The sequence below is a fragment of the Moschus berezovskii genome, chromosome 4 (assembly GCF_049115385.1).
Source record: "Moschus berezovskii isolate FMDL1 chromosome 4, NW_MosBer_1.0, whole genome shotgun sequence".
Classification (NCBI taxonomy): domain Eukaryota; kingdom Metazoa; phylum Chordata; class Mammalia; order Artiodactyla; family Moschidae; genus Moschus; species Moschus berezovskii.
In genome coordinates, this window is record NC_142463.1 from 24,919,472 (window position 1) to 25,063,650 (window position 144,179).

Genomic DNA, 144,179 nt, shown 5'->3' on the forward strand with positions numbered 1-144,179 from the left:
GCTCTTTGCGACCCCATGAACCTCAGCACGCCAGGCCTCCCTGTCCCTCATCAACTCCCGGAGTCCACCTAAACTCATGTCCATTGAGTTGGTGATGCCATCCAACCATCTCATCCTCTGTCGTCCCCTTCTCCTCCTGCCCTCAATCTTTCCCAGCATCAGGGTCTTTTCAAATGAGTCAGCTCTTCGCATCAGGTGGCCACATTATAAATTCAGAGGAGATCTCAAAAGGGGTCTAACTAGAATGAGCTGACTGCCAATATCCCCTTCCTGTTTTCCTTTTCAACCTTTGTACCTATATGAAATACTCTCCAATCTCCAGAACAAACCCCATCATTCTTTAAGCCTACCTTCAGTTCCAGCTTCTCTCATGAAGCCTCCCCCCATCACTCCAGATAACATCCCCACCATGGACTGCCCTTCAGTATTTCATTTTGATACTATTTTGTTTACATTCTTCCTTATACTGTTAGGATTTATGCATAAAATGAAGCTCCTTTCTCAGCCAGACTGTAAGCTCCTTGATGTATATTGTGACTTGTATTTCTTTTTATTCTCTATGCTAAGAATTTAGCACTGAACTTCACCCACAGGACCAAGTAAATATTTATCTGCAGCAGAAATTTTTCATTAGAATTGGAACAGACCATTCAGCCTTTCTTAGTTATTATTGTCTTTTTATTCTCTAATTATTTTGAGAGACTTTGAATTGTATTTTCTTCAACAAAATTGCCTTATCTTGTAGCTAGGTACTAATTCATACAGTTTTTCCGTATTCTCCATGTTAATAATAATAACTACCGTTTAGAGTGTTGCCTCCTGTATCTACTTAATCCTGTAAACAAACTTTAATGGAAGTATTATTTTACCCATTTTTACAGATGAGGATGTTAAAGTTTAAGAAGCCTGGCATATCATTTCCTTCTGAGAAGGTTTTTGTGCATGTGTGTGTGCTCAGTCACTCAGCTGAGTCTGACTCTTTGCGACACCATGGACTGCAGCCTGCCAGGCTGCTCTCTCCATGGTATTTTCCAGGCAAGAATATGGAAGTGGGTTGCCATTTCCTACTCCAAGGATCTTCCCGACCAAGGGGTCAAACCGATGCCTCCAGTGTCAGCAGGCAGATTCTCTACCACTGAGCCACCTGGGAAGCATCAAGAAGATGTTCAGCGACCCCTAATGAATCAAAAGTAATAGAGTGTGGGATAGTATTTGAGGTGTTGAGTGCAACTATTGATCTTCACTCATTCCCTATGACTGGAGTGCCGCCTGGAGCCAAGCTCTGTACTGTAAGGGGCTGAGAACAAAGAAGCTGATTCAGTGTTTGCTGAGCAGATACTCTATGTAAGGGGTTTTGCCAATTTTGGAAGAGGAAGTTGGGGACAGGGCTGGGAACGCAATTGTGCCTGCTTAGATTTTGTGCTTTGTAGCTTTAATTCTTTATTTGTCTCTCACTCCAAATTTACAGCCTGGTCATAATGAAGGATTAAATGAGATACATTTTGTGGGCATGCCTAGTTAGAAGCACATTACAAAAAAACCTTTTGGACATTTTTAGTTGAGAAAAAGGCAAATGTGCCTTCCGTCGTCCCTTTCCTTTCTCTTGTGGTCTGTGCCCGTCTTCCTCATTCATTCCGTGTGCGTATACTATGTATATTTTTCTGTGATTGTGGAGGGGAGTTCTTACTTCATTAGATGAGGAAAACACCTTCCGAGAATTCTTAGCTATAAAAATTATCACTACTGTGATGTTGAATGAGATTGTGTATATCAAGTGCCTAGTACAGTGTCTGGTATATGGTTCAGTTCAGTTCAGTCGCTCAGTCGTGTCCGACTCTCCGCGACCCCATGAATCACAGCACGCCAGGCCTCCCTGTCCATCACCAACTCCCGGAGTTCACTCAAACTCATGTCCACAGAGTCGGTGATGCCATCCAGCCATCTCATTCTCTGTCGTCCCCGTCTCCTCCTGCCCCCAACCTTTCCCAGCATCAGAGTCTTTTCCAGTGAGTCAATGGTAGACTCCTAGTAAATCAGCAGTGTTTATTCACACTTTTTAAGTCCTACTCTTTCTTTCTTTCTTCTTCTCTTCCCTCCCCTTTACTCCCTTTTACCTTCATCTTTCCCTCTTCCTTCTATTTCTTCTCTCCCTCCTTCTTCTCCAAATTACCTACCTTGTCTTTTACAGTACACCTATTTTTTAATTTGTAGTTACAGAATTATAAATGAGTCCAGAGTTTTAGAAGGCCCTACACTGAATTATTTTAAATATTGTATTAATCTAGTTAAACACTATATCCTTTGGTGAATATTTATATCTATACTAGGGTTTTTTTTTTCTTTTTTTCTTTTTAGTACAGCTCATCTGAACTGAAATGAAAAAGCTTCAAATCTCTTAATACAGGGGTCTTCAGAAATCTCTGTGTGTTTGCACATTGGCCCTTCTGAGTTCTCTTAAGTGATAATGAAGCATGTATCAGTGAAAAGTCCAATCAGGGACACCCCTAAATTAGATGTCTTGGATAAATGTGTATTTACCATTTTTTAGAATTTTGTAAGTAAGGCGATTTTCTTGTTTTTTTAAATTTTCTTTCCCAGAAAGACACCCTGGTTATTTGAGTGTGGTCAGAGGCACATTTGAAAAATCATGCATTGTTTCTGGAAAGAAGCCTCTGCTTTCAGCTGCTATTCTAGCATAGGCTTCTGAGTATGGTAAGAAAGCAGGGAGATCAAGTGTGTTTCTACCCTTAAGTTAGTTTCCCTGCCTAGGTGAACTCTTGGCCATTTAAGTGGACTAGACATCCATTTGTCATATTTCTCAAGGTAATGGCAACCCACTCCAGTGTTCTTGCCTGGAGAGTCCCAGGGACGGGGGAGCCTGGTGGGCTTCCATCTACGGGGTCACACAGAGTCGGACACGACTGAAGTGACTTAGCAGCAGCAGCAGCAGCATTCTTACAGCTATTTCCCACAATCCATAGTAGATAAAACTACTTAGGAAAGAGAAAGGCATCACACAGTCAGGTCATATATTAATATCTCTAGTAGAACATCAACAGCGAGTTCCTGATCATACTGATAGACTCTGTGTCATTCTGGCAAGTTCTTCTTTCCTCCGTGGTATGTTTGCATTTTCTTATAAAATTTGACTTATTGTTTCTACAAGAAAAAAAAAACTAGACAAAACCAACACCATAATTTATCAAAGGAAAATTAGGCTTTAAATTTTATCAAAAGCTCTTAAATATAGTATGCCATTGTCTGGGCATACTGATTGTATTTTCCCTAAAAGAAGAAATGCCAGGAGCTCAGGTTTATTTTTCAAAGGAAGAGAGAGAGGATAAAAAGAAATTGAACCACAGGAAAATGTCAGGTCATAGTCACTGATGACGCTATTTAAATGATGTGCCATAATCATATTAGACCAAAGCACAAGGAATTCGTGAATTCTGCATGACAGTGAAGAAGGACTGGCAATTATCTGTGTGTGTGTGTGTGTGTGTGTGTGTGTGTCTGTGTGTGGATATGTGTCTGTTCACTCTACCTTTCCACCCCATTTTGCTAATTCAATTGAGGGGCAAGAAGAGGTAATCCAGACACCCGGAACAGGAGGAAGAGGTCTGCAGCTGTGCTCGGATGGACTGGTGTGAAGAGAGAGGCTCAGTCTGACTGGAGTTGTGTGCTATTGCACGTGAATGCTCTGGAACTGCTCTAATCGACTGAAAATGAGCCGGCTACGGTCATATGGAACAGGTCTGTTTAGCCATATCGCTGGGTAGCATGGCAGATGGTAGACCGTCAATGGGTGGTATTGATTGGCTGGATTTGCCTTAGGGTAACAAGACTATGGGTCCTTAAAAACCCGCTTCATCTTATTTTCCTTTGTGCAGCTACATACAGTTGTGGTTTTCTCTTCTCACTCCCCCAGCCCCCAATATCTCTCCTTTTTTCCCTTTCCAAATCAAAAGCCTTCCTTGGTAATCAAAATAGAGAGGTTACCTTGAGATAAACACTCTTTAAATTATCACCAAGGCAAGAAAACTCAAGAATATTTTATTTACTAGGCTGATTACATTTTAATGTTTGAAGAAAGTGACATTTTTAAATTAGTGTTTAAGGCATATGGTGAGTGTACAAATTAGCTTATTTCATACAACCAGAATTTGATGAGAGCAACTCCTCCTTCTCACTCCCCAGTTAAAAATTGTCATTTGAAACTTAATATATGCGAAGAGGTTAAATGGTATTAAGGGATGCAGACTTGACTTAAAGATGAAAACGACAGTCACTGTTGTATGTGGCTAAATGTTATCTGGCTGCGCTGGAAAAATACTAGTGTTGACATCCGTGTTTGCAAGAGGATGAGGAAGTTTCAGGGCTTTAATTTTGTCCAGCCAAGAAAACAAAATCCCAGGTATCTGTGTGTGTTGGTTTCTCTTTTAGATGAGGGAACATAGAATAGTGCTTGCTTGCTCTGTGAGTAATAAAATCCTCCTTAAAAACAGGCCATATAATGATATAAGTGATGAGATTTATTTTTGTCAGGTGGTTCTTTATCCTTTTAACATCATCCCTCCATCACTTGGGGCTTTCAACTTGAGACATCCTATTTATTCCTGTCAGGGTAGCAGATTAATTGGGATAGAATTGTACAAAGGAGATGCCAAGTTTAACTATACAGACAAAATAGTACACAACAGAATTGTTCCATTTCAAGGTGGATCCTAGGGAAAAGGAACAGCACTGGGGAGATATAGGTGATGAGTTTGCTCTTGTGGTTGTTAATAACTATTTGTATAATTGTGTTCTAAAAAGAGATGCTGAAGGCTTAGTTTTTTGTTTGTTTGTTTCCAGTATCTTTTAAGCTTGTGGTTATTTCCTATCATAAAAGATCATAGCAAATATTACTCTGAAAAAAGTTAACACCCTTAAACTCTTGCCTCCATCTTGTATGTGCTTCGCTCATATGCACACTTTCAAGTTGGGTTTTATCATGTGTCAATATTTCTTTTCGTTTTGCTACAAGAAAATATCTCCATGAAGATTTTGGTTTTCCCCCTTGTTCTGCGTTGATTGGATTTTCCTTTTTCATCCTTTGCTGAAAGAAACAAAGCTTGTTTGTGTTTCATTCTTCACATTCTTATTAGAATGGGTGGTGGTGTTTTGTTTCCTCACTATTAAGTCAGGAGAGGGAATTTTATTTGTTTATTTTGACAAGACACAGAGAGAGATACAAGACAGATGCCTGTTAGGATGCTGGCGTTTCTCATGTTACATCCTACACCAAAAGCTATTCCAAGGGAAAAAAAAAACCAATCTTTTAAGATGGTTCATTTGAATCTGTGCACTCTACCCACCTGGTGGTTATACAGTGAACTGTTACTTTAAAGAGTAGTTTAAACACCAGCCATGTTTGGGGCAGGCTGCTCTTGCAAAGAGAGCAGTACATATAACAGGAGTCTACTGTGTGTGAGATAAGGGGAAAATTCAGCTCACTGACTAGAGGTTTTAATGTGCGAACTCTAGGGAAATAATATATTGACTGTTCTGTGGCACGCAAGAAAATTGAAGAACCCTTTGCAGACGGAGTGCTTTGCAAAGGATTCTATCTGTTTCTCTTAAAACAAAATCTGTGGCAAGATGTTTGAAATCAGCAGGACGCTTAATGCTGCTTTGTTAAATAATGAGGTAATATTTTGTCACTTTTTTCTGGGCAGCATCTGTTTTTTTCCCCCCTCTTCATTTTTTCCTGTGTGTTTATGAGGATTCCTTTCTTTCTTTCTTTCTTCTTTTTCTTTTTTCCTTCTCACTGAAGTCAAGGAAATACAATTCACGCTTCCATTTCTGTTCCTTCCTTTCAGTGCTTTTGGAGAATTTGGTTGTCTTCTTTTATTTGCAGTTTCAGCCGGCTGCTGTTTCCTAGCCCATTGTGCCACGTAAGGCTTCTCCACTGCGCGGAGTAGGTAGTTATTAACGCTGAATTGGCTTCTGGTACAGTCCATCTGGACTCTGTATGGGAAAGCTGTCTGCCGGCGACTGATGCTGAGATATCTGCAACCTTTGGGATGTGAGCATGGTGGCGAGGGGCTGACTGATAGGAGATTACTTCTTTTAAGGGAAATTGTTATTAATGAGTCAAGAAACTGCTCATTTATGGTAAGAAGGATACAGCGGCGCTGGCAGCCCCACCGCTCTAGGATATCATTTTTAGGTTGCCTTTGCTGCTGGAGTGAGACAAGTTTCTTCCCGTGGTGGTGGTGGCTTGTGGTGGAAAAAAAAAAAAAATCATGCATGACTGGGAGACTCGCCTGCCTGATTCTTGCGATAATATATTGAGAATCTGTTGCTTTACAAATGTCACACCACTGATGTAGCGGTCAGCCCCTCACTCTGAAAGATGAATGGTACTATTGGAAATGCAATAATAAGGTTGACTTTTCCCAACAATAGGATTCTGCCTTTGTCTTTAGAGAAAAGGCCTCTGAGGACATTTGTGCATTTGTTTGAGGATTCTGTTGAAAGACTTCAGAGTGGAGGTTTTTGGAGAAGTGATCGATGTACAAAGTGCATGGATTTTTTAGCCTAGCAAAACCAGCTAATGATTTATATTGTAATATACAGTTACTATTTTGGAAAAGTGGCCAGACTATCTTCTGATACACCTAATGTTAATTTATAGCTCACTAAGCGTGCTGATATTAGTATGGATGGGAGAAAAGGATTTTAAGAAATTCTGGCTTTTATAAGCTCCAAAGAAATATACAGTAAATATTTCGTTCCCAGTGAGCTGTTTTTATTTGTGTGTTTGTCAGCTTTGTGTTCATGTTTACTTTTCACAGTATCTTGATATTGGTGAAATTGCACTCAGAATTTCTATTTTTGATTTGGGGCACCTGTACCTGCTCTGGGTACATATACTGAACTCTTTAGAGTGCATAACCTGTGCATTTATCCTTCGTACACAGTTCAAAGGATACTGTAGTACTATTGTGACTCGTAGGACTCTTTATACATTTGTTCAAGAAATTATTTTAAAAGTTTATGTAATTCAGTATTGTTCCACTTGATAGGATTATGGTTTTAACATTTCTGCTTTTCTGTTTCATGTACTTTCATTTCTAATAGCTGAATTTATTTATATTCAAGTGTAATTGTTCATATTGTATATATAGCAGATATTGTTTTATGGTGTATCTGTATAACATGTGTGTGTATATCTATATATTTGTGTATTTGTATCTGTGTGTTCGTGAAATAGTAGCTTGGAGAGAATAGTTTTAATTTTTAATATAAAGGTTATTTTCTTTGATAATAATTTTTCACAGACGCATTTTTCTTGGACTTTAAAGCCCAGAGTGTAGCATGATTTTCAGCCTGGCCTGTATTTCCACATGGCCCTATCCCATCCCGCTGTCAACTACAGCCAAAGATTAAAAATTGTGTTAAACTATGTCTTGAGTAATATTTGTTACTTCTGTGTATTTATTGAGGAACAAATTGACTAAATTATGAATTAAATAAATAGTGATAAAACAGCCTTTGGGGTAAAAGTAAAACATAAACTCCTCGGATAAGCCACTTTAAAACCCAAAGTAGAACAACAACAACAAAAAAAAATTATACTACTGAAGGCTTGGTAGCACAGAGGTTATGAAATGTATAAAATAGGTAGACAAACTGTGTACATCACCACACACTATTTTAAGAGACCAAAATAAAAAGACATCCTTGGAAGGAGAGAAGCAAAATCATGTGTTCAGTTAAGATGAGCACTCTGCGCTGGTTATGAAATGAGGCTGTTGTCAAAACTGTATTTTACCTTTCTGTGAAGCAGTAGAGAAAGCAAAAAGAGAATGTGTTTCAGTGGATTTTTAAAAATTCAGATCATGCCCCCATCCAAGTTGAGGAATAAATTCATTTAAATAAATCATTCATCATTCTCTGTTTTGAAAAACTCAGGCAGAAGGCAGAAAGGTAGAGGGTGGCAGCTGACCCCCTTCTCTCCCAGCTTTTTTTTTTTTTTTTCTGTTTATGAGGGAATAGTTTTCTGAAGCAAACTTGTATGAACCTAGTTCACAGGGCAAGCCCAATCTCAAAATGTCTTTTAAGACGCTGACCATGTTAGCTGCAGAAGAAGCATTACTAACTAAAAATCAGCAATATTGGGAAATAATATAGTTAAAACGTAGATATATTTGCACATTAAAGTGCTTTTGTTGTATCTTTAAGCCCAGGGGCAGATCATTAAATATGCATTTCGCTAGAAAGCAACTGTCGAAAAAGATAAGGTGGTTGAAAACACTCTGTGAGGGAAAAGCCCTCCTCTGAAGGGTGGGGTGGTACAGCCCTCAGGACAAGGGCAAGGGAGAACACTCCCACTGTTAAGGTTTGCAAGCCGCCCGTGACCTGCAGTTGTTACAGTACTTTTGAACTGGGAGGAGGGAAAAGGTAAAAATACAAGTATGGCTGTTGTTGCTTCAGCCTGGCCTTAATTACCAGACACAAGAAGCAGTTCAGAAATCTGGTCTCTGTTGTTGTAGAGGTCACCAAATCATTAACATCGTCAATCTGGCAGTAGCTAATTTAAATAGCACCTGATGTTGCAACGCCTCCCTTCGTTTCCCCAGCCAATCAGATCCTGGCTTCGGCTGACAGATGGTCCCATAAATGGATGTAAAAAGGGGAAGCTTCGAGCCAATTTCAGCAAGGCTCTGTTCAGTTGTTCTTATCTACATCCTAGAATCGGGGGTTTCAGCTCACTGCTCCTTTTCTTTTTTTTTTTTCTCTCCCCCCACTCCCCCCATCAGATAATTGATTTACTTTACAATCATCCACGCTGTTTGTGGATCTTTAAAAATATATAACAATAGTAGTCATTTAAAAATATATTCTGAAACCTTTGCAAATTTTAAGAGAAGAGTCGAAGCTCTGCGAGACCCAATATTTGCCAATAAGAATGGTTATGGTAGGTATGACTAGATTTATAATCTGTTGTTTGTGTTGCTGGAGGGAAGAAAAGCATCTCCACTTGACCAGTCTTATGCTTGCACAAGAGTTTAGTTCTCTGCTACTGTTTGGTTCCTACATTTACTATCTCTTTTGTGTAGAGAGTGCGGGTAGGTCCTTTTATTGAGAAGCAGTGGGGAAATAGATTGTCATTTTTAACAGGTTATTATCAGTTTTCCCTTCAACATAAAGGTGGGGGTGGAGAAGGGGAGTGGGCTGAAATAATTGCTGGTTTGCTGAAAGAGGTTATATTATATGAGACAATAATGGCAAAAGAAGGATTTTCTTTTTTTAAGAGAGAGGGAGGTTTGTCTATGTGCCTGGGTTTTGTGGGGCTGGAGGTGGGTGCAGCCGGCTTAGGAATCTCTCCATTTCTGAGCTGGAAATGTAAACCTTGCGAGGCAGCTCCTGAATCCTGAACATTGAGATGGGCAGTTGTGTTTCGGGGGACTGCGCAGTCAAAACGGCAAAGAGAGTGATTTATTTGGGCTTCAGTAAATGCTGCATCTTGTATTTCAAAGAGTTTCCTGTCATGACCTCATAAAAAAGAGGAGGCGGCTTGTATGTGTAGCGGTGCCTGGCGTGTTGAGTTGTTGCTTCCTTCTCTGGGCAGCAGCTCTGTTAGAAGGAATGTCAGCTTTTACATAACGTTCCTTTCTGCTTTTGACACACTGTGTGAGGGTCCATCTTCTTCTGATCACAGATGGAGTGGAATGGCTTGAAGATGGTAAGTGAAAAGAGGAAGGCAGCTTGGAGATTCCAGCCGTGTGTGTGTCTGTATGTGTGTGCATAAGGATGGTGGACTGTGCATTGTAAATCACTGTGCAGATCGTTTGTGTATGTGTGTGTTTGTTAGTATTTCTCTTTTCTGAAAACCAGAATCCATCTCCAAGTGTGATGGCACTGCATGCACCCAAGGCACACACACTGTCTCCTCCATCGAACTCACATTTTAGTCAAGGAAGGTTGGTGTCTTTTTTGACAATCACAGTGTCACCATCGCTGTTGGCTGGCGTGTCCACTGCCTCTGTGAGCTTTCAATGGAATTGCACGACTGTTAAAGTTAAAGGCACATTTCTTTTTCCGTCTCCTGCTCGGAGTGATGGGGAAGGCTGGGAATGAGGGGTGGAGGAGATGAGGTTCAGTACCAGCAGATGCAATTGTGGAACAGGACTTTTGGATGTGGAAGGGGAAGTGGAAAACCTTTCTGCCAAAGTAGTAGATCTATTTTTAGTATCATCTTTTTCTGAAAAAAAAAAAAGCAGGGAAACTCCTTGAGTCCCGCTCCTGTCGCCTGATGTTGACCCTGAAGATATGGCACAAAATGGCATGATCCGATGCCACGGGTGCCCACTTTGACTTTGAATTTCACTAGCAATAGCTTTCACAGGATTTCAAAGCTGGTATGGGGGAAGGCTGTAAATTCATATCAATCTCACTTATTTTTTGCTAGAAAAGCCTGGGGAGGACTTTTCGCTCTGCATAGATGTTATAACAAAGCTGTGGTCTTTTTCCCATTCTTAGCGGATTGCCTTTGTCTGGCTGCTTGTTTTGATGGGTGTAAAACAAATAAGATTAGACCGAGCAGCCCAACTGAAAGCGATAGCTGGGAGGAAAACCCAATGAAAGGTTGCCGGGGAAACGAACAGAGGAAAAGCCGAGTAGGGAGCAGGTGGCTATCATGAGAACACACTGCAAACAGTGTAAAAAAAAGCGGGGTGGGGGGGGTGACAGGACCTCGATTATCTTTGCTGTTCTTTGTGGCCGGCCCAACTTTAATTATTCTTTGTAAATAGGTGTTAATTACATTTCTAACTCTGGTTTACAGTGATTTTTAGAAATCTATTTTTAAGCATCTGTTCTGTCTCCCCTGGCTTTTTTTTTTTTTTTCGGTTTAAAGAGAGAGAGAAGGAGAGGGGGAAGGGAGGGTAGGGAATCTTGCTTTTTTTTTTCCTCTCTGCCTCTCTGTCTTTCCCCCTTTTCCCTGCTGTGAAATTGTACGTGCGAAAAATCGCAAGGAATCCTGTGAGGCCATTTGAAAAAAATGTAAATTATATTGAATGAAGTTGACGGAAGCATAATAGTGAACTCCCACAGCTGATACGTTCTGCAAATGATTTCTTCAAAATTTCCAGCAAAATATCCATAGGAGAAATATAGGTAGAGTAGATTTACCCTAAGCAATGATTTTATGCTAGGTGATATCGTTTTTACTAAATCAGATATTGATACTACAGTTCCAGGGAGTTCATTGTATCTCTCATTTTATATCCCAAGTAGAAATTACTTTTTAAAATAATACATGAAAAGCTATATTCTAGTCTATTACTACACCTTCATCTCTATGCCTCCAGCCGCAGGATCCATCAGGCTGCACCCTTGCAACTACTGCCTTCCATTTGGCATTTGGTCCTAGTCCTGGTCTTGGCATAAACCGAGTGAAAAGCTGATTTTTTTCCAGCGTCTCTGAATGTCTGGGACCCATGCGTACACTGGGTGATAGGCATCTCTCGCTTTTTCTCTCTCAAAGTGTGCTTTACTAGTGGTCTCTTTCTCATGATGGTGGGTACCAAAAGGACTGAAAGATATATTACTTAGGTTAATAGACGGTATCATAAAAACAACTGAAAGTATGATCTATTATGGTTTCTTCCAGAGAGATAAATTAGGTACATGATGATTTTAAGCCCAAGAACGCCCAAGAACGAGAGATTAAAAGGCACTGAAATGTGTTAAAAGGTTGAGAAATATAACTGGCTGTATTGAAAGTACTCTTAATTTTACTCTCTCCAATGCAAATCTCCGCACCACCACCCTCCACCCCGATTCTTTCGTCCTTGAAGATGCTTATGTTTTATCTTCTTATTGGGGGATTTTTAAAATTTGTTTTGACTGTTGAGGTAATAACAAATAAACTTACATTTTTTTGTCATACACTTAAACCTTTCTGTCATATCATGAATGTGTAACCATATGTCGCTATTAAAAATAGAATAGTTTTCTGATTATCTCGAATGTATTTTTTCTGAGAATTATTTTTTGGTATGGTTTAGTTAGGGGGAAAATAATTTCTGTAGGAAATGTCACCTTGGCTTGGGTTGTAAAAAAGACACGTGGTTCTACTGCTGACCTTCTTCGCTTCTTTGTCTTAAAAATATTAATACATACTACCTGCATGTGGAGGTGTGTCTTTATGGAAACACAAGGCTGAGTGTGCATTTATTAAGAAATGAAAATCTGATTGGGAATATTTCTGCAAAAAACACCTGACTACATCACAGTTTTAGTAATCAGAATGTTCATGTATCTTATTGTAAAATAATGCTTAAATAATTTAATATTTAAATTTTTGAATGTAGGTGGATAAACAGCTGAAAAATCTCTTTGAAAATCATTGATTTATAGGACAGTGTTAATATCTCATTAAAAAACTAGCAAGCAACTTAACCATTCATTTGTGATCTCAGTTCCATTCATTCCTAACTGCCATTCTTTCAAGTCATCCTCCTGACCAGATATAGATGAGTTTGCTTCTGTTTGATAGTTTTCCAAAGCCTTAAAACTTCTTTATCTTCCTGTAGCTTTTCCTTGGTCCTTTGAATAGTCAAGGATTTTATTATCATAGGAAGACCATATTGTTGTGAAGTAATAACAATAGAATATTTTTTAAAGAAAGAGAAAGAAAATGGGCTACACAGCTTAGTATTAAAACTCCGTCTTGAAAGAGAGTTTGAGGCATGTGAGACTTCAAATATTTTAAACTTAGCATTTCTATTGGGGATAATCTGTTTAAATTTTTAAATCTGGAAATCACTGCATGAATAGTGCTCTGTGTGTGTGTGTTTAATACCTCTAAAAGAATTTATAAGTGAATCAAGGTGTTTTACTCAAGTAAGGGTTACCATGAACAATAAAAGGGTTTCTTCAGGGCAGGTCTTTCTCCTTGGTTTGATTTCTTCCCTTTGCTCTTATTTCCTTATTGTGGGTGGGTTCTCTTCCTATATGTAGACCAAAAACTATTCCTTCCATGAGGAGATATGTTGATATGCTGCTCCAGTTAGCTCTTGGTATCTTACTGCCTTATTTTAATTAAGAAAAAGCTGAAACAAATTATCAGTGTGTACTGCGAGTAAGAAATGGCGGTCTTGATAGAGGTCACTGTACATAGACAGAAGTACTTTGGCCTTGACAAATTTCTTCATCAGTTTCAATGATCTGTGGCCACTAGGCACTTAATTTATATGCCTGGACACTTAATATGTACATTTGTTGGCGAGGTGGCCAACGGATTCTAGACACGTGAGTGTGCGCTGGCAAATGCTGCAATGCAGTATTTTTTCCCAATGTCATTGGGAATTTTGGGGGATTGAAGAGACATAAACAGTCCCAAGCTTTTATCTTACTGTTTTCCAGTCGATGGCCCATATTGTACAGAATCGGCCAATTCCCCTTTTGAAAGTGAAGTCAACATTTTATTGCCCACTATCCATCTCCCATCCATTTGATAGATTGTGTGTGAGCAAGAGGGATTGTGTGTGTGTGTGTCAATGTAAGCATTTGTGTTTCTGGAATCCTGCACCTGTCTTAGGCTTTCCTTATTTGGTATTACCAAATGTGTATACATACTTGCAAATATATGTGCATCTAAAAATGGAAAGAAAACCAAACTGGGCCGTCTTCCTATAAGAAGTAGCTTCTCTTCCTCACAAACTCCAAGAGTTCTCTTATTAGAAAAATACAAAAATTCATTGAAAAGGCATATCTAAACCCCCCAGACCACTCGTAACCAAACACCTTTCTTTAGTTGTGATTTGAAAAACCATATATGTGCAGATTCATAACAATATTTGTGCACTAGATGCTGCCCTTTCAATCAAGCATTTGGGTTCAAGTTAAAATATATGTGTATATGAAAGGAGAATTGTGTTTTCTTTGGGAGCATTTGCACCTAATCTTTAACCATTGGTGAAAACAAGGAGGAGGTAGGGTGGCTTCTCATGCTCCATTTTGTGAAGTGTGTGTGTGTGTTTTAGGAACTTCCTTATATTTTTTAAATCTCAGTGTATTTTAGGGGTAGAGGGCTTTTATATGTGAGCAGTTTTCTAAGGGTAAAAGGAAAGGTGATCTGTGGGTGGCTGGGAGTCATCACAAGCAGTAATTGTCATAAATTAGCCTTCTAGAGGTGGAAGGATAAACTAAAGCTGGAGGACAGGAGTAGAGAGGGGTACCAACATGGATCTGAACCTGGCCGACATAAGAGATAATGAGTGATAAATCTGAAGTGGTGCAGTGCGGGATGCCCGACAATTTCTCAGAACCTTGACTTTGCAGGTTCATTACTTCTTTGCTTGCTTGTTCACACCTTTAATTATATCCAGTTTGGGATGCTAGCTGGGGGCACCGAAGATGAGCCATTTTGTTTGTTGTTTACTTCATTAAGCATTCAGGCAGTGTGCTCACAATAGCTTTGGAGCATCAGCGATAGGAATCAAGCACTTTGGAAATGGAATTGTTACCAAAGAACAAAAAATGAGAAAGCAATCAGTCAGCTAGCTTGCTTTAGATGTTTACATCCACTCTGCCTAATGGTAATATTTATGCTGTTCCTTGTACATTCATTAAGAAATCACTTATGCAGTGTCAGTGCTCTGAATAGGCGATGGCTGTCTCTCTCTCCCTCTCTGTCCCCTCCCCATCTCTCTATCTCTGTCTCTCCCCTTGCCCTCTCCCTGCTCCTGAGATTTTTACCTTTTGATGGATCATTTTAGCACTGGTCATTTTTGCCTTGGGGAAGAGCATTATTCAGATCTTCATTGTATCAAACACCAGAAATATTTTCCCCTCTAATATGGATCCCCTCCCCGCCCCCTGCCCCGCAAGGATCAAGAAAGATTGAATGCTGAAAAAATAATTCTTAAATAAATTTTAGTTGAAAAAGCAGTGAAAATGCTGAAGAAATAGGGTCAGAGTAATTGTTGTAGTGCATTTTTGTCTTTTGTTGTTTTAGAAGAGCCTTATTTTTAACCACAAAAGTAAAATGCAAAGCTAACAGATTTGATTTTTTTTAATGGACAAAAATTACAAGTCATAGGTCTCTCCTAAAAATAACTTTCTCTGGACTCTAGATTTGAAAGTTACTTTTTTAAAATTGAATTTCATTTCTTAATTACTCATTTTAAAGCTAAAAAATATAGTAATTCATGAGGATTTTTTTTCTGTAAGAGGTTTAGTTCCTTTTTTAAGATATGAGGAAGCAGAGGAACGATTCCAATCAAAATGGTGAATTTTAAAAAACACACCACAGCGTGGAGGTTGCTTCTGTTTTGCACTTGTGGCTTTGAATCCACTCCTGCTCATTCCGAGTTAGTTGCCTTCTATTGTCTGCTCTCTGGGAACAACTCGCCCTTGATGTTATTTTGCCAACTGTATTCATAGTCGAGGCTGGCTGCCATTTGTTGTTGGATGAAGAAATACTTGTTGAAGACTTACTATGTGCATTTTTTTTGAAATGTGAAACTGAAAGTCACCATTTCTTCTGACACTGATCAAAATATATTTTAGAGACTGAATCTCTGTGACTTCGGGATAAAAGGGAGTGAGGGATTTTAAGGTTGGATGTCATTCAATGAGGTTTATGTCAAATTTTGGGAAAAGATCTGCTGAAACATTCAAGTACATAAATGTTTTTCCTTTTGTATTTTAAGAGTCTGTGTATGACTCTGGAAGATAAAAATAAAAACTCTTCTGTACATTTTTGTCTATAAGCTTCCATGTATCCAGATGTTCACTCTCAGGAAAAGGTAAAGTTTAGACAACTGGACGGAATTTGTCTATCTGCTATAACTTGACTAGATAACCTATTAATTTTGCAAAAATAAGAAGGCCTTGCTTCTGACATGGATGACTCTCTGAGTACGTTTTCTCGTGTTACTCTCCAGGGACAATTTGAGAAGATGGTGACCTCCTTGGCATCAATCAGTCAGTCAGTTCAGTCGCTCAGTCGTGTCCAACTCTTTGTGACCCCATGAATCACAGCACGCCAGGCCTCCCTGTCCATCACCAACTCCCGGAGTTCACTCAAACTCATGTCCATCAAGTCGGTGATGCCACCCAGCCATCTCATTCTCTGTCATCCCCTTCTCCTCCCGCCCCTAATCCTTCCCAGCATCAGAGTCTTTTCCAGTGAGTCAACTCGTTGCATGAGATGGCCAAAGTATTGGAGTTTCAGATGTCACCCCTGTGCAAACTTGACGTTTGCTAGTAGAGAGTTACTTTGTCATGTACACCTAGATATTATGTGCAGTGTGTGTATGTGTGTGTGTGTGTGTGTGTGTGTGTGTGGTAGGGATAAACAGCCATGACCCTCAGTGTGTCCTGGGAAGTATCAGTAATGGCTTCTCAAGTAGCCTGTGTTTTCCTCAGCTGCCAGTCTAAACCCTTTAGAGTTTTGCTTTCTAATTTGTACATGAAAAATAACAGGCTGAGTTGAAATTTTTTTCTAGTGCCCCCTTTGAAGATACAGCAGTAGTAAATACAGCTTTAATGATAAACTTTAGCTCTAAGTGCTATTTAAAAGTCTGTAGTGGAAAGCCTGAGAACTTGCAATCTTTACTAATGAAACTTTCATTAGGAAAGGACTCACTTAAAATGGAGTAAATGACTAAGTCCCTGTAATTTGTGATTTTGACCAGATTTGACTCACCATTTCTTATGTTACTTTTTGTAAAACAGCCAGCCACACGTCTAAAATTCTGGATATTGTACATGTCTTCAATATTAATTATCCCTGTTAATGAACTGGGTACAGACAGTACAATTCCCATAAGTCCAGATTCTTACTGTAACACTAAAACAAAAGTGATATTTATAAATAATATTGGGAAAGTTGTCCTCACAGTAACTGTTCCCTAAAGAAAGCTTTACATAAACGTGCATTTATTATTCACGATATTAAAAGGGAATCCTTAGCTTTTACTTTTTAATTTGGGCTAAAATATGTAAATTGGTTTTATTTTGGAGTTGCTCTGTTTTAGGTGGCTTTGGGGGAGGATAACTTTCTAGTTTGATTATATTTTAATCGTCTCTGTGGTAGAAAAGGTTCCAGGCCTGAAATCAACCTGGTTATTGCAAATAGAAACCAGAGGGCCAGTGTGCTGATGATGCTACAAACTTATTACATCAACTTGGGCAAATGTAGGAAAATTAGATTTGTTTCTAACTAGATACCACTCTTCCCATGTCTTTGTTAGCAGGGCCAGCTCAGATGCCATGGAACCATGAGTCTGCCTCAGACTCGGAGGACCTTCATAGGGCGCCTGTACTGGCAAGCCTCTGCAAAGAGTGCTCTATCTTAGGAAACCAGGATGTGCAAAGAACTTCAGAGTCAGGTGGACTTGGTTAGAATCCCGGCTTCTCCAATTAGTAATAGGGTGATCTTGGATGAGATACCTAAGCTTTCTGAGCCTCAGTTTCCTCATTTTCAAGATGGGAATGATAATGGCTAACTCAACGGAGGTTCAATGAGGATCAGATGAGAAAGTATTAGAAGGCACTAGTCATACACAGGATTCAAAGATGCGTAGAGGACATTTACTCCCTTTCAGTCTGTAGTCATATCCATGCCAGATGTCCTGGAAAGGAGTAACGTTGCATGCTATGCTCACAGTCTCCTTCCTCTCCCTGGAACTTATGAGGATGGGGGTTTTGTTTGACACACATTGGTCTTTAAACATAGACAGGCCCTCAGTTCTTCCCTGGAGTTGTGTGGCTTTATTAAGTTTTCTGTATTGTCCTAGGCTTTTGCCTAGGTATGTCCATGATCACCTTTGGAATTAGAATTAACTTGGGATTTAGTCATTAGTAAAAAGGTGAATATAAAATTAATTTTAGTTGAAGCAGTTTTTTTCCATTTCATGAAAGAGTGTGTTTAGGAACTTCAGAATTCAACCATAAAGAAAATAAAAGGAAGTTGATGGTTGGATGGCATCACCGACTCGATGGACATGAGTTTGGGTGGACTCCGGAAGTTGGTGATGGACAGGGAGGTCTGGCATGCTGCGGTTCATGGGGTCGCAAAGAGTCAGACATGACTGAGCGACTGAACTGAACTGAAGGTTAACTGATATGGTCTCGTCTTTGTTGTCTATAATAGATAGATAGAGTGAGTTATTTGACTTTGGCCCAGAAACCGACTTAATTTGGACCTATTTTTTCCCTTCATCACATCAGCTTTTCTTCCCTCTATCTCTCTTGTTTCCCCAACAAACTCAGTTTTGAAGTTCTGTTTCTCAGAGAGTTGAGAAGAGGTTGAGGCAGAAAGCAGTTTAATGAGATTTTTCTAACTTGCCATCAGTTTTTCTCCTGCTTGGTGAGGCAGGATGATGGATGGCTTTGGCAGTGTAAACAGCTCTAGAAGTGATCAGATTGACTGAGAGGTGGGAGTGGAATGCTGGCCCTCAATTAATAGCCTCCCATTTCCAGTCCATTCTAAGGGAGATCGATCCTGGGTGTTCATTGGAGGGACTGATGCTGAAGCTGAAACTGCAATACTTTGGCCACCTCATGCGACGAGTTGACTCACTGGAAAGACTCTGATGCTGGGAAAGGTTGGGGGCGGGAGGAGAAAGGGACAACCGAGAATGAGATGGCTGGATGGCATCGCCGACTCTGTGGACATGAGTTTAAGTGAACTCCGGGAGTTGGTGATGGACAGGGAGGCCTGGCGTGCTGTGATTCATGTGGTCGCGGAGAGTCGGACATGACTGAGCAACTGAACTGAACTGACTGATTTGAAGGAAGAAAAGAGAAAAGGGGAAAATCACCCCAAAGGTCTTGATATAGGTGTTGATCACACACATGTGGGAATGGGTAGTGGGTGTCAGGACTGGTGTTAGGCCAAGCCTAATTTTATACCTTTTCCCAAGGCTCTGAAGCAGGAAATAAATAGGCATATAAAATAAATTCACAAATTGTTTTAAATTGGGACCTGTTGCTGTCACCAGTGAGGGTGAAGAAATAACACATGTAGTCCTTCAGGGGATTCAATAATTAAACTGGAAACATAACTTTAGAATACTGTTTTAATATCATGGATTTTGAATTCCACTCTATATAATCATAGCAAGGATGTGAAGGGAGTAATTTTCTTTCCTTCAATTTAACACTTAAAACTAGGGGAAGGGATTATAAATTGATCTGATCCCCCAAGTACCATTTTGCAGGCCCTATGTTTTTATGAAAAAGATCCTTTACTGTGAAATAGACTACTGAACTTTTCTCTTTCCACATGTATACTATCTCAAGACTTCAACAAGTTTCATAGAGGATTTTGTAAGCAGCCTTATATGTGGTAAGCAAACTGTCTGGAAGAATTTGGTCAATTTTTAGATTGTGTTTATATGGTATAAATATATCAGTGAAAGAAAGGGGCTTAAATTTGAAGAAGGTAGACTAGAAGACATTTCTGCATATTTTGTCCTAGAAAAATCTCATACCTGGTAATCAAAGACCAAAACAAGATGTTTAGGTAAAGGATTTGATCAGGTGAGTGAACAGGGGAGGGACAGGGGGTATTCTCAGGATCTCCTTGCCAGATAAGTGTTTGCATTATTTTTAAATGACACATATTTAAGCCTGTATATGTTTGCATTATTTAAAAATGACACATATTTAAGCCTATACTTGAACCTCAATTCCTTCTCGCTTTATACCTCTGGCTTAAGGTTATCTGCAAGAAGGAAAATAAAAGACTTCTAGCTTAGAAGAGCTTTAGTAAGAACTCTTGAACAGGTGACCTTTGGAGACATGGGCTTGTATTTGATATAATCTTAACAGTACTGTTCCTGAACTATCAGTTGTTCAGGAATAGAGGAGGAAATTTACATTTCTAGAACTTCAGCTGTTCCCAGTCCAGTTCTGCTGTCATGGGTCTGTGACCATGGAGATCATTTCTCATATTCACTTAACATTGTACGATAATTTTAACCCTGTGTTGGCAGTTCAATCTCTTTAATGTAATTAAAGAAGGGACTGTTGGCCCCTTTTTATAGAAAAATAAAGCTCAATTGCCTGCCTTAGGTTATGTGTTTAGCAACATTAGAAGTCCTAGATCCAAAGTGTTTGAGAATACATCCAACTTGGCTTCTCGGGAAGCGAGGGGGAACAATTCCTTTTCCAGATCAAGTTATTCAATGTGGAATCAGCAAACACAATTGTGTGTCTATTGCATATAAACTACACTGTCAGTGCCTCCTGGGATGTCACAGTATTTAAAACATACTCTAATTCAGTAGATAAGGATTATGACAGAATGTGAAAATTGTCTCAGCAGAGGAGGTACAACGTACAGAAGAGGGAGACATTCACTGTTGCAGGAAGGAGACACGGCTTCATGGAGGAAATGCCATTTGAGTGGGGTCAGGAAAGATGGATAGACAGAAAAATTAGGAGAAAGGGGAATTACAGATGGAGGAAATAGTATAAGTCAAAACACGGAGGTGGGAACTTGCTTATGGAATAAATAGTTTGGCATGAGTGCAGCATTTATTGTTGTTCAGTTGCTAAGTCGTGTCTGATTCTTTACAACCCCATGAACTGCAGCACACCAGGCTCCTCTGTCCTCCGCTATCTCCCGGAGTTTGCTCAAATTCATGTCCATCAAGTCAGTGATGCTATCTCTCTCATCCTCTGCCATCCCCTTCTCCTTTTGCCTTCAATCTTTTTCAGCATTTGAGTCTTTCCCAATGAATCAGCTCTTCTCATCAGGTGGCCAAAGTATTGAAGCTTCAGCTGCAGCAACAGTCCTTCCAATGAATATTCAGGGTTGATCTCCTTTAGGATTGACTGGTTTGATCTCCTTGCAGTCCAAGGGACTCTCAAGAATCTTCTCCAACACCACAGTTCAAAAGCATCAGTTCTTCAGCATTCGGCCTTCTTTATGGTCCAGCTCTCACATCTGTACACGACTACTAGAAAAAAACCATAGCTTTGACTATACAGACCTTTGTCGGCAAAGTGATGTCTCTGCTTTAATACGCTGTCTAGGTTTGTCACAGCTTTCCTTCCAAGGAGCAAGCGTCTTTTAATTTCATGGCTGCAGTCACCGTCTGCAGTGATTTTGGAGCCCAAGGAAAAAAAGTCTGTCACTGAGTGCAGCATAGGATGTGTGAAGATAAAGCCAGAGAGGCGGATAAAAGCTATGGTTTAAGGTGCTTCGGGTGTTCTGTCTTGGTTTTGGCTTTATTTGAATCAGTAGCTAAGGAATGTCCTGATGGTTTTGCAGGGGGTCAAGACCCATCTTTATTGAGTCATGATTTCTCAGAAGTTGAAGTCATCAGGAAGATGCTTCTAAATTAAATATTGGTTGTTGAGAGGGTGTCAACATTAAAGCACTCTTCTGGTTATGGTGTGATGTTATAATGCTGCTGCTCATTGGTGGAGTCATACTGAGGATTGCTTTTAGGGTTACAATGGCAAAGAGCAGTAGAAGGAAAAGTACTGACTTGATAGCAGATCACAGAGAAATGTGCCATTAGAGGAGTTCACTGCATCCTCTCACCTACAGGTCCCGGTGCTCATTCTGTGGGATGGGTGGCCAGAGAGGACGGTGGTAGTTTGGGAATAAGATAATTTCCTCCGGAATAGAAAAGTACCCACTTCAGACTTTTAAGTGCATGTACTGAGACATGCTTGTCTCCTCTGGTAGTCTGGAAGCCATAGCGGGCGGAGGTCATGTCAGACGGTCTCTTATTTCAATGTTGGGTACATGGTAGGCACAATAAATGTTTATGAAATTGCGTTATCATAATCTTTTTAAACAGCTTGATTTACAAAGTTAGAAAACTTGTGAATCTTGGGTCTGTCCTCAGTTTGTGGGTCTGTTTAGTCCAAGTCACCTAACCTTTCTGAGTTTCAGTTTTTCAATTTGTAAAATAGAATTTACTACAACTTCATAGCTTGATGGGAAGTTCAGGTAAACTATATCCTTAATATGCTTGAACAGACAAGATAACAATATTAGTTAAATTACTAAGTTCTAGTTTGCCTAAAGTTGTTTTACTGAGTCTTGACCAGAATTTTAAAAAATTAAAATAGTAAATGAAATAGAAAATTTCAGTTGCTGGTACTTAGTAGGGGTATCATTTTGTGAAACTTTTGTTTTAGTTACTGATGTTCTGAGTTGCAATATGAAGTTGCTGTGTTCAGTATATTTCTTCCTTGTTTTTAATTTATTAGATCATGGTTAGTAAAGTTTGAAAAATACTGTTCTAGATGATAATGAGCTCTGAATTATCCAAAGGGAAAAAAACTAGACAACTTTTTCCAGGGGTGTGCAATGCAAGTTCTCTAGTATCTTCCAAATTATTAAAGAAAGGACAACTTCTGATTATTTTAGATTTAATGTGGAACATTATATCCTAAATCTTTGAAAATTAATGTCTGCCCAATATATGTTGGTGCTCTCTATTAATTACAATATTTGTTAACTAGCAAATCTCATTCCTTGGTTGAGCTCTTTTAGCTGAACCTGCAAAGTAATAATAATAATGAAAATAGTAAGTAGTGGAGGTGAGCTAGAAGTAGGACTAGAAATAATGAAATTAGCTTTCACTACTTGAGCTCTTACTATGACTCAGGCACTGCGTCTTACAGACAGCATCTCTTTTAATCCTTAAACCAGTCTTAAATGGTAAATATTAATTTTCCTGTTTTATGGATGAGCTGAGATTTTGGAAGATAAAGTTGTATAGTCAATAATTGTTTGGGCAAGGATTTGTTTTGAACCCAGGTCTGTCAATTTTGTCTATTTCCAGAGCAAAATTTTAAATAACTATCCAGTTTCATGAAGTTGTAGTAAGATGCCTACTATGTGTTAGCACAGTACTCCTCTACAAAGATAGGTGGGTCAATTGGTCTTTACCCTTGAGTGCTTACTACATGTCCTTGAGATTTTTCTGTGCATGAAAGTAAGTAAAATGTGATTTAATCATAAGAGGACAGACGTAAAGACTCTCATACTAAATATTTTATTTTTGGAAGTATTGAATAAAGTGCCTAGCACATAGTTGTTGTTTGCTATTGTTGTTCAGTTGCCAAGTCATCTCCAAGTCTTTTGTGACCCCATGGATTGTAGCCCCCCAGGCTCCTTGGTCCATGGGATTTCCCAGGCAAGAATACTGGGGTGGGTTGCCATTTCCTTCTCCAGGGGATCTTCTCGACCCAGGGATCGAACTCTTGTGTCCTGCATTGGCAGGTGAATTCTTTTACCACTGAGCCACCAGGGAAGTCCCTGGCACATAGTAGGTATTCAATAAAGATGTACTAAACTGAATTGAAATTGGATTAATTCTTACCTGGTGACTGGGGAGAGAATGGGACAGTATTGGAGAAACTTTGTTCTAAAGAGTGTCTTTCCATACAGTGTGGCAGATGTATCTGTCCTAAAGCCACTGGAACTCCTGGAATGGCAGCATGGAAAAGCCCACCAAAGTTCAAGAATTCAAATTATAAACTTCAAGTTTCCTTCAGGCAGAGAGAACCTTTCCCATTTTAGAATGAAACAAAAATCTGACAGAGACATTTGGAGAATGATAAATGGAGAGTGGGGTTCCTTAGAATTAAAAATAGCATTAATTATTATTGTTGCTATTTTTACTGTACCACTTACTAACCTTATAACCTCAAGCAGTCACATTACATCTCTGAACCTCAGTTTCCAAATTTGTAAAATATTTATCCCTCTGAGCGTTGTGAGGATTAAATAGGTCCACTTGATAAATATTTACTAAGCACTTAGTGGTCTCTGAGAATTTATTATAATAAAGAAAACATAGCCCTCTTCCCTCAAAGAACTGAGTGTTTGGTGAAAGTGCTGTGAGAATGGGGTTCAGATTCCTACCACATGAACAGGACACCACTGAAAGAATGCAACACCCTGCAGTCTGCTTTGGGGCATGCCTGTTATGGTCATGCATTCCTCATTTGCATCATTAGAAGTTCAGGTTTATTGAGGGTGCTATGATAGTTGAAGAATTGATGCTTTTGAACTGTAGTGCTGGAAAAGACTCTTGAGTCCCTTGGACTGCAAGGAGATCCAACCAGTCCATCCTAAAGGAAATCAGTCCTGAATATTCATTGGAAGGACTGATGTTGAAGCTTAAACTCCAATATTTTGGCCACCTGATGCAAGGAGTTGACTCATTTGAAAAGACCCTGATGCTGGGAAAGATTGAAGGCGGGAGGAGAAGGGGACGACAGAGGATGAGATGGTTGGATGGCATTACCAACTCAATGGGCATGAGTTTGAGTGAACTCCAGGAGTTGGTGATGGACAGGGAGACCTGGCGTGCTGCAGTCCATGGGGTCACAAAAAATAGGACATGACTGAGCAACTGAACTGATGACAGTCATCTTCTTATCCCCTCCTCCCCTTGGGACCTAGCCATGCCCACTGGTACAATATTACCTGACGTAGTTGTCACTCAGTGAATCCAGCCTAATTCAGCAAATATTTATCAAGTTGTTTGGGTACTGTACTGGGGAAGAGAGGGTAACATTTGCTGAACAGAGTTGAGTTTAAAACAACTTTGGAGCACAAAGGGGGAACATTATCATGAGGCTATGATAAACTACAGTAGTGCTAAAAGTTCCTGTGATCTATTCATGAAGAAAATAAGGTCCCAAAGAAAATTTGGCAGCAAGTCTAAATAAATAATGTATTCTTTCTCTTTCTTGGTGCTGTTTTGTTCGTATTTCATGGGGAACCACTGTATTGCTACAGGCACAGAAGTTGAGATGTGATCAGAGATGGCTGCCAAATAGATTTGTGGCTCAGGACCAAAACCCACCACCTTCACCAGGCCCAGGAGATCCTCCATGGCCTGGCCTTGCCCACCTTTCCAGAGTCAAGTCCTGCACCTCTCTGCCTTCCACTCATTCTACACTGTGGAACTGCACTGTGCTGTGCTGTCCTTGTGCCAAAACAGATCCCTGGGTCTCAAACATCCTCTGCTTTTCTTCGCCTGACTTCCTGAGACAAATCAGAGGTGATTTCTCACTCAGGAAAGATTGTCTGTGTAATGCTGGGTTAGAGCCTCCTCTGTGAGCACTGCCGGCATCCATCCATCATTGATCTTTCACATGGCATAATCAGTTGCTGATTTGTCCATTTCACCACCACCTCAACGCTTAAGACTGGGTTTATCTCTGTATCTGGCTCAGTAGGTGCTCATTAATTAATTGTTAATTGAATGATGTAGTTGGATGTCTGTTAGATAGTCCATAAACAGGTTCTTACCTGCTGGCCTATTAAACTCTTAGCCTATGAGAGACATGTTGACCCCAAAGCCCCATAATCGCTAAGACTGATTTTGACATTCCTGTTGCTCACCAACCACAGTTCTATAACTTTAAGTTGAAGATCTTGAGTATGTCTGTTTACATGAAACTTCTCCTGATCGCCATGACTCATCTATGATTCCTCAGTAATTCTTCTTTCTTCTAGACTCCTTATGTCACTTGCTCTTTGTACCACACAGTTAACAATGATGTATCACAGAAACAGTGGCCCTTTGTAGTGTATGTGTCAGACTTTGCAAAAAGAACTTTGCTTATCTCATTAAACCTCACAACAACTTTAGGAAGCAGGTATTTTTATTCCCGTTTTGAAGAAAGAGCACCAAATAGCTTATATAACTCACATAAGGTCACATGAGTAGGAAATGTCACATTTGGAATTCCAAGCCTAGTCTGATTCCAAAGCCCATGTTCTGTCTCCCATTATCTGTTACTCACCTCTTAAAAGGTGGGGATTAATAAGAGGCATTTAGCCTAGTGGTTATTAATAGGGATTTTCAATCAAGATTGTCAGGGTTCAAATCCTGGCTTTACCAACTGTGACCTTGGGCAAATCACTTAGCCTCCCTATGCCTGTTTCTTCATCTTTAAACTTGGGCTCTTGTGAGGATTTGATGGACCAATACATATTAAGGACTAAAAACAGTGTTTGGCACATAAAGTGCTAATGACCATCATCATTATTATCATACAATATTAATTTGTGTCCCATTCTTCAAATATTTGTTTAGTGCCTGCTCTACGCCCGACACTGTTCTCGGTGCTGGAGATGCAGTCATAACTAAGACAAGCCCCTTGCCTCATGGAGCTTTCACTTTAGAGAGAGCAGACAGACAGCAGAGTAAATAAATAAGTGGATATCAGTATGTAATATATACTGTGATAGCTTAGTCCACATAATGGAATGTTATTTTAAAAATACAGACAATGGAAAGTGGCACTAATGAGTACATGTCTGTGGACATGCCGGGAGGCCCCCACAGTTCAGCCAACGTCTTGTTTCTACTTGATGAGATAGAACAGTCCGTGTCCTACTCTGAAAGGCTGGGCTTTATACGTCCAGCTGCTGACTTCTGGGTGACAGACTTGCCTTACCTGCACTTAGTGTGGGGTGGTTATCCCTGGAAAAGTAACCCGATGATTAGGTGGAGGTATCTGGGCCTCAGTAAAGCCCCACATAGAGAACTCATAAGGAGGCCTGAGGTCTCTGCTCATAAGTTGTCTGTGAGGCAGAGGCTCTACTCTGTTTCCCTACAGTTGAGGCTGTGAAATGGAGTAAACATCCTGAGAAGGTCAGAAGGAAGTTTTGGCCAATCATTCAGCTAAGGACAAGGTCAGTTGGAATGTTTTGTCAAGTAATTTCATAAGATCTCCTGGTAACTCTTTGCAGAAGCCTGGACCTAAAAAGTGCAGGAGTCACTGACTCTATCTAAGGATTCTTTATGTTCGTAAGAATATTCTAGTGGTTAAGAGCAAAGGTTTAGGCACTTCCCTAGTAGTCCAGTGGTTAAGACTCTATGCTTTTACTGCAGGGGACATGGGTTCAATCCCTAGTCAGGGAACTAGTCATGAGGCATGGCCCAAAAACAAAGCAAACAAACATACAAAAAAAGATCATGAGCTTTGGAGTCAGAGAAACTGAGAGCTTTTTCTTTCCCTTCTTACCTGTAGCAGAGTCCAATAAGGTCACTAACTTGTCTGAGCCTCAGTTTGTCTATAAAATGGGGCTAATAATACTTACTTTAGTGGCTTGTTCAGAGGATTAATTGTCAGCATATGTAAACAGGCTGGTTCAGGTTCTACTACTAGCTATGTAGTAGAATTATTTTTTAAAGTTCAGTCCCCTCAGGGTGTGCATTTTCTATATCGATCATTTATTGCAAGGCTCACAGGAAGAGATTTAGACTAAAATATGTGAGCAACTTCTCATTGTATAGCCTTCAAAAAGGAGAGTGGATAACCTCAAAACTGAGGATATCATCTCAGAAAGGACTGTGGATGCCAGAGGAAAATAAGATTTGATTTGCTCCAGATCTTTATAGTAGAGACTGGAACAGCCAGTCTTCCATCGCAAAGTTGTGTGGGCTCCATCCTCCTGGAGTCACAGGCCCTTAGAGGCCTGAGGCTCTGTGAAGAAAGGTACTTGGTAAAAGGGCTTTGGAATCTGAAATCCTGAGTTCAGTTCTAGTTTTAAGTTTGAGTACTTATCAATGTGTGTTTTCATAGGTCAAAAGGCCCCTATAGTAACTGGAATTGTAAATAAATCTACTTGATACTTCAATATGAGCAACTGAAGAATATTGGTTCTATAATATAGATAATATAGATAGAAACCTCTGTATATTTTTATTTGCTCTCTGTTGTATATACTATTCCTAAAATTAGACTAGAAATCTTAAGATTAAAAAGGAGAGAGAGAAAACTTATCCCAAAGCTCCATTGCTTTCATTAACAATGTGTAGAGTTAAAATTACTTAAAACCAGCTCTCCATTAGACTCTTTTAACAGTAGAAAAATACTTATCCAAGCATTTGACAGCACACCTTTTGTGCAGAGCACTGGATGAAACCCTAAATATTTTCTTCCTCTTGTGGTTAATAGCATGTTAGTATTGTGATTCTCAGAGACTTTATTTGACCCCCTCAGCTATTAGTTCATGTTTGTTTTGATCTTAATGCCTGCACTCATCTAAAGTGAAGAGTGAAGAAATGGCTTAAGAAAAGGATTTAAAAATTCAGAACCACATTTTCCTCTTTCTCACACACTGCAGAGTCTGGTGGGTCAGGAAAAAGGAAGTCTCTTCAGGATGTCCTCATGCTCTCTCCCTCTGAACTCTCCTGACACCCCGCCCTTGCCTCTGCTTACGGACTTATTCAGTGGGCTTTAGCTGATTTCTTTCTGGGTACTGCATGCAGGGAGCAGGAAGTCAACCAAAATTCAGGCCCTGCTCTCAGGAAGCTCCCAGTCTGTGGCAAGACGGGCAAGTAGACTGACTGAACGCAGGATGGTAAGTGCTAAAACAGGAGAGAGAGGAAGTCCCCAAGATTGTGGGGGTCAGGGAGACTGGCCTCAGCCAAGGTTCGCAAAAGGTCAGGGTTATTTGGATCGTGATGGAGAGCATTTTAGTGAGGGGATAGGGAGCACACCTTCAAAGACATGGAGGAGACGGAACGTGAAAGGAGCATACCGCAGGAAGCATTTCAGACTATGGCACTTCCCTTATCACATTTTGGAACTTTGTTTACAGATCTATCTGCTAATCCCTCGAGACCTGAATTCCTAGAGGGCAGGTATCAAATGCCTTGGAACTCAATTATCTAAAAATAATAAAACATTTAATCTTTGCCACATCCCTGTTCAGTTCAGTTGCTCAGTCATGTCCAACTCTTTGTGACTCCATGGACTGCAGCACACCAGGCTTCCCTGTCCATCACCAACTCCCGGAACTTACTCAAACTCATGTCCGTCGAGTCGGTGATGCCATCCAACCATCTCATCCTCTGTCGTCCGCTTTTCCTCCTGCCTTCAATCTTTCCCACCATCAGGGTCTTTTCCAGTGAGTCAGTTCTTCATGTCAGGTGGCCAAAGTATTGGAGTTTCAGCTTCAGATCAGTCCTTCCAATGAATATTCAGGACTGATTTCCTTTAGGATGAACTGGTTGGGTTTCCTTGCAGTCCAAGAGACTCTCTGGAGTCCTCTCCAACACCACAGTTCAAAACCATCAGTTCTTCAGTGCTCAGCTTTCTTTGTAGTCCAACTCTCTCAACCCTGTGAACCTTACCAATACTGAGAAAACTGAGACATAGAACTGATAAGTTATATGGCCAAGGTCACACAGCACAACAAAGATTTTAATCTAGACATTCAGGATCTGGTGCCTGTGTTCTTAAACATTATGCTATACAATAGATATTTGATAAGTGTTTGAAGTGGTTTGAATTGGATGGATGTAGAAGTAATTACATAATAATGTATTATCTTATTTGTTTGGAAAAAATGGCCAGCATGCAAGACTCTGATATTAACAGCCAAATATTAAGAAGTCCCCTTGGTTTTGGCTATGGATTATGTGACATGTAGAAAATCTTACAGGTGGAAATGGTCTCTGGGCTCTTAATCTTCAGACTTCAGCCAGATTCAAACGCAAAGTGAAAATGAAATATGAGTTTAGGCCTGAAACAGAGGAAATCAGAGGTCAAAGGAATCTGCTAGTGAAAAGACAGAGGCTATAAAGATGGCCTTATCCAGAAAATGGAAGACCCCTGGCCTTAAAATACAGTCTTTTGAAACAGTTTTAAAGAAGTTGAGGGAAACAATAAAGGTAAGTACGTGTAGCTTTAAAGGATCAAAGTGCTCCTATTTTAAAATTGATTTTGAGGAGGAGAAAGAGAGAGAGGAGAGAGGTTTATGATAAGAGCTGAATGGTGGGAAGCAGAGCAAGGAAAACAGATTTCACTTAGAGCGCAGATAGCCATCCTTTCACTCATGTATTCTACTAATAAAACGTGGAGCCGGTCCCTGGGATTACAGATGAATCAAACACAGTCCCTGTGCTCAAGGAGTTCACAGTCCAGTGATAGAGGGAGACAGAAAGATGGAGAGTCCCGAAGCAACATGGTCAATGTCTGTGTTGGAAATGTGTACCAGGGATAGCGGAAGGGACTGCGCTGGGTGGGGAGGGAGGGTACATTAGGCCTGTTGATGAGAGAAGAGGGCCTTCTGGGCCAACAGGAATGCTTTACAGAGCATGGCATGGGAGAGAACACAGTGTGCTCTGCTTTGTTACTGCTGGTCACAGAACAGAGCTGCCCAGAGTGTGCTTTCCAAGGACTTATGGAGGTTGTGGTGGGTAAAGGAGGAAGACGGGAGTCAGATCCCAGCTCTGCACCTTATGAGCAGGGACTAGTCGCTCCGCCCTTCGTTTTCTCCTTAACTCTCAGTTTATTCACCTGGAAACTGCAGTAGGTGGGAGGAGGGAGGATAGACCCCAGCTATCTCTGAGGATCTTCAGGAAGATTAAATGGGTTGTTGAATGTGCTTATAAACTTTCCTGCATCTAGCATGTGACTTAATGAATTCTTCCCAGAATTTGTAAGGGTTCGTCTCGTTTCTGCAGGGAAATAGCACTTGCCATGCAATCCTGGGTGTTCATTGGAAGGACTGATGCTAAAGCTAAAACTGCAATACTTTGGACTCACTGGAAAAGACTCTGATGATGGGAAAGGTTAGGGGTGGGAGGAGAAGGGGATGACAGAGAATGAGATGGCTGGATGGCATCACCGACTCTATGGACATGAGTTTGAGTGTACTCCGGGAGTTGGTGATGGACAGGGAGACCTGGCATGCTGTGATTCATGGGGTCGCAGAGAGTCGGACACGACTGAGCGACTGAACTGAACTGAACTGAACTGATGTAATCTCTGCTCTTGCCAACACACCTTTCCCGTAGTAGCCTGGAAAATCCCTGAAGTGCATTTGGTCCATGTCTCTGCCCTTTGGGATCCACAGGAAGCAGGAGCCATCCAAGTGGTGGGTGGACCAAGAATACACCCTGCTCTTAAACCCTGAGCAGGTCCATGTGGAAAGCCAGGAGTGCCCTCCACTTGCAGTATACAGAGAACGCTGTGGTGATTTACTGAAATTTCCCATGAAAACAAGAGGGTTTTCGTTTTGAGAAATCTGAAGCCCTAATGACTTTGCTTATTGCATTTGAAGTATCTGACTTTAACCCGTTCACAGTAGAGCGTTTTTTTAAAAGGGCTAAGTATACCTGAAATTGTGTTTGTAAGTGATTAAAATGGTGCTTTCATTATTCAGTTTTTAAAGTTCACTTAATCTCTCCCCCTTTGCTCTATATTTTCCTGACTGGCATTATTGTGAGAACTTATTAGTTAATGCTTGTGAAGCATTTTGAAGATAGAAATAACTATTGATATAGCTGATGAGTAGTAACGTTTTAAAGTGTTCTTTTCTATTTCAGAAATTAAATTCCAAGGACAAATCTTTCCAGCTCTCAACTTTGCCACCTGCAACACATTTTAATGGGCACATATTTTCAGTTTGTTATGTTTTAGACAACAGGAATGAACATATACTAAGTGATTACTGTGTGCCAAGCTCTGAGCCAAATGCCTTAAATTTGTTATTTTTTCAATCTTCACAGTAACCCTGCAAGGCAGACAGAAAATTGTTCACATTTTTCAGATGAGTAAATTTAAATTACACCTCAGAGAGTCATAAGTAGCTAAGCCAAGGTCAAGACTGGAGTTCATTTTCAAACCCAGATCAGATCAAATCTAAACTTCATGTTCTTTCCATTACACCATGTAGAATTTTGAATTAAGATCTTTCCAGTAATATCAATTTATTTGGCAGTATTTACTGACTAATAGCAGATATATAGCCTAGAATTGTTTTAATCAGATTAGATTATTGACTTTCCCTGAGACTACTGGATTGCCTTTTATGCTGATAGGAATTCTTTGCCCAGACTTGGAGGTTTAGAAAAGGGCACAGAATTTGGTTTCAGACTTGAGTTCAGATTGTGTTCTGGCTGAGTGACAGCAGGCACTGGCTGAAGCCTCATTTCTCCACCGTATGTCAGGTGGCTTCACTTCAAGCCACAGGCCTCATCTGTAAGTGATAGGAGTGACAATTACCTACTTTGCAAAGTTGTGGGAAAATTAAGTGAAGTAATATATGTGGAGATACGTATCACCATTTTTTGTGTGCTGTTGGGAGTATTGGAAAGACTTCATGGTAGCTGCTTGCATAGACATCTTCCTGTGTAAACCAAAGTACTTTTTAATCATCCTTATCACAGGATCTCCTTTGAGATTGAGTCTTTGCCACATTCCAGGCAGGGACTGCATTAGGCACTTGGTATGTGCTTCTCCATTACCACATTTATGACATTATATAGTAATTACTTATTTACTTATTTATTTACTTCCTTGGAGGGAGGAACCTCTTTTATTTTGTTCGTATCCCTGGCATTTAACAAAATGGCTTCTGGCTCATCGAAGGAACTCATTAATGTTAAGGAAGTTAGCTTGGCTTTTTGTTCCTTTATACTGATTTTTTTTCTTTTAAAAGCTAACTTCAGTTGTGGGAAGGGGCTATTCAAATGAACTGCTATATTATCATTATTAAATTGTGACTTATAACTTACTTTAAAATATGCTTGTAACTAAGGAAGTTCAGGCCTCCCTGGTGGCTCAAACAAGAAAGGAATCAGTTTGCAATGCAGGGAACCTGGGTGCAATTCCTGGGTCAGGAAGATCACCTGGAAAAGGGAATTGCAACCCACTCTAGTATTCTTGCTAGGGAAATCCCAAGGACAGAGGAGCCAGGCAGGTTGTGGGCCATGGGATCACAAAGAGTCAGACACAATTGAGCGACTAACATACACTATAACTTGCTTTAAAATATGCCTGTAACCAAAGAAGTTTAGGTTGCACTGATTTGGCAACAGCTGATTCTGAATATTTGATAGTCTTTCACTCTTTTAAAAGGTAAATTTCTGGGATGAAAAGAATATGTCAAGAGTCAAAAGACCTTGCAAACAAATTTATTTTGTGATTTCAGAGGAAATTGGTTACCCTACTCAAAGAAGTAAACTCTTCAATAACCTTAGTGTATTGTAATTTGGATGTGTCATATCCAAATTATTCTTAGGGATGTATTAAATTAGCCCCTAAAGGACCTTACCTGAGAATTATTTATTACACACTTTGAATTTTAAAAAGATGCACATATATATGCATATTTAATAATTTTGGAACTTTATCATATATTTTTAAAAGGCTGATTATTTCTCAATTTTTAAAATACCAGTTTGACTCTTGCCCAGTTGGTATGAATTAGATTTAAAAGGCATGTTTTGATAAAGACAAAAGATTGTGAAGACAGAAATAGTAACATATTTATCCTCTGTTCTAATCCAAAATTCTCACTGTTATGAAGCAAATCATAATGCATATAGTAGGAGAGTTTGAAAAATAGCACAATGAAATTGAGATGAAGGAAAATGAAGAGAATTTTAAAAATAAGATAAACTCATGGGTAAGGTTTGTACTTAAGAAAAATTAGCTGCAATGAGGTCCTATGCTTTTTCTTTACACAGAAAGGGCTACAGATCTGGCACTCATTTTCCCAGCAGTATTACAAAGAGGGAACCCAGTGAATTACAGGATGTAGCATCCATAAAATAAAAGTAAACCCATCACACAGATAATAGAGGATATTAGTTGTTCATTGTCATAATACTGTATTTGCCCCAAAGCAGATAGAAGTATTCTGATATTTGGTATTAGTGATTTTGTTTTTTTTTTTTTTTTTGCCTCTCCACTTTGCCTCTTGTTCATGAGATTTTTATAAATATGTATTAGAAGGATCTCCGTAAGCAGGAAAGAGAGAGCAAGAAGCTTAAAAAGCATAGCGTGGAATGCTGCTTGACAGTGTCATACATTCACAAGATGTCCTTGAAGATGGAGCACAGAACAGAGATCAGGGAAATTTTGGCAGCTGCAGTTGGGAAAATAAATGGCTGTTGTATGATTGGGCAGATCCTGAAAGCAGGCTCCTGCTCAAACCATGTAATTAAGAAAAGTGGGAGCTTTTGTCCAAGTGCAGAATGTTCATAATATCAGAGTTTGTCAGCAGGAGCTTTTAGAACGGATCAGTACTTTTCACTCCCTGATCCAAGAAACGGTTTTCTTGTAAATCATCCACTTTCCTAGCTGTCCTCGTGAAGGTTGCCACCAGGCGATAAGGCAGACTTCAGAGTGTAACCTTGCTAATGCGCAGTGATTTAGGTGAAGGGGAGACCAAATCAGAGACTGTCTCAAGAAATGCGATTTTTATTCATTTGGGCTCCTATGTAGAAACAAGCAGAGTGTGGCCAAGGAGAAATTCTGCAGGACGGCTCTGGGAAGGAGATGGCATCCTTGTTAATACTGGGTCTGAACTGGGTTGAAGTATTTGATGCTTCTTTTCAAAATATAACTTTCTTTCAGATTATAAAGGTGCTATTGTAAAACAAACAAAAAACTTGAAGAATAGAAATGGTGACAAATATAACAATCACCTATAATCCTACTATTTATTATTAGCATTTTCATTTTTCCCTCCTACTCTGTGCATGTTTATGTGATTGACATAATCCATTTTTAATTCTACCTTTTCTCTACCTTGATTACAAACATTTTCTCATGTTATAAGAATGCATTATAAACATAATTTTAACATTTGTAGAATACTGTTTCACAAAATTATACGATAACTTAGTCACCCCCTGTGTTGGGCCCTCAGGTGATTTCTATTTTTTCACTCTTCTAGGTACACTGTTCTTAATATACCTTACTGTGCATACTTTTGGTTTACAGAATTTTGGATTCTCTTCTGAGCTTCAGAATGGATCAACAGGTCTAAGAATGTGAACATAGGTTCAGAAAGGTTGTGCCAATTTATATTTCCACCTATAATGATAAGAGAAACTATTTCACAGCACTTTAAAGCAACACTTGCAAACCTTGAATTTCTGTGTACATTCTCAGTAAGCATTTTGTCCAGAGATAATTCAGATCCACACTTCTCCCTGCCCAGGTCTGCGTTATCACCAACCATGGTTTGCTACAGCCTAAGTTTACTTGCTCCCCCTTGCTTTCCCAGAGGGTGTCCCTTTTTTCTAATGTTTCTTTCTTATACAAAAACAAACAAAAAAACCTGAAAGGAAGTCAGTGAAAAAGGAAATTAAAAACAAAATTTCAAGCGTGATAAAGGAATTTTTAAAACTACCATATCAGATTGATCTTATCTTTTCACTGATAAACAGATAGATGTATCAGTGAGGCTGTGTGCCTTGTCCATGGGTCTAATTTATATATTGGTCACTTACATTACATGCACTGAGGTGCTGAGAACCGGTTTGTTTCTCTCAGTGTCTTTGGCTTCGTAATGTCCGCAGATAATCACTCTCCTTTGAATTGGAAGAGCCGTTGGCATTATACAATTCCTCTCAACAAAGCAAACGTTGCTCTGTGCAGATTTTTCTAGATACTAATTCCCTCCACTTCCCTCTGCTCTCTTCCTCACCTCTACCCCAACTGTGTTAAGAAAACAAGTATCTGTTTTCAAAATAAAAAGTATTTTTATGTGGATTTCTGAAAAATTTAATCTGAGTGTGCACAGAACAAATTCAGAGAAGTGATCCTATGCTTTAGGTCATGATATAGATACCAAATAGCCCATGACTTTTTACAGCTGAATCTTGGTGAGTTTGCTCACATTCTGAGCCACTAGCCAGGCTTTTTATAAATACACAGTATTTAATATGTTTACATAAATTGTGCCACTGGCTATTCTTTATGCATTTAATCAGAAATCTGACTTAGTCTGTGGACAGTTTTACAAGTGACTCATTAGTGTTCTTTGTATGGAAGACGAAGATAACATAGATACCATCACAACTGGCTCCCATCCAACAGGAATACGTAGCTGATTATTAGGCATTTTGGTTATTTTGTCTACATTAAATATTCAGAGTTTGAGGTCTTAGGGAGTAGAATGGGAAGGAAAGTGTTTTTCAATTGATTATTTTATTAAAGGTGATATTTTTTCAGGAAGCCTGAGAGCTTGCCCATGAAATTATATTTATATTAATATGAAGACATTTCTTTTTCAAATATGTCTTTAACAAAGAGAGCTTATTGAAAGTTTGGGACTGTATTTATTTACAGGCCATTTTGGAAAAGAAGACTGAATGGATGGTGGGGTGGGTGCGGTTTGAAGGTTTCCTTGTCTTTACAGTGAGCTAGATGATTAAGCCATCCCTCTGCTCTGGAGAGTTTTCTGTAAAAGTCTGTTAAAACCAAGAACTCAGGGGTTTTAGCAGCACTGCCCCAGGATGGGCACACTAGGAGATCATTTTAGGCCAAACTGAAGCCCTAAAGGGACACTGTAAGATATTAAGGAGGCCAGTATTTATTTAGGAGGAGAAATGTATGTGATGTGTCTGGGGAAGAAGATTAAAAACTCAGATTTCTGTGAATTTGAGAATAATGCCTAAGAGAAATTAAATTTTGATTATGCTTTTCATTTAAATGCTGGCCCTGCTATTTTAAGTATTAATGCCTCTTATCTCTCCAGTGGCTGCTGATTTAAAAAAAAAAACAAAAAAAAAACCCCACTGCCACCACTGAGAATACTTTTGGCATGCCCTGTGCTCATCTCCAGTGACAAATATGCTGTTTCAGAGGGGTAATGCCTCAAGCTTACCTCGTTGTTCCAAAGTCGTTTGTTTAGGATGTAAGCATTCAGACCAGAAACAGGATTGTCAGTTCAATATCAGAGTGGCATCTGACTTGTCTGTGTATAATTTCATTTACGTGCTTTTGGTGACGGGGTTGGGGTGGGAGCCATCAGAGACAGTCTGGAGAGAATTGCTTAAAAGAAAGTGGTGTATACCATTGATTTTAATTGTTTGTCTCCCTTCCTTTCTCAGAACAAGGATCAAATTATTTTTGTTTCCCCAATTCCTCCAACGGTGCCTTAGTCTCTAAAGTATTCAATAAACTTGTCTTGAATTGAATACACTTGTTTTAAAGATATGCTGAGAATTTATTACCACATAACTTCCTAGAGTAAATAGGTCTTTCAGGTTATTTGTGCATCTGCCCAAAGGTATTATTAAACTGTCAGCATGTTTTCCCCAGTTGGAATTAAATTTTTTTTCTAGAGTTTTCTAGTTACCTTCTAGCAGAATCTACAAAAACTTGGTACAAATGGTTTGGGGGGACATTCGGGCAGTCTTCAGCCAGATTCTCCTGTCTAGCGGTCTCTGTGAGTCATCACCTATAATTTGTGAGTCATTACCTTGGCGGTGGGGATATAGTCCTAAGTTCCCTTTTCCTAGAGTGATCAGATCATAGATCTCAGCCCCTCCTCTTGGGCCCCACTAATAACTTATGGCTCCTTCCCAGTTGAATCATAACCAGGAAAGCATTGCATTTAGAAAAAACTTAATCTGAAGGGACCTGAGCAAATTAAAACCTCTTGAAAAGGAGGAGAGAGTATAGAGTTTATGAACTGATGGGCAAAACTTTAAAGAAATATGAAATTGGGGAGGGGGGGTGTTGTAAGGACATTTTTAGAATCTTTCAAGGAGCAAGAAGCGAAGTGAAGAATTATTCCTAAAAATAATATGTCTTCAGGAACACAGAGCCTGCTGTGTAATTTTCTAACTTTGGGGATTTGTTTTTCAGGCTTTTGAAAAGGGGGTGAGAGGCAGAAGTCTGGGCTGCTCCACCAGAGTCTCACATACTGCATGTCAGAATTTTATAAGGGTTAAGTGGGAAATGCCTACAAAGAGAATTAGGACTTTTATTTTTATTCTCATGAATAATTTAAATCTATTTCTTTAGTGGCTTGATTCAGTGACTGCCCTTGGTAAACATTATTCTTCATGCTCTTGGGAGTACTTGTTCTATTACATAAGGGTTAGCTTTTATACATAAATTTTCAAAAGTCCTTCCAACACGGTAAAAGAAAACACCTTTAAACACTCATTAAAATATTTAATAAAATACATATGTGTATCTCAGATGTACACACCTGAAGCATGTTTGCAATCAGCACAGTCCTTTAGTATCTTTCTAGTTTCCAGGAATGCCGACATTTTGAGGGCACTGAAAGTAGAAGGGAGAGTATTTGAAAAAGAAACATATACCTGTGACCTTCTTAGGTTCTTTTCTCTTGATCCTTTTGCCTGCTTTTGGAGTATCAAGGCCACCCCTCCCCTAGAAAATAGAAGTTGAGGATAGCTGTGTGTGGCGTGATGGAGTTACAAGGGCCCTGCACTGAGCTCTCGGATGATATATGTCAGCAGTGAGTTCTACAGGCGCAGGTTCCTGTAATATAAAGTTGTAGTCTTTTATTTTGCTTCATGACGTAAATACTGACGGTGTAAACTAGGTTAAGATACATAGATGCAAGACCGTACAGTTTATTGTCAGACTGCCACTTCTATGGAAAATACTGGAGCAAAACTATGACATGGCGTGGCTGACAGAACTGGTGAGGGGGCTATGGTGGGACCCCTGATTTGCCTCTCTGGGACCTGAAATAGTGATGTCCTCAGTTATAAGGCAAGAGACCAGCCCTATAATTCTAACCTGACTTCCCCATCCCTGAACTTGAGTACAGGAAAGCCTTGTGAAGAGTGGGGGATAGAGGGAGCTGCAAGGGATTCATGAGCTGATGGAAGAAACATTAAAGGAAGCTTTAAGTCCTTTTTAGGATTTCAGAATGGCTCTTGCTTAATACACTTAAAGGACTTTCTGGCCATAGGACATGCTTATTCTCTCCTCTGACATGTGGATCCTTTGGCAATAAATATTTGTTTGAATGAATGAATGAATTCTGAGGGCAAGAAATTACAAGAAAAGAGTGATTTGGGAAAGAAGGGAAGTTTCTGCCCTTTGATTATATTGCTACTTTTATAGTCGATTGGGAGATTTCAGTCTGAGACCAAGGATTGATTTTAGTGTACCCAAAGTGTTATGTGCACATATATATATATATTTCTGAGGAGAAAGGGCAAAGGTATTCAGCAGGTTCTCTACAGGGTCCATGTCACCCAAAGCTTTAGCAGTCCTGCTTGAATGAATGCCTCTTAAAATCTGCATTTAAAATAATATCTAAATGTTTGTCTGGCATATGATAGGAACTCAATAAGTGTTCTGTCTTGCTATACAGAAGATGGAGATGACACTACTAAAATTATTGGCTTATACTTCACAGGGTTGTTAGAAGGATTTAGCAAACTATCGGACTTGCAAGGACTTTCATTCATTCAGTCGTTCTTAATGCAGAACCTACGCATTCTCAGGCCCTGTTCTATGTGCAGGAGGTACTATTATAAATAAAACAGATGTGGTCTCTCTACTGTGGAGCTCGGAGTTTAGGTTGCCATTCTTTGTGAACTCCAAAGTACTCTACTCAGAAAAGTAAGAAAATAGACATATCACCACACCTATATTCAGGCACATTTCTGTGATATAACCATCTTCACACTCCCCCCAAAGATAAAGTAGAAGTAAGCTCTCATCCAAATGGCCATGTCTGCATTGTCACAAGAATACGCAATGAGATATATGCCTGGACTTAAGTGCCACTTCTGCCTCTAATTAGCACTGTGACCTTGTGCAAGTCACTTCCATTTTCTCGTCCTCAGATTCCTTGTTGAGATTACAGGGTTGGGCTCAGTGGCCCTGATGTTCTCTCTGACATCATGCTTCCACACTGTGAGCTCAGTGACAGCCAGTTCCCAGTCTTGTGAATCCCCTGGACCTTGCACTGTGCCTGGCACTCCAGAGCTCTATCCCCATTCATCTAACATTTCCAGATCTAGCTATCATGGAAATAAACCCTTTTTTAATGACTCTAACCTGGCCCGTCCAGGAAGCAGCATAACATATACTTTAGGTGAACAATAACAAAGGATGTTATTGAATGGTTACTTAGGACAGTTGGGAAGGACCCTGGATTGTGGCAACAGAGATGCCACAAAGGGCTGAGAGGGTTGGCTTTTTTTTTTTTTTTCTTTCAGTATCATCCTGAGAAAGAAAAGAAGCCTGGCGCAACCTCTGCTTCTTCTCCCTCCTGCCTCAGCAGAGATAAACGACCCTGCAGCTGCATGACTGAGGCCTTCCCTCTTGCTTTTGTTGTATATTTTGCAGGGGGGAAAAAAAAGAGGGTGGGAGGGGTGAAGGTTAATGCGTTGAGTGTGAGTAATTAGTCATTCAAACCATCGACATTGACAGTGACAGGATTTGAGTGCCTGCGTTATTGTGCACTGCTTTAATAGTTTATCCCTGAAATTTTCTGCCTGTATAATGTTTCTTAAAATACATCATGGGAACATAAAAGATTTAATGCAGTGCTTTGTGTAACCATTAGAGTTTGAAGTCAACTGAACCTCCTCAAGGCTCTCTTCTGGATGCTGACTGTAATTCTATTCTTAATTGCCATTCAGAAGAGAGAAGGAAGGCAAGTCAGGGGTTTGGAACCTGGTCAGCTATACATTTGGCTGTGAGACCCACACAGAATCCTTCATTAAAGTACATATGCACACTTAAGTAACTGATATATTTACTTGGTAAAAATTGTGCTGTTAGAATATCAAAGGTGTTACCCTGGGGAAGCAAGCGTTCTGATTTCGCCAAGCCAGCTTCTGAATTTATTGGAGGATAGCTTCCCACGAACACACATGTTTACCTCTGGTCTTTTTCCCAAGTTGAGATTGCAGGTGTCCTCTCTGTAAGGTCTAGCATGTGACCTTAAAATGCCGTAGTTTCATACTCCATATATTTACATCCTGGCAGCTTCTCTTATTTTCCAAGTAACGCTCTTGGTTCTCTTGTGTGTCAGATTTCAGTCTGACATTTTACATTTCTGATTCTTTTTTTAAGCCTGTCTTGCATCCTGAGATGCGTCATTAAGACCAGCAAGGGGTCTTATTACACAATGTATATTAACACATTTGCAAATGTTTCTCAGCTTTAAAACTGTACGCTTTTATTGAGAAAACTCTGTGTGTGTGCATATGTATATTTTCCTCAGTTCCTTCTGAGCCTACAAAAGGATAACTGTAGTGTGTGTGCAGAGTAGAGAGAGCTCCATCTCCACGAGACAGGAATGACTTGACCTGATTTAAAGGTTTGTTCGATGAAAGGAGCTCAGTACTGAACATTGTATTTCATGGTTCCTTTTCAGAGGTTTGGACCCCAGTTAGGGTAGGATTTTCTGATGCACAGATGGAGCTCAGCTCCAGGAGTCAACATAAATTAGGAAATCCACACAGGATGTAAGGAGATCCAGAAGTCTTATTGAGGAACTGAAATTTCTTTGCTGCAGACTTGATACTTCCTAGGCCTTTCTGGGGGAGAAGGCAATGGCAAGCCACTCCAGTACTCTTGCCTGGAAAATCCCATGGACAGAGGAGCCTGGTGGGCTATAGTCCATGGGGTCGCTACTAGTTGGACACGACTGAGCGACTTCACTTTCACTTTTACGTATTGGAGAAGGAAATGGCAACCCACTCCAGTGTTCTTGCCTGGAGAATCCCAGGGATGGGAAGGCCTGGTGGGCTGCCGTCTATGGGGTCGCACGGAGTCGGACACGACTGAAATGCCTTAGCAGCAGCAGCAGGCCTTTCTGGGGCAGGGAGACCTGTGAAATATTCACAGGGACAAGTACTGGCTTTCACCACATGTGTCTGTGAGTCGAGCATCCAGTGAATTAAAAATGAGCACAGCTGTCAGGTGACCTTTTATAGTCTTGGTCCCACAGAATCTCAGCATTCTTAGGTATGACTTTCATTTGTCCTGCTCCATCACCAATACTCTAAATGCTGCCTCACTGCAGGATATTTCTCAGGTGTTTGTGTGGGAGCCGTGAGAAGGGGAACCTAAGAAAATGGTGCAGGGAAGGCATTGGTGTAGGTTGTGGGACTGATTTTTTGCCACTAAATCAAAATGTAGCTGTTGGGCAACTCTGTGGTTCTGCCGGCCGAGCCCCCTGAACTGGATGAATTCTGTTTTTCAAGTTCCTTATTGAGTTGGTGGTGTTCCTTAGGTTTGTTGCCTGGACACCTGACTCAGTGAAGCAGTGAGACAACACAGCAAAGGGAGGCACTGCACAGACCCAGGAGGCCGATGGCTTGGCAGACCAGAAACCTACCCCTCAGCCAGGAGTTGTGATGATGTTCTAAAACATCATCTCCATTAGGATGATCCTTCCCCTGGGCACAACGCCCTGATTCTTTCCTGGACCTTTGCCTCAAGGGCAGAGCATCTGCATAGGATTTACTGGGTGCATTTTTTTTTTTTTAAATCAGTGCTGAGGAGAGCTTGATTTAAGATTCCTCTACAGAGCCCTTCACTTTCTCCTTGCTCTCTGGACCAGCCTAATGCAATCCCACAGTTGTCCTGAAAGTTCTGATGTGATAAGTGAAGTCACTTAGTTACCTACGTGATGGCAAAGAATCTTAGACGCTTCCCACCTTCCTCCATTTGCCTTGTTTCCCTGATTCCTCTTGAGACTTCTTTTCTTTCTTTTGGTTTCAGTTCCCAATCAGAAGGAGAAGCAATTAGAGCAAAGCTCATCCATGTAGGGTATAATGAGGAGTTATAGTTACAATGCTTCTAGCCACTTTATGTTCTAGGCATCTTACATATATAAATAACCCTGCACAGTGGTGTTATTCTGGTTTATAAAGAGAAAACAGGCCCAAGAGCCCAACTGCCTGAGATCACAGAGCTAATAAGTAGTAGAACTAGAGTTTTAAGTCAGCTAAAACTCTAAAACTTTTTCCCTTTTTACTATACCACTATGTTTCAGATGAGCAAATAAGCAAAAAGCAAAACAAAAACAGCAACAAAAAAAAAAACAGCCTCTGAACATTGATGAGGATGAGCAGCAACTAGAACTTTCATATTCTGCTAGTGGGAGAGTCAGTTGGTACATCTATTTAGAAAAACTATAGACAGTACCTACTAAAGCAGAAATACCCCTGAACCCCAAGATAGACTCCAAAGAATATTCCCAACAGAAATGTGTATGTACACCATAGGATGTGTATGTAATGCTCATAGCAGCATTATCTATAATAGTTTAAAAAAAAATCTAGAAATAACCCAGTGTTCTTCAAAGTAAAAGAGACATATAAAATATAATATTTTACTACAATGCAATTTTCTCCAGTAGTGAAGAAGAACAGCCTACCTCTACATTTCAAGACATGAAAGACATTCAGGTATAATGTGCAAAAAGACATAAAAGAGTACATTCTGTGTGATTCCATGTATATAAAATTCAAAAAAAGAAAAGTCTGTGTATTAGAAATCAGAGTAGTGCTTACCTTGGTGGGTGGTACGAATGATGAGGATGGGGACCCAAGAATGTCTTCTGGAATGCTGGTCATTTTCTGTATCATGATCTGAAAGGTGGTTACTTGAGTGTGAGTTGTGTTCATTTTGTAAACATTCCTTGAGACTTGTACGCTTTACCACATGTATATTATATAAACAGGCTTATCTCCCCAAATTACTCACAGCAGCCAAATAATATAATAATAATAATAATGGAAGCTACTAGTAATCAGATATCCACTAAGCTTGGTTTTCCTTGTCTGTAAAACACAGAGGATGTTAGAATATGCCTCACTCCTTTCTTGTGGGGAGTCAGTGAGAGAAGCCACATCAGGTGACTTGCGGGAGCCACCAGGGAAGCCCAAGAATACTGGGATGGGTAGCCTATCCCTTCTCCAGGGCATCTTCCCAACCCAGGAATCAAACCAGGGTCTCCTGCATTGCAGGTGGATTCCTTACCAGCTGAGCTACCAGGTGAAGCCCTAGAATGACTTTAATGGATTTCAATGATTGTGGTTATGTTCCCACCACTATTCAGGCGCTTTACATATATTCTGTCACCAGATCCTTCTTAACACCTTGCAAGGCAGGCAGCATTGTTCTTCTCCTCTTTCAAATGAGGAACACTAAGGTTCTCAGAGTTCAAGTCCCTTACCCAAAGTTGCACAACTAGGGAATGACAGAGCATGATCCCATTTCCAAGGAGCTGATGTTCAATTTCACAGAAGATGGAAATAACGCCATAAAGAATGAGTCAGGGGTGGAGCGCAGATAGAATGGAGAAGTGGGACTGATGGACTGCATGTGGGGCCAGGAAAACTGGGCACAGGCCTAGACTCTGCCCCACTTCCCTGTGATGGCAAAGAAATCTATGGATGTCTCTGGAATTCATCTCCAGCAGGAGAGTTTTGAACTGAATCGTATTGCCTGAAGTGCCTCCTTTCTGGCTCTGCAGTTTTCTGATTCTCAGTGCTTGTCACACCATACAAGGCATCTTCACGAACCAGCTCCATGAGCTTAAACCCACTTTTCATGTAAAACCTAATTCTAACAACATCTTGGGGCTTTCCCCGAGTACCCCTATCCTTTAAGCAGGTTTGATTGCTCCTGCATTACATGGCCACTGTCCTGTTGCAGCCCTTTGCCTTCTATGTCCTTCCTCTGTGGACTGCAAGCTCCTTGTGGATGGAGACTGAGGCTTGTCTCTTTATTCCCATGCGTGCTGCCTCAAACAGTTAACACATTCGTGGAAATACTTCTCTAATTAACTATTTAAATACAGAGAAGTCTTGTTTGAGGAATGTGTGAGAGGACCATCTGGGACTGTACTAGACTTGAAGTAGAGACCTAGAGAGAACTTTCCTTCATATTTTCAATTTTATTTGAGGTCCAGGAGAAGCAGTAACAGAGTAGCTGGGGAGAAACATCATTAGATAACTTTGTAGCTCCCCAGCGTGCTTTTATGAAATCTAAAGTTTGATCATTATTAAGCATCAGTGAAAATCTCAACCCTTCCCATATGGAACAGCCCCACTTAATTTAATGTCATTTTACTTTATGAGATAGTTAATAAACAGGTACTGTATTTGATCTTGTGAGCATAGCCCTCTATGTTTAGCTTTTTCAGCTTTAATGGAACTATAATTTTAATCATGATTATTACTTTACATTTTAATTATAATTTGGTGTGGCTTAAGTATACATTTCTGAGAGTGATTGTGTAATGAAAACAGGAATTAGCTTTTCATTAACAAAATAATGGGAGAGTTCCCACTGCATTCTAGTCTGTGTTCTAAATCTATGGGCTGGCCTAAAAATAGCAAGGGGAGTTTAACATTTTGGTTAAAAACATGTTTCTAAACTGGCTGTGTTCACAACCTCATCTCTTTTGCTCCATCCTACTTTATCTTGTTCCCTTTCTTTACAAAAAATCAAATCAAATCTTGAAAGAGACTTTGTGTCTTTGAGATATCAAAAGGCTTAATATTTTTATTTTTATTTAGATAATTAGCACCATGGAGCCTCAGGTGTCAAATGGCCCGACATCCAATACAAGCAATGGACCCTCCAGCAACAATAGAAACTGTCCTTCTCCCATGCAGACAGGGGCAGCCACAGATGACAGCAAAACCAACCTCATAGTCAACTATTTACCCCAGAATATGACCCAGGAGGAATTCAGGAGTCTCTTTGGGAGCATTGGTGAAATAGAATCCTGCAAACTCGTGAGAGACAAAATTACAGGTACGCTCTTCTTCAATATTCTAGGCTTGGGATTCACAGCTGCCTTGTTCCATTAGATATGCAGATCTTGGCAGGAGTGCGTATGTGTGGTGGAGTCTTTGAGTGTCTGCAGCTTGTGTCCTGCATTCAAGGATAGCATGGGTACAGTCATAAATGCATATGTGTGTGACTACTACATGAAACCGCATTGCAGATTGGTAGGACCAGGAAGCAGATAAAGATTTTGGAGCTTCCTCAGCTTTACTTTATGTGAAATAATCCTTTGATTGTATCCTCTTTTATTCTTAATCAGCCACCCCTACACTTTGTTCTTTAGTTCTCAGTTCTGCCCTCTGCCCCCAACCCCCGTACTCGTTTTTGTCTATTTATTCCTTTCCTCTCAAGCATTTGGTTTGTGTGTGTCCAGTGTTCTTCCATGTGTCTGAGACAGTGTTTTAGGGGGGGCTGTTGTCGTCACACCTGCCCGTTGTCCCCGGGCGTAATAGGCCTTAAGGAGAGCAGATTATTCTGGAATAAATCTACTCTGTCATGGGAGGGAGATGCTACATGAAGGAACTTCATTTTACTTGTTTGTTGTGAAGATACTCTTTGAGAATTCAGAGACTTTTTACTGGAAAGTAAAACAATACCCTACCCTTCAATACTTGAAAGCTTTAGGTTGTGATTTTTTTCTAATTGACAGTCATTCATTGAGGACCTAGTGTCTGCCAGATACTGATGCTATAATCCTTTGGGGCTAGGGCTGGGGGTCGTTTCCCTGTAGACTTTCTGGAAGTGAGAATGTTTTCTTAGAAAAATATTGGACTACATCGTGATGGCAGTGAAGCTGCTATGCTTTGATGCTCCCCTCCTAAAATCATTCACACTCGGCTTTGAGTATTCATCATTTTTGAATGTTGACTTTTATTTCCTTCTCTCTGGATAGTTTAACTGAAAAGCAGCTGACCTACATAGGAAAAAGGAAACTTTAAAATACAGAAAGACATTATCTTGATTTTTAAACCAGAGAATGCAGTGTATTTGTGTGCATGTAGCTATATTCTCCAATTCTTCTGATTCACTTGTCAGTTTGTCCCCTATATGTATTATCTTGCAAAATCATAAAACTCAAATAATCGTCAACATAGAAAAATCACATAACTCACCAAACATAAAAGGAAGATAAGTTTCCTTTTCTGTCAAGTTGGAAAATACTTATCTCAAAGGACTTTTTGTGAGGATTAAATGGGAGACTGGATATATACTGCCTAGCACAATGCCTCTTGCATAGTAGTCTTTCAGTAATGGGGGAGGGTATTATTATTATAAGTACAGTTAGTGTGTTTCAAGAAGAGTGACTAGAACAGAGAAATTTTATCAGGGTCTCCAAATAGGGCCATGGCTTTGGTGTTCTTTTCCCAGAGCCCTGGATCATCCATCCTTTGACAGAACTGCCTATGCTGTCAGAAAGCCAATGTTTAGATTCCTGAATAATCTTTATATAATTAGGATGATAATTCAAACCAAATTAAAACCAGTTAACCATATGATTCTTCCTCCTACTCCTGTATGGAAAATGTATTTTTGGTATAGCCTTACCTTCTAAATAGGGACTCTGCCAGCTATCTTAGTGAATATTATTAAGCACCTTTTCAAAAGAGTTCCTTTAGAAGTGTAGTGAGATTTTTCAGAAGTACTGATTCATGGTGTTGTTCTTTGTTTTCTAAAGACACATGTTTAAACAAGCAGATTCCTTTACTGAAAGAATGCTAATTTGGTAGTTCACTGAGTGGATTTGAATAGGAGTGACAGCTTCGAAGACAGCCTTTAATTTGGTATACAAAACCAAAATTGTCAACTTTGGTTTGTTTAGCACCCTCTCCAGCACAAGCAGAGACATACAGTAGCATCTGAGCTTAAAGAAGAAGCTTATGGGTTGAAGGCAGAAATACAATTCAGGCATAAATTTATAATTATGCATTTTTTTAATTCAGGGGGAAAAAGAATTTTATTTCCTGAGAACTTACGGGAATGAGGCAGGGAAATATAGAGAGACCAGAGATATTTGCCCTCATTTGGTAGCAGTGTTTAATAAAAGTAGAACTTGTGGTTGTAAAGAGTGCTTATTAAATTCTTCATTTACACTACCTAATTAATTCTAGCATTTTAAATTAACAGTGAAACTGGTCCCTGCTGTACCATTCCATAGATGTAGCATATTTCCTCCATCCACCCGTTGTTCAGGTTTAATTGGCTACGCTAAAAGTCAGAGAAGGAGAGAGAGATAGACTGTGGGGAGGTGGGGAAGGAGTGGGGATCTCTCTAATGGAAGACCCTCTGAGGCCTGCATTTGGGGTTAAGTGATAACACAGGCTGGGAGGCTGGGGTTTCACACCTGCCAAGTTAAAAGGCTGCTGCTGGTGGTTCAGAAGTCAGGGTACATGACATCATAGGTATTTTTGTTGCCCTGATTTTTAACATCCCAGTCCCCCCTTTTCCTCCAACACCTCCTACAGATCTCAATGCATCTCGATCCTGTGAAGTTTACAGGGAGTTCTAAATACCCAGTGGGAGGATTAGGGGGTGGGAAGTGGCAAAAAGATAAGAATTCAAGATTAAGATTTTCCAGCCTAACCACTCCCTAAGAGAATGTAATCGATCTCCTTAGAAGGTTCTGGCTTCTGAAAGTGCAGGAGGGTGGGGAGGGAGGGAGGGAAGAAGGGAAAGAGAAACTGCTAATGGTGTTGCCAGTAGGCTGGCTTCGCTCCTTGCTGTGGGTTGTCAATGAATTCTCCATTTGAAATTGGGCATGGACTTTAGTGTCATGCGGCCGAGAACATACTTGTTATTATTTATCAAGTACTTACTCTAGGCCAGGTACTTACTGGACACTGAACATACCTTATTTTATTTAACATTGAGAACGGCCTCCATTTCCTTAGATGAAGACACAGAAGCTTAGTGGGGTTAAGTAACTTACGGAAGCAGCACCGTTTATTAGCAGGTGGAGCTGGGATTCACCCCCGTTTTCAAAAGCATGATCTTACCTGGAAGCATGTGAGGACGCCCCTGCCTGTGTTGCCTAAAGATATCTGCTAAGCCTCCCCCATAACCCAGTGAAACATCGCGTTCCTCTGAGCAGCAGTTGCTCCACTCTGCAAAGTCTACCTAATGCACCATGTCTTAAAACAAGACCCCTGTGTATAACCAGAGGCAAAGATAACAATATTTATCATCCTCTGGGGATATAACTCAGCCTTCAGTGGAGAGTCAAATTTACTGAAAATGCCAGGTTTAAGATTCCCTTACAGTGCTTTTGGACATCTCTGTTACTTATCTTCTCAGAGATATTAGATTTTCTTTTTTCCAATTGGAAAAGGACACTTATCAGGATAATCTAGGTACCAGGGAGAGAAAATGTGTGTTGCCAGTTGCTTTTGTGTGCATCTGTGAAGACAAGGAGGCTCTGGAAGCTATGTTCTTTATTCTTCTCCATCCACCTGCACCTCTGCTCCTGGAGAGAAAGGAAGATGGCATGTGTCCTGCAAGGATTCGTGCCACCGAGGAACTCAGGCAAAGAACACCAAACCCCTGGTAGAAATTCTGTTATTCCCATGGACTGCGGATAATTGAATTAAGTTCTTTTTGTTGTTGTTGCCTTTTTGTTTTTCAGGCTTTGAGATTGCATTTCTGAATCCAGGTTCCTAGATGATCAGTATTTTAGGGGAAGGAACATATGGCTGAACCAGGATAGTTAGGTGGCTCATGGTATGTCTTAAAGCCAGCACAGCTGGAATGCTAAATTGCATCTTTATAATTGTCTCTCTTGTTATCACCCCTCTACAAAAAGAACAGAGAAAGGAGGGGGGAAAGTAACAAAGAAAATTCCCCAGAAATAAATCAGTGTACAACAGCAAGAAGTTTTGATCTGCCTACCTAGACTGTGTGATTATTTGCATCATGGTGATAAAAAAAGAGTTATATTTTTACTTGATACCACTCTTCATGTGCCCATGCAGTGTGGTTTTTAAGAGTAGTTTTCTATCCATTTCAGGCAAACGAGAACTCTGAAGTGGAGGTTTTGAGGATGGGGTGGTCCAAAATGAACATTATCCATTATAAAACTGAATATATGGAGTGACCAGTATATGAAATAGATTATATGGACTGTGGGTGGTTGAGAAAAGGTGAAGTCTCCATTAGCCAGAGCTATTGAGGTGGCATTTGAAGGATGGGGTTAGGATTTAGGTAGACAGAAGAAAAGCAGAAGGAATGGAGCAAACATTCCAGTCTAAGAACAAAAGTTTTTTTTTTTTATTCTTCTGTGCTTTGGACAAAGGAAGTAAAGCCAGGTCATGTCTCTCAGAAGCAGTCCTCTCATATTGAAGCCGCGCTGCCAAGTGAAGTTAAGCATATGAAAACATTAAGTCAGGGACTTCCCTCACAGTCCAGTGGTTAAGATTCAGAGCTTCCAATGCAAAGGGTGTCGATTCAATTCCTGACCAGGAAACTAAGATCCCACATGCTGTGCACTGGAGCCAAAACACAGAACGTTATCAGTTAGAGTTGCACCTGATGGACAAAAACAAATTTTCCTAAACCCCACCTCTAATCCGTCTTTTCATTCTTCCTTTATAATACATGACTTTGGCTTAATTAATATTATCATTTAGTGGAAAGAGCAGAATAAGGCAAAAAAGATGCTTTACTACTAGCGTCATCAGGGTGAATTCTTTGCCACAGCCTTTGTGTGTAGAATCACAGCGCTAATTAAAGGAACCCACTCTGTTGATTCAGTGGCATTGGGTAACTTCTGTTCTTTCCTGGATTTGTGAAAGTGCTAATAATTCCCTTTCAGGAGGTAGGATTGGACTACAGCAGTGGGGGGTGGGGGGTTAGGGGTTGGGGGGAAGCTGTGTCTGTTAGAGCATCAAGGCCGAGAGGTATTACATAGGATACAGTCTCTTGGGTTCAAGAGGGAGACGCGAGTGAGGGTTGTGGATTATCTTATGTTACCTCATACTGGACTAATAGGGACACTATGGGAATTTAATTGTTTTGCTTTTAGGATAACATTATAAACAATAAAAAGGCTCTGAAAAAAAAATCCTAAAGTACAAAAATGCTTTTGAATTTACTCCTGAAATGTCAATTCAGCCCTGGGGTAAGTTTATTGGTGTAATTTCTGACAGCATCCAGCAAAGACAAATAAAAATAATAGCAGCTTTTGTATGTTTTGGTGTGCCTTCCGTGTATTCTGGACACTGCATTACAAGCTTTAAATATAGTTGCTCATTTAAATAGTAAATTGGGACTTCTTGGAGATTCATAATCATAGCCAGTGTTTACTGAGTGCTTACTATGTGCTGATCATTGGGCTGAGATCAATAAATGAAGTTTCATGTAATCCCCAAGACAGTCATTTTACAGTCCAAGAAACTTGGACTCAGGAGCAATTGAGTCATTTACCCAAGGTGACTTAGCTTCCAAGTAGCAGAGCTGGGACTTGAACTCTTGGCTCTCTGACTAATTGTGAGTTGTCCCATTATAGTTTATCTCTGGCAGTTTCCCTAAAAATACTAAACTGACATCTCCCCCTTACAAACCAATGCAACTTATATTACCTAGGGAATGAAAACTTTTAGTACAGGGAAAACATAATTAGAGTTCAAAATCTTTTGTCTTGGAAAATAGCATGGTATGCATTAAAAAAAAAAATACCCATGACCAGTAAGGTCACTGCTTACCTGAACAAGAAAGAATAGACTTCGAGTGGTTCTTACCTTCAAATTCTCTCTTCACAAGATACTCCTCGCTGTGTTCTCCTTTTCTTTATCTTCCAAGCACTGTGTTGAAATGGATGCTGCCTTAAGTTTAAGCATACTTAAAACCCAGCCTCAATTATGCAGATCCAGGAAAATCCCAAGATATTGATTAGCTAAATGAACTTTTCTACATGCACATCAGAGGGATATGCGTTAGCAATGGGAAGGGTAGAGGAAATAGTAGCATTTATCAGCATATTTTACTGCTGATTTTGCAAATGTACTTGATACAGTGCAATGTGCCTCCTGAATTCAGAGGAAAATCAGGCAGATTTGCATCTATTATTTTATTTATCACCTCCCTGCAGTCATTTTATACACAGTCCACAAAGAAGAGTAAAAGAAATTTGAGCTGTTGACTCGGGGAGAGGATTGATTATTGTTGGGGGTTGAACGGAAAATTTTTAGTTAAGGAGAAGATTTGACAGTCTGTGGGGTTACAAAACAGGAGAATAGGAATCTGCTTTGTTAAGGGGAACGTAAAGAACTCCAACACTTTAGTGAACCATGTAATCATTGTGCCTCTTACACACCCATCAAGGGCGGTCAGGGGCCTCCCGTCCTTTCTAATTAGGACGGGTTGGCAATTGAGCAGAGCTGTGAGACAGACCTTGTGCAGGTACATTCTGTTTCTTTCAACGCATTTTTTCCCAGGATGGCAGTAGGCAGGATTACAGACCAGGTGTGGTTTCCTTTTGCCCCCTGGCTATCTTTCCCTTCATCTTCCCTTCCATATCAGATGGTTCTGTCCTGCTTCTGAACTCAGATAACCGTAGGAAAGTATTCTCACGTCCCAGTAGAGGTGTCTCAAAGGATTTTTACCTGGGATGTGAATCGGGACTGAGTATTTTAAGGATTTTCTATTTCTGTACTTTAGCTGGCTGTTTGGTTCCTAAGACCAATTCCCTGTTCACTCAGCCACCCCTCCTTCCCCCACACATACACACCACACACACACACACACTCTCTCTCTCTCTCTCTCTCTCTCTCCACTTCTCTTCCCCCCTTCTCTATAGAATGACCTGGCTGATTGAGACTAGGAACTAAGCAGGAAGGTAATGTCAAACTGAAATTTCCATACATTATCTAAAAATGTAATTCATCAGCTTCAGGGTAGGAGGAAAGTGCTTTCTGAAATGTGTTAATGGGAAGATCATTTTTTCTTGTCTTCTGTGAGCTGTGGTAGTGGTGATTTTTTTCATTCTCCCCCACCCGACCCCGTACTGCTCTTAACTGATGAACTTTGTTACCTGTCTTTTATTCCTTGTCAGAACTGAAGATCTTTAAGTTGCCTTTTTGCTTTTCCTACAGTCCCAGAATTGAGCTTTGATGGGAGAAGATATTTCTAATTTGGGGAGAAGATAAAATTCAGATGGAGACCATATAGTTGTATAAGGCTTTTACATTTGTGAAAGATTTTCAATCAGCCAACTTTATTTATTTAGTGTCTGCTCCCTCAGACCAAATAAATGTTATATCTTTTCCTTCTCTTCTCTTAAATTCTGCATCAGAGTCTGTGAGGAAGCTGAAGAGAATAAGGTGTAGTTTGTGCCCACAGGTTGCTGCTAGCACGGCCAAGGAGGAGAGGAAGTCAGGACAAATTACAGGGCCCTACCACTCCAGTACTCTTGCCTGGAAAATCCCATGGATGGAGGAGCCTGGTAGGCTGCAGTCAGTGGGGTCGCTAAGGGTCGGACACGACTGAGCGACTTCACTTTCACTTTTCACTTTCACGCATTGGAGAAGGAAATGCAACCCACTCCAGTGTTCTTGCCTGGAGAATCCCAGGGTCGGAGGAACCTGGTGGGCTTCCGTTTATGGGGTCACACAGAGTCGGACACGACTGAAGTGACTTAGCAGCAGCACTGCAGTCTGCAGGTCTGGGAGGGGCTGGGAGCCCATGTGATGCATAAGGGTGGTGCCACATTTGCTGTTTTCTGTGTGTTGGTCAGGGGGGTGGGGGGCTAGTGGTTGGGCGGAGCAGGGGGGGATTGTTTTGTTTTTCACCAAAGCCCAAACTTGCTTTTCCTGACCCTTGCTGTTAATTTCACTGGAAAGAGAGCACAAAAGGATTCATAACAGAATGAAGTTGACAGTTTGATGAGGTACCTACTATGTGTCAGGCTTTCCCGGGTGGTGCTAGATCCCCTCAAGGAGCACATGGCAACCCACTCCAGTATTCTTGCCTAGAGAATCCCATGGACACAGGAGCCTGGAAGGTTACGGTCCATGCTTAGTTGCTCAGTTGTGTCTGATTCCTTGCGACCCCATGGGCTGTAGCCCACCAGGCTCCTCTGTCTGTGGAGATGCTCCAGGCAAGAAAACTGGAGTGGGTTTCCATGCCCTTCTCCAGGGTACTTTCCTGACCCAGGGATCGAACCCAGGTCTCCCACATTGCAGGCAGATTCTTTACTGTCTGAGCCACCAGAGTAGCCCATGAATACTGGGAGTGGGTAGCCTATTGCTTCTCCAAGGATCTTCCTGACCCAGGAATTGAATCAGGGTCTCTTGCATTGCAGGCGAATTCTTTATCAGCTGAGCTACCAGGGAAGCCTTAGGGTCGCAAAGAGTCAGACACAACTGAAGTGACTGAGCATACATGCACACACTATTGTGTGTCAGCTATGGTCAGACATGTCATGTATGTTATCTCATTGACGTTTTGTACCAGTTATGCATGGTCCACGGTATTATCTCCATTTTACAGATCAGAAAGCCAAGGCTAAGAACCAGTTAGCTGCACAGCACTGTTTATAATAGCCAGGACGTGGAAGCAACCTAGATGTCCGTCAGCAGACGAATGGATAAGAAAGCTGTGGTACATATACACAATGGAATATTACTCAGCCATTAAAAAGAATACATTTGAATCCATTCTAATGAGGTGGATGAAACCGGAGCCTATTATACAGAGTGAAGTAAGCCAGAAAGAAAAACACCAATACAGTATGCTAACGCATGTATATGGAATTTAGAAAGATAGTAACGATAACCCTGTATGCGAAGACAGCAAAAGAGACACAGATGTATAGAACAGTCTTTTGGACTCTGTGGGAGAGGGCAAGGGTGGGATGATTTGGGAGAATGGCATTGAAACATGTATATTATCATACGTGAAACGAATCACCAGTCCAGGTTCAATGCATGAGACAGGGTGCTCGGGGCTGGTGCACTGGGATGACCCAGAGGGATGGGATGGGAAGGAAGTGGGAGGGGGGTTCAGGTTGGGGAACACATGTACACCTGGGGCAGATTCATGTCAACGTATGGCAAAACCACTGCAATATTGTAAAGTAATTAGCCTCCGATTAAAATGAATAAATTTGTTTTTTAAAAAAAGAATCAGCTGGAGAATACAAAGCCTATGGTGTTTCTGTTACCTTACTACTCTGCCGTTACTGAATGAAAATGAATAAAACATCAGCTATGGGTGTTCAGAGGAGAAAAATATCAGTGTGGGCTGGGGTTCTCAGAGCAAGTGTCAGATAGGAGTGAGCCTTGAACTTGATAGAGAGTAGATTATCCGAGTCGAGTACACACAGAGGAAACAGCTGAGCCAAGCTTCAGAGACAACTTCAAGGGACAGTGAATAGAACAGTCAGAACTACTCTGTGGGATAAAATTAGTACCCATTTTGTGTTGATGAAGTACAGTCAGAGAGGTTAAGTGATTTATCTAAGATCACAGCTAATAAGTTGTGAAACTGAGATTTGAACCCAAGTCTGTCAGACTCCAAAGTCTGTGTTCCTTCTAAATAACCTGACCTAACACAGGAGGTGGACCATTTGCAGACTACTCATAGTGGTGATTTGGGAATTATTGTTTTTCTCACTGAGGTCAGAGTCGTGTTCTCTAGTGAGTCTCTTTCCAAAAACTTCAGTTTTGCACTGATTTATCAGTTTGGTTTTCTGCTTGGCCGTTGTTTTGTTGTTGGATGTCTAGTGAGACAGGGCCCAATCTACACTGAGTGGAATACAGCTAATTAGGGTAATTACTCTAACTCCTATGGCTACCTCTCTTCACAAACATCTTAAATCAGATTAAATAATTTCATTGGTAGTATGACCATGAAATGTATACTTAATAACCCCTGATATTTGCCTTTCATGTTTATTTGCAAAAGTTTTTATACTCAGTACCTCTCTGACCCTATTAAAGTACCCAGTATTGACAATGTCTATACTTAATTTACAGATAAGACCAGTGCACCCCAAAGAAGAAACTCTTGACTTCTTATTTTCCTTTCTTCTTCTTTTTTCTTTTCTTTGCTCATTTCCCATCCTGCCTCCTCTTTCTGCCTTATTTATTTATATGCCATTTGATGCAAAAAGAATTTGAATTGACTTATGAGATAGAAAAGAGCTAAAATTTAAATAGTCATAGATTTATTTATTTATTTATTTATTTTTTAGAAAACAGATCATCCATGGAGACCTACTCTATGTTATAGAAGACAGGAAAAATTCAATTCAAAGATTTGTGTTTACAGTGATAAAAGCATATATTTAAAAAAAAAGTTCTTGACAGGGGATCAAAATGATTCAATAGGAAGACACTGAGCTCACCTCCTTTCATGACATACTCAAATTATAACAACTTAAACAGGAATTATCCCTGAGAATGATCTGAAGACTAGCAGAGAAAATTTCCCACAACTAAAAATATGAAGAAGAAACCACAAGGTAGGTAGGAGGATTGGAAAGTTTAGTTAAAACCCACAACTCCAGAACAGTCACTAGGTACTGGAAGGTATCACAACTGCATAGGCCCTCCACAAGGAGGGCAAAGCCTGAGCCCTTCCTCAGGCTGCTCAGCCCAGGGTTCCTGCACTGGGGAGAAATGAACACAAGAGATCTGGCTTTGAAAACTCACAAGGCTTTCTTTCAAGAGAGCTGGATAAATAGTCATAGATTTAAAAAAAACAAGGTAAAAGGGAAATAGGAGTAGAATGGTAAAAGGAGACCAGAGAGAATGTTCGTAAATTAACTGTGGCTAGATGACTCATCTCAGAAGTAACAGACCACCTCCCCAAAACCACCTAGTCTGAGTTTTCTTTACGTCAAGGAAATGCGGATGATGGCAACCTTGCTCCCATTCTCAAGTGGTAACCAGGATCCCAGCCCTGCTCCCTTCCCACCACACTCACTAGAGCCTCTGATCATGAAGACTGTTGCCAACTATCCTATAGGTTGGGGTATGAAGCCTGAAATCACATACATAGAGTTTTCCTTTTTTCAAATTAAATCCATGTTGGATTGATAGACTTGTTTTTTATGCCTGGGGCAGGCAGCCAACAGAGAAGCTGCCTGAGTGGAGTCCCTGTTTTCATTAATAAAAGGTATATACAGTTGAAGCAGGCTTCCTTGCCTGCTGCCCTGAACTGAGATACAGGTGGCTTCTGAGTCTCCACAGTCACTCTTGTCCCCTTTATATCCCATGGTTGGGCATGCAGAAACATCAGACCTCTGTGCCCATTTCCCTGGTGAGGGTCCCTACACTGAGTTCTAGCAGGCTCCCCATCATCCAGGACCCTGAGCTGGATAATAAACAGGAAAAACAAATGTCAGCCTCACTTCCGGGTACTGACCCTGGAAACTGCTCAGCTGCCTTTTCTCTCCCCAGTGGCCCTCACCTATCAGCTGAGCCTTCCCAGTGAGACAGACCACCCTTTAACTACAAAAGAAATGAGCACTACCCAAGAATTCTACAGTCCCCAACACATACACACACATACTCACTCATATACTTTCTGGTCAAAAACACCAGATGCCAGAAAAAGAAAACCAGATGCAATGCATTGGACTAACCAACGGTGGGACAGATGTCAAACTCCTGTACCACAAGCCTCCTCCCCACACACACACACTTAATAGGAGTGGGCATTCCCTTGCATAGGTCGCTGTATTCACCTAGACCTCCATTCTCAATATACAATATAAAAATAAATCTTTACCTTCTTTGAACAGTACTTGTGAGTTCAAACCAAATGCTACATGAAGACACTTGTAAACTAAAGCAACCTATAAATGGGAAGGGCCCCTTCCATCTCATAACTCCTTCCCGCTTCTCTCCAAAGGTTCTACCACTGGCAGATGGATAAAAGGAGAGGAGTGGAGAGGAGTGTAAAAGTGGATTTCTGTTCTGGTTCAGTCCTCAGAATGTTTTTCCAAGGAGCAAATAGGACACAGGATGTGAGAAGGCCGAAGAATGGAACAGGAACTTAGATTTATTAAGTACCGCTAGATGCCAGCCACCCTGTTATCTCATTTAATCCCGGCCTTGCCCCCAAGAGGTAATGGTGGCCCTGGTTTTCAGATGAGAAAACTGAGGCTCAGAAAATTTAAAATGACTGACCTGAAGTCACACGCTTGGCATGTGGCCAAGCTGTGTACCTGTGTCTGTCTGACTACATGCTACGGCCAGTTGGGTCAGGAGACCTTCAAAGAGAAGGTTCCTTGTATTCTGCTGTTTCATCCTGAGTCGTGAATGTGGCTGTGTAGGATGATCCTGGTAAGCCTCAGAAATAACTACAGTAATAACGTATAGCAGTTTTAGTGGCTCTGGAAGATTATAAATGAAAGCCTTTAGTTCAGTATTGGAAAATGTCAGGATGGTTTCTGAGAATTATTTAAAAATCAGGCCAGTTTTTATGATTGGCAGCATAAGGAACTGGAAAGAGTCACCGGGTTCTTATTCTAGCTCTAGCTCTGGGCCGTTCAGTACCTCCGTGCCTCATTTTATGTTGTGCATAAAATGGGAATGACACTGGCTCTTTCCACCTTGCCATCTGTTGTGACATCAGATGAGCTGCTAATGTGCCCATAAGTAGTTAAAGAGCTCCACCAATTCAGGATATTACTGTGGTCACCCAGAAGATAGGATACTGTAAGCAGGGGATCTGAGGGTAAAATAAATACTAAAACCCCTGTGATAAGCTAGCTTTGCTTTCTAGTCTGCCTTCCAGATGTTTTGTTCAGTTATCTACGTACATCTCAACAAAAGCTGATTACCTCTCTCAGACATCAGTGCGTAACTGTTATTAATGCTCAAGCTGATCAAATTACAATGCCACAGATCCTACTTGTGTTTTAATATTAGATTTTGGATTCCGGTCTATAATGAATGATTTTTCTCCATGCATTGGAAAAATTGGTTAGCAGAGTTCATAAGAAAGTTTAATTAGCAGGCTGTTTGTGAAAATAGCGGCTGTGAGTCATCGTTCAGAATGAACTAACATTTCTCAGGGTTGGATTTGTTCTTCTGTTCCTTGAGCAGCCACACAGGATCCTTGTGTTTGGGAAGCTGATGTCTGCATGCTGCCCACTTGAACTGCATCGTGTAATAAATTAATGACAAAAACAGCATATCTGAAAAGCTAGAGAGGAAGAGGAGGTGTAAGGTGTTTATATATTTGAGTATGTGTGTCTCTGTCTTCCAGGGAAATATCATGGACCTACTATAATTCAGGATTGTATGAGGCAGGAGAGCCTAGTGATTAAGAGCTAGCTGCCTAGCTTGTATCCCAGCCTCACCAGCTGCTTGTATCCCAGCCTCACCACCTGAAAGTTAAAAGTGTTAGTCTTGCAGTCGTGTCCGACTCTTTGCAACCCCATGGACTGTAGACCGCCAGGCTTCTCTGTCCATGGAATTCTCCAGGCAAGAACACTAGAGTGGGTAGCCATTCCCTTCTTCAGGGCGTCTTCTTGACCCGGGGATTGAACCCAGGTCTTCTGCATTGCAGGCGGATTCTTTACCATCTGAGCCACCAGGGAAGCCCTTACTAGCTGTATAACAGGCAGTTTCATGCTTTCTGTGCCTCAGTTTTCTCATTTGTAAAATAGGGATAGTGGTAGGATTGTTGTGAGCATCAGTGTATGTAGAGCAGCACCTGACATATAGTATATAATTCTCACAACCGTTCTGTGAGGTGTATGTATTATTTGTCCTATTAAACGGGTGAGGAAAGAGACTCAGAAAGGTTAAGTAACTTGTCCTAGGTCACACAGCTTTTAAGAGGCAGAGAAAAATTAAATCCATGTTTTTTTGACTCCAAAGCCTCTATTTTTATCTACAACACTAAACTTCTCTAAGTGTGCCTAGTTAGTAAGGTATAGATAGTGATCATATGTGTGCCTGTGTGTATATATACCTATACGTGTATATTCCTGCTCAGGGGCCCATGTAGTCAAACACAATTGTGTTTTGTTTTTCTCCTGGATCTTTGGTTCTCCTAGTGAAACTTCTTGAACTCGTTGCTTGCCAACTATTGATACGTAGCAAGCTAGAACCAGACTTGTAGAGTGTGTGCTCAGTCTCTCAGTCACGTCCGACTCTTTGCAACCCTATGGACTGTAGCCCATCAGGTTCCTCTGTCCCTGGGATTTCCCAGGCAAGAGTACTGGAACGGGTTGCCATTTCCTTCTCCAGGATGTACAGTGTGTACTGACATGAAAATCTATACACAGAAGTCTGATCTTCTCCCCACTGTGCATTTCTGTCCTGTCTAGATTATCCCAGAAGCAAGTCTGTGTGATGTCTTCTGAGAAACAGAATCATGGACTATCACAGTGAAAAGAGATCATAGACGTAATCTCTGGCTTGGTCTCCATGTTTTCTGCTAGTCCCTCTAGTATCTCAGGAATTGTCAATGTCCACACCCCCAACTTTAGGTTAATTATATCTCGAATTCAGTCCCGTTTCAAAGAGTAATGTTCATTTGGGAATTCTGTCTAAACTTCTTTCCCAAAGGTATTTAATAGGCAATTTATTTTTAAAAAATAGGTTATGTGATTGCATGAGTTTTGGAAACTGAAGTAAACCAAGTTAGGAAGGGGTTTCTTTTTATCACTACTTCTCTAAGTCTGTGCTTATGTGTCCTATAAATCTTAAAAAGAATGGTATATAATATGTAGCATTACCCAAAGAAGCTTTTCTTCTCCAACATTTTGTGGAATGTACATTCTAAACCAAGAGGAAGAAATGGAGCTCCTTAAGGTAGAAGGGAAGAAGATAGTTTGGGCCAGTTACTACCTGATGACCTCAATTCTTTTGTTAAGAAAGAGGTGGGGTCATCTACTGCCTGGGGATGGGCAAGTGGAGGCCTCAGTGACGCAGGAAGGTCTTACCAACACCCAGGAAGAACAGAAAATGATGTCACATGGGTCCATCTCTCAATACCGGCAAAGTCCCATCACATACTCGGCATTTTTGTTGAAAATTATTGAGTACTAGATATATTCTGGAAATTATTTACATTATGGATTCTTTTGGTCTCCTGATTGTCAGGGTGACATTTCATTTTCCATTGCTTAAAAGAGCTGAGTTATTAGAAAATGTTTACATTTGGTGATTCTCACACACATCCCAGGTACGCCTTCATTTACACCTCTCCCCGGTATCGGCTCAGTGTAATAAGGTTGGTCACACGTGCTTGGTGTCCATTCCCCTTGAAGCCCTTGGCTTAAAAAAATAATAACGTAAGTTGACTTTCCTCCTCAATTCTTACTCTACAGACTCTTTTCTGTATGAGTTCTTTTGTTCCTAGATTTTTATTTCTTTCACTTCAGTTCAGTTGCTCAGTCATGTCCGACTCTTTGCAACCCCATGGACTACAGCATGCCAGGCTTCCCTGTGCATCACCAACTCCCGGAACTTGCTCAAACTCATGTCCATCGAGTCGGTGATGCCATCCAACCACCTCATCCTCTGTCATCCTCTTCTCCTCCTCCTTCAACCTTTCCCAGCATGAGGGTCTTTTCCAAGGAGCCAGTTCTTCACATCAAGTGGCCAAAGAATTGGAGCTTCAGCTTCAGCATCAGTCCTTCCAATGAATATCAGGACTGATTTCCTTTAGGACTGACTGGTTTGAACTCTTTGCTGTCCAAGGGACTCTCAAGAGTCTTCTCTAATGCCACAATTCAAAAGCATCAGTTTTTGAACCACAGTTCAAAAGCATCAAGCATTTACTTCTTTATTTTGTCTTACTTCTTACCTGTAAGCCAAATGGTGAAGAAAAGGAAAAATAGACTTTTGCTTCTTATTTCTCTTCTTTTTCATGCATCTGGGGAATTTCTTTCATTTCTAACATTTGCTGGAACAAAACTGAACTTTCAGACCATGGTCATGAGCTTCCTGATGGCACTTTGCTATCAGTGAACTCTTTGATGGTAGGGATAGGGAGTTCCCCACAGCTATTAGCGGTAAGTCCAAGGCCAGAGAACCCCAGGTGCTTAGTTCAGAAAAGACACACTGACAAAGGTTTTCCCGTAAAGTTCTTCTCCAAGTCATATTTGACATGTTGACTTATCTCTGCACAGACAATTATTTATCTCACCTCCTTTGTTGGGAGCTATGAATTTCCTTTTACTTCGAATAAAAGAAATTTTAATAGATTTATATTCAGTTAATATTTATGAAGCATCTCCCTTGTACCAAACCCTCTCACATAACTTATCTCGATTAATTTAAATCCCAACATGATATCAGAAACCTCCACCTGCCCTTTATTAGAATAGTGTCTGATGGGAGTTTTGAAAGCCACTGTCTTAGTGCCTAAATACAGCAGTTCCTTTCTCCCACAGACATTTCACCCAAAGACAATCTCATTTTGCCCAAAGGCTGATTACAGTGTATGTAATTAGTATTAACCTGATAACTTTTTCTACCTCTTCTTCCTTTGTCGCTAAACTCTCCGCTGATATTAGCTGCATTTCTGAAATCACCAGTTGGTTCACATTCATTCTAGGGGGAAAGGCTTGTCTGTCTGACCTCTGTGTCATGTGAGAGTAAGCCGACCAAGAATGAAGAATTCTAGTTCATCTCTCTGGCTAGCTGCTGCTGCTGCTGCTGCTAAGTCACTTCAGTCGTGTGACCCCATAGAGAGAAGCCCACCAGGCTCCCCTGTCCCTGGGATTCTCCAGGCAAGAACACTGGAGTGGGTTGCCATTTCCTTCTCCAGTGTGTGAAAGTGAAAAAGTGAAAGTGAAGTCGCTCAGTCGTGTCCGACCCTTAGCGACCCCACGGACTGCAGCCTACCAGGCTCCTCCATCCATGGGATTTTCTAGGCAACAGTACTGGAGTGGCTTGCCATTGCCTTCTCTGCTGGCTCGCTGGGAATTTGCCAAAGTCTCCCTCTTTCTTTTTTTTCAACTCTTGTCAAAAATATTTAAAGATGTGACTATTCTTTCCTGTCTGTAAGAATATTCTAAACATAAATTAATTTAATGTTGCTTCTATTAAGAATCTGTAATTGCCCCAGGATCATCAGTCTGAACACTTCTTTCTGTGTAATAAATGCTGAAGGTAAGATAGTTGTCATTGAGGCTTCTATTTTCTCCCATACATTACCTAGAATATTTTTTCCTTTTTTTTTTTTAAGTCTAAGTTCTTGATACTGGCTTTTTATCCTGTGAATTGCCTTTCTTTCCTGAACAGACAGAAGAAAAATAAGGTTCAGACTAGTTCTTAAATTCTACCTGATGAATTTATTGAGGCTTATTATTGAAAAGTATGTTTGAAGATCTGTCATTTGGAACAACTAATTTTATAGGATGGCCTTCCCTGGTGGCTCAGACGGTAAAGAATCTGCCTGCAGTACAGGAGACCTGGGTTTGATCCCTGGATCGGGAATATCCCATGGAGAAGAAAATGGCAACCCACTCCAGTATTCTTGCCTGGAGAATTCCATGGACAGAGGAGCCTGACGGGCTAGAGTCCACAGGGTCACAAAGAGTCAGACATGACTGAGAGACTAAACAACAATAATTTTATAGGATAAACCAAAAGGGTAAATTAACAACAACAACAAAAAAAAACTCCTTTGAGAATTGGTTGATTGTCTTTCTTTATGAAATAGTATACTTTGTAGCTGGTCCTTCTTGCTTTGGGGACTCCTGGAAATCATCATATATATACACTCTGAATTTCCATGTACCTTACCCCAGTAGCAGAGGTAGTATTTTACATCTACTTGAACAGTTTGGTTGATATTGTCTCTGAAATCAGGAAACTGTTGAAAGCCTGTGTGAGTCCACACAGATGAACTTGTGTCTTGGGATCTGAGGCCTCTGGATATCAGTCTTCTCAGTGGTAAATGGCGGTGATCATGCCTACCTTGTAGGATTGTTTTAGGGAGCAGAAGAGATGATATAAATAAAGCCATCAGGTAGAATTTAAATGTTCTCACCACAGAAAAAGATAAATATGTGTTGATTAACTAGATAGGAGGAATCCTTTCACAATGTATACATATATCAAATCATCATGATGTACACTTTATCTTACAAGCTTATTTGTCAATTATGCCTCCATAAAGCTTGAGAAAAAAATATCAAAGCACTCAGTACAGTGACTAACACATAGTAAGCCCTCAAAAAAATGATATCTATTTTGTTACTATTTATTTGCTTATTAAATTCATGCATTCATTTAGTCATTCAACACAGATTTATTGAAAGCCTACTGTGTGCCAAACAGTGGTTGTACCAAGATTAATAAGACCTATATCCCTGTCCTAAGGAGCTTAGGGTCCATGAGAGACACAGTTGGTTTGCCAAGTTTATATCGAACGCCCACTGTGGACCAAGTGCTTTGCTTGTTTTCAACTTGATGTCACATGATGAGTTTTCAACTGGGAAATTGCATCTTCTTAGGAAGCCAGAATGTAGCCTCTGGAAATAACCAAGTGCTGCTTCAGTGTAATTTTAAATACTTTGGGAAATCAGAAGAAGGAAGGCTGGGTTCTGTCCTTTTTTAACAGTGCTTGTTGTTGGCATAGAACTGAGGCACTCAAAATTTCAGATGTCTAAATGGTCTCTGAATCTGTACCAGACTACGGGGAGATCTCTTATATACATCTGAGCACTCAACTTAGAGTCGATAGTGTCAGTTCAGGTTGATATCAACAGTATTGACCTCCTGGAAGTGATAGTTATAAACTGAGTAGCTGTCTTCTCTCCTCAAGGAGTAGATGCTCAGGCTGTCCCCTCCTCCTGGAATGCTCTTGTCTATTGCCTGGCTATCTCGTATCAATCTTTTCCAATTAGTCTCAGCTCATATAAATCTTCTAGAAAAGCCTCTCGCCTCCTCTCCATCATAACACTTAGCCACACTCTCCTATAGTTGTTGATTCACAGTTCTGATTTTCTTACTAGGCCGTGAACCACTTGCTTCTTGCTTGGTCCTCTGGTGCTGAATTTGTGGGAGACTCAAAGAGGATTGACAGTTAAGTCTTTTCCAAGACTGTCGTTCTATGACATACCAGGTCCAGTTTGAGAGACACAGTCAGTGTAGAAGATGGGAATGGAATACTTCGGGGTATATATGGGAATTAAATGGAAAGAATGAGGATTTGGAGATAGTCCTAGAAAACCAGGCTCTCTTGAAGTCTCAGGCACGCTATGCTTAGTCAGGGCAAATGTTTAACACACAAATGAGCACATATTCAAGAAATCAAGGTGCAGCAGAAGGGTACAGGCTCTGGAATCAGATGAGTCTGGATACTATTCTCCAGCCAAATAACCCTGGTATGTTGCTTCTCTTTTTGAGACCTCAGTTTCCCCTTCTGTAAAACAAGGATGGAAATGCCTGCTTCAGAGATTGTAAAGATTTAGATAATGATAAATGTAAAGTGCTTAGCCCACAGTATGTGCTTAATAAATATTCTCTATTATTTTTATTTTCTCAGTTAGAAAATCAGGATAAACTGTGGACATGGGGTCTCAAATAAATATAATTTAGAAGCTTTGTGTCTTAGCATTAGAGGGGATCTTATGAGTTGATTTTGCTAACTGTTGCAACATCTCCTAGACCTGGCCTCTGTTAGCATAGTTCTAGTCATGGGGTGCTTACCACCTCACAAGACAGCCCATATCTTTATAAAATCATTGGTAGAAAGTTATTCCTCTTATCAAGGCAAAAATCCACTCCCTAACTTTCTTCTGTTGCCTGATCCTCATTCTCTCCCCTGGTAGCCCACGTAGCAAGTCTACCCCTGCCTTCCCATGCAGCCTTTCAAGTATTGGAAGGGGCTTTGAGCACCTCTAGAGTCTTCTCTCCTTGAAGATTAAAGCCCACAGGGCTTTCAAATGTGTCTGATGAGTTCCAGTTCCATATCTCCTACCACCATCCTCTGGGAGCATAGCAGAGACCCAAAAAGACTTGGTTTCTGCCATCAGTGAATTGATATTCTGACTAGGAATGAGGGAGTGAGACAAGTTCCCGGAAGGCAGGAACAATTTTTTGGTCACTGTGGGCCCACTCATAGTATCTGGCATGTATCAGGTGTCAGTTAATTGTGGGATTTATGTACCTATTGCATGGTATGTGCTCCAATGTGAAAGTAAAGCATCAGAAATATTCTCCACCTTTGAGGAGGTTGGGGTCTCATTCAAGAAATAGCATCCTCAGAGACATTGGTGAAGGCAGTGTCTACTGGGGCATGGGAGCAAAAGGGAAAGGAACCAGAACCTATTGTGAAAATGTTAGTCGCTCAGTCATGTCTGACCCTTTGCAACTCCATGGACTGTAGCCCTCCAGGCTCCTCTGTCCATGGGATTTTCCCAGCAAGAATACTAGAATGGGCTGCCATTTCCTCCTCCAGGGGATCTTCCTGACCCAAGGATAGAACCTAGGTCTCCTGCACTGCGGGCAGATTTTTTACCGAGCCACCAGGGAAGCCCTATTGAGCATCTGTTATATTCCAGGCACTTCACATGCATTATCACTCTCAATACTCCTAATAACACCATGAAAAAATAATATTAAGTCCATTTTACAGATGAGATTACCACAGCAAAAGGGGGGGGCAATGTAAGAACACAAAATCTGAGAATGAAAAGAAATAGCACATATTAAGAAATCCTGAGAGCTTTCCTATTATAGGGGCTTCCCAGGTAGCTCAGCAGTAAAGAATCTGCCTGCAATGCAAGAGACATGGGTTTGATCCCTGAGTCTGGAAGATTCCCTGGGGAAGGAAGTGGCAACCAGTTCCAGGATTCTTGCCTAGGAAATTCCGTGGACAGAGAAGCCTAATGGGCCACAGTCTATCAGAGCTTCCTTTCCCCATGACTATGGTTAGATGTGTTGTTTTCTCAGAATCCAGGGTATAGGGAGGTTCATTTAACTTAGCGAGGGTCACTCAGCAATAAGCCAAACCTGCATTTCTTACAAGCACCCACTGAGACCAGTGATGCTGGTGCAGGGATCACACTTAGAGGAACAGACTTTAAACCATATGTAATTTGAGGAAATTATGTGAACTATCAAGAGAAGATAAATCCTCTGATTTGTTGGCCCTGCCAAACACTGAATCTGCAGGAGAAAAGCCAAGACCCAGACTGTCCGACACATGGAAACCACCACAGAGGTGGGATGGGAAGGAGCAGAGCCATGGCTGCTCTAGTATCTCAAAGCATCCCATTCATTGTGAGGAAGGAAGAGGGTCCCCAACATAAGGGGTGTGCATCCCCTTGAGTTCTTGCCTGGTGTCAGACACTCTGCTGTGCCTTTGCACAGAGAGAAGGTATGAACTGGGAAGTCACATAGACCTGGGTTCATTCAAATCCTAGCCTGGAGGCCTACTTCCTGGTTGCTTTTGGGGCAGGTTATCGAACATTTCTTAGCTTCACTTTCCTCCTCCTCACAGTGGGCTTGATGGTACCCATTTTGCACAGGATTAAATTAGGTAATTTTAGTAAGTCACTTAGCTGGGTGCCTGGCACAGTGTCAGCACTGAATAAATTGTAGCTGCTGTTCATCCACATGTTAATATAGTTAATCCACGATGATGCTTTGATTGTGAGGATAAGGGATTATCCCTGTTTTTCCAGATAAGGGAACAGGCTGGTGAAGCTTAAATGACTTAACCAAGGATATACAGCAAGTACAGTTTGGGGCCACACACTCTAACACATATATACGTGCAGTGACAGCCATGGAGCTCTCTGACCCACTTTAGGGTGTGTTGAGAATGGTTTCAAGGCAGCTGGCAGCAGGGATAGTCATCCCAGGACTGGCAGGGAGGGAGTCCTGGGGTTTAGAGTTGGCTGCGGTGAACCCAGCATGTGGATTACTGCCATGCAGGTGATCTCGAGGTGACTGGGGATTTTATCATGTGCTTTGAGAACAGAATTTCAGCCTGAGCTAGGAGTTCTAACAGCCACAAAAACTCCTTACTCGACTCAGAAGTTTTTATCAACAGAAGCTACCCACCTGGCTGCCCCCAAGGGGACTTTGCAGATGAGGGGAGTAGCTGTCAGGTTTCTGGAGAATGACGGTTTTGGGAGAAAGAAAGAGCAGAGTGTGCAGGTCGACAGGGCAGAAATGCTGAGGTTCCTTCCGGTCAGCCCTGAGAGGAGACAGCTTCTCTTCTGCTGCCATCAGCCATGAGGATGTCACATTTAGGGTCCTGCTGTCATAACCTCTAGGGCCCCAAAGCAAGGGACAACAACTTCTATCTCGAATGACTGGAAAATGAGGGGTTGTATTTAGCTGTGATGGTAACACTTCCTAGAGTTTGAATACAATAAAAGTGCTTAACACAAGCTATTGAAGGTAATTTGTTTTTTCTCAGGTGGTTCAAAAAAACCTCAGAGGTATTCACAGGCCTCAGAATAGTCACTAACACTTTAGTTCCAATGGAGTAACTGTAGTCACAGAAAAGGGGACTGGATTTGCAGTCAGAAGATCTGGACCAGGGCTCAGCAAACTATGGCCCAAAAGCCAAATTGAGCCCACTGCCTATTTTTTCTAAATAAAGTTTTATTGACACTCAGTCATGCTCATCAGTTTACACATTATACGTGGCTGCCTTCATGGTATTCAGGTATTCAGGATTGTCATGACAGAGCAGAGGACCCACCAATCCTAAACTATTTAGTCTCTCACCCGAAACATAAAACAGTTTGCCGTCCCCTGATCTAGACTTCAGTTCAGTTCAGTCGCTCAGTCATGTCCGACTCTTTGCGACCCCATGAATCACAGCACGCCAGGCCTCCCTGTCCATCAACAACTCCCGGAGTTCACTCAAACTCATGTCCATCGAGTCGGTGATGCCATCCAGCCACCTCACTCTCTGTCGTCCCCTTCTCCTCCTGCCCCCAATCCTTCCCAGCATCAGAGTCTTTTCCAATGAGTCAACTCGTCGCATGAGGTGGCCAAAGTATTGGAGTTTCAGCTTTAGCATCAGTCCTTCCAATGAACACCCAGGATTGATCTCCTTTAGAATGGACTGGTTGGATCTCCTTGTAGTCCAAGGGACTCTCAAGAGGCTTCTCCAGCACCACAGTTCAAAAGCATCAATTCTTCGGCGATCAGCTTTCTTCACAGTCCAACTCTCACATCCATACATGACCACTGGAAAAACCATAGCCTTGACTAGACTTAGTTTCAGCTATTCAGAAAGAGTAGAGCAAATTGCTGTTTCCTCGGAGCTTCAGTTTCCAGCAAATCGCCATTCCCTCAGAGCTTCCGTTTCCACAACTGGGAGTGATGATTCTCCCTCCCACAGGGTTGTTGTGAGAATCAAATGCAACAAAATGGGTGGGAAAGCACTTTGGAAACTTAGAATCTCTATGGAAAGGTGGGCAGGGATGGGTTTTACTGTTCACCTGATCTGTGCTGGAGGGGAACCCACCAGGACAATTTTTGGTTTTGGTTGGTCTTTTTCCAGTCCCTGGTGTCCGCTTGTTTTCCTGTTCTCCCTTTGACACAAATACTAAATGAATTCCCCTCCCAGGCACTCGCATGCTCTTCTCCTGCCAAACATAAACATATTCTGGTTATATACTTCCAACAATGGAGAATTAATCCAAATGTATGTATTCATTCTTCCCCTTCTCAGATATCTGTTGAGTACCTATTGTGTTCAAGTATGCAGACGTTATAAACTAGATCTGGTAGGGAGAAGCGTTCTGTTTCTAAGGAGAGAAGTTAGGTGTAGAATTACAACAGAGCGGAGAATGCCATGTCATAATACGAGGACACAGCATGTCTTTGTATGTGTATAAGCGCATGTGCACAGTTTAAAAAATAGAAGGATTCAGGTTCAGATTTAAGAAAAGCTTGTTAAAAACAAGAATCTGTTTAATCCAAAATACACTGAAGCGCCTTAAAAATGTTGCCATTATGTGTAACAGTTTTCTCTTTGAAATTACATTCTAATTTTAAGTTTCCATCCCAAACTGCCAAGAATGCCTTTCTTGCCCATTCATGGTCACTGAGGCCTCTCATCCAAGCCTGCTGGTCAGCCTATTAAGGATTATTAAGGACTGGTCACACGTAAGGGTTATCCTGGGCATCAGGGAGTCAGGCAGTCACTGTAGTTTCTAAATGTTGGAGGTAGTCTTTATTTGGGGCTTTCCAGGTGGCTTAGTAGTAAAGACTCCGTCTGCCAAGCTGGTTCAATCCCTGGGTCCAGAAGAGCCTCTGGAGGAGGCAATGTCAACTCACTCCAGTATTGTTGCCTGAGAAATCCCATGGTCAGAGGAGCCTGGCAGGCTACAGTCCATGGGGTTGCAAAGAGTCAGACACGACCTAGTGACTAAACAGCAGCAGCAGCAGTCATTTTATAACATTTTATCTTTTCTTTAATTATTATTTCTCATTTACTGATGATTCAATGAACACAACTTCAATGATTTAATTTCTTTGATTTGCTATCAAAATAACGCTCATAAACTGGGAGCAAAAAGTTTAATTTTATGTTCTGAAAGTACAGTCACCATACCTATATGGTCAGATCTTGCTAGCGCTGATAAAGGGAGATGATGCAGGTATTAGAGAAAAAGAAGAAGGAAACTTTATCTATCTCTGGGGTGCTCTAGACTCCAGACTGGTTATCCTGGGCTTTCCCAGTATGGTGACTCTCTTGGTCCTCATGGAAATAGTGCTGATATTCTTTGTGAATGTGTATTTTCCGTATTTTTCTACGTACTATGCACAATTTAAATACAGAAGTGCAAATCAAAAACATCACCAATATATGGCCACCAAAATTAAAGCATAAAATTCTTCCTCATTTTACTCCCCATTTCCCCTGCCCCCATTACTAAAACGGTTTCTGAAAGAAATGAGGCTTGGGTTTTTATATTTTCTACCTAAGGGATTTAATTCTTTCTAGAGTTTTTTTTTAAAGAATATGCTTAGATCCATCAAGTATTTTTTTATTAGACTTAGCTGTATTCTTTCAGTGATGGCAAGAAGCACACGAATGAAGCTTGTTCATGAACTAGGCTAACCACAGGTAGTTTCATTGTGTTGCCAGTTTATCTCATAGCTTTCAATTCACAGGCAAGCCTTTCCACCCGGCTCCTCCTCCTGTTCAGTGCAGTGCCCTGTTTTTGAGTTTGCAGTTCATTATTTTTTATCAAGGAGAATCTCTGATCTTTTTTCCCCTTCCATTCTGCAATGATGTTCATCTGGTTTTTTAGTTTTCCCCAAAGCACCTTCGTTCTTGACGTTAAGTGCAATCTCTCTCTAAACCTAAAGCAGGTGGTGATAACACAGTTGTGCTCACTGCAGTCAGGCACTAAGGAGATGGTGGGTTTGCAACCATACAGACAGGTTGGTAGATATGATATATCTTGCTGGGCAGGAGTCTTTCCTTCACTTGACCTTCAGAACCTTCCTAGAATCCGAGTGTGTTTTCCTTCCTCCTGAAGCAGAGCTCTAAAATAAAGATAAAATATAGAATACAAAATTATAGCCACTATATATACGTAAGATTTCCATAAATATATGAATAATTGGAAAGAAAGTATCTCAGGGAACATGCACCACTAGTAGGCACAATAAATTCTTCCACATATATTTCATCAGTACAGTGAGTCATGAATTGCTTGCATTTAAGTGGTGAGTGTTTTGTCTATGTTTTCCATATTTCATTTTAATTTTATACAAATTAAATTTAGTTGGATAGATTGACTCTGTCTGACCTGTTTCCTAGTACTCATACATAAGTTTTGTCACTGAGATTATTGCTTTAAAAATGCCTTTTAAAGCCTCTCAACTTGGTGTATGACTGTTTAAAAGAAATAATTGTAAGATATTTTACAGCAATTGTTAAGGCTTCTCTTATATACATGGTAAATGGGGCTGATAAATTTGCATGATGAAAATAAATTTAATTAGGTGAATTTAGTTAGGCTTGATGAGGTGAAGCTGAATTTAGGATAAATGATATTTTTAAACCAATGAATTAGTCTCATGTATTTTTGGATTTGCAAAAAAATTTTCTCAGAACATGTGGCAGGGTCTTGTAATTCTCACACACACACAGCTCTTTCTCTAATTCTTACTTTGCTGTGCATGTGTGTGAATGTGTGTGCCTGAGCACCAGCATGTGCGTGCACACGCTGCTTATACACACATGGCTCATATACCACACGCAACACAGTAAGAGAAGGGACCCCATAGCTACAGGGTGCTCCACATCCTCTCCCCCTTCTTCAGTTACTAATTCTGGCTGGTGAAGGCATATCTGGCAAAGTTTGCCCCTGTCTTTCCTATTCTAACCTTGTTATTCCAAAACAGAAGGAATATCCTAATGTATTGTCATTTAAGGTTTCCCATTTTAGGGACAAAATTCAGTTGAATTTCCTCCAGATTCTCTTTACTTCCACCCTATAAAGAATAACAAAGTCACCCATTTTCTGATCCGGAACCCAACTTGTTTTCCCAGGTTCCCTCCTACAACCAACATAAACACAGACATTTACCAGCAAAACAGAAGCTGTTGGAAAGACTTTTTGGCTGCTGAAATGGGCTCCTGTCACCAGGACATGGCAGACTTTTTGCTGTATTGTCTCCCAGCCCTGGCCCCGGTACTCCAAAGAGAGCTTTATATAATCAGTCTTTCCTGACATGTGACGTCCTGTCATTTTCCTCCCTTTCGGCTCTGCTGCCGCCCACAAATCAATAACATTGCCTAGGAAGTTCAAGCTGGTTGTGCAGCCACCCTAAGCTCTGTATTTCTTAAAGGGTATGTCAGAAAATGTAAAGTTTCCTAATGATATTTCTGGCTGATGACACATGGCAGAGCTGATGGACTATTTATAATCAGTGGCACGATCGCTAGCACATTATTTTTATTTCACTTAGAGGGGAGCCCTGTCACTTGCTACTGCTCGTTTCAGACAAGTTGATGCCATCTTCACCTAAAGTAGCTAAATCCTCTTTGCGGAATTCATTTGCACTCTTCCCTTTGTGTTAGGCACTCCCCAGTTCTTTCCAGTCGAGCCACCTCCCCTTTTTATTGTCCTTGAGCTGGGTGGATGATGAGGGCAATGAATGATTTGTAGCAATTGCTTTAAATTCAGGCCATGCCTTCAATATAAATGTCTCCAGTCTTTGCTACTTGGATCTTGTTACGGTCTTCTGAGTGTGGGCGTGGCTGACATGACGGAGGCAGCAGACACAGCCACTTCATCCATCACTTGCCCCAATTTTACAGGTCTGAACATAGCAGAGCTGTCTTTTGTTGAGCAGCTACTATGTTCCAGGTAGGCATTTATTTCACATTCAGTATCTCATTAGCTCTCTCACACCTGTCTGTGCAAGTGCTGTTATCTGCAGAGGAAATATTGGGGGATGGGGGAAGCAGGAGATTAAATGAATTCAGAGTCACACAGCTTCATTCCTGGGAAAAGCCCCAGGATTCCAATCTCTTCTAACAGACCACACCTTCTTTCTTTCCACTTCCCTGCCCCACCTCTTCCCAATTAAGTGGACACTTGTGGGTGTATGATGTGTATATGGTGTGGATGTAGGGGAACTTATGCGGTCCCGGCTAGGGCAGCTCCTGTGAGTTTAAAGGCTGGCCAGAGTGAGAGATAAAATAAATAGAAACTTCTCAACCTGAGAGTAAACCCTGGTATAAAAGGAACCATATTCTAGAGGGTTTTGACACATAGCAAAGGGAAGTGTTACCTCTATCAAAATAATGAGCTCTCTCTCTCTCTCTTAAAAAATGTTTCCACAGGACAGAGTTTAGGGTATGGATTCGTTAACTATATTGATCCAAAGGATGCAGAGAAAGCCATCAACACTTTAAATGGACTCAGACTCCAGACCAAAACTATAAAGGTAAGAGGTTATATGTTATATGCCTCTTTATTTAGGGGACACTGGTTAAATTTCATCCTTTGATCTAATAAATCCAGGCTATGAGGGAGCTGGCAGTGGTTTCTTCATTTATTCAAAGGACACTTACTATCTACTGTACTAAATGAGGGACACAGATCATTACAGAAGAACAAAGTGAGAGCTGAGTAGAAGGAGGGGACCACAAGCTATGGGACTTCCTATCTAGGGAGCAGGTAAGATGCCAGGGATGACGCACATCAAGAAGGCTGGGGCACCCAAGCCTGCAAAGATGGTCAGACCAGAGCCAAGGGAAGAAGCTGCTCTAGGCGGAGGTAACACCACATGCAAAGCTGTGAAAATGTATACATACATTGTGAGTGGGGAATGACATACAGAACTCTATGACCTGAGATTCAGTGAGAAGATGATGAAAAGATGAGGGTGAGAGGTGGGCAGGGGCCTCACATGCTGGGCCAAACAGCTTGGCTTTACCCAAAGGTAAAGAGGACTCTCTTAAACATTAAGACTTGAAAAGGAAGAAACAGTTATAAAGAAACACACTGGTATAATAGGGATGGGTACTACAACATCTGGGAACATAGTAAAGGAATGACAGGAAAACTAACATTCTAGCAATCCAGAAATAATCAGACTGGTAGGTAATATTTCAAGAGGGGTTGTTTTAAGTTAAAAAAAAAAAATCCAGTATGCAGAGTCTGCTCCTCCAGACGGAGGTTTCTGCGGCTGGATTGTCCTGCTCTCGGTTCAAGTTTCACCCTGAGGGGATCCTTGAGGAGGTGCTATTTGCTTTTGGCCCCTGACCCCTGACAGTCGGTGGTGGTCTCCTGGATGGAGCCTGCCTCCTTCTCAGCCTCCCTTTCCCTTCTTCCCCTACCTAAGGGCAGATTCCTGTTTGGGGGCAGCTGCCATCCGATTAATGAGTCCCATCCTTCATAGCCTGTTAAGCCTCGAGGAGGTGTCTCCTGGGCCCTCTTATCCTCATGGCAGCAGGTCTGACGCAAAGTAGGACAAAAGAGAAACCTCTCCCAGAATGGAAATCTATAGATGGCACCAGCTCTTAGCATCTGAAAACACAAAATCAGAACTTTTTAGTTCAACAGACTACTTTTCTAACATCCAGATGGACAAGGAGGCTACCTGGTGTAAGATAATCTTAGCTGGGAGGTAATCAAAACAAAAAGCAAAACAGAAACCTTCTCTTTGGGGAATGTATTATGTCGTTATCTATTGTTTTCTTTTCTACTCTTCCTTTCTTCCTTCCTTTCTGCCTTCTCTCTTTCTTTCCTTCTTTCCTTTCTTTAAGCCACTCTACTTTTGGAGTTTCATTTAGCTTATTTCTAAAGACTGTTGCTTTCCGGATCTCATGCAGTCTTGCTTCACAAAGACCCCAAAACGGGCTTGATTCAGGTTGCCTCAGTTTCAGCTTAGAATCAGTCCCTGTAAGTTCTCTAAGGGGGAAATAACCAAGAGTTGTATAATTATGGAGTATCCTGTGAAAGGCAGGAGTGTTGATTTCTTTCGAAGGAAAAGCATACCTATTTTCAATGCTTTGAGATGGGATGCTCTTGTCGCCTGACTCTTGGATGAGGCCACACCTGGCTGATAGCTGTATTTGTGGGTTTGACTGATTTTTCTCTGTTATCCAGTTCAGCATTAGAATGTCAGGCATTTGTTCTTCCCTAACCCCACTCCAGTACTGTTGCCTAGAAAATCCCATGGATGGAGGAGCCGGGTAGGCTGCAGTCCATGGGGTCGCTAAGGGTCAGACACGACTAAGCGACTTCACTTTCACTTTTCACTTTCACACATTGAAGAAGGAAATGGCCACCCACTCCAGTGTTCTTGCCTGGAGAATCCCAGGGACGGGGGAGCCTGGTGGGCTTCTGTCTATGGGGTCACACAGAGTCGGACACGACTGAAGTGACTTAGCAGCAGCAGCAGCAACTTGAACTGAGAAAGGTACTTTTCTTTCCTCTAGTTTTCTTAAAACCCAAGCCTCCCCAGGAGCTTAAGATCAAATTCTCAGGAATCCATTCTGATTTTTTTTTAATAAAATATTCCATGAAGCTACTGGGGATTTCCCAAAGGCTGAGTGGACCCAGCTTTTCTGACCTCAGAATGTACTCCCTGGCCCACATTGCCATCAGGAGCAGTGCTTTGTCTCAGTGGATCTTAGAGACAAGGAACATTGCTTATTTTCTTTCTGTGAAGAATCAATCTGCCTCCTTCCCTTCTCTGGATCCCTTTCCCCACCCCCTCACCCACCCTGTGCTCACCCGGCATCAGAACGCTGCCAACACGTTTGCACCCAGCGGTAATGTGGGCTTCCGTAGGATCCAAAATGCATGATGCCACGGCTGAATCAATAATTTCCATTCTCTACGACGAATGAAAATTTAATGTGCAAACCTGGGAATTTCAGCCCTTTCATTAAAGCAGTTTATTTGCCATACTAAAAATTAAGTTTGAGTGATAGGTTCCTTTATTAACTTTTCTTCCCTTTCCTAAAGGGACACAGTGTTTAAGGTAAAAATCATATTAAAAGAAGGAAAAAAAGCAGACCCTTTTCCTGTGCTGTTAATAGTCTCATCATTTATTAATTTTTTTAAAATTGCTTTTCTGCCTTTCAGGCTGCTATTTACTTCTTCTGCATCAGTTTGCTTTAATAAGTGACATGAGATTTATCTCTTTGCTCTGACTCTCATGAAGGAATAGATAACTTTCCTATCTGAAAAAAATAAGTATCTTCTTTGGAAGCATGCATTATAGAGATCTCCTCAGAACCATGTAGTACGTGTTTGCAAACTGGTCAAGTCTGTCTCTCCTTTTGCTTCGTGCAAAACACATGAGTTTAAATGTACAGCACAGATGCAGGCAAACCAAGAGTTAATTACTAAGCTTTGAAGGTTAATGATGAGCAGCTAGATTCAGAGATAGTTCTGGAAAGTCCTGAGAAGTGGTAGAAACCATAGTGAGCTGGAGAGCACTAAAAAGGGCAGCTGTTCTTCCGCTACTGCTGATTATTTAGGCCCAGTTCATTGTCAGGTCTTCCACTTTTTCCGTAGAAATCAAAATCTAGGTATTTTATGCCTAATCTCCCAATTTTGAAAAGTTGAATCAACTAAGAAATTTTTAGAGCATTATGTAGGCAAATCAAACAAAACGTAAGAGTTGACCTGTGGAGAAGTTTGCAACCTTTTAACTCAAATTTAGATACACAAACACTGTTTTGCATTTTGAAAGTGAGTGATTCATTACTAGGTTGCTGGAAGAAGATGCCCACAAATGATGGTTCCCTGTTAATAAATATTCCTTTCCCCTTTATTAAGGGGGATGTCCTGTAACTGTGCATGAATACTGAGGACCCATGGAGGGCAAGATCAGGTCTCTGTGCTCAAGGAGAATACAGTCTTGGTACAGACACAGCATCAAAGCAGAGAAAAGAGACTGCTTCACTAAGTAATCCCCTCCAAGTAATGTGGACCACTGCAGATAACTTGCCGATCAGGAAAAAACAAGTATCTTCATTGGAAGTATGCATTACCAAGATCTCCCTGGAACCATCTAGTACATGCTTGCAAACATGAGACTGCAGAGGAATTGTTCTTTGAATCATAACTCCTTTAGTGGGAGAAAGTGGCCAGGTCCCCATCCCTCTGGAGATCAGGTTCAGAGATGAAGTGACTTGTGCAAAGGCACACAAGTGGCCAGCAGTTGAGCTGAGTTAGCATCCAAAGATACTGTGAAAGAGTCTTCCAGGAGTTACTTAATAGGCGAGCATGAGCTTGGAAGGAAATAATAATGATAGTAATGATACCTTACATTGAGTGTTTATGGTGTCTAACTCCTTTGCATTTCATGCTTAATAATATTTAACCCTTGAAGCTTCCCAAAGACTAGAAGCTTTTACACACATCAGCTCTGATTCTTAAAATAGTGATTCTCTCCCTTATACAAATGAGGAAACTGAGGCCCAAAGAGGTTAAGAGACTTACCTAGGATCCATTAGTAAGTGAGATTTGGAGTAAGAAAAATGTGTGTTTAAAATAACTCTGGCAATAGGTCGCCTGTGTTGGAATGTCACACCATTGCTCAGCAGCACATGTGAGTGTGTGGGTGTGTATTTGGTTCTGTGCACACGTGGGTTATACTCTGGCGAGGGAAGGAGATATAAAAAGCAAACAGATGAATTGTGTGGCTCCTCTAGGTTTTTCAGTAAACAGATTTGCGGTTTGGGGCTTCTGACATCAATCTGGAGACAGACCTGACTTTAGGTCATGTCTTCTCAGACCCCTGCCTTCCAGGCCCTGCAGTAGGTCCTAAGGTGACCCAGAGATGACAGTGCCCTGAAGAGTCTTCCATCCATGTATGTCAGAGAGGCATGGGGTATGAACCAAGGGGTTATTTACACTGACTAGTCCCAAAGACCCCAAACTGGGTCTTTTCTCAGCATTTCAACCCTAAACCCAGTGAAGATAATTTGCCCTGTTTAGGGCCTCAAAAGTGTTGTTTAGCTCCCCATAACCCACTTTCTCCAACAGAGATCACTTTAGACTCCAAGAAGCATTGGGTTAAACGGCTGTGGATTCTGGAAAATGATTCCCAGTATCCCCTAAACCTCACAGTGGATGCCAGTCCAGTCCTGAACCTCCCTGTGGGCTTTACAAAACAGCTTCTGAATTTACTCTTTATTCCGGCCTCTCACTAAGAAGCATTTCCCTTCTTAGTACTTCTTAAGAATGCAGCTGCAGTGGTCCAGCTCTTTGTTGCATGAGTTAGGAACAAAGAAAAGTAGATGATTCTGCAGTAGCTTCAAAAAGGGATATGTTTATCACAAGTTTGGGCTGATATACAAGTGACACTGACCACCTCCAGTAAAAAGTAATCCAAAATGGAATTTGAGGATTTGGAATCCTAAAGCTCTGAGTAGTGGGACACCTGTTTGGATTTTAACCCAAGTTTGAGAAGCAGGATGAGAGAAACGTTCAGTGCCCTGCCTCTGGAAGTTCCTCTCTCATGGGAGACACAAACACTCAAAGGAGCACCTCTAATACAGGGAGGTGGGGGTGGCCACAGAGCTGCAGGGTCCCCACTTGATTGGGGTAGAGGGGCGGAAGTAGGAAGCTGTACAGGTTTGAGCACAGGAGGGATCTAGTCAAAGTGAAGTTCCAAGAAATTTCATCCGCCAATGGCACGCCACTTGGACTGTTTGATGAATGAGGCCAGCAGCCTGCGGGCTGTTATGCTAAGTTTGTCAGCCTTAGACTTTGGTTTTTCATCATCTCTATTAGGAGCTTTGTTCTACTCATTTTAAAAGCAAAGCAGGCTTACTTATAAATAATTTGGAAAATTCATTATCATCTGATGAAGGCAACATCAGCCATTCCTAACTCAGCACTGTTAACATTTTTATGTGTTTCTTTCCTTTTCTCATTGTATTACATTCACAAATGATTTTGTGGCTTTTCTTGCCCTAAACCATTGCATTCAGCTATTCCTCAGATTCTGAAACTGTGACTTTAAAGACAGCATTCCCAGAGCCCATTTCTTGTGCAGACTGACAGTGTGAGTGATTTCAGGATTAGGTTGGGCTGAGGGGACACAAAGGCTGCTCCTGCCACTCTGCTTGAACCCAGGAGAGTTGGCACTCCGTCAGGAGAGAGGGTGAGAGAGTAAGCAGGAAGCTTTATCACGAGGCAGCAGCCTGGTTCCAGAGGGAGCAGGGCTAGAGGAGGGGAAGGTGTGTGAGGGAAGGCTTTTCAGAAGGGGAAAAAAACCTTTTTTCTCCGGGAAGGAGAGCAGTTCCTTTCTTTCAGCCTCTCTCGCTCCTACACTGCTTAGCCATTTCTCCCTTTCCGCTTTATTCTTCTAATAGCACTAACAGTGCCTCCAGGGGAATCTTTCCACACTTGAGTTTCGCAGGTTCCCGCTTGCCCCTCCCGCTTCTTTCTCTTGCCAGGGGTCATCAGGGAGCCTCGCCTCCCTCCCTCCACCCACAATCCACCTGCCTCGCTAAAGGCCTCCATTCCGCTGAGGCATCTTTTCTTCGCACTCGGCATAAGCAATTATTTCTCCTATCACTGCCCTTAATGCCTCCCGGAGAGTTAGCAGATCATTTTTTGCTGACGGATATCACCCCACCCAGAAATGATAGACTACCTCCCTCAGTCTCATTAATAATAAAAAGGCATTTGTCTCTCCTCCTCCATTATGGCTGTAGTCAGAGCCAGTGTGGGAGTGCTTCCCGGCCAAGGTCAGCAGGGGTGGCTGGATCACTGAATCCCCAAGGAGTAAAGAGAGAGGGTGGCAACACCAGTGAAAATGGGAGACCCATTTACCCCGGTTGTGCCGGACCCTCTTTCTCTCCTGTGATAGATTCTTTTCAGCTGCTTTGCTTCCCAGGGCCCTGTTAACTTGCTCTGAGTGAATAATTTCAGATACAGGTATAGGAGTTGGAAAGATGGAGATACAGTTAGTGACGTTCATATGTTTCCCGTGTCTTAAAGGTCATCCACAGTGCCCGTGTCTGGGAGCCAGAAGAAGATTGGGCCGGTACAGGTTACAAGCACACCGAGGTTTTCACAGTATGTGGAATGAGGCTCAGGGCCCTTGGCTGGCTACCAGTGTAAAAGATCCCACAGTGTGATGTGAGCTGCTTAAAAACATTCGTCATACCTCAGCTGTCTTAGGAGAACTGTCCACTCCAGATCCCAGGAAGCAGTGGTCCTTTCTGGTCTACTCTGGTCAACCCATCCCAGGTGTCTTGTGTCCCATTCTCAGCTCCGTGTTTTGAAAGGACCAGACACTGTAAGGCTTGTTCAGAGGCAAATGAAGAAGACAGTCAAATTGTCCTGCACTCACGTTTTTACCCCACAGTGGTTGCTCTTCCACTCTCTAGAGGAAAAAAAAAAAAAAAGTCTGCAGTGACTCTGAAGCTCAGTCTTATATGTCCAGAATCTGAGCAGAGAATCTTTGTGTCTGTCATTTGCCTTGGGTCATAGTGAGTCTCTGACTGTCAGAGACATTCGTGTGAAGTCATTAGGGATGACTTAGAGGGACTGCTATACCAGACTGGAGTCTGACTAAGTGATCCTAAAGTTCCCCTGTAGCTCTAAGATGCTACAATTTTGTGTTGTTTCTGGACTCTGAACTGTTCTGTCGAGTATAATAGGCACATATGGCTACTTATATTTGAATATAAATTGATAAGTTAAAAATAAATGAAAAGTTCAGTTCCTCATTCACACTAGACACATTTGAAGTACTCAGGAGCCACATGTAGATGGTGGCTACCATGTTGGGCAGCACAAATCTAGAACGTTTTCTGAAAGTTCTCTTGGGCAATGCTGGCCTAGAACATCAGTGGCCCTGGAGAATAAAAGATCATTTCTCCACGGTTACCATGAAGCCCCAGAGCAAACCAGCTGGTCTATCAAAGGTCATAGAGCCACATCCCTCTCCCCTTCCCCTTTGTTGTCCATTCAAAAGAGCTCTGAGTTCAGATGGAGTCAGATCCAGCTCCGTTAAAAATTACTAGGATGACCTTGGACAATTTAGTTTATTTCTCTGGACTTATTTCCTGATCTGCAGAATGGTTCCTTCCAACTTTAACAGTATAGCTAACAAAATATTATAGCGTGATCTTTGCAGTTTGGTAATTTTCCAAGGAAAGTAGCAGTTTGTGCCAAGTACATGGCTTCTATTTCACTGTCCCCGTTAGCCTGGCATAGTGGAAAGATCCCAGAGTCATATCCAGTACTGGCATAGTGCTGGCTGTGTGACTTTGGACAAGTACTTGTCACACTGAGCCAGAATTTATCGTCCGGAAAAGGGAACTAATTATATCTCACTTATAGGTAATCCTGGTTTATAGGGATTGCTCAAGTAATGCTTCCCAGAATGAAGATGATAGTGAATAGGGTTACCCCAAGGTAAGAATTACATAGAGAGAGGGGAAGACTTTTCCCCACCTGCATGTTTCAGAGCTACAGGAAGAATGAATCTGAGTCTCACTTTGTGTAGTGGAAAGTATCACGGAGCTTTCAAGAGGCCACAGCAGTCTTACCAGTATAGTGAGTCGAAGTTGCGATTTAGTGAGGACACTCAGTGTCTTAAGCCCTGAGTCTGAGACCAGCTCTTCCACTAACCAGGCCGTGAAATCTTTAGCACATCTCTCTCCCTTCCAGGGACCACTAGACAGACCACAAGGTGCTTATACCAAGTAATGCCCCTTGATAATTAGATGGGTTTTTAAAAAGAAGTTGTAAGGCACATGAATTCTATCACCACACCCCTTTTTAAAAGAAGTATTTATCCAGCCTGCTGTGTACCAAATACTTTCATGATATTGTTGGATTCACTTCATATCCATGGGTCCCTCTAGCTCCTTCTCTACATCTGAGTTAGTTCCTGGGAAAAGAGCTAAAATGTGTTCCATACAGTATATTACACATTTTTTTTTTTTGCATCAGTTCAAAGAATGTTATTGAGTTCCTGCCCTCTGTAAAGCTTGGAGACTAGATGCCATAGAGAGTCTGCAGAGACCACCATTACTTTGGGGAAGATGAGATGTTAGCACAGATGGTTGTGATGGGTGGGAGGGTGTGATAGCTACTGTCATTGAAATGTGTATCATCTGCAGAGTCTGAGGATAGAGCAGGCCTTTGTGCCTGGGCTTCATGGAGGAAATGACATTCAGGCTGAGCCTGGAAGGATGGGCAGGAGTTCATTTTGCCATGAGGATGACAGATAGCAGGAACAGAGACATTTTATTTGAACTGAGGCTTAGGCTGCTTAGAGGGGTTAGCAGGAGATTAGAGGTGTATCCAGATCCCAGAAGACCTTAGATGCTCAGGTAAGGGATTTGAGCTTCCATCACAAGGTGCTGGAGAAACACTGAAGGTTTGGAGTAGGAAGAAGCAGCACAGTTATGACTCATTAGAGGGGCTTCCCTGGTGGTCCAGTGGTTAAGACTCCACACTCCCAATGCAGGGCGCCCAGGTCAGATCCCTGGTTAGGGAACTAGATACCACAAGCTGCAACTAAGTGTTTGCACACTGCAGCTAAAGATTCCACATGCCACAAATAAAAGGATCCCGCATGCAGCAACCAAGATTGTATGTGCCACAACTAAGATCCAACTCAGCCAATAAGTATTTAAAAAAAAAAAGAACTCATAATCATCAGGTCTTGCCCCTGATAGAAGGACATTATATACCAGGTGGTGGGTGGGGAAAATATGAGGTGTGGGGCCACATAAGCAGACACTTGTTCTGTCTGTGGGCAGGGCTGCAGCCATAGGCACAGGAATAAGCTGATCCTCACAATCAAAGCTGTCATTTTAGGAACTGGCTGGCTGCTTTCTTCTCTCCCTACTCCCGGAGGTGGGATCAGAGGTCCCAGGGAGGGTTTGCTCCTAGAAGGCCTAGGAAACACCAGAGTCTGTTCTCTGCTGCCATCCTTCTGGTTTCTTTGGAATGAATGTCCCCAGGGATGTGTATGTTCTGAGAAGTTTCTGCTCACTCAGAGAGTACTGTGTTACAACAGACTGGGAAAAATCTGCAATCTGATCTTCTGAAATAAGTGTCTCCTCTGCTAGACTAATAGTCCTGCATGTCAGGGGTTGTTGTATTTATCTTTGTACTGCCAGTATCTAGCATCAGGCCTAAATACACAGCAGTTGTTTCAAAGCCCTATTTATTGAGCATTTACTGTGTGGCAGGCATCTGCAGAAGGAAATGGCAACCCATTCCCAGTGTTCTTGCCTGGGAAATCCCATGGACAGAGGAGCCTGGCAAGCTGCAGTCCCTGAGTTTCAAAGAGCTGGACACGACTGAGCAACTTAACACTTTCACTTACTATGCGCCAGGCATGGTGCCTAAGAATCATATATACATTAGCTTGTTTAATGCTCTATTAGCTCTATTAGGCGGAGAAGGCAATGGCAAGCCACTCCAGTACTCTTGCCTAGAAAATCCCATGGATGGAGGAGCCAGGTAGGCTGCAGTCCGTGGGGTCGCCATGGGTCGGACACGACTGAAGTGACTTAGCAGCAGCAGCAGCAGCTCTATTAGGAAGCTTCCAAACTAGGTTATTCAAGTGATAAGCTCAGAAAGTGTAAGTGACTTACCCCAAGCTTTACCATTTATAGCTAGTAAGTGATTAGGATGCAAACCTACATCTCTCTACCAAAACCCTTGCTCTTAATCTCTGTCTCTTTCCCATTGCTGAAGAGATGCTCCATTTCTGTTAAAGTAACATAAATGAGAGCTTCCTTGGAGTGATCTGTCTCAAAATACAGTTTTCTGATGCTCTAACTATAACGTATCAGTGAGACCCACAAGATAAGGGGTGATGAGGACAGGAAGGATGCTCCTAGTGTGTGGAACCAGAACAAAAATAGAAGGTTAGAAGCTATGGGAGAGACAGGTTTGAATTCAGCAGAAGGAAGAACTTTCCAATAATCAGTGATGGCCAGTGATTATATAGGATGCTTCCTGTCCTTGGAAATGTATAAGGTGGTTGGCCGACTGTCTTACATCCTGCCCTGAACTTTTGAGGTCACTTCCAGCATCAAGTTTCTATGAAACAAATTTCAAAGGTAATGCATTCTGCTGAGATCACCATTATCACTTGTCACCCTTACCACTTACCGTGAACTATGGTTGTGGAAATGAACAGTTTTGTGAATAGAACACCAAGCTCATGAAAACATCCAGTCAATACTAGAGGTCCTTGTAATTCAAAAGGAGCTCAACAAATGACACCCCTGTTTTCTACACCCAAGTTTTAAGCCAAGTGAGAGATAAGACAGAAAGAAAAACTATGGAAACCTTACTGATTAAGGCCCAAATGGCTTCTGTGGACACCTTGAACTTCTTAACACAGAACCCCATGCTTTGACAAATTGATATACTATGTCATGGGTGCTTTGGACCCCATAGGACTCCCCACATGAGAGCATAGAACATAGAACTGTAAATAGAAAGTGGGCTTCCAACTGGCATCTGGCTCCCAGAAGGGAGGAAGCAGGCAGCGTCTGTGGCTCACACGCTCATTCCCTTTATTAAAGCCTATTCAGAGCAATTGGAGAAGGAAATGGCAGCCCAATCCAGTGTTCTTGCCTGGAGAATCCCAGGGACAGCGGAGCCTGGTGGGCTGCCATCTATGGGGTCACACAGAGTCGGACACGACTGAAGTGACTTAGCAGTAGCAGCATTCAGAGCCATTGCGCCACTTTCCTAGAGAAGAGGGGATGCAGGGGTACAAAGGAGCTGGATGTTACTCCAGGAGGCATCCTCCATGTGGAAGGAAAACGAGTCTCCCCCTGGCAGGAACAGCCCTCCGCATTGCACTCTCTACCTGTTTGCTTACTCTCCTCACTGGACTGTGAGATCCTTAAAGAAAAAACCCTCCCAGCACAGGGCCTGGCACACAGTAAGTGTTCAAGAAAGGGAGGGATGAGTGAATGCTCATCTTCTATACCAGCGTTTTCCTAAAGAAGCCCCTTTCCTCTCATTTCACCCTCCTTGCAGCACTCAAGACCAGGTCTTTATCATGCTTTCCAAGTGCCCTCTTTTTCTGTTCCATGGTGGGTCAGACAAGGGTCACAGTGTTGCAAGATGATTCAGGAAAGGTTTTCCCCAGCTCTGAGCAGGTGAAGGTTCCTGTGAGTGCTGCGTGGCGAGGGGCAGATCCCACCTTGGTCCTGCTGCCCCATCTGTGATGAATGACAGTGTCTGCCTTCCCACCTTGGTGAGAATCTCTGAGAGCAGCCTTGTGAAGTCACTTTGGAAAGGGGAAAGTACTTTGTAGATGGCAGGCAGAGGAATCTGTAGGAACGTGCTAGAGGAAACTCAGGGCTGTGAAGTGGTAAAGGATGATCCCAGACCCCACCAGTCTGGTGGAGAAGGACAGAGCTTCTATAAATGCTCACTGGTCGTGTTCCAAATGTTTGCTTGTGTGGTCGAATTGAAAGATGTGCCCTATGGGAACTAGCATCCCAGCTGCTAAGCTGCTAAGTCACTTCAGTCATGTCCGACTCTGTGAGACCCCATAGATGGCAGCCCACCAGGCTCCTCTGTCCCTGAGATTCTCCAGGCAAGAACACTGGAGTGGATTGCCATTTCCTTCTCCAAGCGTCCCAGGGTGACCCACAAAAGTCAGTCTGAGTCATCCCATAATGATATTTACTAAGTAGATTCTAAATTCTAGGTATGTGCTAGATGCATTAAGTCTGTTGTCTTAATTCTTTTTGAAAACCCATTGAAGGAGAATTCTTCCCCTTTTTGTCAGTAAATAAACAGACTTATCAAGATCAAATTACTTGCCCAAGGTCACAAAGCTAGTGAGTACTGGAGGCAGCCCACATCTCATAAATTCTGTGCTGTACTGTCCCTCTTGCAGAGAGTAGGAGTTACTGTAAGCCTGTAGGGACAGGGAGGGAGAGGGAGTTTGGAGTGACTGCAGATCTTCCGACAAGATCATTTGTACAGTCACCTGCCTTTGGGCCACCCTTCCCCAGAGAGAGGAGTGGTCTCCCTACTCCAGCTCCTAAGATCCAGAGCAAGATTGGTGCAGGCGTAGAAATGCCAGTCTTGTCTTTGGAGATTCTGGATGAAAGAAGTGAGCAGGACCCCGATGGTCTGAGACTTAGGGTTCTTTAGGGCACTTCCAGTGTTGGAAGCCCAGGGTTCTAGTGGGGTTAATAAACTAGCAATTGTGCTAAACGTCAAGATGGAGCTAAAAGTCAGCAATGTTTTCAAAACTATTTCAGCCTAACAAAGGGCCTGAGACCTGTAGTCAATCAGCTAGGATTAAATAAATGTATGAAGAAACTTGAAAAGTTTTCATACTGGGGAAAGCATTTGGATACTAAATGTGGGAAGATCCTTTTTCTGTTATTTTTGCCCACTCCCACTTCTGCAGGTTTCCAGGATGGGGGACTAAGAGAAATGATAGACCTAAGGTTCCAAATAGAAGAGGAAAATTAAGCGGGATTTAGACTTTGGTGAATGAGCGAGGTGCTGTTCACCCTTGAGATCTGTCACTGGGCTGGGACTGGAGTATGTTGTAGTAATCCTTCCCAGCTGAGATTCTGCCTCTGTCAGAATCCTCTTTTGGGGAATCGATTTTGGTTCTGTCATTAACTTTCCTGTGCCAGCTCCTTTTCCTAGCAGGTCTGTCCCCAGCCTGCTCTCCCCGGTACCCTAGCTCTGGCTGCTCAGAACTAAGGGGATCAAGGTCATTACTACCCATTATGCATTGATGGGGTGCCAGGCAGGCACTGCACTACGCCCTTAACCTTCATCATCTCTTTTGTCCTCACAGCAGTGGAGGGTTATCATCAGGCAATGTTCCCTGACCCCACCACACACAGTCATACAACCTGTCTCCCACCAGGCTCTCCCCATATAGCCCTGGAATGGTACTCATCTTGTGGCACTGTGATAACTGTCCATTTGTGCATCATTCTTCTATTCAGCTCACTTGTTGAGTACCTGCTGTGGTGTTGCCTGTTGCCCCCGTTGGACTCGGAAGTCCACTGGGGCAAGAGACCATGCCTGTTCTTACTTGCTGTGTATCCCCAGCATACAGCACTATGCCTGGCTCACAGTAGATCTTCAGGAAATGTTTTCTAAGAGTGGCCTCTAAATCTAGTTCTTGAATAAGATTCAGTCCTTCCCACCCCAGATCCTGGAGAATAGGAGACTTATCTCTTAGCTCACAGCTTAGCAGATAAACACAGCTATGATTCTGGATGCTTAACTCTCAGTGATCCCCCTAAATGGAGGAATTCAAGCTGCAGTTAACCCAACATGCCATTAATGCCCAAGTCATTCATTATGATCTGTGGGTGTTCATTCACCCTTTAAGTAGATGTTGAGCACTCTGAGTGTCTGGGTAAGGAGCTAGAACCACAGAGATGAATAAGACACACACACACAACACATGACCTCAAGGAGATCAGCAGACTAGATAGAGAGGTGGAGAATCAAGGTCAGAATGGGTTAAGTACCATGGGTGCAGTTCATCAAGAGCACTGCCAGGGAGATTTTTAAGAGAAGGTAAAATTAGGAAAAGCCATCTAGAGAAGGTGGCGTTCAAGCTGGACCTTAAAAGGGCCATACAATTAGGACCTGAGGAAGTAGGTGGGAAAATGTTCCCTATGAACAAAAGCGTAGAGATGAGGACGTATGTTTTTGGGGAACATGAAGATCATTCAGATAATTAGTCAGCAATCGGCAGGGGTGAGACAAGAGTGACCTTCATTACCACAGACATATCACTGTGATGTTTTTATTCCATCTCCCTACTGCTCCCTCCTCATGCCTAAGAAAAATAGTTCTGCTAGATTATAACCTGAAAGGTCAGGGTAGGACAACCTTATGTGGAGTGATGCCCTGTATTGGCAGTCACATGATCCTTCAGTCCTTACCCCTGAATGCACACACAAGGACCTTCCATGCAAAGGCCTCTCTGCATGTCATCCGTTTGCTGGGAAGAAGCCTACAGAAGCCACACGTGAGTTTCTGGAAGAGGTAGACGCTGCCGACAGGATTCCTTGCTCCACTGGCAGAAGGAGGCCAGCAAGGCAGATTCGTCACTCGCATCATTTTGGCTGTTGAGTCAACATCTATTTTTAGGTGTGGAACCCATAATGGGACCTGGCATCTCTGCATGGAAAGGGATAGAGTGAGGGGATTCACAATTCACTGCTAGACCCATTCTCAGAGGCAAGGTCTGTTTCACTGATGGAGATTTAGTTCCTAATGCCAAAGGTCCAATTAAATGCATACGATTTCTTTTGCAAACATGCTTTCGTGTGTGCAGAGCACACATGCACACAAACATACCCACTCACTCCCTCACCCCTGTAGCCTTAGCAGGTCCTGTGAATTGTTTATACAAATTAAATAAAACTGAAAAATGCTAAGGCATATAGGTCCCTTCCTGTCCAACATTGTCAGATGTGCTCTGAAATGACTGTTTTCATCATCTATTCTGAGCCATAACCACCCCAGAAATAGCTTTAGCAGGAAAATGCTTTTGTTAGACTAGCTGTAAATTATATTTCAAATGTCTGATGTTGTTTTCTTAAAAAAAAAATAAATAAGTAAATGAAAGTCTAAAATTAATGACTGCTGGGGTTTGCTTTGCTTATGTGTACTGCTACAGATTTGGCTTCTTGCAGATGGAATTTCAGATCTGTTTACACTTCTGTGTTAGCTTTTTGGGGAGAAAAAAAAGCAGTTGAGAGATCTAGGAGGACAAATTTATAAAGTCAAACTTATTATAACCATCGGAGAGGCTCGAGGTCTCTCTCCACTGGCCTTTCCTCCCTCCTTCCCATCGTGCCCTCATTTTTGTTTATTGTGGTTTTAGCTGCTCTGCCTCCAAGTTTGAAGGCAACTGGTTCTTGCAGATGCTATGACAAGGTCACATATCTAGTTTCGCAAGCAGATGTTCATTCAGCCCCATTTCACCAGCACTTTGTCATTCAGCGAGAGCAGACCTTGTGGGAACAGATTGGAACAACACAAAGGATGGGACGTTAAAAAAAAAAAAAGGAAAAAATCTTGCAGAGAACCTGATCGCTTTTTATGTGTTCAAGAAGGGACTGGGGGTTGGGGGTGGCAAGGAAAGAAAGCTGCAGAGCAAAGTTTTATGGGGATTTTTTTTTTTGGTTTATTCAAAGATTATTATGTGTTGGATACAGTAAATCATCTATACACCCACATCCAGGAGGTAAATCTTCAGAACTCCATGCGTGGGTTGTTCTGCATTTAACAGCTGCCATACAGTAGCTATTTTGTTCTGCACTTAGAGACCCTTATCTGTGCATTTGTTTTAAGTTATCATCCACTCTCCTTTTGTTCCTCTATTGCTGTTCTCCTGGTTCTCATTACTAGTACAAGCCCAGCTAAAAATCTGAACTACAGAGTTAGTTACTGAGCTGACACTGTGAGTTAGAATGATAGACACAGGGCTGTCGTCTCGGTTGTGGACTCCGTCTCTACTTGGAGGGTGTTGCCTGTAATGCGTTTAGCACCTCTTGCCTCTTCCTAGGTCTCATATGCCCGTCCGAGCTCTGCCTCAATCAGGGATGCTAACCTGTACGTTAGCGGCCTTCCCAAAACCATGACCCAGAAGGAACTGGAACAGCTTTTCTCACAATACGGCCGTATCATCACCTCACGAATCCTGGTTGATCAAGTCACAGGTGAAGTATTTCTAGGCTATTTCCTTCCTTTGGGTCAGTGCCACCAGTCAGTGCCCTGTGACCCACAGGAGCAGAGGGGTAATGGTTACTTAGGGAAAAGGATATGGGTCATAAGTAGACAGCTTTTTGACTTAGAAGAAAGACTTTTTATCAATCAACTGCTGAAATTTAAAATGGGCCATCCTGGGAAGTAGAAGGACTCCATCATGGGAATGGTTCCAGCAGCAGCTAAACTACTTGGCAGAGTTGTAACGAGGATTCAGCCATCAGGCTGGGAGTGGGGCTGAATGACCTTCAAAGTCTCTTTCAACCCTCAACCAAATAACATTACGTTTGCATGTGAAAAGAACCTGTGTATAGCTCTGGCTGCTCTGATAGCAGTGTAGAGTTAGAGGGAAACTGAAACTGGCTCATTTCACAGGTAAGAGAACAGAGGTCCAAAGTGGGACACCTGTCCAGTTAGTAGCGGTGCAGGGACAACCCAGGATTGGATCCTGTGGTACTTGGGCTATCATAGAGAAAAGCAGCCGCCACCACCTCTCAATAAGAAAGGCACCCAGGCTGCATTTTTGATGACGGAAGGTTTTCACCTACTCTAATTAAAAACATCCCCTGAGAGTCATTTGAAAGTGAGAGTGTTAGTCACTCAGTCATGTCTGTCTTTTTGTTACTCCATGGACTGTAGCCCACCAGGCTCCTCTGTCCGTGGAATTCTCCAGACTGAAATAGTGGAGTGAGTTGCCATTCCCTTCTCCAAGGGATCTTTCCAACCCAGGTCTCCTGCATTGCATGCAGATTCTTTACCATCTGAGGCACCAGGAGAGTCATTTAGCATGTGTTTATCATTTGATTATTGCAACAAACCTCACTGAAGGCAGCTCTGCCCCAGAAGCTATGCAGAGGGACACCAGAGATCAGGGACGAAGGTGTCACAGCCCCATCCTTACAAGACCACAGTGTGATGAGTGCCAGCTAGAGCTGCCCCATGCCCCAGGAGAGCTCAGAAGAAGGTGTGCTGTGCCTGGTAGGCACTGATGGAAGGGAAGTCTCCATCAAGGGGATGATGTTTGAACGGAGTTTTAGAGGATGACTTGAAGCTGTTTGACGAGAAGGAGAGATAGAACATTCTAGGTGGATAGGATATATTCCATAGAATAGGTGATAGGACATACCCAAAGGCACGGAGTCGAGGAGGAACACAGCCTGTTCAAGAAATATCTGGCAGTTAGCTTGGCTTACATGAGGTTCAACAAGGAGTTAGGACCAGATCATCAGGGGCGTTAAATGCCATGCCAAGAAGTCTGGAATTCCTCTGTATGCCACCTGGAGCCATGGAAGGGGTTTTTATGGGTTTTGTTCATTTGTTTTTCTGCCTTTGGAGTAGGGAACAATGAGGAGTAGGTACATTCACAGGGTAAAAAACAGAAAAGGTACAAAAAGGTATAAAAGGTGTTTTTAAAGGGTATCATATGGTCAGAATTTGCTTTCAAATGGATTATTTAGTTGCCAAGTATGGGGGACACATTGAGGGGCTAGAAACTGACAGCAGATGATCAGTTACAGCAACTAAAGGAGGGCTTGAGGGCTGAGCAGGATGGTGGAGGAAGGCAGGAAGGGACAGATGTGAAATATGCCTGTGTTCTGTGGGCAGGAATTGCCAGCCCAGAGCCATGATGGCAAAAAGGCAGGCAGATGCATTTTGATGGGTGAGAGAGATTCAGGAAGCCAGGCTCAGTCCTGGCCCCACAAGTGGGCTGACTCCCCAAGAAAGAGTGATGGGAATCAGCCCATATCTTCCTGGGGAATCTCTACCAGTTTGGTTTGTTCACTGTTTACAAAGGCTCTTTCTCTTTTCCCAGGAGTGTCCAGAGGGGTGGGATTCATCCGATTTGATAAGAGGATTGAGGCAGAAGAAGCAATCAAAGGTCTGAATGGCCAGAAGCCCAGCGGTGCTACGGAACCGATTACTGTGAAGTTTGCCAACAACCCCAGCCAGAAGTCCAGCCAGGCCCTGCTCTCCCAGCTCTACCAGTCCCCCAACCGGCGCTACCCTGGCCCACTTCACCACCAGGCTCAGAGGTTCAGGTAGGTGTACCCACAGGGGCAAGAGCCCTACTACACGAGTACAGAGCTGGGCAAGACCAGGGAAGCCCTTGGCCCTGAAGGATGTAGCTGAGTGAGGACATCTGCCCCCTGGAATCACTGTGGGACACTCCCTCTGAACCTCAGTTTCCACTGCTGTAAAATGTGATGACTGGGCCAGACAGATGCTCTTCTAAGCCCCCTTTCAAACTAGCACATGACTGTGATTAAACTTTGGGTTCTTTGATTGAAACAAATTTCTACATTTAACCAGATAAGAAGGTTCAGGTTCAACAAGAGGTCATCACAAATACAGGACTATATTCAGCAGTTTAGATTTAAGGCTAAGGCAGTGAGTGACTCTTAATGAAGTCAAAGAAAAGAGTAGCCCAGCAGGCATGCCCTTGCCAAAGGGAGTGGTCTGGTCTGCTCTCCTCTTTTTCTCGCCGGTGCCTCTGTTGGGCTGGGAGGGGGATCCTCTCTTCTGTGTCAACTTCACTCTGACATTAAGTCAGCAGACTTTGGGAAGGCAAGGAGGAAGACTTTGTCCAAGCCTTATTAGCGTTTCCCTGTGCTACCCAACCCCTAGGAAGCTCCAGGTGTAGTGGGACGTTCTCCTTCTCCTGGGACATTTCTGAAAGGCAGATATCTCTCCATGAAGGCAATCTGACATTGACTAGTCTCTACTGTGCAAGAGATAAGAATATTCTTCACCTACCCATAATAATTCTAAATAATTATTTTAGTTGACCATGCCCTGACTTCCCTTTAATGAAAGGGTCTTTCTCTTTTTCAAACATCACATGGATAGTAGGCCCTTCCATCTGGCCACAGAGGAGAAAAATCAGCCTCCAAGTGTCCTCCCATGCCCCCTGAATGTGAACCGGTTAATGATTTCATGAAGAGTCCAAGTCATCTAATTTTTATTTTGTGTGAGAGCACATGCAGTATTTATGTAAAAAGCCTTTCCAGCAGGCTTCTAATGGTGGAAACTATGGTTACTACTGCCCCATGATGTGAAAAGCTTGTCCCTGAGTAAGATATTGAACATGAAGGAGATTATAACAAAATAGCAATTTGCTGGGAGGTGCTTTCGGGTTGTAAATAGTAAGCTGATTTTTTTTTTTTTTTTTAAAAAGTCTGAACCCTCAAACTCCCTCCTGCCCAAAAATGTGTGTGGTAAGAAGATTTAGTTAAAGTAGCCTGGCTAATAGGAAAGATCCATTCTAATATGCATGATGTATGTACATGTATTGTTAATCTGTAACAGAGACCTTTATTCATAAATTTCATTACAATAAAAGGTGAACAACATAAGAAGCCATCGGTCCCTTTTTAAAAAATTTCACACACAACATAAATAATATCCACACATGTTCTAAGAGATGGGGGGGAGTGAGATTAATTTAGACCTTGAAAGAAAGGAAGGTTCATTTAGACACTAGCTTTAAATTCTCTCATTGACAACGTGAATTACTTTAGGTAGGAAAAAGGGAAACTACCAGTGGATAGGCTCCTGAGCACCGGGGAAAGTTTTTGAGCTTTTCTTCTTTGAAAATGGAGCATTCTTATTAATAGTTCCATTGAGCGATCTTGCCATCTGTGAGGCATTAACCCAGAGACCCTCCTTCTCTTTGCAGGCTGGACAATTTGCTTAATATGGCCTATGGCGTAAAGAGGTAATTAAAACTCCACAGATTGCCAGATGTCCGTGTTGGCACAGACTGGGGCTAGAATTTTTTTTTTTTTTAATTCACTAACTTTACTTTTTTTTTTTTTTAATTCTTCCTTTTTCTTCCACCAGCATGTCAGATTGTTTTTTACTTTCAGACCTCAGTTGGTTTTGTTTCTTTTAGGGCGCACAAGTGTGTTTGTGTGTTTCACTTTTTCTTTTATTTGCAGGTGGGCTTCTCCTACGGTTCAGGTGCCACAGCTACCAAGCCCTTGATAATCTGGTCCTCGAACAGCTCCCCTAAGAGGGAAGGCTATGACTCTTTGCCAGCTGATTTTGCAAACTTGCAAGGCAACTGTTTTGCATTAGCGATGCCAAGATTCAGTTAAGAGGGCAGATTCCAGCAAATCAAAATTAGAACATTTTGCTTATCATGGTTGACAATCTTATGATTGCCAGTGGAAAATTAGATTTTGGACTACTAGCCCTGGCCAAAGCATGAATAAGTGCGTGGGTGACTTTATGACTCCTGCCCCCACCTCAGTGTTCATTTCAGGGCACAGCCTGAGAATAAAGTGTATCTGTGTGCACCTCAACCAGAGGTTTCTTTTGTTACAGGTTTTAGCAGTAATTATCAGTCCTCCCTTGGTTATACGTGTATGTATGTTTTAAACTTACTGTTTCTTTTATTTAAAACCTTTTTGTGGGATCGGGGGTTCAAACAGAATCAAAGTTTGGGGGACTTTCTAAATGCAGTCACAGGGGTGTTCCAGACCTAGTCTGAAAACTGAATCTGCAAATTGGGCTCTGTATGTCACTGTGTCCATGAGATTCCCACGTGTACTTTTGATAAGCCCCATTGAGCTGCCAGGGACATAGCATCTTTCTCATCCTGCTCTGCAGAGCTGCACACTTTAATTCCCCTTCCTGCTGTCAAGGGGAAAAAGTGTGGTCATGAGAAGTCTGAATCATACTCCCCATATGAGGCAAGTCTTTTACCACTTGGCTCTGCAGGGTTGCCCAAAAACTTTGCTTGAGTTTTTCTATAACTTATGGAAAAGCCCACACATACTTTTTGGCCTGCCCAGTATCCTGCTCTGGAAACTGGCACACAGCAGAGGAAGTAACTTGACTACAGACTTCACTCTCAAAGCACCAGCCTCTCGAATTGCAGTCCCAGCCCCTATGAGGTTAACTGTGAATTACCTCCGTGAATCTGGCACATGGCTTGCCTGTTCCCACACATTTTACATTTTTCCCAGCTCTGTCCCATACCTTTGCTCCTCTTGGACTTAGTGAGATACTATGAAGAGAGTGATGCTTATATACAGATGAGGTCAGGGAAGACAGCACACACGCTGCCATTGTTCCCCACCCATAGTTAAACATCATGAGTCGATAAAAGCATTCTCTTTTCCTACTAAGTAAGCCCAGATTTGGATCCAGAGTCCTTCCTACCGAAGTGCTCAGGTAGCATTACCACCTGCAGTTGAGGCTCTACCTGAAACCTCTTTGCTAGCCCCTGACTTTGACTTTACAATATTTAGCTGTTCTCCACCTATAAACTGAAAGAGGTCAGTTGACTTAGCTGGAGGAAAGAAAGTTGAGAAGACAAGTCTTCAGAGATAATTGAAATAACAACTACACATGGATTTGCCCTTCTGAGAATTCGTACCATGTTGATATGGGTTTTGTCCTGTTAATTTGTTTTTAAGTAAGAGGGAATATGGACTTAGTGAATAATACCGAAAATAATATCTGTTGAGTTGTTATGTTTAGCATGTTTTCAGCAGCCATTTGATTACTTAAATTCTAGTTAGATACAGAGTATTCTTTCATAGGACTTTCAAATCCTATGCGTATACGGATATATGCTTATTTTTGAAACAGTCCTAAATGACACTTAATCCATTCTCTTCCCCAGTTTTTGCTTCCTCTCCTTCTATCCCTCTCTTCAGGGAAAAAAAAAAAGAAACTAAACAAGTGAAAAGCAAATACTAGTCAGTGTATAGAATCAAAATACCTGTCTAAGTTTGGTATAAGTAAAATGTTAACAAATATTTTTTCCACTGTAGGCACTGGTAACCTAATTGTTTCATCTGATGCATCTATCATGAATCACATACATATTTTATCAGACAATGAATAGTATCTGAAGGATTGTTTTTCTTTCCAAGATTATGTGAAAACTGAGAAGATTTCGAAGCCTAAAACAAAAGTAGTCATAATAGGACAAATAACAGTTTCCTGCTTTTCTAAGTTACAATGATTCAAGATATGTAAATGCACACACCACTTGAAATCTCACTCCTGTGATGCTTAGAAATGAATTCCAGATAATGTAGCATCAAGGAGTGATCACCTTTATATTATTGCTCAGGGATTTCTTTGGAACTCTCTTGAATAAATGCTAAATGAAACATAAACCGCCCTTTGGATTAATAACAAGTCATGTCTGTTCATTCTCATGTATCTCCATCCTCAATAATGTCAAGAGATCTTTAACGATTGTTAAGTCAAGGGACTGCAAAGATGGTGGACTTGAGCACTTCTAGGGCCATCGCCTAAACTTCCTTAAAAAAAAAAAAAAAAAACAAAGTTTCCCAAGCCTTGACCTCTACCAGTGTTATTCACCTATTCAATCAATAAACAGTTCTTGAGTGTTTTCTATGTGTCATGTCTGTGAGATTCCTGTATGGCCTCCACTGAATAAGTAAATAGAGTGGAAGGATGGGTGAAGTAGGGCCCCTTCTATGAAGAGTTCACTGTCTACTGTGGGGCGGGAGGGAGAGGGTCAGGGTGGGATACCCTATGCACATATACTGTGATAGTGTGACGGAGCCTTGCTCTGAGAGTTCTTCCTGGTCTTTAGGAGTTGACCTAGGATTTTCTCTTGGCATTTACATGCCTTGGCCAGTCTAACTGTTCCCATCAGAAGAAATGCCACAGACATTAGTTTTTGCGTTTTGGTTTTGAAATCCTGAAGACTCTCCTGCAAACACTCACTCAGCCCTCTGCCCCGTGTCTGTGTCTGTGCATCTGTGTGTTATCCACGGTCAGACTGATGTCTGGACCAGTCCCCCCTTCTGCTTGTCCCCCCAGGTTCTCTCCAATCACCATTGATGGGATGACAAGCCTTGTGGGAATGAATATTCCTGGTCACACAGGAACGGGCTGGTGCATCTTTGTCTACAACCTGTCCCCTGATTCTGACGAGAGTGTCCTCTGGCAGCTCTTTGGGCCCTTTGGCGCAGTGAACAACGTCAAGGTCATCCGCGACTTCAACACCAACAAGTGCAAGGGATTCGGCTTTGTCACCATGACCAACTATGATGAGGCAGCCATGGCCATTGCCAGCCTCAACGGGTACCGCCTGGGAGACCGAGTGTTGCAAGTTTCCTTTAAAACCAACAAAGCTCACAAGTCCTGAATTTCCCATCCTTACTTATTAAATTATATATATAAATATATACGAACAAAACACACGCGCGCACACACACACACACACACACACACACATACAAAAGAGAGAGAAACAAACTTTTCAAGGCTTATATTCAACCATGGACTTTATAAGCCAGTGTTGCCTAAGTATTAAAACATTGGATTATCCTGAGGTGTACCAGGAAAGGATTTTATAATGCTTAGAAAAAAAGAAAAAAAAAACACAAAAAAATACCTTTGATGCATTGAATGTTCTTTCATAGCTGTCGTTGTTGACTATATATACATAGATAGCGACGTGCAGGGATTTTTACCCAGCCAGCTAACTTTACTACCTTCCTTGAAGGTGGGTCTTTTTAAGATGACCATTCGCTCATTTGAAGAAGAAAAACAAAAAACAAAAAAAAAATAATAATAAAAATAAAACAATTTTTACAAAGTAATGGGATTCAAAGAGAGAAAATAAAAGATTTTTTTTTTGTCAAGATGTTGATCCAATCAGATTGGTCAAAAAAACAAAACCCCCACATAAATTAAAGAGGAATAATAAAAATTGCAAAAATTAAAAAACTTTTGCAAATTTTTTTATTTTTCCTTTTTTCTTTTATATCATGTGAACTAAAACAGTCTTCTGTTAGGGGACGGGGGCGAGGGGGATACCTGATGACATTAACAATTTAATAACATTAACATTGTTGCCAAAGAGGTGGTCTCTTTGCTGAAAATGGGTTTCAAGAAAAATCTATTTTTATAAAATATAAAGAATTTTTACAAGAGAATCTGGATTTGAGAAAAAAATATTTTGACTGGCTAATTTAGGGGAAATTGACAACTTTGTCGCGTTCATACTGCACTGGTAACTTTTTAGAGATCAAGATGTGTGTTTTAAACTGGATTCGTAGACTGTTTTTTGAAGGATGGGCTATAAACAGATGATCTTCATATCTTTTCATAGCATGTAATAATAATATAAAAAATTATTAATTACTAGGGGAAAGGAGTGTTCGTTCTACCCAGGGTACCACAGTTCCCCACAGTCAAAACCCAAAAGCAAGGAGATGAGTTGAAAGACAGTTTTTCTTTAAGTCATCAGTATGGGATGTCAGCAGAACAAAAATTAAAAAGATTAATTTTCCTTTCAATCTAAAACTTCCTTAGTTTGAGCAGTAGGTGCTACGAAATTATTTACATATCTTAGTATCATAGTTAAATGTAATGTGTTTAGGAGAGGAAAACAAAAGATACATTTGCTTTAAATTCATTAAGGAATTTTCAAATTCACTTTGTAGCCCATGCTGATAGAATTGGGCTGTGTTGGTACATTTGAAACACTGTTTATGTTGCTTGAAACACTTATTTATTTAACCGCAGATGTGATGATGCCTATGGCCGAGATCAAATATAGCTAGATTGGCTAGACTATGTATTTGTTTACTTAAACTATGGGAAGAAGCATATTATTGTGTCATTCTGTTGTGTGTGTATGTGTATATACAATATAAATATATATATATAAAGTTATTTTTTCTTTGGGTTAATTTATTATAAGTTGTAACACTTGGCTAGTTTTGTTTGTATATGTCTTAAAATGTTTTCTTATGATATTTAAGTGACAGTTAAAGAGGTATCAAGGTAACTTGTGTAGAACTATTGTTTGATATATTGTCATGTTTGTTGTGAATATTTTTTTCTTACTGCACAGTAGAAAAATAAAAACAACTGGGTCTTTCTTTTAATGTAATTCAGATTGGGGAAAACAAAACAGAGCTAAGGGAACAAAACGACTGAGGGAGCATTCTCCCACGTCCAGTGCACTGATCATTTTAGTATGTTTGTGCTTTGTACGGTTATATATTTAAAACAAAAACGAAACAAAAAAAATACAAGGGTTCATGCTCTTCCCTGGGTAATAGAAACAGTTACTCGCTATGCATAATCTAGTTGATAGTTAAATTTGCTATTGCTTTTCTTGTCTTGTTATATACAATCTTTTCAATACCAGTTTAGTCTTAATGGTAATAAAACGTTATGGTTATTTATAACTTGTGCTTATTTTGTGAGTTTTTTCCCATGCTGAACCCACTAAATGCATGTAGACAGAACTGTTGTTTTCACACTGAAGAGGCAAACTTTGTAGTAGTAATCGTAGTGGTAGGCAAATAACGAAAACCAGGGCTACACCATAGACTCCTCCTTGAAATTTTTTTTCTATTTTTTTTCCTCGTTTCGGTTTTGAGAAAAAAAAAAAACACCAGATTTCAGTTCAGAGAACACTCGTTCAACATTCAGGGAAACCTTTTTATATCACCTGCTATGAATGAACGCAGTTTGCTGGCAAAGTTTTGATGCATTTGCTAAGCATTAGTGGGAAAGGCATGCCAACATCTCTTCTCTATAATGTGTTCACTCTTGGGGGAAAAAAAAAGGAAAAAAAATCTTAGGACCAGGCAGTTGTATACTTTAGTTATAATGAATGACTTCATGTTAATCTTGCTAGTTTAGATGATTTCTGAGGGAAAGTACTGTAAATGTTTTTTTTTCCTTAATCTTGTTGTGTTTGAATTATTTGTACTTTATCTGTCCAGACAATAAATGAAAGTGTGTAGAATGGATTTGAGCTTCCCAGATTTTTAAATGTGTTTATTCACACTTTTTTTTTTTGGTAGAATCTTCAGATTTCCCCAATATTTTTACCATTAAACGAAAAAGGCAGAGTAAAATTCTGTTTTGCAACTTAGCCAAGTCTCTCAAAGTCAAGTCAGTATTCAAAAGTCATTGCCCTAGTTCCACACTATTATAAGGTGTGGTCTTTAACCCACAGTATAGGCGTCATCTGGGAGCTTATTAAAATGCAGAGTCTCAGGGTGTATGCAAATCTATATTTAACCAGATCCCCAAGCGAATCACTGGTAAAGTGTCAGAAGCACTGTCCTGGTTGATAACAAACCAACACATTTGGCATTGTGTTTGGCTTTATGATCCATTAGCATCTGTTATTCATTTTTAAGCGTACTTGTGACTTGTGCAGAAGAAAGGGAGTCACTATTTGCAGACCATCTATTATGTGTCAGACAGGCTGTGAGGTGCCCTCTGTGTTCCCTCCCTTGGTCCCACAGTGATCTGGGAGAGGGAGATAGCACTATCCTCATTTCACAGATGGCAAGACTAAGGTCAGTGAGATTAAGTAACTTGAAATGGCTAGCAAATTTCCAGCTGGGATTTATATATATATAAAATTTATTTGGCTGTACCAGGTCTTAGTTGCAATATGTGGGATCTAATTCCCTGATCAGGGATCAAACCCATGCCCCTACATTGGGAGCACAGAGTTGTAGCCACTGGACCACCAGCAAGTCCCCCAGTTGGAACTTGAATCCAAGTCTGATAGACCTGCACCACACTTCAGTTTTGAGATGGCAGATCTTGAGCAATAGTACGGAAACAGACCATCTCTACTGAAAGTGACAAGAAAGATCACTTCTTTATTTAAATTCATTTTTGCTTAGAAGTGGCAAATAATCTGACTTTCTTACCTTTGAATAGAAACCCTAAACAAAGACTTTTTCATACTGTGTATAAAGTACATGATTTAAGCTCAGCCTAGGGGGAAAAGACTACCTAAAATATCATGAAGTCATATTAAAATATGATCTGAACTTTACAGACGAGCTTTTTAGTGATTTCCTGATATGATCATTCACTGATGATCTACTGTCTTTCTTTTTCATCTTCTCACTAATTGAAAATTCATAATACTCCATAAAACATCACATCACCATCCACAAGCTGACACAGGAAGAAGAAATGCCCCCACTGATCTAGAGGAAGGAGTAGTCAAGATTCACCTCCATTTCTCATTACCTCCTTTTTTATTATTATATTAAATTACTTCAATGGTTAGGATAATTAAATTCAGGGCAAAGAATGGGATTTAATTAACCACACTAAATATTAAAACTCTAAGTCAACCTGAACGTCACATACTTAAAGTTTCTTCCTTTAGTTTTTATCTTAAACACAAGACCCTATGTTCCTTTTCTGAAGAAAAACAGGCATTCAAACTAATCACTGCCCCCCGGGAATAACAGAGCTCACAAATGTGTGTCTAGGGTCCAAAAATGTTGCTTCCAAGCCTGTGATAGTTATCACCAAGCATCACCACCCCTGCTCCTCAAAGGTGTCATTTTAGTGCACTTTAAACAAATGAATACATTATTTTTGAATATTGGAAGTTGATGGAATCTTACCAATTCAAACAGTTCATTCCCCAGCCTCCAACAGATCTATCCTAAAAGTTTCACAAATAGCTGTAGGTGTTTAAATAGACCTTTAAAATATCCATAGAAGGGTATTTTACATACACCCTCTCAGCAGTGTTTCCCACAATCAGCACAACGTGTCTGCCTAACATCTAATAAAAAAGAATCCATCTCACTGCAAGTGTAAGCCTGCTACCTCAAATCTCCAGGCAAACATTGTATAGTTTCTCTAGGTGTTGGAAAGTTTTAACAAATCACAAGAACGCAGAGATTATTAAATTTCTTTCAGGTCCCAGGTACATTATGTTTTGCTTGGATGAAAAATTGCATTCCAGAGAAGACTGAAGGCATTTACTTAGTATTACTTCTGTCAACGTGATAGGAAGGGAAGGCAGAAAAACACATACTTGTGTCCATAACCAGCCCACATCATCACCACCATCATCAAAACTACTTACATCTACTACCAAAGATCAAACACAACCAAATGATAGTTGCAGCCAACAGTCTTTATCAACTAGGGTCCTGTTTAAATTTCTTTCATCAAAGTCAATCATTACTTGTTCATTTGTAAATAAAACATTTGAATCTCAAAGAATAATATTTGAAAGCATATTTGATACTCATAAAGCCTCTTGGGGCCCCTGCTTAGTCAGTATTTGGGTCTGGCTACTTTATCCTTGTCAGAGTTCAACACTTAATCACCTTTTACCACAGATGACTCAGGAAACTCCCAGTTCTTGAAATTGTTTTGTCCTGACTTTCTGTGGGCACTAGGGATTTGTTCCCTAACAGACATATGCATGCAAACACACGAGGCAAACATTTGTACAGTTGAATAGGAAATAGGGTTTTCTACTTTCATCTGCAAACTCAAAAATCAGATCTGATAAGACAGCATTAACAGCCACAGTATGATTTCTAAATGGAAGAACTATTGAGGCCATTCTTTCTGGATCCATTCCACAGCCTTAACAAGAGCTCACGGAACACAGCTATATAACATCCTTACACCCTTCACTGCCTTTGTTCTACCTGTAAAAGAGGATAATAAAAGGAAATTATATTTTATTTCCATGAGCTAAAATCAAATTTTAATATTGTCCAAAAATGACTCGAACTGTTCCTTTATCTTATTAGCTTTTTTGGCATATTAGGTAATAAGATAATTTCTCATGGTACAGTATTTATGTTAGAATCATATTTCTCTCTGTGCAGATCACTTACAGAAGTGTCTGTTAACAGGAGAGAATGATGCATAATCGGCACTTAAGATTAAAATAGACCTGAGAACATAAAAGTGTTCCTTCAATTAAAGGAATAGCATTTCTCCAGTCTCATCGTTTTGGGATTCCGTAGCAGAATAAAAACTGGCTGAAAATCACCCAACCCCGGGTTAATTATCAGAAGTCCTCCCTATGCAAGTCCAATTTGATCTACTAGTAGTTCAAATGCAAAGTGGACTCAATGCCACTCCAAGATGCCGTGTAATTATTTTAAATGGTTTCCAGCAAAGTCCTCGAGGTTTAAGAAATGGTTTCTAGGAAGAGCACAAGCATTTAGTATCTTTCCAATGCCAGGCACTGTACGTTTAGCATTTGGTCCTTCTACCAACTAGTGAGGAATGATATCCCCCTTTCATACTGAGCAAAAAGAGATTCAGAGAGATTTGGCATCTTGTCCAAGAGAGTAGGTGGTGAAGACAGAATTCAAACCCAGACCTATGTGACCCCAAAGCTCCCAGTTATACCACCCTGGCTATAAGCCAATTCTGTCATAATTAGAGTGTCATTTCAATTAAAAGTGGAGATGAGTCCTGTTATATAACAAACAAGGGAAATAGCATTAATGCTCTGTGCCTGGGGCTAACCTTCTCCCCAAATCTTTAATGGGAAAATGGGTCCAATAACTTCAGTTTACTAGCAAATTGAAAAACAAAAACTAAAAGTAACAGTTTTTAAACTGCTGTTTGCCCAGCAGTGCTAAGAAATCAAGTAAGATTATTTGTTGACAGACACCAAAAGTCATTGAGGTAGAAAGGAGTCAAGGATAGGATTAGAAAGTAAAAATGTTTACAAGCCACCTTAGCTGCCCTTGAACTCGGCCCTGTTAGACTCCCTATGAATTAAAGGCATTGTGTGAACAGACCAGCATTACTGTGGTGGGAGCTCCTTTCACTACCTCTGCTGCCACCAGATCCTCAGAACAGTCCTGGGAAGCACATTACTTAATTCCCATTTTATATCTGACAAAACAGGCTCAGAGATGTTAAGTATCTGGCCCAAGATTGTGCAGCATGAAGTAGAATTGGAATTTACACCCATGCCATCTGGCTCAAGTCCAGTGTCTTTCCACTAAACCACACCAATGACCTTTCAATGTGACACCACCATCAGTGAGGAAACAAACCTAAGCCTCGTCCACACTAGAATCCTTACCCTGACCATCTGCCAAGTGCCAGGCACTGAGCTAGAGGCACATGTTGAGTAAACATACTCAACTTTCTTTTCTTCCACTTATTTTGTGTGTGACACTGCAGTAGGTTATGACAGAAAACAAACCCAAAAGAAAAAGAAAAAGGGATTGAAGTTTGGAATTCTGTTACAAAGACAAGATATATGAAACAATTATTTAGCTATGCAAGATAGTTTCTATGCTGGGAGGAGAATTAGAGGAAATTTTTAAAATCCGTGAAGAGTGAAAGGAGTATTCCAGGGCCCAGAAAGGAAAGAGAATATGGCCTGAAGGTAAGAGGACAATTCTGGTGAAAGAAAGTTCTGGGTTTGAATTCCCTGGTAAACTATTTAATGTCTCTGAAACTCCTGATCAGAGAAGGAAGGATATAAAATACATCGAACTTCCCTTGTGGTTAAAAATTCATTTACCAATGCAGGGGACATGGGTTCTGCCCCTGGTTCTGGGAAGATCCCACATGCTGGAGAGCAGCTAAGCCCGTGCGCCACAGCTACTGAAGCCCGAGAACCCTTGAGTCCATGCTCTGCAACAAGAGAAGCCACCACAATGAGAAGCATACACACTGCAACTAGAGAAAGCTCATGCATAGCAACAAGACCCAGAGCAATCAAAAATAATAATTTAAAAAAACAGATAAACTACATCAAGTCTCTGACACTCAGTGAGGAATAGTAGAAGTCAAACTGTAGCCAGAAAGATTCCCAGAGGAAAACAGCTCAGATGGGGCCATCTGACTGGGGGAGGAGGGCAGTGGGGGTCAGTGGTGGATGCCTCTGAACATAAAGAACAGAGAAACCCTCAAGTAAAGGAGGGACAAGATAGTAGGGATGCATATGGGAATAGGTGCTTGGAAATCTTACTTGGTCTCATGGTACTTGAGTTGCTTTCGAAACATTGGGTTGGCCAGTTGGGTTCTAATTGGGTTCCCCATCATACAGAAAACCCCAAACTTTCTGGCCAACCCAATACAATAGTAACTGCAACCACACACCAGAAGAGGCTCTGATTCCTCCTCATCAATCAGAGAACAAATTGGTCCATCCTCTGGAGCCCAGCCACTACAGTGACCCAGACATTTTACTTCCTTACTCCCTGTAACTCTTCAATGATGCACTTTATCAAAGGTCCACTTCTCCCTGCATAAACAGCTCAAATTCCAGAGAGAGGGACCAGGTTGACCCCGGTTGGCTGACATTTACAGGCTGCTGCTATTATTAATTCTCTTTACCAAGACCAACCTAGTCCAAACAGCTGAAGCCAGGGCTGGAGTCATGTGCTACACAACACAGCCTGCTGGGGAAGAATGGCTTGGGTGGGCAGGCAGCTTGAAGAGCCTGGGCAATACAGTGAGGAGTGTCTGGGCATGGCAGAGCTAAAGCAGGCCTTCCTGAGGTTGGTGAACAGATGGAGACAGGTGCTGAGGAGCCTAGGTAGGCAGTGGTGGGCAGATAGCAACAGAATAAGAGAAAAAGAGTTGAACACTCAGGCTGAAGCAGGGGATTTCTTTAGAAACTCAGGGTGCCAGAAAGTTTTAGAGGAGAGAAATGAGGCATTTTCATTCATAAGCAAATACCTGTTAAAAGACTGATGTCACCAAGTCCAGCTCCTCTTGGCTGTAGGTACAAGAGTCATAAGATCTGTCTCACCCAAGGTGATCTGATCAAACTATCTATAAAAAGTAGCCCTCCCCAACTTTTCACACAATTGGCCTTGACCTTGCCTTCTGTAGTGGGGCTTCCCAGGTGGCATTAGTGGTAAAGAACCCCCCTCCCAATTCAGGAGACCTAAGAGACATGGGTTCAATCCTTGGGTCGGGAAGATCCCCGGAACAGGGCATGGCAACCCACTCCAGGCTCCTTGCCTGGAAAATCCCATGAACAGAGGAGACTGGCAGGCTATGGTCCACAGGGTCACAGAGAGTTGGACACAATTGAAGTGATTTCGCAAGCAGCATGCATGCACTGCCTTCTCTGGTAGCTAGGAGAAGTCCTTGGAAGTCAGTTCAGCCTCCTTATTTGGTCCTCCCTGACCACCAGCATTAGTGAGAGCAGGGCTGGGGTTTGTGGTGGCCCCATCAGCCCACCCCTTAGCATACCCTCATCAAACTAGGCCCTCCAGGAGCAAGATGCCACCACCGGATCAATTTCATCTCTGGGCTCTCATGACTTGGGGAAGAGGAGGGGAAGACAAATCAGTGGGTCCAATGACATCAGGAGACTGTTTTTCCTGGCTCCAGAGGATAGAGGTTGAAGAATAAAGTAGAAAAATGGAAAGAACACTTTCCTATGAGAGCTGGGTTCAACTGTCAGCTCTGCCACCAACTTCCTGTGAGATATTAAACAAATTATATAGTTGACCCTTGAACAACTCAGACTTTAGGGGTGCCATTGGCCCTTTGGCAATTGAAAATCTGAATCTACATTATAGTTGGCCCTTTGAATCCCTGGATTCAGCCAGCCATGAACTGTATAGTACTGCTGTGGTATTTACTATTGAAAACAATCCGTGTATAAGTGGACCCATGCCGTACAAACCCACATTGTTCAAGCATTGATTATATATTCCAGACCTACTTTTTCTCTTATATTCCAAATCCCCATTAATGGGGGACACCCAGGAGTATTTCTAAACTCCAACCCCCTTCCCTTAACTATGCAATCATTTACCAAACTCAGTCACTTTTTACCTGCTGAAAATTTCCCAAACTCCTCCCTTTCTCCCCTGCTCAAGGCTGATAGCCTAGTTTGAGTCTTAACATCTCATTCAGAGATCACTTGGATACCGTCTGTGTTTGTACACAGATTCTGGCACTAACCTCACAGGAGAACTTCCCTCCTCACCATCAACACTCCTTTCTCCCACCTCAGCCAGGATGATCTGCCAAAAACACTAAACTGACCAAATCACTCCCCTGCCTACATCCCATCACTGGATTTCCATCACTCAGATGATACAGCCCAGATGCCTGAATATGACTTGCAAGGCCTTGCATCGCCTTGGCTCTGATGGCTCAGCTAGCTACATCCCTCTTTTTTTCCTGCCTCACAGTCTGTGGTCCAGCTATGCAAAGCTAGGAACTGTTCCCTGAATACATGCAGCATTTGTCACAGTCCTACTCACATTTCTTCTTCCTTTCTAACAGAACTCTGATTTCATTGGGGCAACAAAATGCTTAGCTACAAAATCTCTTTCCGTTTTCCTTACAGTTAGAGGTAGCCACATCACAAGGTTCTGGTCAATGAGATATAACAAGTCCTTGGTGAGGCTTCCAGGAAAGCTCTTTAAAAGATGACACAGGGGCTTCCCTGGTGGCTCAGTGGTAAAGAATCTGCCTGTCAATGCTGGAGACACGGGTTCGATCCCTGGTCTGGGATGATCCCACATACCACGGAGCAATTAAGCCCGTGTGCCACAACTACTGAACCTGTTCTCTGGAGCCCATGAACTGCAGCTACTGAAGTCCATGCGTCCTAGAGTCTGTGCTCTGCAACAAAAGAAGCCACTGCAAAGAGAGGTCTGAGTTCTGCAACTAGAGAGTAGCTGCTGCTCACCATAACTGGAGGGAAAAGCCCACCCAGCAATGAAGACCCAGCACAGCCAAAAATAAACTAACAAATAAAATCTGTAATCTAAAAAAATATATAGAAAAATATGTCTAATAAAGAACAGATAAGACAATATTTACCCTTTTCCATTGCCCTCTTCCCCTTCTTCCTTCCTCCCACATGGAATGCTGATGTGATGTCTGGAGCTGCATGTGTCTTGCTGCAACCGAGAAGGCACTAGTAAAAACCAATGAATGGCAGGTTAGAAGCACATGAGGTGACTAGGTCCTCAGTGGTACCTCTGAATTGCTATAGCAACCCTGGATTATCTCCCTAAGATCCCTTATTACTTGAGAAAAAAATATACTCCTTACTGCAGAGCTTCCCAACCACTGAACATATTCTCATTGATGTGCTCATTTTATTTCCTCGACCCTCTAAGTCACCAGGTGGGACCCTGGGCTCTCACAACCCCTGAGCATGCATCTCTGGCCCCACACGTCTGTCCCTCTACTCTACTGGGGACAAATGAATATTTTTGTACTACATCACCATGTGACAAAGAGTAGACAACTTTGTCTCGCTGGTTTATGTTTGCTTACTACTTTGTTGCACTTGGTTGTTGCCTGTTCCCCTCAGTTTGACCACACTGATGAAGCTTACCTTGAACTTCAAGTTCACACCAGATGTTCAGAGCCCCTAATATCTCCACTGCCATGAATTCCATCCCCACTGACCTCACTGTCACAGCTGTATTTCTGCCTGCATCAGTCTGCCATGTGGATAAGGCTTCTCCTGGGCTATCCATCCAGTGGCACTGACCTGTCTTTGACCTTTCATGCCCCTTGGGACCTTGATCCCTGCCACCCGCTAACTGGAAATCTGAGCATCTTTTCTCACCTCCAGATCCCCAGGGCTGGCTGTCTCTCACACGCTTGCTTTCTCACTCTTGTTCATCACTGGGGATGCACCCTTCCTCTTTCTTATCCCACTTTGCTGGGAAAGGAACAATCCTACCACAGAGTTACCCTAGTGTCCTACCAAAATGGTTTTCAGGATTTACCAAGGGGCCAGGTCAACTCTACACCATCCCCACGACTAGTGCCCCTTACCTTCACACCAGTTTACCAGCCTGATCCTCTGTGCTTGCCTCCCTCCACTCCTACAGTGATGTTTTCTCTCAGTAATTCTTTGTCCTCATTGTAATCTGGTTTCCAATGCTCTCTTTCCCCACAACTTCAATGTTCATCATATATGCTTATATATGTCTGAACCTCAAACATGAACAATCCAAATTCTTACTTGTGGAGTCTATGCCAACCTGGGGACATAGCTAGACACCCAAAGGGCTTAGACTGTGTGCAGAATCCGGAGGCTCCTGTGACAGAATGAATATTTAAATTCTCTAGGCCTCAGTTTCCCCATTTGTAAAGGCAGGAGCAGGACTACCTAATCTCAGCCTCATCAGTCTGATACCAGGAGGAACCCCAGGGGCAGGCTTGAGGACCCAGAACACATTAGAACCAGTCGAGGCACTGGGGGAGGGGACAGTGAGGGGGAGAGGAAGTTTTCAATCAGGTGCTGAGCTTTCACTGCCAAAAAATTTCCCACAAACAAACCCACCCCAGCAAAGGAAGCTACTGTCGGCTGGCACACTGCAGAAAAGAAGGCGGGCATGAGGCCTCATTAATCCGGCAAACGTGGGATCAGTCACAGATACCCCCAGCCCACCCACTTCTCACCATCTGCTGCTGCTGCCATGGAGCTGGAGGCGTGCGGCTCTGGTGGGAGTCCAGCCTGAAGCCTGCAGAAGGACCTGCGCCCTAGACTACCGGGCAACCTCGGCCACAGGGATCCACACATTCCAGGCTGGTGCCCCAACTGTGTCTTGCAACCCCCATCCCCACTTGAAATGCAATATCACAACCCTCCACGGAGCTCTGCCTCACTTAGAAGTACCCGTGGGAGAAGCCCCAGCACCCTGAACACATATTAAGCAAATAAATGATCAAACTGCATTGACTGAGAACCAACCATGTGTCAGGCACACACCTCTCTCTCATAAATACTCCCCAAAACCACACTAAGACACTCCAAAACCAGTCAATCTTAATTCTTGATGATTTCAATATGCACACAGATGATCCTTCCAATATCCTTGATTCTGAATTCTCAACCTCTGCTTCTCCCTCCTCCTCCTTACGCCCTCCCTGCTCATACGTCAGTCCTTAAGACCTGAATGCCAGTTTCAAGCATCCTCTTGTCAATGCCTACTGCCTATCCCACTCTCTTTACTACCCTGACTCAAAATAACCCTGCAACCCACTGAGACCTTCAACTCACTTTTCACTGTCCCTTCCCTCCCCACGCCGCATGTCCTCACTTCCCTCTCTATTCAGTCTAAATTCTGTGGCTGAATATAATCCCACGCTTACAAGCATCCTTTTTTGGCCCTCCCTCATTTCACTGTACTCTAGTTCATTCACTCTGCCTCTCTCCAAGATGATGCCATCCTGCTTTCTCCTCTTTCTTTCAAACCTCCAATACCTCCTGCCTCATCTTCATTTTCAGGTGAAGACTCTGCTTCCTATTCCTACTTTCCTGGCCATCTCTAAATTTCTTCTTCATCTCTTTGACCTCTAAATATTGGAGTCTGAGTTCTTGGACCTTTTCTTTAACTACATTCACTCATCAGAATCACTCATCCAGGGTCATTGCTTTTAATATAATTTATGTTCAGATGACTCCCAAATATGATTCCAGCCCAGATTTCTCCCTTTGACTCTGAATTGCCAAATTGATGTCTCCTCCTGACTGTCTAAAGTGCACCTCAAACTTAACCAAAAGCCATGCTTTATTACCTTCACATCCGCTCAATCTACTCTCTTCCCCATTTTAGCAAAAGGCAACACCATCCTTCCAGTCTTTTAAGGCAAAACATTCGGGGTTACCATTAACTCCATTTATTTTCCTTCTCTCCTCTAGACATTTTCCCCATTGTGCAGAGATTTGGACCTTTGTTCACTATTGTAACCTCAGCTCCGGAAACAATGGCCCTTAGTAGGTGCTCAATAAATGTTTAATAATGAATAAATGTTAAATAAGTGAATAATTAAGTTAATTGAATTAAATGACTTGAGTATCAAGTCAACCCATCTATTTATTCAATAAATAAAATAATTACAGATTGTGATAAGGTCAACAAAAGAATCCAAAATGCAGTATTTGGGTGCAAGCTCAAAAATGACAGTATGATCTCTGTTCATTTCCAAAGCAAAACATTCAATATCACAGTCATCCAAGTCTATGCCCCAATCACTAATGCTGAAGAAGATGAATTGTTCTATAATGAGCTACAAGAACTTCTAGAACTAACATAAAAAAAGAAAAAAATGATGTCCCTTTCATCATAGGGGACTGGAATGCAAAAGTAGGAAGTCAAGAGATAACTGGAGTTATAGGCAAGTTTGGCCTTAGAGTACAGAATGAAGCAGGGCAAAGGCTAATAGAGTTTTGCCAAAAGAATGCACTGGTCACAGCAAACACCCTCTTCCAACAATACAAGAGATGACTCTACACATGGACATCTCCAGATGGTCAACACCAAAATCAAATTGATTATATTCTTTGCAGCTGAAGATGGAAAAGCTCTATACACTCAGCAAAAAACAAGACCGGGAGCTGACTGTGGCTCAGATTATGAACTCTTTATTGCAAAATTCAGACTTAAATTGAAGAAAGTAGGGAAAACCACTAGACCATTCAGGTATTACTTAAGTCAAATGCCTTATGATTATACAGTGGAAGAGACAAATATATTCAAGGGATTAAATCTGATAGACAAGAGTGCCTAAAGAACTTTGGATGGAGGTTCATGACATTGTGCAGGAGGCAGTGGTCAAGACCATCCCCAAGAAAAAGAAATGCAAAAAAGGCAAAATGGTTGTCTGAGTAGGCCTTACAAATAGCTGAGAAAAGAAGAGAAGTGAAAGACAAAGGAGAAAAGGAAAGATATACACATCTGAATGCAGAGTTCCAAAGAATAGCAAGGAGAGATAAGAAATAGAGGAAACAATAGAATGAGAAAGACTAGAGATCTCTTCAAGGCAATGGCACCCCACTCCAGTACTCTTGCCTGGAAAATCCCATGGATGGAGGAGCCTGGTGGGCTGCAGTCCATGGGGTCGCTAAGAGTCGGACATGACTGAGCGACTTCACTCACTTTTCACTTTCCTGCATTGGAGAAGGAAATGGCAACCCACTCCAGTGTTCTTGCCTGGAGAATCCCAGGGACGGGGGAGCCTCCTGGGCTGCCATCTATGGGGTTGCACAGAGTCGGACACGACTGAAGTGACTTAGCAGCAGCAGCAGCAGAGAACTCTTCAAGAAAATTAGAGATACCAAGGGAACACTTCATGCAAATATGGGCACAATAAAGGACAGAAATGGTATGGACCTAACAGAAGCAGAAGATATTAAGAAGAGGTGGCAAGAATACACAGAAGAACTATACAAAAAAAAGATCTTAATGACCCAGATAATCATGATGGTATGATCACTCACTTAGAGCCAAACATCCTGGAATGTGAAGTCAAGTGGGCCTTAGGAAGCATCACTATGAACAAAGCTATTGGAGCTGATAGAATTTCAGTTGAATTATTTTAAATCCTAAAAGATGATGCTGTGAAAGTGCTTCACTCACTATGCCAGCAAATTTGGAAAACTCAGCAGTGGCCACAGGACTGGAAAAGATCAGTTTTCATTCCAGTCCCTAAGAAAGGCAGTGGCAAAGAATGTTCAAACTATCACACAATTGCACTCATCTCACATGCTAGCAAAGTAATGTTCAAAATTCTCCAAACAAGGCTTCAACTGAGAATTTCCAGATGTTCAAGCTGGATTTAGAAAAGGCAAAGGAACAAGAGATCAAATTGCCAACATCCAGTGGATCATCGAAAAAGCAAGAAATTTCCAGAAAAACATCTACTTTTGCTTTATTGACTACACCAAAGCCTTTGACTGTGTGGATCACAACAAACTGGAAAGTTCTTCAAGAGATGGGAATACCAAACCACCTTACATGCATCCTGAGAAATCTGTATGCAGGTCAAAAGGCAACAGTTAGAGCCAGACATGGAACAACAGGCTAGTTCCAAACTGGGAAAGGAGTACATCACAGTTATATATTGTCACCCTGCTTATTTAACTCATAGACAGAGTACATCATGTGAAATGCCAGGATGGATGAAGCATAAGCTAGAATCAAGATTGCTGGGAGAAATATCAATAACCTCAGATATGCAAATGACACCACTCTTATGGCAGAAAGCAAAGAGAAACTAAAGAGCCTCTTGATGACAGGGAAAGAGGAGAGTGAAAAAACTGGCTTAAAACTTAACATTCAAAAAAATGAAGATTATGGCTACTGGTCCCATCACTTTGTGGCAAATAGATTGGGAAGCAATGGAAACAGTGACAGACTTTATTTTCTTGGGCTCCAAAATCACTGCAGATGGTGACTGCAACCACAAAATTAAAACACACTTGCTCTTTGGAAGAAAAGCTATGAGCAACCTAGACAGCATATTAAAAAGCAGAGACATTACTTTGCTGACAAAGGTCCATCTAGTCAAAGCTATGACTTTTCCAGTAGTCATGCATGGATATGAGAGTTGGACTATCAAAAAAGCTGAGTGCTGAAGAATTGATGTTTTTGAGCTATGGTATTGGAGAAGACTCTTGAGAGTCCCTTGGACAGAAAGGAGATCCAACCAGTCCATCCTAAAGGAAATCAGTCCTGAATATTCATTGGAAGGACTGATGCTGAAGCTGAAGCTCCAATACTGGCCACCTGATGAGAAAAACGACTCTTTGGAAAAGACCCTGATTCTGAGGAAGACTGAAGGCAGGAGGAGAAGGGGACGACAGAGGATGAGATGGTTGGATGGCATCACTGACTCAATGGATATGAGTTTGAGCAAGCTCCGGGAGTTGATGATGGACAAGGAAGTCTGGCATGCTGCAGTCCACAGGGTCGCAAAGAGTCAGACATGACTGAGCAACTGAACTGGACTGTGGTAAGGTCTGGGAAGGAAAATACCATGGAAGAAAATAGCAGAGGGGTTCTAGCTAGGCAGGGTAGAAGTCTTTTCCCTGAGAAAAAGACTTTGAAATGAGACCTGAGGAATTAGAAGGAGTCATTGTGAAAGAGACAGGCAAAGAATATCCACACAAAGTCCTAGAGGTAAGTGAGAACTTAATAGCTTCTAGGAAGCAACAAATGGCCAGAGGGGCAGAAGAACAGGAAGCAGAGGGACAGAGATGCCAGAAGACATTGGAAAGCTGGCTAAATCATACAAGCTTTTGCAGACCCCAGTAAGGACCGTGGATTTTATTCTAAGGTCACTGAATTCATCTGTCTTGTCAACTTTCTAAAGAGTGTGGAGTAATGTTAAGACCTGAGGATTTGGATCCCTGTTCTGCCAGACTTACACTGTGTGACCTCTACCAAATATCACTCCTTTTCTGACCTGCTTCCTTTGGACCACTGTCTTCAGATTCAAGTGAGATTAGCCAGGGATCATCAGAGGAGTCATTGCCAGGGCCTGTAGGGCATTTTAACCACATTGTTAAACACAGAGACCAAGTGAAAGGGAAAGCTAGAAATGGATTGCATTTAAAGAGGTTAAATATAGTTTATACCAGCAAGGGCTGTTTTGCTATGGTGGCAGTTAAAAGGCATTTTCTAGCAATGCCTGGGGGTTTCCAGCCAAGATTCCAGCTAAGTGCCTGGCATTTGAGAAAGGAGGTTGAAAAGTGACCTACTAACAGGAAAGTACCTGGAGCCTGGAGATCTGTCCTGTTAATACCACAAAGTTGGGGCTGGCTTTGTCAATCCCTACTTCTGATTTGGCCATTAACACTCACCCAAACTTTTACCTCTGCAAAGACTTGCTAGGTCTCACCTCCATGCTTCAGTTCAGTTCAGTTCAGTCGCTCAGTCGTGTCCGACTCTCCGCGACTCCATGAATCACAGCACGCCAGGCCTCCTTGTCCATCAACAACTCCCGGAGTTCACTCAAACTCATGTCCATCGAGTCGGTGATGCCATCCAGCCATCTCATTCTCTGTCGTCCCCGTCTCCTCCCGCCCCCAACCTTTCCCAGCATCAGAGTCTTTTCCAGTGAGTCAACTCGTCGCATGAGATGGCCAAAGTATTGCAGTTTTAGCTTTAGCATCAGTCCTTCCAATGAACACCCAGGACTGATCTCCTTTAGAATGGACTGGTTGGGTCTCCTTGCAGTCCAAGGGACTCTCAAGAGTCTTCTCCAACACCACAGTTCAAAAGCATCAATTCTTCAGCGATCAGCTTTCTTCACAGTCCAACTTTCACATCCATACATGACCACGGGAAAAACCATAGCCTTGACTAGATGGACCTTGGTTGGCAAAGTAATGTCTCTGCTTTTAAATATACTATCAAGGTTGGTCATAACTTTCCTTCCAAGGAGTAGGCGTCTTTTAATTTCATGGCTGCAGTCAGCATTTGCAGTGATTTTGGAGCCCAAAAAAATAAAGTCTGACACTGTTTCCACTGTTTTTCCATCTCTTTCCCATGAAGTGATGGGACCAGATGCCAAGATCTTTGTTTTCTGAATGTTGAGCTTCAAGCCAACCTTTTCACTCTCCTCTTTCACTTTCCTCAAGAGGCTTTTGAGTTCCTCTTCACTTTCTGCTATAAGGGTAGTGTCATCTGCATATCTGAGGTTATTGATATTTCTCCCAGCAATCTTGATTCCAGCTTGTGCTTCTTCCAGCCATGCTTAGGGAGAGTTAAATATAAACCTAATGAAACTGCCTTGAGGTCAGGACAGCCCCAAGAATTACAAAAAGAGTAGGACATCTGAATCAGGCTTGCCAGACCCATATGTGCTGGTGACCTAAGAGAGCCGGGCTGGAGCTCTAGGTCAGCACCAGTTGGGCAGGATAGTGGCTACAGGTAGCCACATCTCCTCCATCTTCAGACAGTTGCCCATGGCTGCTCAAGGGAAATTGAGGCAGTTCAGGGAAAAGGACCAGAGTTATACACACTAACATGGCCAGGTCAAGCCCAGACATGGGGTCTAGGAGCTCAGAGCAGACTTAATAATGATGATGCCTTTTCTTGAGTACAGACCAGGAACCAGGAGCTTGAATACACTCTCTGCCACCTTTCTACACCCCCTTTGAAGTATGTAGCATTTTCCCCACCTTACAGGTGAAGATTCAGATGCAAAGGAGTCTTGTGACTCTCCCAGCATCTACAGGTTGTCTGTGGGGAAGATGGGATTCTAGCCCAGTCTTTCTGACTCCAAAGCTTGTGCATTCTTTCTACTAAATTTCATTATCTCTCCCAAGATATCTGCTTCTTCCCTTCTCTCACATACCCTGAGGGAGGGGACATCTAAGGCACTTTGGCAACAAAAGTCTTTGCCCCTCAAATGTGGAAATTTAAGAATATCATTGCTGTTTTCAGTATCAGCATCATCATCTAACCAAGATCCCTTCCTATGCAGCTGTGCCTTTACCCTCCAGAGACCCAAGGTTATTCGTCTCTCATTGGGGTGAAATCCTTGAACTTGGTGTAAGAGTTAAGATAGTAATTCTTAAAATGTAGTTCCCATACAGGCAGCACCACCTACCAATTAAAAAAAAAAAAAATACAAGTTTTCAGGCCCTACCTCAGGATCTACTCAATTGGAAATTTGGAGTGGGGTCCAGAAATCTGTTTTAACAACCATTGCTAGTGATTTCAGTACATGCTAGAGTTTGAGACGCACCAAGTAAAGGCATCCATTAGCTGCTATAATGGCTTCCCAGGTGACACAGTTGGTAAAGAATCTTCCTGCCAATAAAGGAGACACAAGAGATGTGGGTTCGATCTCTCAGTTGGGAAGATCCCCTGGAGGTAGAAATGGCAGCCTACTCCAGTATTCTTGCCTGGAAAATTCCATGGACAAAGGAGTCTGGTGGGCTACAATCCATGAGGTCACAAAGAGACATGACTGGGGATGCTCAAAGGCAAAGCTACTGTAACAGAAAACCTCCCCCACCCAGAGAAGTTTATTTCTCATCCACACAAAGTCACAATGGGCGTTCCTGATAGGTAGGAAGCTTTCCTCCAAGTGGAAATTTATAGACCCACGTCGGTCTGTAAAGCCATCCTGTGGCTTCACCATCCCCCGAGGCCCATGACTCCTCTGCATGTAGTCAGCAGACAGGGGAATAGAGGGGATTACATGTGGGAGGTTTCTATGGAGCCAGAGGCAGAACTACTTCTGCAAACCCCAGGCAAGAAATGTATTCCCATGTGCAAGTGGTACTTGCCTATCACTGGAAGCGACAGTTGGAACCTGCAGCTAAACCTGCCCACTGTGAGGTATCTGGGAGATGTGTGCTGGGCTGACACTGGTGAGGGATGCAGAACTGTCACTGGGGCCTCTCCCAGAGATCAAAGGGGATGGAAGCAGTGGGTCGGAAGCAGTGGGTCAGGAGCAGAGACTCAGAAACATGAGCTGTAACTAGTAGGAGAGCGCAGGAAATCTGCCATGGTAGAACTTGGCCATATGGAGGGACCCCTGGAACTTGGTGATTTGCCCACCTCCACAGCAGACCAGCACTTCTATCTCTTGCAATTTCCCCATTCTCCATCCTAGCCAGTTTCCATCTGTTCTTTCCTCTTTTCTAAGAATCCCTAATATGCCACGTGGCTGTCTTTCTTCCTGCCCCATCCTACTTACAAGTCCTAGCTCTCCTCTAAAGTAAGACACAGGCGCCATGGAAAGAGCTTGAGTTTGGGGTCAGACCTAAGTTCAAATCTTGACTGCATCACAAGATTTGCAACGGTTGGTTCCCTTGTCTCATAAAATAGAGATAAAAGTATTAACCTTAATGAGTTGCTGTGAAAGCTAAATGAGAAAATGTATTTCAATCATACATAGTAGATAAAGAAGCTATTTTTGTTGTGCTGATCTTATGACCATGTGTTAAATCTTTTCTCCTAAACTAAAAGATCCTTGATGGCAAGGACAAGGCTTCTTGAGAATACTTCATCCCCAGCACCAGCTTCTAGGGCAGTGCCTGGAACCTAGTAGATGGTTAAGAAATATTTGTCAATATACAGTGTTCTGTTAATATATTAAAAAAAAAAAAAAAGGATCCTGATATGTGACAGGTGGCAAAGACACACAAATCCAAAGTTTGGCCCATCCTCTGTAGCTGGCATCCAGTTATCATCATTCTTATACACGGCAAGAATTGGACTCATTATTAGAATCCCTCCAAGTAACTTCCCTACCAGCTGTCCTTCAGGCTGCAATAAGATGACAAAGATCTGACATCTTCATCACACAATTACTGAAACATCCTTCTTGAGTTGCCATTTTAAAGTGTTTGCCTAATTTAGCTGGAATTTGGGTTTAACTACAGGAAGAATGTGGGCTTGAATTTGGGGAAGGGAGGAATAGATAACTGAGGCCCTTTCACTCACTGAAAGACTTTCTTGCTAGAGAATGCCCAAGTAACAATGGCCTAGTCAAATAAAGCAAGTGACACAAAAGGAACCTGGATACATCTTTTTTTTTCCCCCAAGGAGGCTTGGAGCAGGAGTCTGAGAAGGTCTCACTCCAGCAAAAATCCTTCCATGTCTTTCTAGGGCTTCAGGACACAGGTCAAGATGCTTGACCTGGTATTTAAGATCCTTCCTTCCTTCCTTGTATTTAAGATCCTTCCAGGTTCTGGCCACACCTCCAATCTCTGCAATCTTGTCCCCTCCTCCCATCTCTGATCCCCACGACTACACACCCCATTGACTGTGTGGACCCTGGGGCTCTTCCAGCTTCTCTCCTGACCAGGGCCCAGTTTTATTTCTTCTCCTGTGCAATGGGGCTGGTTTAGTCCATCAGCCAGCAAATAATTATTGGGGATTTGCTATGTACCCAACATGATTCTAGATGATGGGGATAAAGCAATTAATAAACAGATAAAAATCCTTTGGCCTTAAAAAGAAAATAGACAATAAAAATGACCAGATAAATGTCAGCAATACTGTCTTTTAAATAGTGATAACTGCTGACCGTATTAGTTCATTTTCCCTTTTTGCTGGCACTGGTGAGTAAAAGTAGCAAAACAAAACTTGTGCTTGATTCAGCATATAATTGTTTTAATTTATTTATTTGGGCACTAATAAATGCCACATTTATTACCATGTGGCATGTGGGATTGAACTTGTGCCCCTGCAGTAGAAGCTCAGTCTTAACTACTGGACTGCCAGGGATGGCCCTCAAAACATCTTTCTTTGCTGTTCTAAAAACTCAGAGAAATGCTCTGTAACTTTTCCTACCATTGCACTGAGACCTAAGAACTGATATTTACAGCACATTACATTGTCCTTCTGACTAGATTAGTAGCTGCTTAAGGGCAAGGATAGAGTTTCATTTTCATCAAGGCACCAGAGATTACCTGCTGAATAAATGGGAGAAGGATTGTGTCAACCCTCGCCTGTCTGTCCACTGACCCCTAGTCATAAACCCTTTTCAATATTTTTCAATCCTTTTATTTTTTTCTGCCTTACAAAGTTTCTGCAACTCTTGCAGTGGGCCTGTCCTGGTTTCTAAAGGGGTCTACTGGGGTTAAAAAACCTTGGAGCTGAGATCCCTGTGTACATTTTAAGACTCTGGAAATAAGCAAGGCTATTTTCCAACCCAACTCAATGAAAATAAATATTGCAAAAGTCATCACCTAGTGAGCATCGTCAATTGCCAGGCACCATGCTAGGCCCTCGACTAGAATGTCTTTCTAATAAGTAAAAAAATTCTCCTTGGTAATCCTCACAGCGCCAATAACCGTGAGAAATACATGGAAATTACTAGCTGCTATCAATATTACTGTGTCTGAAACTACCGTTTTCCCCTGCATTAGAACAATCTGAACATTGTTAGGCAAAGACATCTAAGCAATTTTAAAATTATTTGAGTCATGACAGAGAGACTCACAACTGAAATATTTACCTTTCAATTTCAGGTGAGGATGTTCCCAGAGATGGAAGATGTGACAAGTTCCCGCATCACATGAGCATCAGAGAAAAGTTCCCCTGACAAGTCACGTGCAGAGATGGGAACAGTTGATTAAGGAGAGGATTAATTTTATCTTCCAAAAATTTCTGCCAGGAAAAAACTCTCAGGTTCGTAGAATGGTAAGGCTGGAAAGGTCTTTTGAGGTCTCCTGCTCAGCCCCTTTGCCTTAGGGATGGGGAAACAAAGGCCCAGCGATCAGAATCGCATCCTAATTGTTCAGATTGCCTTTTTATATGACCCACACTAAAATTCACTGCAGGAACAAATGAAACAAATAAAGTGGGTGTTTGGATCTTGAGTTGAGTATGGATATCCCTTTAGTCAACAAATATTTATTCTTTGCCAGGCACTGTTCTAGGCACTGGAGATACAGCAGTAAACAAAGCAAACAAAAATCTCTGCCCTCATGGAGCTTACACTCTAAAGAGAAGAGGTGGACACTAGAGACACATGCATACAGGACTTCCCTGGTGGGCCACTGGTTAGGAATCTGCCTATCAATGCAGGGGACATGGAATCTGATCCCTGGTCCAAGAAGATCTCACATGCCTTGGGCAACTAAGCCCATGTGCCACAACTACTGAGCCCACGTGCTGCAACTGGGGTAGCCCATGCCCAGCAACAAAGACCCTTGAAGCCAAAAATATAAATAAATAAATTGCTGGGTTTTTTGCTGTTTCAGTCACTATGTCATGTCTGACTCTTATAATTCCATGGTCTATAGCCTGCCAGGCTCCTCTGACCATGGGATTTCCCAGGCAAGAACACTGGAAATGGGTTGAAATAAATTAATAAATATACATACAAACATAAATAGCAAAGACTGTTAAATGACCGTTAAAAATAGAGAGAAGTATAAAACAGGATGGCAACAAGGAGGGCCAGTGGAGGAGGGGATGGAAACTTAGGTAGAACAGTCAAAGCCCTCACTTAGAAAGTGATAGAAGGAAGGGAGCCATGTGGACACCCAGTGGACAAAATTCAGACAGAAGGAACAACAGATGTAAGGGCCTGGTGAGTCCAAAGAAGGCTGCGGAGGTCCATGTGGCTGGAGCATAGGGAGTGAACTGCAAGATTCTGGACATGAGTTCGGAGAGCTAATGAGGAGCTGGAGAGGGGTATACCATATCCGGAAGGTTCTGTGCCATCAGTGGCTGGTTTCCTCTTGTATTCATGCTTGTTTGTACTTCTCCCTTGCCCTATGACTTCTGATTAGGTCTGGTCAATGGAAGGCACTGATAGGAGATGAGAGAGAGGGAGAAGGGAAAAAAGCCAGGTATATCTCCCACTCTCTCTGTTTCAAGTGGTGTATCTAGCAGGGGCCACAGCGTCCCATGGGTCCAGCTCCCACCAGACAGGCCTACCTGGTTCTGGCTCCAGAGGGACAGGTCTAGCCCTTGGGTTCCCTTTATTCCAGCATCCCAAGAGGAAGTGGCCACTCCCTGCAATCTCAGGGTTGCTTCATCTCCCCTTGGTTGCTCTTCCAGATTTTCTAATGCCTCTGTAACAAACTCCCTGTATTAAACAGTCTCTTCTAAATTCCCTAGAGTGGCTTGTTTTCCCAGCTGGACCCTGTCTTTATGTAGGCTGCATGCTGCTGCTGCTGCTGCTAAGTCACTTCAGTCGTGTCCGACTCTGTGTGACCCCATAGACGGAAGCCCACCAGGCTCCCCCGTCCCTGGGATTCTCCAGGCAAGAACACTGGAGTGGGTTGCCATTTCCTTCTCCAATGTGTGAAAGTGAAAAGTGAAAGTGAAGTCGCTCAGTCGTGTCCGACCCCTAGCGACCCCTCGGACTGCAGCCCACCAGGCTCCTCCATCCATGGGATTTTCTAGGCAAGAGTACTGGAGTGGCTTGCCATTGCCTTCTCCAGTAGGCTGCATAGGACCCTGTAAAACTTGGGCTTTTGCTCTAAGTGACATGGGCAGTCACTGGAGGGTTCGAGCAGAGGTTCATGAAGGGCTTAGAAAGCCCAGATAAAGCATTTATTTCCATCAGCCTTTCTTGAAGACACCTGTCCAAAGTCACACAAAATCTGTGATGGAACAGATCCCTGGTGCCTGCTCCTCTGCTCTCCACTCAGTGTTTAATATATGGCATTGAGGATCCAGAGATTTCAAAGACAAGGAAAGGTTTTGCATATTCTCAAGCAGTTTTGCCCAGACCTCCAACTTGAAGCCCTTTGGTGGTCAGGAAGAGAGAGGACACTGCTCAGAGGAAGACTTTCCTGGTTAATTTCCCAGGAGTGCCAGCAGAGTAGAGAAGAAAACCCAACACTTAGGGAGCCTTTGCAATATCCTATGCACCTTGCCAGGCAGTTTCACATCCAGTGGCTCATTTAATCCTACAAGGACACTACTCAGTGGGTATTTTTATCTTTATTTTGCAAACAAAGCTTCTGAGTTTCAGAGAGGTTAGGTAATTGGTCCAAGATCACACACCCATTCCATTGACAAGTAGATCAAGGATTAATTAAGACCCTCAAGGTGGCCATCCAGGCAATGGAGTAGGGAAGTTTTTGGAGAAAGTATTGGACAAGAGGCCAGATCTTTGGACTTAAAGTCATTTGGCCTCTCTGAGTCTCAATTTTCTTACCTAGGGAGGTGGGAGGGGGGTTCAGGAGGGGGAACTTATGTAAACCCGGGGCGAATTCATGTCAATGTATGGCAAAATGAACCAATATAATATTGTAAAATAAAAAAAAAAAATGAAGTAGGAATAATATCAAAGATAATCCATTTCAAAGGATGGTTTTGAAGGTTAAGATAGGCTACTGCATGATAAAGACTTTGTACATTTTAAAGCTCTATGCCAAAAGCTCTTCACTTGAGGTCCAGGCCTGAGCTCTGAGGTCCATGAGCCCCTTGTTGTTGTTGCAGTTGTTCAGACTTGAGGTTGATGTTAAAATTTGTATGTAAAGGCAGAGATCTGCTGACCCTGCAAAAAAATCTGACTTTCCTCATGCATCTTCTACAGATAAGCATCTTGCTGTGTGGATGGCAATTCTAATATTTAAAGAAAAATATTCTCATACATGGCTCCTAAATGTAAACCAACTACCTATTGTATAGACTGTATGCACATATGTGCTCAGTCACTCAGTCATCTCTGACTCTTTTCGGCCCATGGATTATAGCCCACCAGGCTCCTCTGTCCTTGGGATTTTCCAGGCAAGGATACTGGAGCAGGTTGCCATTTCCTTCTCTAGGGGATCTTCCCAACCCAGGGATTGAACCTTCATCTCCTGCATTGGCAGGTGGATTCTTTACCAATGAGCCACCTGGGAAGCCCATAGACTGTGTACTCTGGACTTTAGAGGCAATTCAAAGGATTTTCAAGGGTAAGTTTGATTGCATACGATTTTTGCCTCACAAACTATCTTTAGAATCCAACTCCTGCATAAGATATGACTTCTCTGTTTGTCTGTTTGTGGCAGGAGAGTCTGTGGCTCCCAGTAGCGGATTCTAAAAGGAGAAAATGACCCAAAGTTGGCTAGAAAGCACCCTTCTAGACAAATCTTACAAGTATTACAATGTTAATAATGATTAGCATGCTATGGTGATTGTCATTACATATACATTTACTGAGCAACTACTACGTATGTGGCAGGCGTAATTGAAGATTGAATTAGAGAAATCCATGACCCCACATGGCTCACAGTGCTGTGGGGATAATGAACCAAGTGTATTGGGCAGGTTTCTTGGAGAAGGCAGAATATGAACTGGATCCTAAAAGATGCTAGGATTCTTAACAGGTGAAGATGATACAAGGGGTTGCCAGACAGGAGAGATGTCTTGAGCAAAGACATGGAGTGAAGAAGGTGGCAGGGCCTGCTCAGAGAATGCTCAGGTGGGACAGGCTGAGATGTGGGATGGGCAGAAGTTAAGCCTGGTTATGGATACCTTCAGTGTCAGCCAGGATGAAAACCTTCCCCTCTGTCCCAGTTTCTCCGGCTCATTCAGCCCCTTCTCAACCCCAGCACCCATTTCAGGGCTGAATACCTATGGATGCTTGGAAGAAGGAAACCCTTAACCTAGATAAAAGCAAGACAGACTTGTATCCCAGTCCTTATTCATCTACTATCCAGCTATGTGACCTTAGGCTAGATCCTTCCTCTCTTTGAACCTCAGTCTCTTCATCTCTAAAATGGGAATAGCCATACTTCTCCTGCCCATAGCATCCAGTAGGGTGTTCAGTGCTTAGTGGAAGCTCATTTCATGTCAGTTGAACTGGACTCTTGCAGGACATCAAATGAGACAGTAGATGGTCATGTGATTAGGAAGATAGACCACAGACAGACACAAAGCCCTGTGTTATTGCCATGGTCACTGACCTTGAGCAGTTCTTACTGCATCCAAAGACAACGAACTCTCAGCCCTCTCTCTGCACACCAAGGTTCCTCTGCTGCAGAGGAGACAGGAGGGACATTCATCAATTGATGAACTGATGCCAGACATTGGAAATCTCCCAATGCATGCTAATGCCATCGACCCTCACAGAAATGTGCTGGATTTTCAAACAAGCATATTTGACTCTGATTCACCTCTGGAGAAAAGAAAAGTTACATTATTGATATGAAGAAATATCAGGAACAAAGTCAGTCATCCAAACAACAACAGTTCTCTCCAGGCTTCAAGTTTCCCAACTTCTGCTTAGGTTCAGGTGACATACCCTGGTTAGACCCACCATGCCATCATCCACTCACTTGATTATCTAACAAATGCTCACTTTGAGCAGACCCCAGTAGCACCAAGAGAACACAGAGCAGACCCTGTGCTGAAGAACCTCCCAGTCTAGGGGCAAGAACAGGGCAGAACCACGGACCCAGACCACTGGGTAAGATGGTTCACAGGACTGGGTAGCCCAGAGTGCTGGGAGCCAGAGAAGGGAGTGCTCACTAGCTGGAGGGGCACAAGGCCAAAGAGGTTTTGGAGATACCAGACCCTCTGCAGGCTGGGCCCAGCTGCAGCCACAGTGCTTCTGCCTGCATCCTCTGCATCACCACACCAATGACCTGCAACCTTTCATCCGCTCCAGGGCATTTCATGCATTCACACCCCTGATTAGGTATGTAAAATGAGGCTTGGGAACCAATGAATGAACCCTTCTCCTGGAAGAGGATTCAGACAAAGTCTCATAGGGTGAAGCTCCAGTTGGCTCTTGGAATGAGTATAAGTTCACCCAAGTTACTGGTCAGGTACTTCGAATGGCATGTGGGCAGAAAAGAAAACATGAGCAGGGGACGGTACAGAGTTCAGTGTAGCTGGAGTATAAGAGGAGCGTGGAGGAATGTGGAAGTTGAGGCTGGGAGCTGGGACAAGGTGGATGAGGGTCTTGGATACAAGCTAAAGAGTTAGGACTTAATCTGTAGGTGATAGGAGCCTTTCATGGGTTGAAAGCAGGATAGTGACTTGATCAACCATCAAAGTGACCACAGCATTCTTGAAGTAGATTCAGAAGGGGCCATATTTTTACACATTGAAGGAGAAAATCCTACATTATAACTCAAAGGTAAGAAAGTGTAGTCCAGGCCCTAACAGAGCCTCAGCCAGTGAGCAGTCACTTCCCCTGCTAGTCTGCAAGGGGGGCCCAGGACTTCCCAAGGTCACCGTTCCTGACAGCCTTTGATGTCTCCAGCAATTCTCCCCTACTCTTCTAAACCATCACCTTTCAGCAGGTTCTGTGCCAAGGACAGATATGATGGTGAGCAAATGGCCCAGTGGAGAAATAAAATGCTTGTGTTTCTTCAGGGGAGAAAGCTGTTGGGGTTTTTTGTTATCATTATTATTTTTTTTCTCTGAGCCGTACAAGTGGCAGAACATAATAATATCATTTATTCTAACTCGCTCCTGCAAATCAGAACTTTTTAATATTTTCCTTTCAGATGAAAATGCCATTTATCATTATCAAATGAAGTGCTAATGAAAACAACACGTATAAGAAACACATTCACACAGCAGAGCGTGATGGAGCACCTTGTCAGCAGTCCATAGTCTTGCCGTTAATTTGATTTCTGCCAAAAATCACTTAAGTGAGACTTGGGGATTTTTTTCTCAGTGCTCCAGGCCTTTCTACTGAGGCCTGTTTATGCCCCTCTCCTGAGAAGGCTCTGAAACCCTGAGCCAGTTTTAATCTGACTTTTAATGGAACTCCCATTGATTGCATGAGGGATGTGTACACGATGGGGAGATGGGGTCATGCTTGCCTGCCTGTGTGTCACTGCTCATTGATCTCACCCAAGATATGTGGGGCTGGTGGACTTTGGCTGCTTCCTTATTTAGGTATGTGTCTGTTATGTGTGTGTGTGTTTGTGTAATTCAAGCTGGGTGTGCGCCTCAGTAGGTGATTATGTGTTTATGTCCTTAAGCCGTGAGGACAGTATTTATGCCTATTCATTCCCCATTGTAGGCCCAGCATCCAGCCTATTGCCTGACACATGTTAGGCACTCCATAAATATTTATTAAATGAATGTTAAGTGGATGCGCCTGCATGTCTTCACGAGGCCTGCATTTTTGTCTGTATGCATTCATATCTGTGTGACTTATATATGTGGGACCTTCAAGGGTGGAACTATCCCTCATCTTTCGTGCTTCATACCATGCCTGGCACATGGGAGGCACTCCGTAATTACCTGCTGAGTGAAAATGTCTAGGGGGTTCCACATATTTTTTTTTAATGCATAATATACCCATTTTGGAAATTTTTCTGGTGGTCCAGTGGTTAAGACTCCACACGCCCAATGCAGGGCTCTGGGGGGTTGATCCCTGATCAGGGAACGAGATCCCTCATACCACAGCTAGGAGCCTGCATGCCACAACGAAGACCCAGTGTAGTCAAAGCAGAAATTAACCATTTTTGAGTGTACAGCTCACTGACACTCAGTATAAATTCACAGTCTTGTAAAACCATCACCTCCATCTAGTTCCATAACATTTTTATCATCCCCCAAAAGAAATCCTGTACCCATTAAACAGTCACTCCACATTCTCCTGCCGCCAGTCCCGGGCAACTGCTAATCTTTTTTTTGTCTCTAAGGATTTACCTGTTCTGGATATTTCATATAAATGGAATCACGTGACTTTTTGTGTCCAGTCCCTTTCACTTAGCATAATATTTTCAAGGTTCTCCATATATGTTTTCATGTTTGTGTATTTAAGTCTGTTATTGTTGTTTTAAGTCACTAAGGTGTGTCTGACTCCATCGCAACCCCAGGGACTGTAGCCTGCCAGGATCCTCTGTCCATGGGATTTCCCAGGCAAGAGTGCTGGATTGGGTTGCCATTTCCTTCTCCAGGGGATATTCCTGACCCAGGGAGCCTGCATTGCAGGTGGATTCTTTACTGCTGAGCCACTAGGGAAGCCCATGGGTATGTATTATGTGTTAGATATTTGGCACAACAGGTGTATCCCGAGGACCTTGCATAGGGTCCAACAAAGAACAGCTAGCAATGAAGAAGACTCTTTTTGCCATTTCTCCATCCCCTTTCCTGTCTGGCACTGCTGAGCCTTTGGGTAGTCTGTTCCTCAGCCCAGATCACCTTTCCTCACTCCTACCTCTGCTATGGTCAGGCTAACTCTGAATGATTCCTTAGTGATCTGCCCACGTGTTATGTACTCCAGGCAGGCTTTCCTGAACCCAGGCTGGGTTACAAGAGCCTCCTCTGGTCTCCCACTGCCGCACTGTGCAGCCATTGACAGTCTGCACGTCTCCCTCCTTTTATTGGACCATGGGCTCCTAACTGACAGAACTGTATCTTCTTCACCTTTGTAGTCACAGCGCTTAGCATGTTTAGTTTCTAGTGGGTAGCCCATAAGTGTTGGTTAAAAGAGTGATTTTTTTTTTTTTTTTTTTAGTAAAAGATGTTCCACGTAGATGGAGCAGCCTTTAAAAAGCCCTGAGGCATGAGAGGGTGCATTCATTTTCAAAAATTTCTGCAGTTTGATATGACTTGAACCCCAGTGTAAATCAGGAGGAAATAAGAATTTAAATAAGAAGCAAGAAGCAGGAATGTGTCTATCATGAACCACACTGAAGACAGTGGAAAGTCCTAGGAAGGTTCAAGCAAGTGTATGAGAGGGTCGATCTGGGAACTGGAATAGTCCGTCTTGCTATCAGATGGAGGATGGGTTGGAGTAGACATGAGGGCAGAGCATTTAGGAAACTGCTGCAGAAGCAGGCAAGGAACGACGGTGGCTTGGTCCAGCACGGTGGCAGTGGAACTGGAGACAGAGACTTGAGCAGCGCTCAGCGAAATGTGGTCTGCAAACTGGAGCTGATTTGTGAGCTATAACCAGCCCATAATGAGAGACGGACAAAAAGGGAAAGGTGAGAGTAGGGACTTAGAAATCTTTGTAGCGATTTGGTATTTCAGAATAGCGTTTTGATAATTGCTGAGATGTTTTCATTGTATTTTACAGGTGTGTTGGTCCAGAACATAGCAGAAATGGAAAACTTAAAGGTCCCTCACCACAGATAATTTACAGGACATGCTAATGAGTGGAGTGTGTTAGAGACAGGGAGAGAGGAACAAGGATATCGCCAGCAAGACTGTCAATGACACAGGCCATGTCTGAAGCCTCTCTGTGTCCTCAAGCAACCCCCGGGGTTCATCAGGATGGAGGATGAACAAGGTCGAGGCTCCCGCAGAGTGCCAGGAAAGGTATCTTAGTCTGTTTGGGCTGCTATAACAAAATACCATATACTGGGTGACTTCAACAACAATAAATTATTTCTCATAGCTCTGAGGCTGGTGAGTCTGAGATTAGGGCATCAGCAGATTTAGTGTCTGGTGAGAGCTCGCTTCCTGTTTCATAGTCAGTCATCTTCTCGCTGTGCCCTCACATGGAGGACGGGGCAAGGGAGAGCCCTCTGGGGTCTCTTTTATAAAGTCACGAAGATCATTCATGAGGGCTTTGTCTCATGATCTCATCACTTCCCAAAGGCCGCTACCTCCAAATATCATCACGTTGGGGCTTAGTTTTCAAAGGATGAATCTTGGGGAGACACAAACATTCAATCTATAGCAAAAAGTGAGGAAAAAAAGCTGGACCCAGAAGGAAAATGGGCTCTGCATCTAGGTGGTCAGAAGCCTCAGAGGCGTCCAACTGTGCTTCCTTCTACCACCAGCTCTGCCCCTGCTCTGCCTAAAGGAACAGGACAGTATGAGCTTCTGTGGAAACCAGAGGCATGGAAGACTCTTCCTTATCCTACATTTGATCAGCTACCAAGCACTGTGATCTCGAGAGGCAGTTGAGTGTAAGGTTGAGAGCACGGACTCTGGAGCCAGATTTCCTGACTTGAATCCTGCCTCCACCACATACTGCTGCTGCTGCTGCTAAGTCACCTCAGTCGTGTCCGACTCTGTGTGACCCCATAGACGGAAGCCCACCAGGCTCCCCCGTCCCTGGGACTCTCCAGGCAAGAACACTGGAGTGGGTTGCCATTTCCTTCACATACTAGGCATATATAAATATATATCAAGTGCTTAGAACAGTGCTTGGCATATGATGAGAGTTCTGTGTCATGGCTGTTATAGTCAATGCTATTATACTAGTTGCTTCTACTTCCTAAGTGTCACCTGGACAAACCTGCCCTCTCTCCATGCCTAGTCCCACTGTCCAAACCCAGGGCACCACCATTTTTCTCCCCAGACACAGCAGCCTCCTCTTCCCCAGTGGCCTCCATGTCTTCCATTGGATTGTCCTTTGCTCTACTCTGGCCCCAGAACGCTCTTTCTGAACCATGAGTCTGGCCATGTCACTTCCCTGCTTAAAACCCATCAGTGGTGCACTCCACTGTCCCCAGGAGGAAGTCCACACTTGCACATATAACTCACAATGCCCTTCATGAGTCAGCCCTTTTGATCCTCTCACCGCCTCAGCATTTGCCTCAATTGCCTCCACACTCCATGCATCAGCCTCCTGAGCACTTCTCAGCTCCCCACAGGGGGAGCTTTTGCATATTCTGATCTCTGTGTCTGGACCGCCAGCCCCCACTCCTTTATCAGACCAGCTCCTCTGTCTCCTTCAAGCTACAGCTTCTGAGATGCAGCTTCTGACTCCCCAGGCAGAATGAGGAGCCCATTTGCTGTGTTCCCGTAAGCCCCATCCCTCCTCGATGGCGCTGACCACACAGTGTTGTCCCTCCCCAGACTTGAGCGCCTCCAGGGCAGGCTCTGGGCCTAACCCATCTGTGCAGATGCTCAACAAACCCACATAAAATGGGATTGAATTGGAACCAGCCCAATATTGCGTTTTAAGAGCCAGAAAGCAGAATAAAGTGGCTGGATCCAACTTCTCCAGGAGAGGCTCGTGCGTGGGCAAGGGGAGCAGGGGATGTTCTTTTCTCACACGGTCTTCTTCCTGCTGCCAGCCCCCTTCTCGCCACGTGAGTCTCGTGAGTTGGCTCCAGATGGGATGGGCTTGGCAGTGGCTGCCTGGCTGTGTGCCCACCACCCGTGGGCGCCCAGGAAACACTTGCTGAAAGGAGCTGAGGACCATCCAAGCAGTCCAGCTCTCCAACTCCTGCCAGGAGGCATTGGAGACAGTAGTAGGTGGCAAGCAGGAGGTAGGTCACCTGAATCTTCAATATCTCTATGAACTGGAGTCCATAATCCCTACTGTAATGATTGTTGTGGGTGGTCAAGAAGGTCACAGATGTGGGCACATCATGGGCACTTTTTATTCCTGTTCAACCCTTGTTAACTTTCTTGGCATCACCAGGGACACTGAGGTGAAGGAAGTGAGAAAAATCACAGATTTGGGTAGGATCCCACTTCATTGCAATATAGATAAGAAGGCTCTCTGAAAATATACAATGTCTGCCAAGGACTTGGCTTGTTTTTAAAAGACCCCATGGGTGGTGAACTGGGCACTGATTTATAATGTTTAGGAAGCAGAGATAAGCAGTTCAGGAAACATAAGGGTGTGTATATGGAAGGGAAGTGATCTGAAACACGGCTGTTGCAAAGAGCTGACATTTATAGAGAGAACAGGGCTAGATATGTATGATCCAGAGCACCTTCTTTCCGCATCCACTACCCCTGGACACTCACACACTTAGGGGTTGATGACATTTATAGAGAGAACAGGGCCTCATATGTACAATCCAGAGCACCATCTTTCTGCATCCACTACCCCTGGACACTCACACACTTAGGGGTTGATGACATTTATAGAGAGAACAGGGCTACATATGTACAACCCAGAGCACCTTCTTTCCGCATCCACTACCCCTGGACACTCACACACTTAGGGGTTGATGACATTTATAGAGAGAACAGGGCTACATATGTATGATCCAGAGCATCTTCTTTCTGTGTCCACTACCCCTGGACACTCACACACTTAGGGGTTGACTGTTCTCTCCATTTTGGAACTTGACTGAGAACAAGCTTTGGAAATTTTGTAAACCCGAGTCCACATTCTCGACCAGCTCATCCTGTTAGTCACTTAGTCCCTTCACCATTCAACTCTCAGGCTTCTTGTTTGTGAAATGGAGACTGTCTTACCCACTGCACAAGTGTGAGGATCGAGGGAGGTAATCTATGTGAAGTACCTAGCTCAGCTCCTGGCCAGTTGTAGATGCTTGATAACTGTATTCCCACTCCCTCCTACTCTCCTAATCATAAGCTCCCTTATTTGCTGATTTAATATATCCTGTATGTATGTCTCTCAAGCTCCATTCTAAGATCTGGGAAAGTAAAGACCAGGATGGAGCCTTCCTTGCCTTACTCAGAGCACCTAGTTCACTTTTAAAATAATAAGAAAGATGGGAAAAGAGAAATAAGTTTTCTCCACTCAGCCCGAATATGGTACACTGAGAAAGACTGCAACTTTAAAATCTACTCAATATAAGCATTTAATTCTCCCTAACTTTTCTCCTTCCTTTTCTCCCTTCCTTTCTCCCACAAATGTTTATTTTCCAATCTTGGAAACACAAAGATAAATAAGACATAGTCCTTACTTTGAGGAGTCCACATTCTAATGGGGGAAACACCATGGAGACAGATGTCCACAAGACACGGGTGCCTATATAGCGCGTGGATGTACATGCCCACAGTGGAGGCCAGTGCTGTGACAGAGGAAAGCACCACAGTGTGGAGGTCACGGAGGACCCCTGAGAATCCAGAGAAGGCTCTTTGGAAGAACTTACTCACAGACTAGATCTTAACAGAAAAGTGGAAAAGTGACACGCAAGAGCAGGAATGAGAAGATACAATAAAAGGACTGCAGCCATCAGTCAGGTAGGCTGCAGTTCAGCACCTTCTCCCTGTGTGGCTCAGGGTGACCCATGTACCCTCTATAAAATTCAGTTTCCTCTTCTGCAAAGTGAAGTGATAATACCTGCAGAAAAGGTTATCATAGGTTTGTTGGCAATACAGAAAGGACTTGCCATAAAATATGTGTCAGTGGAAATTAGGTCCGTCCCACCAACCACCACTGAAACAATGACCTTTCCTAAAGGATTGTGTGACTGCGTGTGTGTGTGTGTGTGTGTGTGTGTGTGTGTGTTAGTCGCTCAGTTAGTTACTCTTTTCAACCCCATGGATTGTAGCCCACCAGGTTCTTCTGTCCATAGGATTTCCCAGGCAAGAACACTTCAGTGGGTTGCCATTCCCTTCTCCAGGGGATCTTCCTGGACCAGGGATCAAACCCGTGTCTCCTGCATTGGCAAGTGAGCCACCTGGGAAACCCATCCTCTACTTTTCTAGATTTGGGACACACAGTTCAAGAAAAAAAAAAGTCCCTGACTTTCTTCCTCCCTTTTCAAACTGAACAAGTTCCTGAAGTTGTCAAGTTCAGTTCACTTCAGTTCAGTCACTCAGTCATGTCTGACTCTGTGACCCCATGAATCACAGCACATCAGGCCTCCCTGTCCACCACCAACTCCCGGAGTTCACTCAAACTCATGTCCATTGAGTCAGTGATGCCACCCAGCCATCTCATCCTCTGTTGTTCCCTTCTCCTCCCACCTTCAATCTTTCCCAGCATCAGGGTCTTTTCCAATGAGTCAGTTCTTCACATCAGGTGCCCAAAGTATTGGAATTTCAGCTCAACATCAGTCCTTCCAATGAACACTCAGGACTGATCTCCTTTAGGATGGACTGGTTGGATCTTGAAGTCCAAGGGACTCTTAAGAGTCTTCTCCAACACCACAGTTCAAAAGCATCAATTCTTTGGCACTCAAGAACTTGTCAAACATAAATGCAAAATTATGAAAAAACAATCATAAGTGAAAACTCCAGTTATTAAAATGTATGGGGACAAATTATTGATCTGATGATATGCTGAATAAAAAGAAAGTGACACGCTTGGATAAAGGGAAATCTTTTAAGTCATAAATATGCATGTGTTTATTTTCCTCATCTACACTGGAAGCTACGGTAGGGTGTATTTCTTAACAAATTACAAGGGGTGACAATGTCATGTTCAGCCCGATGTGTGATGTCTCCCTGCTCACTTATTAACTTCTGCCAAATTAAAACAAGGGCACCCTCCCCAGCATGGGACACAGGAATGTGTAGTGCAAATATGGAATGCTATTAGGAAGACTGCTGGGGGAACCTGAACACCTGCTTCAGGTGGTTTCCAAGGAAACTGATGGCACTGCCAGCAGAGGGCGCTGCTAGGAGGGGGCGGCACCTTGGTTCTATTCCTGGATGGGTGGCCCTCCCCACCAGCTCTCCCTTTCCCCTACAGTCAATCCTGGAACCACCCTCTCCTCCCATGTCTCACCACTGCCCTGCAACTCCCTTGCAGAATAATTGCCTCCCCTCCGAACCTTGGTTTTCTCACCTGCAACCTGGATCTCCTAGTGTGTGTGCATGTGTGCTGTCGTGTCCGACTCTTTATGACCCCATGGACTATAGCCCACCAGGCTCTTCTGTTCATGGGATTTTTCAGGCAAGAGTACTGGAGTGGGTTGCTATTTCTTCCTCCAGGGGATCTCCCCAACTCAAACTCTCATCTCCTATGTCTCCTGCATTAGCAGGCAGATTCTTTACCATTTGAGCCATTGGGGAAGCCCAAATCTCCTCGTACCAGGAGATTCAGTATAACGGTGAGAAACTGAGACTCTATCCAGAGTCACACCTCTAGCTGTGTGATCCTGAGCTGTAATAACCTCTCTGAACCTCAGTTTCGTCAGTTAAATGGGGAAACAACAGCCATTTAAACCTCATGGGATTGTCTGAGAATCAAGGAATATAACACATGGAATGCAGTCAGTCAGAGCTAGGCTACATAGTAGATCTTCTAATTTGTCAGCTATTGTTATTATCGCCTTTCTCACAGCTAAATTAAATCACATAAAGTTTGTGAAAGCAATAAACACTATGCCTCCTCAAAATATTTTCTCAAATGTAAACAAATGTCTCTAAACTCACTCCCCTCAAAAGACCTCACAGCTTAAAGATATATCAGCCAGGCTGGCTGATGTCTGTCAGGTCTGGGCCCCAGGACCTAGCACAAGGCCCGGCCTAGGAAATTAACAGAATCACTAAACTTTACCAGATATTTGTTCTGGGGAAGGCTCTGGGCTAAGCAATTCACAAACACAATCTCACAGAATAGTGTAAGACTTCATAACATAAGAAGAAGCATCACATAGTTTTTGTGGACTTAGAGAAGACAAATCCCTTACCAAAAGTCACACAGCTAGTGAGTAGTGTATCCTGACCAGACAGTGTCTTTCTTCCCCAGAACTTTCATCACTTCTGAACCTAACCTTAACCACTGCTTCTTAGAGGGGAAGGAAGGTGGAAGGAGGAGAAACTACTTCGCTTGCCCCTTTCAGCTTTGACTAGGGCAGGGACATTGGTTGGGAAGCTGTTACCAGCTTCAAAAAGGGAAAAGTGGTCAAAGGTGACCACAGCCTCAGCAATTGGGAATAAAAGGGAGGGGAGCTCACTCATTCCATGGTGGAATGGAGACATGTTTCAGAAGGGGCACCATCAGGATTTGTTCAGTTGTTAAGTAAATGAGTGCTGAGGAAGCGGGATGGATGGATAGGTAGATCGTAGAGCTGTTGTCAGATACATGGGCTGTGAATCATCACCCCCATCATTGACTGAGAGAGGTAATTTCATGCCACGCCCTGAACTAGGTGCTTTACATACATAATCCCATTCAGGCCTCAGAGCAACCCTATAAGAAGCTATTATTGTCCCCATTTTACAGATGAGAGCATGGAGGCTTCCAAGCAATAGCCTATTTGGGACAATTTATATTGCCAGTGACTTGAACCTTATAAAATAAGTATCTCACCAGCCCCTTTTAACCATGAAATGAAATATATGCCCTGGCTACTCAGCCCCTTCCCCTGATGCAAGAGGTTGGGTTGTCCTATGCCCCTACATTTGTCCCAAAGTCACAATTCCAGCATCCTGACACCAGGCTGTCCCTCCTAAATTGTTCCTCAGGCACCTCTCCCAGAAAGTTTAGCAAGCCTGCCTACCAAAAGAACTTGGAGGCACCCAGGAGTTCTCAAAGCGGACAGGCAAATCAACATCTCCCCACAGTTCAGTTCAGTTCAGTTCAGTCGCTCAGTCGTGTCCGACTCTCCGCGACCCCATGAATCACAGCACGCCAGGCCTCCCTGTCCATCACCAACTCCCGGAGTTCACTCAAACTCATGTCCATAGAGTCAGTGATGCCATCCAGCCATCTCATTCTCGGTCATCCCCTTCTCCTCCTGCCCCCAACCTTTCCCAGCATCAGAGTCTTCTCCAGTGAGTCAACTCGTCACATGAGGTGGCCAAAGTATTGCAGTTTCAGCTTTAGCATCAGTCCTTCCAATGAACACCCAGGATCGATCTCCCTTAGAATGGACAGGTTGGATCTCCTTGCAGTCCAAGGGACTCTCAAGAGTCTTCTCCAACACCACAGTTCAAAAGCATCAATTCTTCGGCGGTCAGCTTTCTTCACAGTCCAACTCTCACATCCATACATGACCACTGGAAAAACCATAGCCTTGACTAGACGGACCTTTGTTGGCAAAGTAATGTCTCTGCTTTTTAATATATTATCAAGGTTGGTCATAACTTTCCTTCCAAGGAGTAAGCGTCTTTTAATTTCATGGCTGCAATCAGCATCCACAGTGATTTTGGAGCCCAAAAAAGTAAAGTCTGACACTGTTTCCACTGTTTTTCCATCTATTTCCCATGAAGTGATGGGACCAGATGCCATGATCTTTGTTTTCTGAATGTTGAGCTTCAATCCAACTTTTTCACTCTCCTCTTTCACTTTCATCAAGAGGCTTTTGAGTTCCTCTTCACTTTCTGCCATAATGGTAGTGTCATCTGCATATCTGAGATTATTGATATTTCTCCCGGCAATCTTGATTCCAGCTTGTGCTTCTTCCAGCCCAGCGTTCCTCATGATGTACTCTGCATATAAGTTAAATAAGCAAGGTGACAATATACAGCCTTGACGCACTCCTTTTCCTATTTGGAACCAGTCGGTTGTTCCATGTACAGTTCTGACTGTTGCTTCCTGGCCTGCATACAGTTTTCTCAAGAGGCAGGTCAGGTGGTCTGGTATTCCCATCTCTTTCAGAATGTTCCACAGTTTATTGTGATCCACACAGTCAAAGGCTTTGGCATAGTCAATGAAGCAGAAATAGATGTTTTTCTGGAACTCTCTTGCTTTCTCTATGATCCAGCGGATGTTGGCAATTTGATCTCTGGTGCCTCTGCCTTTTCTAAAACCTGCTTGAACATCTGGGAGTTCACGGTTCATGCATTGCTGAAGCCTGGCTTGGAGAATTTTGAGCATGACTTTACTAGCGTGTGAGATGAGTGCAATTGTGCAGTAGTTTGAGCATTCTTTGGCATTGCCTTTCTTTGGGATTGGAATGAAGACTGACCTTTTCCAGTCCTGTGGCCACTGCTGAGTTTTCCAAATTTGCTTGCATATTGAGTGCAGCACTTTCACAGCATCATCTTTCAAGATTTGAAATAGCTCAACTGGAATTCCATCACCACCACTAGCTTTGTTCATAGTGATGCTTTCTAAGGCCCACTTGACTTCACATTCCAAGATGTCTGGCTCTAGGTCAGTGATCACGTTATCATGACTATCTTGGTCATGAAGATCTTTTTTGTACAGTTCTCTGTGTATTCTTGCCACCTCTTCTTAATATCTTCTGCTTCTGTTAGGTCCCTACCATTTCTGTCTTTTATCGAGCCCATCTTTGCATGAAATGTTCCCTTGGAATCTCTAATTTTCTTGAAGAGATCTCTTGTTTTTCCTATTCTGTTGTTTTCCTCTATTTCTTTGCATTGATCTCTGAGGAAGGCTTTCTTATCTCTCCTTGCTATTCTTTGGAACTCTGCATTCAGATGCTTATATCTTTCCTTTTCTCCTTTGCTTTTTGCTTCTCTTCTTTTCACAGCTATTTGTAAGGCCTCCTCAGACAGCCATTTTGCTTTTTTGCATTTCTTTTCCATGGGGATGGTCTTGGTCCCTGTCTCCTGTACAATGTCACGAACCTCCGTCCAGAGTTCATCAGGCACTCTATCTATCAGATCTAGTCCCTTAAATCTATTCCTCACTTCCACTGTATAATCATAAGGGATTGATTTACCTGAATGGTCTGTCCACCCAATGTCTACGTTCCACTGTTTCTGAATCCCTGAGTTCTCCACCCCACTGGCTCACTCTGCAGCTTGGGTGTCAGACTCACAGCTACTCGGAGCCCCAGTCCCCAGAGAGCTATCACAATTGGGTAAATGCAGCTGCTCTTTTGAAGGAGTAAGTTGAGGGCACTTAGCAAATCAACTTCCTAATGAATCTTTTCAGGTCTGGATGGAATCCGTTCCGTTACTATGGAACTTGGCTTGATTTGGAAATTAATGTGGTAATTTACAGCCACTCTGCCAGGCAAGAAGATTACAGGAGAGGGGGAGAGGGAGAGGAGAGAGATGCGCCGTGGCAGAGCCTCAAGAGGCACCAGCCTGGGGCACGTCTGGAGAGCTGGGCCACACACACTGTGTGGGGGCAACAGGGTGGCTTATGCCAGGCTGTGCCTACATGGGTCAGAGGCAGAGAAAGACACTCCTCCAAGCAGATCCCAAAACTGATGACCTAACTCCTCTTTAGAGATTTGAGTCACCAATACTGTTAATTTATATTTTTCTGAAATGTACTCACTCTTTACCTTAAATAAATTTTATATCACATCATACGTGAAAAATCTATTTTACATACCAAGAAGAGAAAAGTAAATGTAAAATTAATTACATTGAAAACAAAATTATTTCATTTCACAGATGCCCTTGCCCACTAGAGGTTGAGTCTGAAGCCTCCTTTCATTTTGGGAAAAATCAAATATTAGAGAAATACTCAAGACAGAGTGTGAAACCAAGGTATACGTACCTCTTGATATAATCAGACAGATTGAAAGAAGAATTAAATGGAATCCCCTTTCTCAACATATGAGTTCACTGCTATTTCATATAATGACCTTTGCAGTTCATGTATTTGACAAATGTTTACATAGCACATACTATGTGCCAGAGGCTGTTCCAAAAGCTTTTTTAAAAATTAATTCATTCAATCCATTTAATTCATCTAATAGTCCTACATGGTTCAGCATTCTTTAGCATTCTTCCTGTCTTTAGGGAGAAGAAACTGAGGCACAGAGAGGTCCAGGAACTTGCAAAAGGTCACCTCAAACCATCTTGCTGCTAAGCTGCTGCTAAGTCACTTCAGTCGTGTCTGACTCTGTGTGACCCCATAGACGGCAGCCCACCAGGCTCTGCCATCCCTGGGATTCTCCAGGCAAGAACACTGGAGTGGGTTGCCATTTCCTTCTCCAATGTGTGAAAGTGAAAAGTGAAAGTGAAGTCGCTCAGTCTTGTCCAACTAGTAGCGACCCCATGGACTGTAGCCCACCAGGCTCCTCTGTCCATGGGATTGTCCAGGCAATCCATTGCTTGCCATTGCCTTCTCCGTCAAACCATCTTACATGGCACCTAAAATCGTGCATGCCCTGGTGAGAGTGGCCCAGGCCACTGTCCAGGCCTGAGCTGCAAGCACATGGTAAAGATACTGTTCAGGCTCAGAGTTCTGAATAGCTGCATGTTGATTCCTTAATGGCAGTGTCTGTGGTAGGACCCCATCAGGCCGGCCCTTTGGGGCCTTCTGGGGCTCTCTGTCTGACTGTGAGTCTAGGTTTTATGACTAGTACAGGTGAAACAGTTGGATGCTGATCCAAAGAAGAATTCCAGAGAGAAGGTAGTGGAGTTTTTGTTTTGAGGGGAGGGTGTTTTTTTTTTTTAAAGCGTAAAGAAATGCACACAAGCTTGAGAACCACTGCATTTCTCTGTTAACTACTGAAGGACGTCTCTGAACAGTGCTCCAAGGACCAGTCCAGGGCTGCAGCTGGAGATCAGGTGGTTAGATCTGAGTTCCCTTGGCACAGGAGTGGCAGCAGGGGTACAGATGGGACCTGTGGAGAGATGAGGAGCTGTCTGCTGAGGGCTTCTGTGACCAACCACCTCTGCAAGTTCAGGCAGGTGCCCTCAAGGAGCCCCACTCCAGCAGTCCCACCCAGAAGAGGCCCTGCCTGGTTCTGGCCGCAGAGGGTAAGATGTGGGGCAAACTTAACCAAAGCTTCGAGTGGATGGTGGGAACCCTGCATCTTTACTGTGATAATAAAAGGGTAGTAGAGGCAATATTTTGGTAATCATTAATTCATCATCTTCTTTTGCTTCTCCAAGTACATAAGCTTTTCCCAGTCCAGTGTAAAGTTGAGAATCTTCCAGAAAGAATTTCAGAGAAAGATGAAGTAATATGTAGCTTCCAGTATTTAAAAAAAAAAAAGCCAGAATTTTATCTTGGCTGAAATTGAAAGCAGTATTTTCCCTGTAACTAGTTGTGGGAGAGAGGGGACTCTCAAACAGAATGCCTGAGCATCAGTAGAAAAACTAATGCAATCCTTCTGCAGAGTTGGGCTGGAGTGTGAGTTAAATTTGAAAGTTCATGATAGTTAATGGACTTCCCAGATGGCTCAGTGACAAAGAATCCATCTGCTAATGCAAGAGATGCAAGAAACGAAGGGTCAGTCCCTGGGTTGGGGAGATCCCCTGGAGTGGGAAATGGCCACCCACTCAGGTATTCTTGCCTGGAAAATTCCATGGACAGAGGAGCCTGGCAGGCTAAAGTCCATGAGGTCACAAAGTGTCAGACATGTTTGAGTTACCGAGCACACACACACAGGGACATATAATAGTTAATACTGGCTGAGCATTTCCTTTGCATCAGATTGTTCATTTGACAAGTGTTTTACATACACAGTCTCACTTAATCTGAATAATCTTGAGGTTGATGCTAAACACTGTCCTCCTTTTATGGACAAGGAAAGGGAGGCAGTTTACCCAAGGAGGCAATTGTACCCAAGAAGCAATCAGTTCCCTCGGCCACTGTGACTCAATTCCCGGAAGCATTCAGAATACGTCTCCGGCAAGAGTCTGTCTCCAAGACCCACATTCTTAGGCTCACATCACTCAAGGGTTCATGTCATATCAGTGTTGGGCTCAGGTCAGTCAAGGACTCACCAGGGAACTTCCAGGTAAGAATCTCTGCTCTGTACCTCATGGATGCTAAAGCCCACAGAGGTTCTAAAGACAACTGGAAATACACAGACCCTGGTCTGCCTCCTCTGGGCACCTCCTGGGACCTTAAACAGACTAGGCACCTGCTCCCACTTTCAGATTCCATATCTGTAAATAACTCCAGGGCTTGACACATTTACTTGGCAGCCCAGTGAGTCCCCCCAGCTTCAAGCATCAGCCCACATGAATTACCACACTCTTCCTCCCAGGGGGCAGCTCAAAGGTCAGGCAGGACCTGGTTTTCCGTCTGACTCCTGGGACATTGGAGAAGGTCCACCTCCCCTTTCCACCTTTCCCCTGCCCTCTGCCCTCCAGACACAGTCCAGCAGAGAGAGGTCTGCCCCTCTAAGTGGCAGAGCTGGAATTCAAACCCCTGCATGGTTCCCCTGAGTGATGAAAAACTGTGAGAATGTACGAAGGAAGTCAACTTGCCTTGTCAGAGTTCCTGTTTTGATATACGAGCCCATTCAGGGAGGCCCAAACAAAATTTCCAGCCAAATTACATCTTTGTAATTTTGCAGTTTTATTCCTCAGGGATAGCCTCAAATCCAGCTTTCTGGCCAAACTCCCAACATCCATAGTTCTGTCTGCTGACATCGTCAAGCTGACTCTCGGTCCACTCAGAAAAGAAGTCCTGGGTGTGGAGGCACAAGGGCATGGCAGAGCTGTCAGAAAACCTGGGCTGAGCTTCTGATATTCGGCGTGATTTTAGACAAGTTCCTGCTCCTCTCTGAACTGGTTCCTTATTGAAAAACAGGGATACAATACCTACCTTACAGACAGTGAAAAGATCAAAAGCTTGTTGAAGTTAGTGGGGGGAAAGTGGGGGGGAAATCTCGCAAAAACCCCTGAACAAAAGAGAAATATTTGGTCCACAATTACTCAGCCAGCAGCTACCTGAGCCTGGTGCTACTGGTGTTTAAACCAAAAAAAAAAAAAAGCCTGCTCTCTCAGAGTTTCCATTTGAAAGTGACATTTGCACTGGAGTTATTTCCCAGACCTGCTCTTCCTTTAGGAGCCTGTCTCTATGAAACCACCACATTCCCCCACACCAGAACCTCAGGATCCTCACTTTCGGGCACCCATAGCCCCACTCACTGCTGTCTCCTCTTCTCCCTCCTCTGCCCCACCTACGTTAAGGGGTCACCTCTGCCAGTTCCCCCCTTTCTCTGGGCCTGCTTCCTCTTCTCAAAAATAAGGATCCAGAGTCAGATGGACTTCCAGCAATGTCTAAGCGGCTGTCAGGAATTGTGTGGTTTTTTTACTCTTTCCTAGAGGGTATCTCTCCCTTGCATGATAAGGTGGTGGGAGGAGGAAAATGAACCCACATATCCAGGAGGGCCTTTGGAGATAACCAGACATGTTCTCATTGACACTGAGGCGCTAAGTTTTACTCCCTGGCCACGTCAAGCATCTTCAAGTTCCTCCACCTCCTGCTAAGATCACATGCTGCTTCCTTTGCTGGGAGCTCCCCTCCAGTCCTTGCCTTCCTGGTCAGGCCCTATATGATCTGTAAACTTCAGAGCAGAAATCACCTCCTCCTCCCTAGCCTGTCTATTTCTGCCCTCATTGCGCTAGAGTATAATTTATTGATTTGGACATCTGTTCTCCCACCACACTGAGAGCTACTCAAAGGCAGGGACTGTATTTTATAATATTGTGTCCCCGGGCCCTAGGTCAGTACGCGGCTCGTAGCGGGTTCTCAACTGGTATTGAATGGATTAAATTGAATGTAATTTAAAGTCACCTGCTGAAGTTCTCAGTTTCAGGAAATGGCAAGACAGGCACTGGATTCCAGTCCTGGGGATGACAAGTCCAGCATGCCTCATCTCCCTGCAGCTGTCAGGAGCTGCCCAGAGGAGGGGTGTCTGAACCAGCCACCCTCACTGCCCTTCCTCCAGGGCAGGGATGGCCTCCCGGAGCCTCGCTGCCAGAGAAGGTCCTCAGGATGCCCTGGGGCCACTGTCCATGCTGGCATTGCTGTGCATCCTGTTTCCCTCCCTGTTCCCCTCTGAGCCTCCACCAGCTCAGTCCCTGGCTCTCTGGGGGCTGGAGTCAAACCACCCTTTCCCCCTTCTGCTCCCTCTCCCCAGACCTCTATAAATGCAGGTGGGAGCCCAGGTTTCTGAATGAGGTGGGAGGAGACAAAGAGAGCCAACCACCCCCATGCCTGTCGAGTGCCCAGTTCATATTCCTGCTGCGACTGTATCTAAATTTGCAAATCATCACCCCATGCCCCACCATCATGTGTCATCTTTTATGCATGGCCACCTCTGCCGTGCTGCTCGGTCAGTTGCTACGCAACCGACGACGGCGCCGCGGGGGCCTGACATTAGTGAAAGCAAATTGACCAGAGGAGCCCTCATCCCGCATGCAAAGCAGCCAGGGCCTCCCTGAGCCACCCTCTTCTTCTCCAGGGCCAGGCCCTTGGACCACAGCCTCCTAGGCTTAAGCTGTGGACAAGGGGGAAACCCAGTACTCCTACATCTCCAAAAAAGGCTGAAATCTGGCCAGTGACAAGAGCTACCTCCAAAGGGAAAGGCGGGAGGGGCCAGTGTAGCTTCAGGCTCTAAAATTCTGAGTTTCCAGTGGGATGGACATTGACTCCCACAGGAGGGAAAGGGGGCTACTATTCACTGAGCGCATACTATGTGCTAGGCATGGTGAGGACAGTACAATGCGAAAACTCTAACTTCCTGGATTCCAGGCCAGCGCCACCATTTCTCAGCTGTGTGTTGTGCATGCAAATTTATAAGGACTGAGACCCAGTCACGGAAAAAGGCTGTCCTCAGACACCTCAGAGGGAAATAAAAGGCTGGATAACAGACTGGAGGGGGAGGGAGACCAGCAGAGCAGAGGGATGAGAAGATGAGGAAGGCAAGGAGGGGAGGATACGCCTTGCCCTGAGTATTGCAGGCCTCTGAGCCTCCTGTGGGGAGGCGCAGAGGAAATTAGGAGTTGGCAGTTCTGATCCCGAATTCTGCTTCATCCCTCATGGTCCCTACCCCCAGGAACTTGACCTCACCAATCTTCTACTTGAGTATATGCCATTTTGCACTTGGAGGCAGCAAGCCATGCTAGAAAGAGCAAGAGCTTTGGAAATGATCAGAACTGGTTTCAGATCCTCAAATTCTGAAGTTACTTCAGCCTTTTGAATTTCAGTTTTTCAATCTGTAAAATACATACTTCACAGGGTTAAACAGCTGACATTTGCAAAGTGCCTAATGGGAAATCAGCAAATGCTGCTCTTCTCCCCCAAACTTCAGTGGCTCCCAATTGTCAGAGAACAAGTCTGCTTCCAGAGCCCTACGTGGCCCCCACTGCTCAGCTTCTCCCTCTCCCACTCCCTGCACCTCTGTACATGTGCTCAGACTGCTGCATCTGCCTGGCAAACCCTTCCTCCAGATGTTCGCTTTCTGAAATCTGGTCTACCTCTCAGGACCCAGAAAAAATAAAATTCAACTCCAAGGCAAGCCTGCCCTATCAGGCCATGCCCTAACCCACTGAAATTTTCCAGAAGAAGAAAGAACAAGGAACCAAAAAGCAATCTTCCCTTCTTCAGGGGTTAATTCAAGAAGCTTTACCAAACTTTGCGATGAGATCACTCAACGATCAACCATTTATTGAGAAATGCCGTTTCTGTGACTCTTGGATCCACAGGTCTACATCTCACCCCAAGGATGAACAAGCCCTGAGGAAGGGCACAGCTCACAACTTACTGGGCCCCAGGCATGGTTCGGAACCCTATAACATCTTGGACTTGACTAACCACTAATTCACAACTATCTGTTGACATATTAACAGTATCTTTAATGTTTATACAAATCAGTGAAGTAGATTTTACCTCTGTTTGCTAAGGAGGAAACTGCGGCTGAGAGAGAAAAAGTGACATGCACAAAGTCACACAGTGGATTGCTAAAGATAAAACCGGAGCAGGAACACAGTTCTATGTGAAAATAGACTATGAGGCTGTCATGTATGGACTTCATATCATCAATCATCATTAACATTTCAGAGAGATTTGCCCATTTTTAAAACCTACAAGTTACCAGGGGAAGCCATTTATCTGTTTCTTGTCAGGACAAAGCCTGTACCAAACCTAGAGAGGGACGGGGTGGAGGGTGCTGAGAGCGCCAGCTCAGCTCTGTGCCCCAGGGCAGTCCATCCTCTGAGTAGTTCCCTTTCTCTGAAACAGAAGGTAAGTTTACCCATCCCTTCCATGTCTATTCTAAAGGGCCAAAGTGATAGACACCCAAGGGCTAAGCTATGAAGCCTTGTTAGGTTTTAGTATCCCCTTAAAAGAGGCATTC

The 144,179-nt window shown here is 42.5% G+C and overlaps 1 protein-coding gene across 5 annotated transcripts; it reads left to right on the plus strand.

Annotated features, from left to right (window-relative positions):
- Positions 1-6,039: 6,039 nt before the first annotated feature.
- ELAVL4 (ELAV like RNA binding protein 4) lies at positions 6,040-96,845 on the plus strand. 5 transcript variants are annotated; one of them, XM_088834842.1, is made up of 7 exons: positions 6,040-6,156; positions 45,294-45,534; positions 73,315-73,418; positions 89,508-89,661; positions 91,521-91,746; positions 93,384-93,422; positions 96,476-96,845. In XM_088834842.1, exons 1-7 carry the CDS (start codon positions 6,040-6,042, stop codon positions 96,843-96,845), a joined length of 1,251 nt encoding a protein of 416 aa, XP_088690968.1. The 5 variants fall into 5 exon arrangements, with proteins under 5 accessions (XP_088690968.1, XP_055258613.1, XP_088690970.1 ...); XM_055402638.1 differs by having other exon boundaries at positions 96,518-96,845; XM_088834844.1 differs by lacking the exon at positions 6,040-6,156 and adding an exon at positions 39,338-39,349 and having other exon boundaries at positions 96,518-96,845.
- The last annotated feature ends 47,334 nt before the right edge of the window (positions 96,846-144,179 follow it).

What these genes read in the sequence shown, in the direction of transcription:
- ELAVL4 (XM_088834842.1), top strand. Translation starts at nt 6,040, where the DNA reads ATGCTGAGATATCTGCAACCTTTGGGATGTGAGCATGGTGGCGAGGGG. An exon ending in CGTGAGAGACAAAATTACAG is followed by an intron (nt 45,535 to 73,314) that starts GTACGCTCTTCT and finishes ATGTTTCCACAG; the next exon opens with GACAGAGTTTAGGGTATGGA. An exon ending in CACCAGGCTCAGAGGTTCAG is followed by an intron (nt 91,747 to 93,383) that starts GTAGGTGTACCC and finishes TTCTCTTTGCAG; the next exon opens with GCTGGACAATTTGCTTAATA.